Genomic DNA, 143373 nt, shown 5'->3' on the forward strand with positions numbered 1-143373 from the left:
TAGCATGGCCATTTTTACAATATTAATTTTTCGAACCCAGGAGCATGGAATATCCTTCCATTTAAGAGAAGCTGTTTTAGAATTTCGATTGCACACATGGGGAGAGGGGAGGGAGGAGAGGTGAAGGAAGGAAGAGGAATGCACAGGTGGGTGAGGAGCATCGGAAGAGAAGTACCACATACCGGCCTTGGAGAAGTACATCTTCAAAGACTCATGGATGGTGGGGGAGGGATAAATTAGGAGTATAGGATTAACAGATATGCATTGTTTTATATATTCTACCGTATATAAAGTAGATAAACTGCAAGGATTTATTGTATGGCACAGGGAACTATATTCACTATCTTGTAATAACCTATAAGGGAATAGAATCAAAAAAGAATATATTGGGAGTTCCCCTTGTGGTGCAATGGAAACGAATCCGACTAGTATCCATGAGGATGCGGGTTCGATCCTCAGCCTTGCTCAGTGGGTCGGGATCCGGCATTGCTGTGAGATGTGGTGTAGACCGCAGATGCGGCTCAGATCCCATGTGCCTGGGGTTGCGGTGTAGGCCAGCAGCTGTAGCTCTGATTTGACCCGTAGCCTGGGAACTTCCATATGCCACACATGCGGCCCCGGGGGGAAAAAAGAGAGACAGAGAAGACATACAATATGAATATATGACTCACTTTGCTGTACACCTGAAGCTAAAACAATACTGTAAATCAACTATACTTCAATTTAAAAAAAAAATCCTTAGACTTCCTGCTGTGGTACAGTGGGTTAAGGATCCAGAGTTGCTGCAGCTATGGCATAGGTTGGAAGCTGCCGTTCGGATTCAATCCCTGGCCCAGGAACTTCCAGAAGCCGTGAGTGCAGCCAAAATAAAATTCCTTAAAGACTCATGGGTGGAACATCAGGGTCTTATTCAGGCGCCTTGAGAACTATGTTCGGGAGCCTTGGGGACTATGTTCGGGCAGGCAGAACCCAGCTTGACTGGGGGAGACCGAAATGGCAGGATGAGATGCAAGGGGCTTTGCAGCTAGACAGGGCCTGCTAGGGGCTCGCCGCACCCAGACAGCTGTGTGATTTGAGGGTATGATCAGTCAGATTTTGAACAGAGAAGCAGAACCACTACACAATTTGAATGTGTGTTTTAGGGAATTGACCATAAGAAATCGTGGAAGTTGGGAGTTCCCGTCGTGGCTCAGTAGTTAACGAATCCGACTAGAAACGATGAGGTTGCAGGTTCGATCCCCCGCCTTGCTCAGTGGATTAAGGATCCGGTGTTGCTGTGAGCTATGGCATAGGTTGCAGACACGGCTCAGATCCCACGTTGCTGTGGCTCTGGTGTAGACCAGTGGCTACAGCTCCTATTGGATCCCTAGCCTGGGAACCTCCATATGCCGCGGGAGCGGCCCCAGAAAAGGCAAAAAAACAAACAAACAAAAAAAAAATTGTGGAAGTTGGCTACACAGTCTATGGGAGTCTCATTTTTCCGTGTCTGGGGTGGGAGCCTGAAGTTCCTCGGCCAGAGCCTTGGAAAGAGAAGGCAGATGAGAGGAGGAGGCACGGACCAGCTGCAACTCTCACCATCTCCAAGCCTCCAACAGGGTGTCCCGCAGGAAAAGCTGGTGCCCTTTGCCAGGAAGCTAAACACGCCCCTGGCCCAGGAGACAAGGGAGCGGAGGCTCTGGCAGGTGCTAGACGAGGTTATGGCCTGGCTACATCTGACCCTCCAGGACGCCATCAGAGAAGTCATGATGCTGTGAGCAGCAGCACTGCCCCAGTCCCTGTCTTCGGAGTGTGGCTGCATCTTCAGTCCTACCTTAACTCGGAGCTGTGCAAGGAGGGACCTCTAGGAGATGCAATTACGTCTTAGATGAAAGACAAATCCACCACGGGGCAAATCTCTTAATGCTCCCTGCCTCAGTCTCCTCATCTGTGGTAGAACCCACTCGAAGCCCCGATGGCCACCAATCGGTGTCGGCTTCTTTCTCTACCCCTCCTCCACCCTCCCCAGGAAGGGGAGGGGAGGGCCTCTAGATCCTCTGCACGAGGAAAACATTTCAGGAAGATCAGGTAGCAAATTGACGGAAAGGGATGGGGCGATGCAGGTTGTGTAGGACTGAAGTGTACGTATTTATATACTAGTCATAAAAGAATACACAACTAAAAGTATAAAATTGGAGTTCCCGTCGTGGCACAGTGGTTAACGAACCCGACTAGGAACCATGAGGTTGCAGGTTCGATCCCTGGCCTTGCTCAGTGGATTAAGGATCCAGCATTGCCGTGAGCTGTGGTGTAGGTTGCAGACACGGCTCAGATCTCAGATCTGGTGCTGCTGTGGCTCTGGTATAGGCCAGTGGCTACAGCTCCAATTGGACCCCTAGCCTGGGAACCTCCATATGCTGCGGGAGCGGCCCTAGAAAAGGCAAAAAGACAAAAAAAAATTAGATACCAATGTATTTATTTATTTATGTTTATTTTTGGCCATGGTATGTTTGATGTGGAATCTCAGTTCCCAGACCAGAGAGGGACCCAGGACACAGTAGCGAAAGCACTAAGTCCTAACCACTAGATCACCAGGTATTCCCAAATGCATTTATTTAGAACCAGAAAATAAATCACAAATTACACAATTTTAAAGCTGCCACCAATCTCTTGGGATAAACCAGGATTAATGTAATACAAGAAACAGAATGTATATCTATGTATGACTGGGTCACTTTGCTGTATAGCAGAAATTGGTACAACACTGTAAATCAACTATACTTTAATTTTTTATAAAAATGAAAAAATGGAGTTTCCATTGTGGCTCAGCGGTAATGAACCTGACAAGTACCCATGAGAATGTGGGTTCGATCCCTGGCCTTGCTCAGTGGGTTAAGGATCTGGCATTGCTGTGAGCTGTGCTGTAGGTCACAGACATGGCTCAGATCCTGCATTGCTGTGGCTGTGGTGTAGGCTGGCAGCTGTAGTTCTGATTCTACCCCTAGCCTGGGAACCTCCATATGCCTCAGGTGTGGCCCTAAAAACCCAAAAAATAGAATAAAATAAAATAAAATAAAATATGCTCTATAGAGGAGCTCCCTTTGTGCCTCAGTGGTAACAAATCCATGAAGATGCGGTTTCAATCCCTGGCCCTGCTCCGTGGGTTAGGGGTCTGGCATTGCCATGAGCTGTGGTGTAGGCCGGCAGCTCGAGCTCTGATTTGACCCCTAGTCTGAGAACTTCTCCTAACAAGACAAAAAAATAAAATAAAATACACTCTATAGAAAGAATAGAAAATTAATTCAGCCTTTCCTCTAGGAATGATTTATCAAAATGTTTCTTCTTATTGACAATTTAGAAAAGTGTCTTTTGGAGTTCCCGTTGTGGCTCAGCAGGTTAAGAACCCAACTAGTGTCCCTGAGGATGCAGGTTTGATCCCTGGCCTCTCTCTGTGAGTTAAGGATCTGGCTTTACCAAAAGCTTTGATGTCATTTGCAGATGCTGCTTGGATCTGGCGTTGCTGTGGCTCTGGCATAGGTCAGCAGCTGCAGCTCTAATTAGACCCCCAGCCTGGGAACTTCCATATGCTACAGGTGCAGCCGCAAAAAAAGGGAAAATTTTCTTTACCTTCACAGTTTGCTGTCGCTACATCATGTCAAGACATTTCCCAAAAACACCACAGCCACCCCATCCCCACTCTGCATGAGAAGGGTGTCAAAAGAGAAGTCAAAGAGGAAAGAGACAGAGGTCTGAACAACTGTGGTTAAAATCTCTTACTTGGCAGATTTCACAAAAGCATATGACCAAGTGAGAAGGATGGAGCAGGACAGGGTCCTTCCGTGGCCGTGGAAGGGGTTGTGGAAGGGAGGGCCACTGAGGAGTAAGCTTTTAGTGGTTTCTCAGTAAATGTGCCCCCAAAGGGAGTTCCCATTGTGGCACAGCAGAAACAAATCCAACTGGCATCCATGAGGTTGCAGGTTCGATCCCTGGCCTCACTCAGTGGGTTAAGGATCCGGCATTGCCACGAGCTGTGTGCTATAGGTCACAGATGTGGCTTAGATCCTGTGTTGCTGTGGCTGTGGTGTAGGCTAGCAGCTGTAGCTAAGGATTGGACCCCTAGCCTGGGAACTTCCATATGCTGGAGGTGCGGTCCTTAAAAAAAAAAACAAACAACAACAACAAAGTGCCTCCAAAGGGGAGGAGCTGCAGAGGCGAATCAACTCACATGGGCTGTATGCAAAAAAAAAGTTATATGCAATAAACTGAGACAATGCATGATGCTGGAGGCGGGAGGGGGGACAGACGGAACCAGACAAAGGGCAGTGGACATGAGACATCCTTCACAAGAAACGCCAACGAGATGGGCTTTCTGGCTCTTCGGACAGAGGATTCCATGGAAGTCAGAGTTACCCACCCTGCCTTCAAAGTCTTCAGCCAAGAGAAACAGGAAGTGGAAAGACCAGCCACTGAAAACTGACCTTTTTCAGTGAGCTGCCTTGGAGGCAGGGGCTGGTTACTTGTCTGGGGATATTATGGGCTTGAGGTGACCAGGATGCCCATCTGAGTAGCGAGCTGGGCAGGATCCTTTTAGCACTCTGCCAGGAACTGGAAGGGAAACAGAAACCCTCCACGTTTTCGCAGGAAAGAGCTCTGGAAGGAGGTTCTCCAGCAGAGAACAGCTCTGCAGGTTTTCATGTACCCCTCAAAGACCACAGGGTTCATTGTCACTGTCCCTGAGAACGCTACAGCAAGGGAGCTCACAAGCCATCCCTGGCCTGGGCTGAGACACATGCACAAGTGTCCTTTTCTTTTTTTCTTTCTTTTCTTTTTTGCCCCCTTTTGTCTTTTTGGCCATGCTCATGGCATGTGGAAGTTCCCGGGCCAAGGATCAAATCCATGCCACAGGGGTGACAAGGCTGGGTCCTTACCTGCTGAGCCACAGAGGAACTCCACCTGTCTTTAACTTGAATTTGTTTTTCCCGATTGTAAAAGTGAAATTTGCCCATTGGAGAAAAAACAGAAAAGCATTAAATAAAACCCCAAATGGTTAACCTTCATAATTCCATACCCATTTCATATCAGTGTTTCGACTCAGCTCCTCCAGTCATTTTCTTTCTTTCTTTTTCCTTTTTCTTTTCTTTTCTATTTTTTTTTTTTTTTTTAAGGCCCTACCTGTGACATATGGAAGTTCCCTGCAAGTTCCTGGGCTAGGGGTGGAGTTGAGCTAGAGTTGCAGCCGAATCTTTGACAGCGGCTTGCCACAAGGCCAGATCCTTAACCCCACTGAGCGAAGCCGGGGATCCAATGCGCATCCTCACGGAGACAGACTCGGGTCCTTAACTCGCTGAGCCACCACCGGATCTCCATCCGCCAGTCATTTTCAGTGAGTCACTTTTGGAAGGATTCTGACTTATGTCCTGCTCTTTTCCCTTCACGTATATAAACTCGTCTTTGTCTTGAAAAACTCACTCAAAGCATCATTCAAACACTGCGAGAGATTCATTTGATCACGCATTTTTACAACAGTGGCCACTTTCGAAAGAGTTCTACAGTAAGGAAAGAAAATGCAAAAAGTCCCAAAGCTTGAAGATGCCAAACATTATGTTCCCAAGGAGCCCAGCAGCCACACACACCCATTTCTGCCCTCCATGGGTCCAACAACCTCTTCTTTCACTCTTGGTCTCGCCGCCCCCCCCCCCCCCGCAACTCCTTCCCTTTTTTGCCTGCTTCTTTCCCTGCTGAGTGGGGTTAGGGCTCATTTGGGGAGAAAAGATAGACCCTTGAAAGTCTGAGGGGTCCGCGGGGGGCCGGCAGTAGATGGGAGCCAGCAGGGAGCCTGAAGTGCACCGGGGCCGGGGGCGGGGTGGGGGGGGTGGTAAGAATTCCGGGTAGTTCTGGATCTCAAATCCTTTCTGGCATCAAATGGCAAAGGGCGGCGCAGACTCAGACTCTAAGAGCTGGCCTTCCCCGCACCCCCGACATCCCCCAACTCCTGAGGTTACTTCCTCATACTCATCACAGTCTGAACTAGGGCCAAAACCCACAAACCATTATGAAATGTGGGGCTTTTTCTCTCCCCCATCTCACTGCGCCCATTATCCCCCAAAGCCCCGCCCCTTCCTTCACCCCGACCCTTTCGACCAACCAGCCCCTTAAAACCTATTTTCAAAAAGGGGTTAAAAGCTGAATATGTACTTGAGAGACTAATAAGCAAAAGTTTACACTTCAGGCAGGAATGCTCGAATGGCACAACCGCAGGAATCAGCGGGAGAAGAGGGGCCGGGGGCGGGGGATGCTCCGCTCCAGACCCACCTGCGACCTCGGGTCTCGAGGGGTCTTGCCGGCAGCATCGCAAGCCCCCGAAAGTGGCATCTGGCAGGGTTCCCTCTCCACCCCACTCCTGTGCCAGGCCCGGGCCGGCCGGCCTCGGTGGGGCCCCGGCTCCGGTGTCTGCAAAGGCTGCGCCAGGGCCGCGCGGAACCCCCCCCGGGCCGTGGTTCCCGGGGGCGGCGGCGGCGGGGCTGGGGGGCCCCGGGAAAGTCCCCGCAGCGGGCGGGGCGCGGGAGCGCGGCGGCTTCTCGGCGCGGCGCGGGGCGGGGCACGGGCGCCGGGAGGGGCCGGCTCGGGCTCGGCTGCCGAGCGGGGTTCCCTGGCCGCTCGGGACACGCCAACCCCGCAGCTGCTCGGGAAGAGGCGGGCCCCGCGCGCCCAGCGCTCGCCATGGCCGCCGAGGCGGCGACGTGAGCGCCCGGGCGACCCCGTGCCGGGGCCGGGCCGCGCCCAGAGCCGCCGCCGCCGCCGCTCCTGCGGCGCCCGGAGCCCCGGGCCATGCGGCCGCTGCTCGTTCTGCTGCCGCTGGTGCTGCCACCGCTGCTGCTGTTCGGCAGATGCGGCGCCGCGGCGTCCCCGGCAGGTAAGCGGAACCCGGGCCCCCGAGGCCGCACGGAGGCGTCGTCGCATGGGTGGGAGTCCGCGGGGAGCCCGGAGCAGGTGGGGGAATCCACGGGGAGCCGATCGGTCCGGAGGAAACGGGGTGTCCTTAGCGGGTGGGGTCGGCGGGGAGCCTGGATCGGTCGAGGGCCTGCGGGGAGCCTCGATGGGTCGAGAGTCTGCTGGGCGGGGTCCGCGGGAGCCCGAATCGCGTGTCGGGTGGTGGGGGGAATTCCGAGCAGTCCCCGGGGCCGGGACCTGGCGCAGCGAGAGGAGCCGTGGGACCGCCAGCGCCCTGGACATCGCTCCCAGGAAGGAAGCGCTCAAGCTGCCGCCGCACGAGTCTGAGCACACAGGGGCTCCTTCTCTCCCACCTCCGCGCCGCCGCACCCTACAACGAACGCGGCCGACCTCCGAACTTCTCAAAATAAACAGAGGCAAAGTCAAAGCCAGGGCTCGAGAAAAGGCCGCCTCTGCCGGCCACAGATTTTTCCCGATCCGCCTGAACGGAGCCCTGCCTGGCCCCGGTGGCAGGAGCTGGAAGCAGGTCCCAGGCCTGCCTGCCTTCCAGCTTCGTGCCGCGGAGCCCAGCCACCCGCAAGGGACCTCCGTCTAGGAGGTTGTGACCCTAGCTCAGTTTTAACTGCGGCCCAGTGTGTTTGATAGCGGTCAGTCCCCCCCGCCTGCTACCCGCCCCAGGGATGGGATAGATGGGGGGCAGTACTCAGGGCAGGATGCAGAAAGGTCAGGTTGCCAGTAGAGGGTCAGGTGAACCAGACTTTTCATTCCAGCTCCGTGTCCAGTTGGACAGCCCTTTACCTGAGCTCAGCCTCCTGCTCACCTCTGACCCTGACTGACGGTCCTTATGAGCCAAATAGAAAAACTAGGAAAAGAGAGAATGAAAGGAAGGAAGGGAAGGACGGAGGAAGGGAGGGCAGACAAAGATGGATGAAGAAAAACATTTTCTCTGTTCACACCTATGTTTTGCTGGGTTCTTTCTGCTGGAGAGGCTGATGGCATAAATTGGGTAACTCTTTTAAAAGTCTCAGGAATTTAGAGGTTTCCTCCCCCTTGAAATCTCAGAGTGTTTTTGGGTTGGTTTCTTCTCCAGCATCCCTCGCAAAAGCCCGTAAATACCATAGCTCTTCCTTAAGGGGAGCCTTGCATAGGAGGATATGCGCTCGCTCTTGGGGAAATGGCTGCTTCCCCAGGGAGTTGGACAGGTGGGTTTGGATTCTGACTCTGCCCCCTCCCTGAGCCTCCCTTACATTGGTAAAACGTAGGTAATTGCCCAGGCTGGGTGATGGGCAGATGGTGGCACTTTATACTAGCGCTACTCTTGATGAGTCTATGAACTTGTTTGTGACTTGTCTGCCATGAGTCCAGAGTTTGAGAGAAGTATTTAGAAACTTTGCAGTTTGATATTGCTGCAACACCCACGGGCGGGTCCATCTTTCTAGAGATTCTCCTTTATTGTATTCTGCAAAGGTTCAGGTCTGTGCGAAATATACCCATTCTTCACCCTAGACCCTTTGCAAAGCAGCACCATTTTACAAATCTGTTTCTGTGACTCTCTGAAATTTTGCACAATAAACAATTAAAAGCTAGGGTCTATTTAAGAGAAACTCTTTGTGAGTCAAAACACAAAGTGAAAATACTAACAATGATTTGTAGTAAACAGGTGGTAGAACATTTTCCAGACACTTACATAATTTGCGGGTGTCCTTCAATAATCATGTAATTGTTTTTTGGAGTTCGCCTTGTGGCACAGTGGAAACAAATCCGACTAGGAACCATGAGGCTGCAGGTTCGATCCCTGGCCTCACTCAGTGGGTTAAGGACTTGGCGTTGCCGTGAGCTGTGGTGTAGGTCACAGACAAGGCTTGGATATGGTGTTGCAGTGGCTCTGGTATAGGCCGGCAGCTGTGGCTCCAATTGGACCCCTAGCCTGGGAACCTCCATAGGCCAAAGGTACAGCCCTAAAAAGACAAAAAAAAAAAAAATCATGTAATTGTTTTTATGGTCAGAGGAAGAAAAAGTCTAGATACGTTTAGCCTACTTTAAAAAACATATCAAGTCTCAAACACCTGGGTCCAGGTGGATGGGAGGTGGCTGGTGGGGAAGGAAGGGGAACAGCAGGCGCTGTGGTTGTGCAGTGCAGAGGGCACACTTACCACCCACCAATGATCTCTTCTTACCAATGACAGGTGGTGAACCATTGCCCAAAAGAGCATGGAGAAGGCAGGAGAGGCGGGGCTCTGTACCCTCTGCTTAGGACAGTGAGCTTTCATCTTGGAGGAGCTAGGGTGTCATGAAAGGCCTAGGGTCCACTGTATTAGGGGGACGGTATTAGTTTCCAGTTGTTGCTATAGCAGGTGACCGCCAACTTTGTGCCTGCATACAGTACAGATTTGTATGTGTCTGCTCTCTTGGCTGTGAGTGTCTCTGCTGTAGACATCTTTGCCATGTGCATTTTCACCTCAAACATCTTCACTGCATAACTAATTAGCCATAAGGCAGTTTTGCCATAAAAGATAAAATAGCTGGTTGACAGTTTGGTTTGACAGTTTGGTTTCAAGTGGTTGCAACGTGTTCGCATTTCTTTCAATTAGTGAACTTATCAATGGCCTTATCAAGCTGACGGAGTATGATGCTTTGCCCCAAGAATTGGTTTCTTATTTCGAAACATACTTCCTTGGAAGAGAAGGAGGCTGGGGGCTTTGAAGGTGCAGAGTTGAAGCAGCGTTTCCCCTGGGACCGAATGTCTATCGATGGACACGTGACAACATGCCAGGAACACACAGCAGTGGAGAGGCTTTTGAAACGCGGCACAAAGCTTAGGTACATATACGCATCCTGCTGTTTGAAAACTAACACCCCGCTTAATGAAGGAAGAAATCTTGGTGAGAAAAAAAAGAAAAAAGCATGAGACAAATCAACAAGCAAAAAAAAAAAAAAAGTATATAGTGTGATGAACAAAAGGCCTTGAAGACAACTGCTTCCTAAAAGCTACAGAATAAAATCAGTTATTTCTGCAGTATCGCCATAAATCTATGCACCTTTCAAATGTATTCAAACAGTTTGTATTTTGAAATAGTCTTACGTTACATTATTCATTTTTCATGTTTCATTATGTTCTTTGTCAATCTCTCTTTTCTTTTTCATTATTTTACTTTTTACACCTAAACTGCATTATAGCCAATTTGTTATTTGGCAAAAATGTTTGCAATGGAAATGCTTGTGGCAAAGAGGTCTTCAGCAAAGGAGCTTAAGGTGTAAAATACCTAAAACCAGATTTAGTATCCTAGCGCTCTGGAGGTCGGCAGTTGGGTGCAGGTTTCACGGGCCTAAAATCAAGATTGTGTAGGGATGCGTTCCTTTCTCAGGGTTCTAGGGGGAGAATTATTTCCTCACCTTTGCCAGCTTCTGGAGAAACATCTTCATGGTGACATTGGAGCCACCCAGATACTCCAGGATAATCTCCCTGTTTTTAGATCTTCTGATGAGGAAGCTAAATTTCATCTGCAAGCTGAATTCCCCTTTGCCATGTGACCTAAAATAGGACACAGACATCTTGGGTGGGGAGGGAGGCCGCTATTCTGCCTATGACAGGATTGGACAGTTAAATACACTGGTCAGCGTGGGGCTGGTCAGTTGGTGGTCGCTGAAGGCAGGGTCTCAGTAGCAGGTGCTTGCCCCCTGCAAAAGCAGCCATCCATCAGGGCACCCCGAAATAGTCACATCTTAAAATTCACACTCAGGGAGTTCCCGTGATGGCTCAGTGGGTAAAGAGCCTAGCTAGTATCCATGAGGATGCAGGTTTGATCCCTGGCTTTGCTCAGGGGGTTCAGGATCCACCGTTGCCTCAAGCTGTGGCAGAGGTCACAGGTGCAGCTCAGATCCCACCTTCAGCGGCTATGGTGTAGTCTGACAGCTGCAGCTCTGATTCCGTCCCTAGCCTGGGAACTTCCGTACACTGCGGATGCAGCCCTAAAAAGACAAAAACGAAATCATATTTAGGCAGCAGTGGTGTGGTTTGCCTTTCATTCGTGGTCCTGCATTTGCCCCTCAGTCCCTCTCTGGGAGAGAGGGTATCATTTCATTGTGGATCGTGAAACTGAGGCTCACGTGGGGTCGTAGCAGGGTTCCGTGGCCCTGGGTGGCAGGATCAGGATTCCAGCCAAAGCCCTTTGTCCAGAAATTCTCTTCTTCTCCCACTAAGCCTTGTCAATGCCGTGGACAGCAGATGCTATGGCCCTAAATACATTGACTCTTTAGAGCCAGCCAGATAAGTCCATGGTCTCAAGTTGTACCCACTCGCTGTCCCAGCCTCTGAGACCAGAGAAAAGGCAGGACTTACACACAAAGCAAGGAAGGGAAAGAGAGCCTGGGCTAAGCGTGGGTTCGAGTGGGCCGATGCAACACTGGGGACACAGAAACTGGCTGCCTGATCCCTGAAGGAGAGCAAGCTGCTGTGCTGCAGGCCACTCATTTTCCAAATCCTGAGCGCCTACTCCTCTGGCACCGGAGATGAGGCAGCCTCCAGATCTGGCAACACCCAGCCTCCCTGGAGCCTGCTGCTCTGGAGTCGGGGAGATGGTCGATGCGCGGCTGGCAAGAGGATACAGTCACGTGGTGTTCATGCTGTTCTCAGCCCAGCCCGTGAAATTAACCCACTCGCGCCTCCTGGCAACTCTTCGAAGTCTGCAGGGTTATCATTTTCATTTCCGCAAAACCAAGGCAGAAAGAGGTGAGACGCCTTGTCCAGGGTCCACGCCAAAGAGCGCCTGGCTTGGACCCCCAGGCAGTCAAGGTCCAGAATCCATGCTCCCCACCACCGGGGTGTCCACCAAGGACCCACGTGGCAGGAAAGCCCGGAGAAAAGGAAGGCAGGGATCAGGAGTCCTCTGCTCTGGGCTTTTTAGGTGGGAAACTGCTCTGAGAAGTTGGCATCTGAGCAGAGACCTGAGGGAGAAGGGGAGAGAGCCGTGGCACAGGGGGAAAGAAGGTTCCAGAAAAAGAGCAGCAGCAAGGGCCAGGCGAGGTGGGAGGGTGCCCCGGCATTTCCCAGGAACAGGAGGAGGCCCCGGGAGGCCGATCAGGGACGGGCCTCCTGAGAGGCGCACAGGGCAGGGGGTGCGTGAGTGAGCAGCTTCTGTACTTTGCCGTGAAAGCCACAGTTCCACGACTCATTTTCTTCTCTGAATGTGGTGAGACAGGGGATTCCAAGAAACTCAACTACGAGAGCAAAACTGCAGGTCCTGTCCCCACACCTCTGTGGTATGAAAGCTGGGGAAAGTGGAAGGCTCATCCAGAGACTCCAGCCCTTACTGAGAAAGGCTTTCTTCTGGCGGAGGGTGTCTCCTGCTGGCTCGTCCCCAGAGATGGGGAGGGTGCCCTGTGACAGGCCGATTAAAGGTCCCCAGAGACGTCCACGTCCTCATTGCTGGAGCCTGTGACTCTGACCCCAAAAGGGATTTGCCTGGAGTTCCCATGGTGGCTCAGCGGTAATGAACCCAACTAGAATCCATGAGGATGTGGGTTCGATTCCTGGCCCCCACACAGTAGGTTAAAGATCCGGTGTTGCCCTGAGCTGTGGTGTAGTTCTCAGATCTGGCTCCGATCTGGTGTGGCTGTAGCTGTGGCTGTGGCGTAAGCCAGCAGCTGCAGCTCTGATTTGACCCCTATCTTGGGAACTTGCATATGCCACAGGTTCAGCCCTAAAAAGACAAAAAAAAAAAAGTTCTGACCTCCCAAACTATAAAAGCATAAATCTGGATTTTTGTGTGTGTGTGTGTGTGTGTGTTGTCTTTATTTCAACATCAATGGAAAGCTGATACAGCAGAAGGAGGTCTCTGAGATGCTTAGGGGGTGCCCAGCTCTAACCAGGGGCTCACCCTCAGACACTGCACAGCCCTCCCAGAAAGCAGGACTTCATCTCTCAGCTCAGCTTTGGGAGCCGCTGGGCTGTAGCAGCCACGGTGAGTCGGATGGGCCTGCCCAGGAGGCCGGCCTCCTGCCATGCTGCCCCTTTGGCCTGCCTTTCGTGAGGCCTGGTGTGAACTGGCAAGGGTATCAGTTAGCTGGTCGAATTAAGATCTGGAAGGAAGGTCAGCCCGAAGTCGTAGCTGTAGGTACTCTGGACGAAACAGCTGGCTCTAGGTAATACATCTTTCAGAAGAAGAGCGGCAGGCCAGGTGTTGGCCAATCTGGGCGCCCTTCTTTAAGACTGGATGCGCTTACTGAAAATGTGTGGTTTGAGTTTCCTGCTTTGAATTCTGGAACAGTATGTTTTTCAAACTTTCCATCTCTGAGTGTTTCTCATTAATCTTTCAATCTCAGAGAAAGTCTTATCATTACCGTCTGTTTTCTTACCAGAGAAAAAGTTCCTGAGCTTTTTGCAGCCTCTGACCCAGTCCCTGTAAAGTACCTGCTTGGGGGTGGCTGAGGTTGAGTCTCAGGTCACCCAGGGAGGGGGACTCTGACATGGGCGGTGGTTCCCCGGGAGGGTGTTATTTTGTTGTTTGTGCCTAAGAATTGTCTGGGAAGCCTGTGAAAAATGCACATTTCCTGGTCTGGGTTGGGGGCTGGAAGCTGCATTTTCACCAGCACCTCAGTGATTGGGATGCTAGGGTTTCTGGAGAAACCCAGCAACTCTGATGAAGCCCAGAAGGCAAGTTTTTCCCTTCTAGGCGCCTTTGGGCTTTGCACACCTGGCTTGGTGTGTGTATGCGTGTGTGTGCATGCACATGTGCGTGCGTGTTTGTGGAGCTTTAACACACTTTCCCCTGATCCCAAGTCTGGGTCCAGTGAATATCAAGTGGCCCCCAATTTAACCTTCCCCTCAGCCTTCTGCCTTGGTCTGTCCTTTGTCTCTTATTTCTAAAGAGGAATCTGGGGTCTGGGCTCTTCAGTTACCCGCACTTACTAAAGGCAGAAGACAGTCTAGTTCGGCCAGACTCCGTGCCCAGGACCTGTTTGTAAGAACTGAAACTAGCAGGTGGAAAGGCAGCCCCAAGCCCCTCTTTTTCCCACGGTCTGTGTCGACGGTGCGGTCTTTTTTTTTTTTTTTTTTTTTTTAAATAATTTTTTTTTATTTTCCCACTGTACAGCAAGGGGGTCAGGTTATCCTTACATGTATACATTACAATTACATTTTTTCCCCCACCCTTTCTTCTCTTGCAACATGAGTATCTAGACAAAGTTCTCTGTCTAAACGGTGCGGTCTTTAGTCAAAGGCTAAAGAGGTGCGGGGAGACACGCCAGGGAGCCTGGGTAAGACCAAAACCCCAGGTGTATGAATGGTTTCGTCGTGCGCATTTGAATATTTTTGTAATTGACTTTTCTCCTCTGGCCCCTCCCTGTCCGTCCCGCCTCTTCCCCCTTCTCCTATCTTCTGTCCCTTTCCAGATGCTCCTCCTCAGCTGCCACCTCCTCAAAACCTGAAGGTGCGTCTGTACAATGCCCAGCAGGCTCTGAGCTGGGATCCTGTGACCCTGAGCAATGACACGAGGCCGGTGGTCTACCAGGTGCAATACAGATAGTAAGTGATGTTTCTGTCGCCTTCTTCCTGGGAGGGAGCCGTGATGCAACCCAATGCCAGCTGCTTGTTTTTGCTTCTTGGGAGATCCCTGGGAAGCAGCTATTTCTCTTGTACTTTTTGGTTTGGTTGGTTGTTCCCACCATATGTGGCAGTTCCCGAGCCAGGGATTGAATCCCGGCTGTCGCTTCGACAACACCCAATCTCTTGACCCACTGCGCCATGCCAGGGATTGAATCTGTGCCTCTGCGGCAACCCATTTTGCTGCAGTCCAATTCCTGACCTACTGTGCCACAGTGGGAACTCCTCTGTTGTACTTTTTAAATCTCTAAGGACAAAGATTTTGCAACTTCCCACTCAGCTGAAAGCTGAAAGGATGCTGGCCGTCAGAGAACTCAGCTGTCTAACCACATGGCTCCTTGCTTTGGTGGAAGTTGATTCTCTCATCTGTTTCAAGATGAAGACTTCCTGTCTTGAAGGGATCGAGGGCACCTTTCAGTCTTCATTTTCTTCAGGTTTCTTTTTTTGTTGTTGTTCTTTTTTACATTTTAGAGCTGCACCCAAGGCATATGGAGGTTCCCAGGCCAGGGGTCTAATCGGAGCTACAGCTGCCAGTCTACACCAGAGCCACAGCAATGCAGGATCCGAGCTGCGTCTGTGACCTACACCACAGCTCACGGCAACGCCGGATCCTTAACCCACTGAGCGAGGCCAGAGATCGAACCCGCAACCTCATGGTTCCTAGTCGGATTCATTTCTGCTGCGCCACGATGGGAACGCCTTCTTCAGGTTTCAAAATCTGATTTATTTACCCTTCTGGGCCACATTTGGCCTCATAAGAACTTTATGCATTTAATGGACACTTTAATTCTCAATTTCTAAACTGGTGTTAACATTTTGCATTTTATTGTGGCCTCTCGTGTTGTCGCTCAGCTCCTTTTCAAGCTTTCTTATAGTTTGCCATCATCTGATTTGCAATAGAGACACATACAGGAAGAAGAAAGGCAAAACCCAAGTCCTTGTTGACCTTGTTAAGTGCAAGACTAAGTTAAAATTATTGGTTAAGTCATTTTTGGATGACTAAATAAACAGCATTTTTTTAAATGGGCATGCTCAGTGCTTGTGAAAATGTGGCTGGTGGCTACAGTGCTAGACCAGGATCAGTTATTAGCACGGTCTCTTGGAAAGGACTTCTGCTATCATTTAGAGGTGTGGCAATGTCCATCATACTTTACCCTAAGCAGACAATTCATCCACCCCACCAGAAAACAAACAGGAGCCCCCGTCGTGGTGCAGCAGAAACAAATCTGACTCGTATCCATGAAGATGCAGATTTGATCCCTGGCCTTGCTCAGTAGGTCAGGGATCCAGCATTGTTGTGAGCTGTGGTGTAGGTTGCAGACGCAGCTCGAACCCCAAGTCGCTGTGGCTGTAGTGTAGGCCGGCAGCTATAGCTCCAGTTCGACCCCCAGCCTGAGAACTTGCACATGCCACAGGGGCAGCCCTTAAAAACAAAAAGCAGAAAACAGATAAAACCAAGCCTATATTCTTTTTTTTTTTTTTTCAATCTTTCTGTCTTTTCTAGGGCCTCACCCATGGTATATGGAGGGTCCCAGGCTAGAGGTCTAATCGGAGCTGTGGCTGCCGGCCACAGCCACAGCCACAGCAACGTGGGATCTGAGCCGCGTCTGCAACCTACACCACAGCTCACGGCAACACTGGATCCTTAACCCACTGAGCAAGGCCAGGGATCAAACCCGCAACCTCATGGTTCCTAGTCGGATTCTTTAACCACTGAGCCACGAGAGGAACTCCCCAACCATATATTCTTGGAGATAAACATTGACGCATCTGTTCATGTTCTTTAGCAGGAACATAGGAAATTGTATCAGGTTAACTTGTGGTTGAACCCTTAGGTGACAATTATGTGTCATGTGACAGCAGGTGCAACTGTAAGCAGTTTGGAATGTATCTGTGGTTAAGAACAGGTAGAGAGGCATTCCCACTGTGGCTCATGGGATTAAGAATCCCACATAGTGTCTGTGAGGATACAGGTTCCATCCCTGGCCTCACTCGGTGGGTTAAAGGGCTGACATTGCCACAAGGCGGCAATGAAAAATTTAAAATAAACAAATAAATAAATAAGAACAGGTAGGGACTGTGGAAAAATTACAGGTGGTTAATTTGTTAGAGGAGTAGGTTTCCAGCTGACTTCCTTTTCATCTTTAAATGTCCCTTGTAATAGGATTTACTTAAGAAACACTGAAATTTGAGGCTTGTCTCTGAATCACATTTATCTCTTTTTTTCTTTTCTTTTCTTTTTTTTTTTTTTCCCAGGCTAGGGGGCAAATCAGAGCTGCAGCTGCCAGCCTACACCACAGCCATAGCAACTCGGGATCCGAGCCGCATCTGTGACCTGCACCACAGCTCATGGCAACACCAGACCCTTAACCCACTAATCGAGGCCAGGGATCGAACCTGCGTCCTCATGGATACCAGTCAGGTTCATTACTGCTGAGCCACGATGGGAACTCCACATTTATCTACTTCTTAAGTAATTATAAATTACAAACATGATCATCTATAGTAAATGACCTTCCACGAGACCTGGCTGCACAGTTTGGGGGCACTGTGCCACCTGAAAACATGGGGCTCTGTTCCAAATTATTGCGATTTCAAGATGGCAGCAGCAGAGGTTCAATCCAAGTGCCTTCTTAAGAGTACAGCTTTGTGCCACTGTACAGGTCACGCGCCCGTGAACCTAGTCTTCCCCGGCATTTAGTGAACTTGGTATCCTAGAGCTAAATAAGGTTTCACTAAGAGGCAAAAAAAAAACCCCACAAAACAAAACAAAACAAAAAAACCTGGAGTTTCCGTCATGGCTCAGTGGAAACGAATCTGACTGGGAACTATGAGGTTGTGGGTTCAATCCCTTGCCTTGATCGGTGGGTTAAGGATCCGGCGTTGCCGTGAGCTCTGGTGTAGGTCACAGACGTGGCTTGGATCTGGTGTTGCTGAGGCTTGGGCATAGGTCAGCGGTTACAGCTCCGATTAGATCCCTTGCCTGGGAAGCGCATATGCCGTGGCAGGTGCCGCCCTAAAAAGACAAAAGACAAAAAAAAAAAGATTTCACTAAGAGGAAGTCACAGCAGATTTATTGACTAGCATTCCTTGGCCTCAACTGGGGAAGTGCCTTTGTTGGTTGACCAGAATGCCTCTGAATATTAGAAATGCTGGATAGGAGCTCCCTGGTGGCTCAGTGAGTTAGGTATCTGGCATTGTCACTGCTATGGCACAAGTTCGATCCTCAGCCTGGGAACTTCCACATGCCTCAGGCATGGCAAGAAACAAAGGAAGGAAGAAAAAAGATAGATATTGGATAAAGCCCTGACAGTTTCACATCACAGGCTAACCTGTTTCACTTTGTTTTCTCTTCAGAAAGCATTTTATAGATTTTTTTTCAGGTTGGAGGTTTATTTTGGTAAAAGCAACACAGAGATGGGTTGCATGCAAATGTTCCTATTTGGAAAAGCTAAGGAGTCACTGAAAACTCAAACGGACGCTAATTTAGTTTTCTTTGCCAAATGCAGATTTGGTCATGGAAGAGGGCCTTTGCTTTTTTGTCTCTTCATCCTTAGATATTTTTACATGCTTAGAACATTTTAGTTAACATTGAATATTTTTTTTTAAAGTGTTTCACCACACCCACGACATTTGCAAGTTCCAGGGCCAGGAATCGAACCAGAGCCGTGGCAGAGACAGGCCATGTAGTTATGCTGGAGGCCACAGGCAAAGTCCTAAGCAATTTAATTTTGAGGCTTCTGGGACTGCAGTGTTCCATCCTGTTTCTCTCTAGTAACGCTATTACTGTCAGTAGCAATGGCAGTGCCTCTGTTTTTTGACGGTCACAAGCAGCAAAGCCAAAATTATACAGAGCACTTTGTGAGAAAATTTTAAGTGTAAATTAGAGGTTACAGATAATGTGGCTTACAGTCTGTGTTTGGCTCACAGTGTTAACGTTTTTCTCCGAATTAGTGCCAACATCTAAAAATCTGGAGATTTCACTTTAAAAAAAAAAGAAGAAGAAGAATAAGAACCCAATCTCTGGTTTTTCTTGAAAATAAAGACAGGCAGACAGCCAGGACTTTTCTAGGTCACACCCCACCTGGCCTGCTGCCAGACCAGAACCTAAGCAGCCATTTTCTCAAAGCCTTTTTTAGTTTATTTTTTTCCTAATTTTAATAGCAGTACATCCTCTTTATAGAAAATATGAAAAACCCAGAAAAGGAAAAAGAATAAAGTTAAAACAAGCTGGTGCTCAAGAAAAAGCACCATTCTCATTTTAGTGTATTTCTCTCTCTTTTCTTTAATACATCCATTTGTTTGCAGATGCGCTAGTGTGTGTAAGATTGAAACAAAACTGGGGTAACACTGCTGGGCCCTGCTTCCTTTTTTTTTTTTTTTTTTAATCTTAATGTTGTTAAGTGTGTGACCATGTTTTTTCATATGATTTTTTTCTATGTGAACATTTTTAGTCCATGGTTTTTTATATGATGACTTCTTTAACTTTTCCCATACTCATGAGTGGTGTAGACAGATGGCTGTTTATGACTCCTGTGTAAGTAATGTCCTCAAACATAGGACATTACTCTGATGTTTCTGGAAGATGACTTGCTGGGTTCAAAAGGGACAAACTTACTTAATCACTTTTGGAAGTGATGTAACAGAGGCTGGACAGTGAAATCATTGGTTGCCCGGGTATTTAACAAATATTTACACGGTGCTTATGAGGCACCAGGCCCTGATCCAGGCACTTTCCTGGTGTCCAGGGGGTCCCCCTTCCTGACAGCACTGAGAGTCAGATTCTACAGTTCATTCACATCTTAAAGGTAAGGAGACTGAGGAACAAGGAAGTGATGCAACTGGAATTTGAACCCAAGTCATCTGGCTCCAGGATCCAGGTGTTGAGTCCCTGTGCTCTGCTCCCTCTCGTGATGAGGTTGCTTTCAAAATTAGATCGCTTCAGGAGTTCCCGTTGTGGTTCAGCGGTAAGGAACCCAACGAGTATCCATGAGGATGTGGGTTCGATCCCTGGCCTCGCTCAGTGGGTTAAGGATCCCGCATTGCAGCAAGCTGTGATGTAGGTCCCAGATGAGGCTCGGCTCCGATGTGGCTGTGGCTGTGGCTGGCACGCCAACTACAACTCCAGTTAGACCCCTAGCCTGGGAACCTCCATGTGCCACAGGTGCAGCCCTTAAAAAAAAAAAAAAAAAAAAAAAAAAAAAGAAAGGCAAAAGGGACTTAACACCAGAATATATAAAGAACCCTTACCACTGAACAATTATAAGGCAAATAACCCAGTTAAAATAGAGACAAAGGCTGGGGTTCCCACAGTGGCTCAGCAGTAATCCAACTAGTAATCCATGAGGATCCCTGGCCTCTATCAGTGAATTAAGGATCTAGCGTTGCCACCAGCTGCAGCATAGGTCACAGATGCAGCTTGGCTCTGGCATTGCTGTGACTGTGGCTAGGTGGGCAGGGCAGCTCTGATTCAACCCCTCAGCTGGGAACTTCCATAAGCCAAGGGTTCGGTTCTTGCCATAACGTGTATCACTCTTGAAAACATATTAAAGAAGTTCCCGTCGTGGTTCAGTGGGTAACAAATCCGACTAGGAACCATGAGGTTGCGGGTTTGATCCCTGGCCTTGCTCAGTGGGTTAAGGATCTGGTGTTGCCGTGAGCTGTGGTGTAGGTCACAGATGTGGCTCAGATCCTGCATTGCTGTGGCTCTGGCGTAGACCGGTGGCTACAGCGCCGATTGGACCCCTAGCCTGGGAACCTCCATATGCCGAGGGAGTGGCCCTAGAAAATGGCAAAAAGACAAAAAGAAGAAGAAGAAAGCATATTAAGTGAAACAAGCAAAGTGAAAGGCACTCAACACAAAAGACTACACATTTTATGATCCCATTTATATGAAATGTCTGGAACCAGCAAGTCCATGGAGCTAGAAAGTGGAGCGGTGATAGCCTAGGGCTTGGGGTTGGAGAGAAATGGAGAGTGACCCCTACCAGGTGCCAGGGGTTCTCTAGGGAATGAGGAAAATGTTCTGGAAATGGATTGTGGGGAGAGCTGTGCCACCCTGTGAATGGACTGAAAGCCACTGAATTGTACACCTTACATGGGGGACGTGTATGGCGTGTGAGTTACATCTCAGTTTTTATAATAGTTGTAAAAACTCAGCTCTGGGGAGACGGTAACGTGTGATGCAGGGGGAATGATGCGACAGGAACCCCTCTTTCCCTTTGCAGCAGCACCAGTCACAACTGGTACGACGTCAACAAAAGAGACATCAGCGTGGATTGTACGAACCTCAGCAGGACGGAGTGTGACTTTACCGCCAACAGCCTCTCCAAGGGTTTCCCACGGCAGTTCAACATCTCCCTACGTGTTCGCGCCAAGGTGGGGGACCGCGTTTCCCCTTGGGTGACAGCGCCTTGGTTCGAACACTATCGGAATGGTAAGACGTCCTGGGTTCAAACCTCCTCTCACCTTTGCAGGCTTTCTTCACTTCTCTTCACTGGGCAGCACTGACTCCATGCCCCCCAGTCCTGCCGCTCACCCTCAATACCCAGCACATGGCTGAGTATAATGGTCAAACCTGAGTATTGACCACAGAGGCTGGGGCTAGAACAGGGGGTCACCCAACCACAGCCTGCAGGTCAAATCTGGCCCGCCAACCTACTTTTTGTAAATAAAGTTTTATCAGAAAAATGTACATATGGACTATTACTCAGCCATAAAAAAGAAGGGAATAATGTCATTGGTAGCAATATGGATGCATCTAGAGGTGAGCGTACGGAGGGAAGTAAGTCAGATAGAGAAAGATAATTTTTTTTTTTTTTGGGCTTTTTTAGGGCCGCTTCCGCGGCATATGGAGGTTCCCAGGCTAGGGGTCCAATCGGAGCTGCAGCCACCGGCCTACACCACAGCTCACAGCAACGCAGGATCCTTAACCCACTGAGCAAGGCCAGGGACCAAACCTGCAGCCTCATGGTTTCTAGTCAGATTCGTTAACCACTGTACCACAACGGGAACTCCAGAGAAAGATAAATATTACATGTTATCGCTTATAGGTGGAATCTAAAAAAAAAAATGATACATGGAGTTCTCCTGTGGCTCAGTGGTTTAGGGATCCAGCATTGTCAATGCAGCAGGTTAGGTCACTGCTGTGGCTCAAGTTCAGTCCCTGGTCCGGGCACTTCTTTATGCTGAGAGTACAGCCTAAATAAATAAATACATAAATAAAATACAAATTTTAAAAATAATACAAGTGAACTGGTTTACAAAACAGAAACAGACAAAAAACAAACTTATGGTTATCCAAGTGGAAAGGGGAGGGAGGAATAAATTGGGAGTTTGGGCTTAAAAGATACACCCTACGATATATAAAACAAATAAACAAGAAGGACCTACTGGCCAGCACAGGGAACTATAATCAATATCTCATGATAACCTATAATGAAAAAGAATCTGAGAAAGGGATATATATGTATATATGTGAATATATATATATATAAATGACCGAATCACTTTGCTGTACACCTGAAACTAACACAATGCTGTAAATCAACTATACTTCAGTTTTTAAAAAAAAAGTTTTATCAGAGCTCAGTTTCCCCATCTTTTCATACATTGTCTGTGGCTGCTTCCATGCAGCAATAGGCAAGTCAAGTAGTTGCAACAGGGGGATTTCTGACCCTTGGAGCCTAAATCACACTGGCGCTTTACTAAGAAAATTTGCCAACCTCTGTGCTAAATGGGTTACTAGCATGTTGGCTTTACTGATCACCGTTACCTGGCACAACTTCTTTTATGTTCAGGGAAGATTTTAATTCAGCCTTGAATGGTGCTTGGCACAAAGCAGCTGTTCAGTAAATAACTGTCAAATGGATTGAACTCACAGAAGTGCTCCCAAATATTAGAAGGGGAGTTCCCACTGTAGCTCAGTGGTTAATGAATCCAACTAGGAACCGTAAGGTTGCAGGTTTGATCCCTGGTCTTGCTCAGTGGGTTAAGGATCCGGCATTGCCATGAGCTGTGGTGTAGGTCGCAGACGCAGCTCGGATCCCGTGTTGCTGTGGCTGTGGTGTAGGCGGGTGGCCACAGCTCCGATTGGACCCCTAGCCTGGGAACTTCCATATGCCGCAGGAGCGGCCCAAGAAATGGCAAAAAAGGCAAAACAAAACAAAACAAAAATATATTAGAAGGAAGTGTAAGAGTCGTCAGATACTAGTTTATAGATTTGTTCTTTCAATGATTCATTTTTCACGTGGTCACCTGTACCTGATGTTTCTCCAGTATCTGTGCAAACACAAAGTATGAAGCTGCTTGGGATCCTGACTCAACTAAACAAAGGTATAAGACAACTGAGGAAATGTGATCGCTGTCTAGATACTTGACGATAGGGAGTTCCCGTCATGGCTCAGCACTAACGAACCCAACTAGTATCCATGAGGGTGCAGGTTCGATCCCTGGCCTCGCTCAGTGGGTTAAGGATCTGGCATTGCCATGAGCTGCGGTTTAGGTCACAGACGTAGCTTGGATCCCACATTGCTGTGGCTGTGGTGTAGGCGGGCAGCTACAGCTCCAATTCAATCCTTAGCCTGGGAACTTCATGTGCCATACCTGCAGCCCTAAAAAGACCAAAAACAAAAAGATATTTGATGATATATTAAGTAAATGTTGATAATTTATTTTAGGTGTTACAATGGTATTTTGTTTATGTTTTTTTTTAAAAAGAGGGCTCTGATCTTTTCAGGATACATACCGCAGTAGTTACAGATGTAATAATGAAATGTCTGAGATTCAGCCAGAATAATCCAGATAATGGGAGGGCCAGGGACAAGGTGGATGGGCATAGGAGGAGCAGAATTGGCCCGGACTTGACGATGGACTGAAAGATGGGTGATGAGTACATGAGCTCTGGTTACAGTCTTCTCTCGACTTTCTCTGTGTTTGAAATCTTCTGTGATAAGAAGAAAAAAATCAATGGTTTGGAGTTCCTGTTGTGGCACAACAGAAATGAGTCCAACTGGTATCCATGAGGTTGTAGGTTTGATCCCTGGCCTCGCTCAGTGGGTTAAGGCTCCAGCATTGCCGTGAGCTGTGGTGTAAGTCACATACATGGCTTGGATCCCACGTTGCTGTGGCTGTGGCATAGGTCAGCAGCTGTAGCTCTGATTTGACACCTAGCCTGGGAACTTCCATATGCCATGGGTACAGCTCTAAAAAAAAAAATGATTTGCGCTAGTGACATGAGGATGAACCATCACACATCTGGGCTATCAGGCATCACTTCAGGAGTTGCTGTTGTGGCTCAGTGGGTTAAGAACCCAACTAATATCTATGAGGATGCGGGTTGGATTCCTGGCCTCACTCAGTGGGTTAAGGATCTGGCGTTGCCGCAAGCTGCGGCGTAAGTCACAGATGCGGCTTGGATCTGGCGTTGCTGTGGCTGTGGCATAGGCTGGTACCTGCAGCCCCAGTTCCACCCCTAGTGTGGGAACTTCCATATGCCACAGGTGTAGCCCTAAAAAGAAATGGGAAAAAAAAAAAAAAAAAGCATCACTTCGGTAGGAATTAGTGGGGGGAAATGTACCAGGAGCAGGATCTGTTGTGAAGTCGCTGGTCCAGTCAGCCCACTGCTGCCCTAGGTCCTCCCGGTCTGATAGGCTGAGGTGTCCTTGGTCCGTTACTGGTGGGGTGTCACTCTGGGCCCCTCGCTGAGGCAGTGGGGTTCTCAGAGCTGCTTTCAGCACTTGTGGTCGAGTTGGGATGAGTAACTGAGACGATGCTTTACCAAGGGCACTCGAGGGTGGAAGGATGAGATAGTGTCTGGAGGAGGCAGGCTTTGTCTTGACATCACGCAATTGTGGGTTCAAGTCCCAGCACAGTGCCACTTACTGGCTGTTCCTCTGGGCAAGTCATATCCCCCGTGGGCTTCGGTTTCCCCCTCTGGGAAGTGGATGTGGCTTTCTACAGTTGTTGCAAAGATCTGGGTGGACACACAGATGAAATGCACATCTTTGAGTGACGGCTCAGGGTGTGGACGTTACCCTCGGTTGTCACCCCTCGTTCAGGGCTCGAGAGAAGGCAGACCATGGCCCTCGAGAGCCAGGCTCCTCAGGTGGGTGTCAGATTCCAGGTCTGGGACGCTCTTTGTCAGAAAGGCAGAGCTTCGGTGCTGACCTTTCGGCAGCTCAGTGCTGAGTCATCCAGGCTCCCACGCCCACCCCCACGGCTGAGTCACAGAAAAGTCTTAGAGAATCTGTTCAACGGAGGCCTGGCCCTGCAGGTCAGCATGGGCTCTGGTCGCTTCGCCGTTGGAAGGGCAGCTCAAGGATGTATGTGCCAGGGCCTGTGAGCAGGTTTAATGGAGTTTTTGTCCCTCGCAGCCCATCAGCTGACATCATTCTGGCCAAGCCCAGTCTCTGTCTGCACGTCATTCCTCCACCAGAACAGATGAGATCAGAGGGCACCGGGCCAAACCCTGCAGGGACCAGTTACTTGGGCACAGAGACAAAGGTGTCCAGACCACATGCCTAACCCTCCCCGACCCGGGAGAGCCTGGGCAGAGCCTGGAAGCAAGAAAGAAACCCAGCCCCTCTTTCCCAAGCATGTAACTGTTCACGTGATAGGGTGATCTGTGCGTGTAAAGTGTGCAGAGATGGGCCTTTTAGAACTCGGGCGACACAACTTGTACTTCGATCCGAGTTCCTCTGGTTAATTATACAATGTAAATGCTTACTTGATCAATGCTGTGACCTTTCATTTACAGCATAGCATGAGTCAGTCTTTGGCTGTCCTATAAATTGTATAAACAGCCTTGGGAGTTCCCTCTGTGGCTCTGTGGTTAACGAACCCGATTAGCATCCATGAGGATGCAGGTTTGACCTCTGGCCTTGCTCAGTGGGTTAAGGATCTGGCGTTGCCCTGAGCTGTGGTGTAGTTCGCAAATGCAGCTCGGGTCCCACGTGGTTGTGGCTGTGGCTGTGGCATAGGCCAGCAGCTGCAACTCTGATTCAACCCCTAGCCTGGGAACTTCCATATGACTCGAGCATGGCCCTGAAAAGCAAAAAAAAAAAAAAAAAAATGAAAAGCCTTAACAAATAGACTTAGGATGGTAATATTTCTCAGTTATTATATGTAAGCATTGTATTGGAATGCTTAGAGGAGTTCCCATCATGGCTCAGCAGAAATGAATCTGACTAGTATCCATGAGGATGCAGGTTCAATCCCTGGCCTCGATCAGTGGGTTAAGGATCCGGTGTTACCCTGAGCTGTGATGTAGGTCATAGACTCGGCACGTTGCCATGGCTATGGTGGAGGCCAGCAGCTGCAGCTCCTATTCGGCCCCTAGCCTGGGCACTTCCGTATGCCGGGGCTGCGTCCCTAAAAAAAGACCAAAAAGAAAAAGTCCCCCCAAAAAAGAAAAAGCTAGAAGTCAAAGGTATTGAAAAGCTTGCACATACCACTTGTGGTTCATTTATATAGAAAATAGAGAGAGAGAGAGAGCAGGTAAGGACTTTTCCCCTCTGCACGGAAAATCTTTTCCCCTCTGCACGGAAATTTGACCTTTGGCTCACCTTCCAGCTCTATTTCTCTGGAAATGGGATAAAGGCAGCATATAAACCATGGTATTAGCATTGCTTATGGTTGGAAGGACCCCTGAGTGGTAAACTGCATTTCAGCTGGGACCACCTTAAATGCCTGGCAGAAAGCCACACTTGGGGGCAGTTGCTGAGTGCAGGTAACTGGGCATGTCCCTGCGGGGACTCTGGAAGCTATTCTTGTGGAATTGTCATGAGCGATATTGGCTCTTGTGGTTAAGCCAGGGAAGCTCCTGTACCTGCCTCATGTGGGTCTCAGATGCTTGAACCTGAACTGTGTTCTTGAGGCGTGGGGTAGGGTGGGGGGAATTGGGGCATTGGCAGGCAGGGCAGCAGCCGTGTGGATGGTGGCCAGGACCCCTCCTTTCCCTGAGGCCAGAAAGCCCTAGTGCTGCACGTGGCCCCACTGGGCTTCCTGTCTGGTAGCCCTCCAAGTAAATCTGGGGCCCAGAGCAGCCTCTCGTGGTCTTGTGTGCCTGTCTCGTTGCATGTATAAATGTGTGTGTATAATTACCATGTGTCATGTTAGATATAAGTGCAGGAGTTCCCATCGTGGTGCAGCAGAAACGAATCCAATGAGGAACGATGAGGTTGCGGGTTCCCTCCCTGGCCTCGCTCAGCGGGTCAAGGATCCGGCGTTGCCATGAGCAGTAGGTCGCAGGCGCGGCTCAGATCCCAAATTGCTGTGGCTGTGGGGTAGGCCGGCAGCTGCAGCTCCAATTCGACCCCTAGCCTGGGAACCTCCATATGCCACAAGTGCGGCCCTAAAAAGGCAAAAAATATATATATATAATATAAATATATATATTAAATATAAATATATATATAATTGCACATACAACATAATACTGTGTGTATATATATAATGTACTATATATATACTGTTAGCGTAGTATACTATAATACTAATGTACTATATATGTAATGTACATGTAGATTGATTTTCTCTGTGATTCTATTTCAGCTACCATCGGGCCTCCAGAAAACATCTGGGTGACCCCAGAAGAAGGCTCCCTCATCATCAGGTTTTCCTCTCCTTTTGACGTCCCTGCCTCGGTGGCCTTTTTCTCGTATTATGTCTATTACAGGGAGATGGCGGGAATCCAACAGGCAAGAGCATTTTTCTTTGTGTTTGCTTTGCTTTTCTTTGGAGTTTCTGAACAGCAGGAGGAAGTCCACTCTGAAAGGGCCAAGGGGAGCAGCTCATCCCAGGACCCCCTGGAGCCTTGGCGGTCTGCGGCCTCCTCTGCAGTCCCCTGCTGCTCCTGCCTGTGCTGACGCTTCCCTCCCCCCAGATGCGTCTGCAAGGCCTCTCTGCCTGGTATCCCACGGTCCCCATTGTCCGGATCAGGACCCAGCCGGTGCCTGTGGTGCCTTTGCCACACTCCGGAGTTTGGGGAGGTTCTGTGGGCCTGTTGCTACAGTCAGGAATTTCCTACTGCTGTCTGCAAGGTTTAACGGTACAAATTTTGTGGTTTGAGCTGTTCGCAAAGAGAGCCATGGGAATAGGTGAAAAGTCAACTAGAAGGAGAGAGAGCATTCTAGGGAGAAGGGCCAGAAGGTTCGAGAAGGCCTGGCACATTCGGGGCACTGCAGGTGCTTGGATCTGTCAGAAATACAGGCTGTGGCTGGCAGGCGGCTGGGGGTGGGGGTGTGGATAAGGTGGGTCCTACCGGAAGGGGCCCCTGGATGGCCCGAGAAAAAACTGATAGCCTTTCAGCATCCCCAGTGTCTGATGATCCAAGCTGCATTTAATGACATTTTATTATCTCTGTAAACATCATGATTTCCTAAGTTCAACATTATTACAATTTTTAATAAGAATAAGAGTTTAGGGAGTTCCCACTGTGGCTCAGTGGAAACAAATCCAACTAGGATCCATGAGGATGTGGGTTCCATCCCTGGCCTCGCTCAGTGGATTAAGGATCTGGCGTTGCTGTGAGCTGTGGTGTTGGTGGCAGACGCAGCTCGGATCCCACGTTGCTGTGGCTGTGGTGTAGGCCAGCAGCTCCAGCTCCAATTTGACCCCTAGCTTGGGAATTTCCATATGCCGTGGGTGCGGCCCTAAAAAGTAAAAAAAATAAAATAAAATAAAATAAGCAAAGGGAAGAGGCCCAGGGGGGTGAGGTCTGAAGGAATCCAGGCCTAAGCTTCCAGGAGTCTTCCTCTAGTCACACAGGACACACTGGATTCCCCCAGCAGCAAGCTGTGACAGCATGTGTGGGTCTTGTCTATATCGGAGACACTCATTAAAGACTCGGTGTCCAGGGCTGGTACTGGGGGCTGGTCACACAGGCACCCTCCGACCAGCACATCCACCAGAGCTCCAGACTCCCAGAGGGAAAGCAGATGTTTAGCATAAAAAAACATTGTTTATGCAATAAACCATGCTTATCAGTTCAGAAATGGTGGGAACGCTCCTGAAACCCAAGTTCGCAGATGCCTGCTCTGGGCAACCTTGCAAGTCCTTTCTAAGGACAGCAATCTCAGGCCCGCATGATCTGTGATTCTAACTTTTGGAGGTGCCAACTGGCTGCCAAGATAAACTTAAAAGGAAGGTTATCCTTAAAGTTGCTGTACAGGGCATTACGAGCAGACGTTTTTCCCCTCTGCCCTGGCAGTCGTTACTATTAAACAGGAGGAAAAAAATTAAAAATCATCTGTATCTCTGCTATTCCTATATTATATAATCATTTTGTATGTTTGAAAATAAGACCATGTTCTGTTGAATAATATGCCTTTTTTTCAGTCAACATATATAAAAGCAGCTTCACCAGTCCACGTTTCCGAGCGTGTGTTAAATATGACCATTTCAAACGCCTGTGTTTACTGTATCTCACATTAAGAAAGCGGTCCTAGAGTTCCCTCCCGTCATGGCGCAGTGGTTAACAAATCCGACTAGCAACCATGAGGTTGCGGGTTCGATCCCTGCCCTTGCTCAGTGGGTTAACGATCCGGCGTTGCCGTGAGCTGTGGTGTAGGTCGCAGACACGGCTCGGATCCCGAGTTGCTGTGGCTCTGGCATAAGCTGACAGCTACAGCTCCAGTTAGACCCCTAGCCTGGGAACCTCCATATGCTGTAGAAGCGGCCCTAGAAATGGCAAAAAAAAAAAAAGACAAAAAAAAAGACAAAAAAAAAAGAAAAGAAAAGAAAGCAGTCCTTTATAAGAAATCCTATATTGCCATAAGGTGGTATATCTTTTTCTTGTCTCTTTGTGGCTTGGTGACAGTTTGTGGAGGATGAGAATGAGGGGCCATTGACTGGACACGTGGAGGTGACAGGACCCTGGTGGCAGGAAGAGGCAAGGAGGTAGAGAGGAGGCAGAATCCTCAAAGAATCCAGGATCCGACTTGTTCCTGATTACATAAATCACTAAGATCATCTCAACCCAAACTGTAAAAGGAATCAGCACATTTTAGTTAAAACCAACCAGAAGCAGGTGGGGAACCCAAGCAACATTATTTCCTAGAATAACTTTTTTCTGTTTGTTGACTGCCTTCAAGTAGCTTGATGAGATTCGCCATGAAATACAAAATGTTCATTTGAAAGGAGAAAATTTCGTCCCAGAAATTGGGATTGGAGTTCTCCTGTGGCACAGCAGGCTAAGGATCCGTAGTTGTCGCTGCAGCGGCTGGGGTCGCTGCTGTGGCAAGTGTTCGTTCCCTGGTCCAGGAACTTCCACATGCTGGGGGGTGCGGGGGGGCGGGCAAAAAAAAAGGAAGCTGGGATTTGCTAAATTCCAGACTTGTACCCTCTGTTGCTTGCAAGGGGTCTTGTGGGCCCTCTGACCTCACAGCCAGAAACATGGCCCTAAAGCCATCCGTGTCTTGAGGCTACTCATCAATTTTCATTTATTTTTATTTTATTTATTTATTTATTTATTTATTTGTCTTTTTGCCTTTTCTAGGGCCGCCTCCATGGCATATGGAGATTCCCAGGCTAGGGGTCTAATCAGAACTGTAGCCGACGGTCCATGCCAGAGCCACAGCAACTTGAGATTCGAGCTGCGTCTGTGACCTACACCGCAGCTCACGGCAACACTGGATCCTTAACCCACTGAGCAAGGCCAGGGATCGAACCCACAACCTCATGGTTCCTAGTCGGATTCGTTAACCACTGCGCCACGACGGGAACTCCTACTCATCAATTGTCACAAATAAAATTGGTCCTCTGTAAGCACGTGTGATACTTATAAATGCTCTTTCTTTAAAACAGAATTGCCTATCCTTTGGTTGGTGCATTCAGTGTGAAATTTGAGGAAACATTGGGGAAGATAGGGCTTGACAATGTCTCGGTGGATAACTTTCATGTGTGATTGCTGGTGTTTTTTACGCAGGTGACGCAGCCTTTCAGGAACAACTTCATCACACTGAATGATTTAAAACCCTTAAGAGTATACTGTTTTCAAGTCAAAGCAGAACTGTTTTTGGTCAAAGAAAACATCTCTAGATCCGGGCATTTAAGCAACATATCTTGCTCCGAAACAACAGCCGATGGTAATGTGCTTTCTTAAGGTCTTCCTGAGCTGGGGGGAAAAAAACGCCCCTAAAATAGTGCAATCAGGGACTGCTTATGAGGTGAAGGGCGATGGGAATGGGGAGACCCATAGAGAAGGGGCTGAGACAGCACTTCGCCGGCGGCTTAGCGAGCGCGTGGGGAAATTTCCAGTAGCAAGAGCTGCTTTGTTGTGCGATCGCCTTCGTTCGCTGCCTGCAAGGCTGGGTGGGGGAGCCCTAGTATCCACCCATTCTCCTGGGACAGGAACCCCATTTCCTGTAGAAGCGGATGACACATGACTCGATGTTTGTGTCCCATGGACGGTGGTCATTTGCTCACATTTATGTCGTCTCTTTAGCGTCTACCAAGCTGCAGCAAGTCATCCTGATTGCCGTGGGAACCTTTCTGTTGCTGTTGGTGGTGGTCGGGGCCTGTCTCTTTCTGGTCCTGAAATTCAGAGGCCTGGTTAAATACTGGTTTCACTCTCCGCCCAGAATCCCGGTACAAATAGAAGAGGTACGTGTGTGCACATCTAAAAGGGTGACCTGGGCGTTCCCTTCATGGCTCAGCGGTTAGGGAACCCGATTAGGATCCATGAGGATGCGGGGTCGATCCCTGGCCTTACTCAGTGGGTTAAGGATCTGGCATTGCCATGAGCTGTGGTGTAGGTCGCAGACTCGGCTCAGATCCCAAGTTGCTGTGGCTGTGATATAGGCTGGTGGCTGTAGCTCTGATTCGACCCCTAGCCTGGGAACCTTCCTGTGTTGCGGGGCGTGGCCCTAAAAAGCATAATCAATAAATAAATGGGTGACCTGCCCTCCACACCCCCAGTAACACCCACAAGGATAGCAGTGGACAAGGCTGGGGACACAGATTTGAGCTATACATGGTGTTTGGTTATTTGCACACCCAGGTTCCCAGTGGCTTTATTCACAAGAGCCCAAAAGTAGACACAACCCAAGTGTCCATCAGCAGATGAATGAATAAATAAAATATGGGCTATGGAGTTCCCACTGTGACGCAGGGGGTTAAGAATCCGACCGTAGCAGCTGGCCTTGCTGTGAAGGTGTGGGTTCAATCCCTGGCCAGGGAATTTCTGTATGCCACAGGTGCAGCCATAAGAGGGGAAAAAAAAAAAGTGACCTATATGTATGAATGGAATATTACCCAGCCTTAAAAAGGAAGGGTGTTCTGACACAGGCTACAACATGGATAAACCTTGAGGACATTATAAGAGAAATAAACAGTCACAAAATGACAAATACAGCATGATTCCGCTAATACAAAGAATGTAGAATCATGGTTTCCAGGGTCTGAAAGGAGGGAGGAAATGGAGAGTTAGTGTTTAATGGGGACTTATTTCAGTTTTGCAAAATGAAAAAAGTGCTAGACACAGGAGTTCCCATCATGGTGCAGTGGAAACAAATCCGACTAGGAACCATGAGGTTGCAGGTTCCATCCCTGCCCTCGCTCAGTGGGTTAAGGATCCGGCGTTGCCATGAGCTGTGGTGTAGGTCACAGATGTGGCTCGGATCCCAAGTTGCTATGGCTGTGGTGTAGGCCGGCAGCTGCAGCTCCTATTTGACCTGGGAACTTCCATGTGCTGCAGGTGTGGCCCCTAAAAAGACCAAAAATAATAATAATTTTAAATGGCACAAGATTGGGCTAGTCGGGCCCGGCCAAGAGATAGGCTGCAGGAGTTTCCTCTGGAAGCAACACATCAGTCCTGGGCCTTTGGTGACCTCCCCCAGGGAGCCTGGCCAGGGGACCCAAGGCAGTGGAGATCACCGGGCAAGAGCTTGAGCTTTGGGTCAGACGTGCATGCGAGGCTTCTAGAGTAAACACACCCAGAGCTGTGAGCTCAAAGCCTTTACACCGAGTGCTCGGGGACATCACTAGTACTTTAAAGGATTTAAGAAAGTGGAGTGGGTGAGTCTTATAGAAAATCCTGTTTTCCTGCCCAGCCCAGCCCCCCTGAGGCTCTGTGAGCAGCCAGGCTCTCTAAGAACGCAGCTGGGACATTCTTGGGATGAGAAGCTAGCTGATAGAAGAATGTTTTTTAGAAGTATTTGCTTCTGGAAGTTTATCATCCTTCGGTAAAATCAAAGTAAAATATTGGAAACAGGAGTCCCCCTTGTGGCTCAGCAGGTTGGGAACCCAACATAACGTCCATGAGGATGCAGGTTCAATTCCTGGCCTGGCTCAGTGGGGTGGGGATCCGTGTTGCTGCAAGGTGCCACGAGGGTCAAAGATGCAGCTCGGATCTGGCATGGCTGTGGCGTAGCTCAGATTTGACCCCTAGCCCAGAACTTCCATATACCACAGGAGTGGCTATTTTTAAAAAAGGAGTTCCCATCGTGGCGAAGCGGAAACAAATCTGACTAGGAATCATGAGGTTGCAGGTTGGATCCTTGGCCTCAATCAGTGGGTTAAGGATCCGGTGTTGCCGTGAGCTGTGTAGATCGAAGATGTGGCTTGGATCCTGCTGTGGCTGTGGTGTAGCTGTAGCTCTGATTTGACCCCAAGCCTGGGAACCTCCATATGTCGTGGGTTTGGCCCTAAAAAGCAAAAAAAAAAAAAAAAGCAGAAACAGAATCTTATGTTGTTATAGCTAGTCTAGAAAGACAGACTGGTGCTTCTAGAAGGAGCTCTATAATCTCTTGTTTCCCTTCATTTGTCATGAGATGTTTTTAAAGTACACAGACATTGTGCAAATTACATTAAATTCCCTACTGAACCTTCCATCCAAATGCTGCAGGATCCCACTTCTTTGAAGCATCTGAAATAGTCAAACACAGACTTCCTGTCATGGCACAGCAGAAACGAATCCAACTAGAAACCATGAGGTTTCAGGTTCGATCCCTGGCCTCGATCAGTGGATTAAGAATCCGGCATTGCCGTGAGCTGTGGTGTAGATCGCAGACACAGCTCGGATCTGGTGTTGCTGTGGCAGCTACAGTTCCAATTAGACCCCTAGCCTGGGAACCCCCATATCCCACAGGAGCAGCCCTAAAAAGACAGACAGACAGACAGACAGACATATATACATAAAAATAAAATAGTCAAACTCATAGAAACAGAGCAGAATAGCGGTTACCAGGGGCCAGGGGAAGAGCAAGGGGAGAGTTGCTTTCAAATGATACAAAGTTTCAGTTATGCAAGGTAGGTTCTAGAAATCTGTAGTAAACATCGTGCCTATAGAGAGTCCTGTGCTGTGCACTTCAAAATGTGTTGAAGATGGACGTCCCCTGATGTATTCTTACCGCCAAAAAAAACCACCTTCCCTGGTTACTGTTGTGCCGGTGTAACAGCTCTCAACTTAGAATTTTACTCGCAGGCATAATCTCTCTCTCTCCCAGTAAAACTAACGTCTGGACTCTCATCAGTGAATTTACTCCTAGTCGTTCCTTTGGGGCTTGCATCTAAAACATACAATCTTTCGGTTCATTTTCCGGGGAAAGCGTGAAAAATCTGTATCAAAAGTCACTGAAGTTGCGTGAGAACAGTGAATCATGTTTCACTTAAATGTCTGAGGTTTCACAAGAGCGCGTGATGGATTGTTCCTCTTTCCATCCGCCAGCTCTAAACTGACTATTTTAGTATCTTTCAGCATTTGCCAGCGCCAGGTAGGTTTGGTAACTTGCTCATCAATGGCTGAGCCCACAGCGGAGGCAGGAAGGACAGGGGACAGTTAGGCCCTGGGGACCACTGCTTCATCCCCGAGGACCAACGCTCCCTGACTCGACCAGGGCTGTGCTGCCACGGCTGTGCACCCGCCCAGATCCTCTGTCCCTGGGGTGTTGTGTGAAGTAGCAACAGCCTCTGGATGGAGTGGCTGGGAAAACGCTCCTGAAGGTTCCCTGTTTTCCCCCATTGGAGGTGAACCAGGGGTTCCGCTTCCTCCTTCCCTGAAAAAGTAGAGACTTTTCAGGGATTAATCACCCACAAGCCAGAACTCGCTTTTCCTGAGCGGTGCCCTTTGGCACCTCAGAGTATTCCCTGGGTTGGCCCTTGGATTCACGGTCAGGTGATTGAGATGAGGGGTGAAGGTGTTTTGTGGGTGGACAGAATTGGAAGTTATCCTTGGGCGAAAAAAAAATAATAATAGGATTGGGTCAACGAAACATTAAAGTAAAAAGATCTGGTATCTTGAACTGAGAACCTGATTGTAATAATGATTTTCAACCTTTTCAAGTATTTAAAGGACCCGGCTCAGCCCATCTTAGACGCCTTGGACAAGGACAGCTCGTCAAGAGATGATGCCTGGGACTCTGTGTCCATCGTTTCATTTCCAGAGAATCATCGAGAAGACACTCTCCAAAGCACTTTGACCCAAAGCACTGTCTCGAGCCACAAGCCTATGGATGGAGCACCCTCAGCCAATACAGCTGCTGATGTATCTGTCCCGGTTTGATGGAGCCACTGCTCAATGTCCCTGTCACAAAAAGACCTATGGGTGGAGTTCCCTGGTGGCTCAGTGGGTTAAGGATCCCTTGGTGTCACTGCTGAGGTTCTGGTCCCTGCCATGGCATGGGTTCAATCCCTGGCCTGGGAACTTCCACATGCCATGGATGTGGCCAAAAAGACCCCAAAGACCCATGAGTACCTGGGCAGAGGTCATGGGTCTTGTGGGAGAGACAAACTTTTATTTTTTAACCAAAAATTTCCTAAATCATACATGTGTTTAGCATGATTCTACATACCAAAAAAATAAGGTTTCTCTTAAACACTAAAAAAGCACTTAATTATTTGTTAGCCAAGTGGCATCCCCTCTGATATTTTGTACATTGCTGGTTGGGCCGTGCAGTCAGGAGACGGGGGTCCCCTCTAGCAAGAAACTTGAGCACTTCGGGCAGGTAACAGAACCTGTCCCAGCCTGTGCCAACAAGGCTGTCCCTTTCACGTGCAGATTCCTGGCTTTAAATGTGATTAAAACTGTAAATAATTTTCTAGTAACTTAAGGGTCTTTTTTTTTTTTTTAAGCTGGAAATAAACAACTGTATAATTAACTTTTTAAAAGTCTATGTGAAGTTCTTCTACTTCATCTTCTTTATTTTGGCCTATTTTCTGCAGTTTCAACTTTTTAAAATTCTCTATCTAAACTTTTGTTTTCAGAGTTCCCGTTGTGGCTCATCAGGTTAAGAACCCAACATAGAGTCTGATGCGGGTTCGATCCCTGACCTCGCTCAGGGGTAAGGATGGAGCGTTGCTGTGAGCTGCAGGATAGGTCACAGATGTGGCTCAGATCTGGCACTGCTGTAGCTGTGGTGTAGGCTGGCAGCTGCCGCTCCAATTCAATCCCTGGCCTAGGAACTTCCATGTGCCCCAGGTGGGGCCCTAAAAAGAACAAAAGAAAAAAAAGAAAACTTTTGTTTTCCTACCTCTCAGTAGAGCTACCGAGAGGCCTCATGGTCATGCAGCAAGAACTTTCAACCTGTATCACTTGATTCCTTGAAAAGTTATGAAGGGGATTTTTCAGAAGCTGCATTTGCGCTTCATTTATCTGTGATGTGTCACATGTGTTGAGCAAGGCGTGTAGAGAGGATTCGCTAGTGGACCAGAGTGATAACCACTGGGCCTGCAAGTCTTCTGTCAGTGCAAGTAGTGATGGGGTCTTTTTGTTCAGAGGACATGGATTAAGAACCATTTATAGGAGGATTTCCTGTCGTGGCTCAGTGGTTAACGAATCCGACTAGGAACTATGAGGTGGCAGGTTCGACCCCTGGCCTTGCTCAGTGGGTTAAGGATCCGGCATTGCCGTGAGCTGTGGTGTAGCTCAGATCTGGGATTGCTGTGTCTCTGGCGTAGGCCGGTGGCTACAGCTCCAATTAGACCCTTAGCCTGGGAACCTCCACATGCCATGGTGCGGCCCTGGAAAAGACAAAAAGACCAAAAAAAAAAAAAAAAAAAAAAAAAAAAAAAAAAAAAAAAGAATAAAAGGGGGAGTTCCCATCGCGGCTCAGCAGTAACAAACCAGACTACTATCCATGAAGATGCAGGTTCGATCATTCACTGGGTTAAGGATCTGGCATTGCCGTGAGCTTGGTGTAGTTTGCAGATGCAGCTTGGATCTGGGGTTACTATGGCTGTGATATAGGCCAGCAGCTGTAGCTCCAATTGGACCCCTAGCCTGGGAACTTCCATATGCCATGGGTGTGGCCCTAAAAGACACACACACACACACACACACACACACACACACACAATTTATAAGACCGTTAACATTAGGAAATCGATGTTTAGCTTCATTCCCCCTCTCCGGCACACACACAGTGACATGTTGCTGTCAGGTCTGCTTTAGAAAGAAGCCCCTGCTGGCAGCCTGACCTTGACAGTGGGAAGAGGAGATGCTGATGGTTAAGTATACGGAGCTTCCAGCACTAGTTGATGGAACCGATTTCTCCCTCTTTTAATTGGGGCCTGTGCCTCTGGTGAGGAATTGGCTCTTGGGCTGACTTTCTAACCAGTCGTTGTGTACCCTGCCATCCAGAGTGACAAGAGAGAAAAAGTCACCCACCCCCACCCCAGGCGGGTCCCCTTGTGAGATGTCTACTTTATCAATGAGTTGCACCTGGAGTCGGGACCCACTGGGAGAGAGAGTCAATAGATGGAAATTGTGAAGAACTTCCTCGCATCATTTAGGAAATTTAAGATGAAAGAGCTTCTTCTGAAGGGCCATACAATCCAGCCCATTGGGAAGAGGAGGCCATGTATAGAGTAGAAAGAGAACGGGTTAGGCGCCTGCCCCCCAGCAGAAAGGGGGGCAGCTAAGTTCTATTAGGAAGGATGCTCTTCTGCGCCACCCTCCCTAAAAGGAGGTCCCGGCTAATCAAGGGCAAGCAGGCTGGCGGTGGGGGACCAGATTCTGGTAAGAGTGAACTGGATTCAGGGTGGAATTAGTCCATCATCCTGGGGCAGACCCTGAAGGCCCTTCTTAGGTGAAGGCAGCAGCTTAAGTGAGTCACAGACTCAGAGGCCAGGGCCAGGGCTAGTGCTGGGTGCCTCTCAGGGGCCAGGTTCAAGGTTATTGCCTTATGGGGAGGGGCTTCACTGACACCTACTGCATGCACCGAGCATCCAACCTTGCTGCCCCTCTAGGGCCCTCCTCACCATCCCTCCTCAGTAAGCATCAGCCTGGCCTGTTATCCAGAGAGAAAGGACAGGAATTATTTGAATAAGTAAGATACTTTTTTTTTTTTCATAGTATTTTCCAAAAGGAATACCTAGAGGGGAAAAAAAACCTACACACATAAAAACAGGAGTTCCTGGAGTTCCCATTGTGGCTCAGTGGGTTACCAACCTGACTGGTGTCCATGAGGATATGGGCTCGATCCCTGGCTTCGCTCATGGGTTAAGGATCCAGTGTTGCCATGAACTGTGGTGTAGGTCCCAGATATGGCTTGGATTTGGCGTGGCGTAGGCTGTGGCGTAGGCTGGCAGCTGCAGCTCCAATTCAACCCCTAGGAACTTCCATATGCTGCAGGTGCAGCGCAGAAAAGGAAAAAAAAAAAAAAAAAGGAATTCCCTGCTGGTGTGGAATCTGACATTGCTGTGTTCAAGCTGCAGCTGTGGTGTGGGTTCGATCCCTGGCCCAGAGACATCCACATGCCACAGGTGTGGCCAAAAAAAAAAAAAAATCAAAAGAAGACTATTTCGTCACACATGAAAATTACATGAAACTTAAATTTGAGTACCCACAAGTAAATTCTCTTGGGACCCAGTGACACATTCTTTTACGTATCATCTATGGCTGCTTTAGTGCTGCAAGGTAGGATTCAGTAGTTGAAACAGAGATTGCTTGCCCACAAAGCCTAAAATATCTACAACATGGCCCCTTACAGAAAGAGTTTGATGGGAGTTCCCTTCGTGGCTCAGCGGTTAACAAACCCGACTAGGAACCATGAGGTTGCGAGTTCTATCCCTGGCCTTGTTCAGTGGGGTAAAGATCCAGCGTTGCCATGAACTGTGGTGTAAATTGCAGACATAGCTCGGATCTGGCCTTGCTGTGGCTGTGGCATAGGTTGGCGGCTGCAGCTCCAATTCAACCCCTAAGCCTGGGAACCTCCATATGCCCTGGGTGTGGCCCTAAAATAGAAAAAAAAAAAAAAAAGAAAGAAAGAAAGAGTTTGACGATCCCTGATCTACATGATGAAGCGTTTGTTGTCTACGAGAAAACAGACCCACTCCCATTAGTTAGCTTTACACAGTTACAGAAGTTCTCCACAAGACCCCATTTGATACTGAAACTGTTTAATTCAGGGTCATCTATTATATGGGAGGAGGGGTATTTGGTTCTTGCATGTGTTCTATAAACCACAATATGGACTACATACTAGGACAGCTGGATACAGTTTAGGAATTTGAAGATCCGTGGAGGAAAATAGGCCCTATACCAAGAAAAGGTCACTCAGAGACGATGCATTAGTTGGATCAAGGTCACTGCTAAGCCCACGAGGTACCATTATGTGAATTAGACAGACACTCATCTTCCAAGACACTTTGCTTTGTGCCATGAATTTTCTTAAGTGAACATACTACCTCCTGTGGCTGCACTATGAATAGCGCCCCCTGGGGTTCCCACAGTGCTCAGCATGCAGATTGCAGGTGTAACCTCAGTGTCCTGGAAGAGGAAGCTGCTGGGTGAGCTCCTCTTGCCCTGGATGGTGCCACGGAGGGGAGGGGAGGGGAGGCCCCCAGGCAGGATTTGGAGGTAGGTTAGGGTCAGAGAAAGGAGATTTCCTCTCTACCTGTAGGTCATCAGCTGATATACTGTAATTGGAAAAATGGCACCTGCTGTCTCACCCAGAAACTGCCAGTGTGGAGAATGGCTCAGGTCCTGGTCTGTGCTTGGGGCTTCTGCCTTTGTGACTTTTATTTCACGTGCCATCACTTATCTCTTTCCATAGTGTTTTTATGTATATATGTATGTATGTATTTATCTTTCTGGGGCTCACCCACGGCATATGAAGTTTCCCAGGCTAGGGGTCTAATCCGAGCCGTAGCTGCTGGCCCACGCCAGAGACACAGCAACATGGGATCCGAGCCACATTTGCGACCTACACCATAGCTCACAACAATGCCAGATCCTTAACCCACTGAGCGAGGCCAGGGATAGAACTCGCAACCTCATGGTTCCTAGTCAGATTCGTTAACCACTGAGCCACGAAGGGAACTCCCATCAAACTCTTTCTGTAAGGGGCCATGTCCTAGATATTCTAGGCTTTGCAAGCAAAACAATCTGTTTCAACTACTGAACCCTGCCTTGCAGCACTAAAGCAGCCATAGATAGTACATGAAAGAATGAACATCACTGGGTCCCATAGTGTTTTTAAAAGTCTGCTTAGGAGTTCCTGCTGAGGCACAGTGGGTTAAGAATCTGACTGCAGTGGCTCAGGTTGCTTCCAAGGTGCAGGTTCGAACCGCTGCCTGGAACAGTAGGTTAAGGAATGGGCGTGGCTGCAGCTGGGGCAAAGGTCACAGCTGAGGCTCAGATTCAGCCCCTGGCCTGGGAACTTCCAGATGCCAAAGGTGCAGCCTTAAAGAAGAAAAGCAGAATTTTTTTAAATGATTGTTTATTTTTTCCATTATAGTTGGTTTAGTGTTCTTTCAATTTTCTAGTGTAGAGTCACACATACATATATACATTTTTCTTCTCACATTATCATGCGCCATCATAAGTGACTAGGTATAGTTCCTCGTGCTATACAGCAGGATGTCACGAAAAACAAAAATTAAAAGCCCATGTGGAGTTCCCGCTGTGGCGCAGCGGTAAGGAACCTGACAAGTAACCTTAAGGACGCAGGTTTGACCCCTGGCCTCCCTCAGTGGGTTAAGGATCTGGCATTGCTATGAGCTGCAGTGTAGGTCGCAGACGCGGCTTGGATCCTGCATTGCTGTGGCTGTGGTCTAGACTGGGAACTTCCACATGCTGCAGGTGCAGCCCTAAAAAGGGAAGAAAAAAAATTAAACGCCTACAGAGTCACTAGTTCTGCTGCTTTCAGCTCCTGGAAGACAACTGTGTATCTCTTTGGTGCCCCAGGGCCACCCAGAATAAAGCCTGTCTTTTAGTTGAGAACATCCTAAGCCGCCCCCACTGTTTGGTGAGAGGGAGAATCCACTCAGACATCTTTGCACGGCGCAGTCCTGCTGTTTTGTTTTGTTTTGTTTTGTCTTTTTGTATTTTCTAGGGCCACTCCCTTGGCATATGGAGGTTACCAGGCTAGAGATCCAATTGGAGCTGTAGCTGCCGGCCTACACCACAGCGCACGGCAACGCTGGACCCCAACCCACTGAGCAAGGCCAGGGATCAAACCCACAACCTTATGATTCCTAGTCGGATTCGTTAACCACTGAGCCACGATAGGAACTCCCTTTCTGCTCTTCAATGTGCTCACAGGCCCTCCTAAGAAGCAAAGACTGATGGGGATATAGTCAAAGTGAGGTCCTCCCCCTGGCTTCCGGCTGGTGGCAAGGGAGGATGCAGACTGCATCTGGATGGCACAGAAACCACTCAGAGTGGTACATGGAGCAGCACTTGGCTGGGGAGGGCTCCCAGCAATGCATTCACCAGCATTCTAGGAAGACGGAGTAATGTGGCCTCAAATGTCATCCCAGGAGTTCCCTGGTGGTCTAGTGGTTAGGATTCAGTGCTTTCACCAATGGGGACAGGGCTCAGTTCCTGGTCTGGGAACTGAGATCCCACAGCCAGCCATTGCAGACCAGAGCCAATTCATCCCAGTACAGAAATACAGGCAAGAATGACTTCTCTGGGTCCCCCATTTATTAAAAAAGAAAATAGGGGGAGGTAGACCCCCATGTTTCTTTTTTCATTATTATTATTATTATTATCATTATTATTATTTTGTTTTTTAGGGCCGCACCCATGGCATATGGAGGTTCCCAGGCTAGGGGTCTAATCACAGTTACAGCCAACAGCCTACATCATAGCCACAGCCACACCAGATCAGAGCTGTGTCTGTGACCTACACCACAGCTCATAGCAACACCGGATCCTACCCACTGGGCAAGGCCAGGGATAGAACCCTCGTTCTCATGGATGCTAGTCAGATTCATTTCCACTGAGCCACGACAGGAACTCCAAATGTTTCTTTACATTCACATCCCTAGTTAAAAACATAGGTGTTCCTGTCATGTTATGAACCCAACTACTATCCATGAGGATCTGGGTTTGATCCCTGGCCTCGCTCAATGGGTTAAAGAGCCGGTGTTGCTATGACAGTGGTGTAGGCTGGCAGCTACAGCTCCGATTCAACTCCTAACCTGGGAAATTCCATATGCCACAGGTGTGGCGCTAAAAAGCAAAAATAAAATAAAATAAAATGAAATAAAACAAAATTTAAAACTTATTGAAATTTCCACTGTGGCGCAACAGGACTGGCAGTGTCTCTGCAGTGCTGGAATGCAGGTTCGATCCCCAGCACAGCACAATGGGTTAAGGATCCAGCATTGCTGCAGATTCCACCTAGGTTGCAACTATGGCTCAGATTTGATCCTTGGCCCAGGAACTTCCCCACATGTTCCAGGCACAGACGAAAAGAAAAAAAAAAAAAGTATTATACATCAAAAAGCCACTTGTAGACTTTAGACAGTAATATGACTTTTTCTCTCCGCTCTGTTTGCCAGCCATCTTCTAGAGAATATTCCTATTCATAATGAAATAATATCATCAATTTTGTATAAAATGAAAGCCCAGTGCTCTGGCCCAAGAGACTCTGGGATGGAAGAGACTGGAAACAGGTAGATTTCAGGATGAGGGTAAACCCTTCCCCCACCCCCCGCCCCACACCCCCGCATCCAGGTTTTTCTTCAACCAGACAAGCATTTATGTATGTAAGGCAAAAACTGCAATTTATTACCCACAAATTGTATACCTCCTCTGCTGCATCATCACAAGGCCACTTTAGTTCAAGTCCACATAGCACTGTTAGTAAAAAATACAATGGATTTGTTCCATTTCATTTATTAATCAGTTTCTCTCCCACAAGGTACTTTAATCATTAAAAAGGAGAAAAATAGCTACTTTGTAACAGAGAAACCTAATAGACACAACCTTGAACAAGTAAGCAAAGCTCAAATCACCAGTACTGGGACAGAGGTGTGCTTGCTTTTATGTTCTGGAAACATAACTTCTGAGATATTCCTGCCAAGAATGCATAACCCGAATTTAATCATGATGGAACATCAGACAAACCCAAATTGAGGGGCATTCTATAGAACAGCGGGTCTGCATTCTTCAAAAATACCTAGTCATGAAAGACAAAGGCAGGAGTCGTGCAAAGTTAAGAACCATCTAAAGGGCCATGACGGGAGTTCCCGTTGTGGCCCAGCAGTTAATGAACCCGACTAGCATCCATGAGGATACAGGTTCGATCCCTGGCCTCACTCAGTGGGTTAAGGATCCAGTGTTGCCGTGAGCTGTGGTATAGGTCACAGATATGGCTCAGATTTGGTGCTGCTGTGGCTGTGCTGTAGGCTGGCAGCCGTAGCTCCAATTAAACCCCTAGCCTGGGAACCTCCATATTCCATGGGTGTGGCCCTAAAAAGACAAAAAAAAAAAAAAAAAGACAGAGTAAAGGGCATGAACACTAAATGCAATGTGTGATCAGGGACTGGATTCTGGAAGAGAAAAACAGTATTTTTCTTTACTATGAAAAGCACATTAGGCAGTTCCCTTGTGGCAGCAAGTTAAGGATCTGGTGGTGTCACTGAACACTGCGGCAGGTGTTCAATCCCTGGCCCCGGGAACTTTCACCTGCAGGTGGCACAGCCAAAAAAAAAAAAAAAAAAAAAAGGACATTAGTGGGGCATTTGGCAAAATTTGAATGAAGTGCTTAATATCGTATCAATGTTAACTTCCTGATTTTGGTGTGATGCAGCAGCTGTGATTTGGGGAAATATACACAAAAGTATTCAAGGGTATAGAGGCATCTTGTCTGCAGCATATTGTGAAATGTCTCAGAAAAAAAACTGACTAAAGCAAACGTAGCAAAATGTTAACATTTGGGGAATCTAAAGGTTGTACAGGAATTAGGGTCTAATCTGAGCTGTAGCTTCTGGCCTATGCCAAAGCCACAGCAATGCCAAATCCGAGCCGTGTCTGCAACCTACACCATAGCTCACGGCCACACCAGATCCTTAATCCACTGAGCGAGGCGAGGGATCAAACCCACAACCTCATGGTTCCTAGTCGGATTCGTTTCCACTGCACCACGACAGGAACTCCTCTTTGACCTTATTTTTGTAAATTTCCTGTAAGCCTGAATTTATTTCCAAATAAAAAGTTAACCTCTCTCTCAATACACAACTTTCATAACAGGAGGTAAATACATTTAGCATCACACTGAATCCCCCTTTTGGCACCTGGAGAGGGTGTTCTCAAATCCGAAATCTGGTGATCATTTGCAGTGAATAAGCATTGAGATCTGCCGTATAGTACAGGGAACTGTACCTAGTCACTTGTGATGGAACAGGACGGAGGATAAGGTAAGAAAAAGAATGTGTGTATATATATATGTACAGCTGGGTCACTTTGCTGTCCAGCAGAAATTGACAGAACATTGTAACTCAACTACAACAGAAAAAAATAAAAATATTTTTTATTTGCTAAAACTTAAAGAGTTGAAGAGACATGTTATCATCTAAAAATCCCATGTAAAATGACTTAAGCTGTGTTAAATCTGCTATAGAATATAAGCACTGGAAGACAAAACAAAAACTGACTCCAGACTCTTTTTTTAAGGAGGCACGCCACCTTGTGACAAAAAGCTTAAAAGCCATTAAATGATGAAGGAAAAACCCCTTCAGGCAAAGCCACCAGGGAAAGAAGGGCCCAGCTTTATTGATCACTTGCTGCTTCCAGGTACTACGAGGCATTTCTTCAAGGGAGTTCTCAAACCATACTTACACACAAACAGCCCCAGAGTCACACAGCTAATAAGTGGCAGTGACAGAATAAGGGAAAAAATAAACTGACCTAAACACAAATTTATAATCCCTCAAGAATCCCACCTCCAGGGAGTTCCCTTTGTGGCTCAGTGGTTAACAAACCCGACTAGGATCCAGGAAGACGCAGGTTCAATCCCTGGCCTGGCTCAGTGGGTTAAGGATCTGGCATTGCCGTGAGCTGTGGTGTAGATTGCAGACACAGCTCAGATCCTGTACTGCTGTGGCTGTGGTGTAGGCCAGCAGCTGTAGCTCTGATTGGACCTCTAGCCTGGGAACCACCATATGTCACAGGTGGGGCCCTAAGAAGCCAAAAAAAAAAAAAAAAAAAAAAGAATCCCGCTCCAAAGCCAGAAACTTCCAGTAACATTGCAGCTGGAAATACTCCTCCTCCCCTCTGTCGTCACCATTCCCATTTTCCCATTCCCCATGTTAAGCTTTTCCCAAGGTCACAACATCCACACCTGTTTCCCACTCCTTTTGTTAATTCTCTTCTATCCATTTTTCTGAAGTCACTAAAGCAACAATTTCTCCAAATTTTATTTCCTAATATTTCCCAGGAGATAAATTCCCAAGACTCAAAGATGGAAAACACCAGTATTGATATTTCCTTCCTAAAAACATACAAGATCTATTTTATAAAAAGCACTAAGAAAAAACTTCACAGGAAAAAAAAAAAAAAGTTTTAACCTAGTTCAGCCCAGGGTCTCCCAAGGTTTTTTTCTAGGGCAGCTTGGGACATGCTGGCTAAGAGGGGAGCAAGGGCTTCACACTCAGGAAGAAAGGGCCTGAGCCGTGTCCGTGATCCCTGGGTGAGTCACTTCACGTCTCCAGATAGAAGTTCCTATCTCTGCAGTTCCCTGGTGGCCTAGCAGGTTAAAGATGTGGCGTTGTCACCGCTATGGCGCAGGTTTGATTCCTGGCCGAAAGAGTGGTCAAAAAAAAAAGCTCCCACCTCCAACTGTGAGAGTGAGATTAAACAATGCACAGGACACAGAAAGTTCTCAGTATGTGTTAGTGATCGGGGTTGACCAGAAAAATGACATGATGTTACAGGACCCTACATCAGGAAGGTCTGGCTGGTGGTATCGAGGGAGGACAGAAATGATGGACCACGACGGGATGATGATGAAAAAATAACTCTGTGCTAAAAGCAGGTCAGAGTTCTTCACAAACTGCGGTTGACCTTCAGCATGTGAAGTTCCTTCACTTGCTAAAATGTTTATTTATAACTCCCGAATCAATACTCATGGCACTTCCTGGTCATCTGGGGACATGGGTAGACTGGTAAGTCATCGGAGCCACCTGACCTGCAATTTCCCAGCAGAGGCGGGACAATGCAAAGCTCTGCCTTGTTTTTACCCTCATGTTGTAATAAGTGTCCTTTTCATGGCTTTTTTTTTCTTTATTGCTGCACGCGGAAGTTCCCTGGCCAAGGATCAAACCTGCGCCGCAGCAGCAACCCAAGCTGATGCAGTGTCAAGGCCAGATCCTTAACGCACTGTGCCACAAAAGAACTCGCACATGGCCTATTTTGTGCCACATTTTTACATTTATGTGTCTGTTACTGACTCCACTGTATAAAACTGCGGTGTAGGTGATAGACAGAGCCCCCAAGACTGGGATGGGATTTATGGGGAAAAAATGCTCGAATCAGAAGTTTCCTTCAGGTATAAGTTAACAGCGCTGCTTTGAGCTCAAGGTCCATGAACCAACAATATTAAATAAGATGTTTTTAAACAGAAACACACATGAAGCAAGATTACATAATGATGGCTCAGGAGAACGTTGTGGCCAAAAGCTCAACTAACACAGCATCTCCTCCGCCCCCAGCAATGATTCAAAATTTGATAATTCAGTGTTGGGGAGGCTTTATAGAACCTGCCTCTCGTGAACAATAAGAATTGACTGTATTTAGGAGTTCCCGTCATGGCGCTGCAGAAACAAATCCGACTAGGAACATGGGGTTGTAAGTTCAATCCCTGGCCTCGCTCAGTGGGTTAAGGATCCAGCGTTGCTGTGAGCTGTGGTGCAGGCTGGTGGCTACAGCTCCGTTTGGACCCTTAGCCTGGGAACCTCCATATGCCACAGGTTTGGCCCTAAAAAGACACCCCCCCCCCAAAAAAAGAGAAAAATGATCAACAAAGTAACTAAAATATATAATTTCTACTTCAAATCATTTCTACTTTAATCCTTCCAGTCTGAACAGATGATACAGAGGAGAGCGAGCTCAGAAATAACAGCACAGTCTGTTAAAAACAAATGTGACTAATTGTTTAGAGTAGAACAAAATTAGCATCAGATATTTCTCCCTCATGATTTAACAGGTTGTTATATGAGATTAAAATGTCTAAAAGTAGTTGTGGCTCAACAGAAACAAATCCGACTAGTATCCATGAGGACAGGTGTTTGATCCCTGGCCTCGTTCAGTGAATTAAGGATCCAGCATTGTGGTGAGCTGCGGTGTAGGTGATAGACAGAGCTCGGATCCTGCATTGCTGTGGCTGTGGCAGAGGCTGGCAGCTGCAGCTCCGATTGGAACCCTAGCCTGGGAACTTCCATAGGCCATGGGTGTGGCCCTAAAAAGACAAAAAAAAAAAAATTCTGAAAGTAGCCCCAAGCTTTAACAAAATTGAAACAACCAAAATGAGAGTGTGATGACAGGAGAGTAGAGGAAGGGGAAAAAAAAAATGGGATATATTTATAAGATTAGCAGAGATTATTTGATATGAAGTAATTAAAAATGGAGCGACAGAAAAAGAAAAAGGGTCCAGAATTGACATTATGATTGAAAACCTTCCCATCATGGAAAAATATGAAGAACCTGAATTTGGTGCATCTGTGTCAAACACTCCTGGGGTTCTTGCTCAAGTAGCAAATATTATATGGCACTGATCTTCCAGTCTTCAGGCCTTGCTACTGAAGACATGTATTAGGCTGATACATGTCAAAAGTTTATATCATGGAAAAATCTAGCCTCTGCAGCAACAATACAAAGTATATACAACAAGGATCTTAGAAACAGTACAATTAATAAAACAGAATGCTCTGGCAGTATTGGTCTATATACAAAGTAACACCAAAAGACACTCAAGATTCAACAGCCACCACACCTGTGTAAAAGGGAGATATTTATCTTAAAGGAATAAAATGTATTTTTAAATGATTACAGGACTATATTCTAACTCATAATGTCTGATAAGAGTGGGTGCTGGGAGTTCCTGTGGCGCACTGGAAATGAATCCGACTAGTATCCATGAGGACGCAGGTTCAACCCCTGACCTCGCTCAGTGGGTTAAGGATCCAGAATTGCCGTGAGCTGTGGTGTGGGTCACAGACGCGGCTCGGATCCAGCATTGCTGTGGCTGTGGTGTAGGCCAGCAGGGCAGCTGCAGCTCTGATTCGACCCCTAGCCTAGGAACTTCCACATACCTTGGGTACAGCCTTAAGAAAAAAGCAAAAAAAAATAAAAGAGTGGGTGCTAACATTATCTCTTTCTTAAATGAGGAAACAAAGAGGGAAATTAAGTGATTTGCTCACAATTTTAAAAATTCAGGGCAGAGTCAAAAACAGAAACAGCCACTCTTCTCAGTCCGCCTTCTGGATGCCTTCATTAGCTTTCACGCTAGCATCTCACAAATCTGAGCATAATGTATTTCTCCTTATTTTATAAAGAGAAACTGCTGCTATAACCAGGGCCACTTGGATAACCGAAAAACGAACAGCAAACCAAATTTCACGGTTCGTTTTCTCCAACAGATTTAACAGTATGAGAATGTATGAGAAGTAATATTTATTGCAATGGGTTATGAGGGAGTGGAAATAAGCCATCAGTCTCACAATGTGTTGGGAGCAAGACAGAGTTTACTGACGTTTTGAGGGGAAAAAAACAACAGAGAGGGAAGTAATTAAACAAGATGGTATCCAGACAAAAAAGGCACAGCGATCCACAACTGCTTCATACTCTGTGCACAGGAAATCCTCAGGGAGGAGACGGAGAGCAAAATAAGGTTTATATTAGAAGCTGCCTATCATACCATCGATATTCTGTCTTACAACAAAAGGCTCTAGAAAAACCCCTCTGTAGGAAAAAAGTGCGACACAAGACCTGTATAACAAAGGAAAGCAAAAGTAGAAATAAAGACCCACCTATCCCTTTGAAATCTCTCACAGGAATACATACGGTGCAAATACAGTATTGCAAACTCAGCAAAAGAAGTTTTTGAAGGGCGTACGAACTCCCGGGTGAAAGATACATTTTGCAGGAAGAGCTAGAGCAAAAAGAGACTCGCAGTCGGTAAACTGAGGGGCTGAAACGCCTTAGTCTTTCACTAGGTCATAATAATCCCCGTTGGGAAGAAGGGCTTTGTCTTGAAACTAATTGTTCCACTTGTTGTTACACGGCTCATGCTTTTAAACTGCGGTTGTCTCGGTTGTCTCGAACGAACGTGCTTGCTACTGAATTGCGTAAGGTCAGATGATGGGAGGCTGTCAACAGAGGACCCCACTAGATGGATCACTTCAGCTGCTTTTGGAGGATGCACGTGGCTGAGCTGCCTTACAGTCCTCTTACATCAGCCATATAAAACTGCACTTATCTGACCGTAGATTACCTCTCAAATTAAGTCCGATCAGAGGAATTGTTTTGTAAAAGAGGCTTTCAAACTGGACCTTCAGGCCTTTTAAAAAAAAATCTTCATATAAAAGTCCACTTCTTTTATACATAAGAACAAACATTTTTTTTCCTTTTAAAAAAAAACTCATGTTTAAACCAAAATAAATTACACCCTGCTGAAAACACCCTTTTCTAATGGCTCAGTGCTTATTTCAGACATACGGAGCTGTATTTTTTGGACATCTTTGAAAATCAGAGATACTGAGACAAAGTAGTTAACTCTAAAATGACATGATGATATAGTCCCAGCCCAGGGAACAGATTAAGCTTTAAGTCTTTAAGAATAAAAAACGACACTCATCATCCCATCTAGTCTTATACTATGTACATATTAACAATCTAGTCCATGAAAAAAGGCGACAGACAGTGCATGAAACGATTTCACAACTCAGCATAAAAGTGGTAAGAAACAAAACAATGTACAACCTATTCTATTTGGCAATGTGGAAATTATATTGAGAGATAAAAACTTATCTACAAAGAGAATGTAACAAAAGGAAACTGGGATTTGAGAAGTGATCTCAGGTCCATAGCTCTTCGGTTCTTCCGAATTTGTAGATCAGGGTGCTGGAAAGACAGTAAAATAAATCACGAGGACAAACGACAAAGCAAAGCAATAGAGAGTTAAATTTTCTAAATATGCTTTGATGGGTATCTCCCTGATCCCTGTGCATCAATTTCTAAAATTAAAGATTGGGGTGGTGTTGGTCTGAGTTTGTTTGCTTTGTAAGGTGGTATGTTGACTTTGATGGCTGACCTTAATGAAATATCTGTGCCTAAAGCCTGACATTATTAGGAGAGTTGTAAGGAAAAGCAGCATTTCTCATGGTGGCCAGCATTAGGGCCACTCACACCTCTAGGATCCTACAATATCTGAGCTACAAAACCTGAAGCAGCTAAAACAGATCATGCTGCAATTGTTCATTTATTTAACACATGATTATGGTGCACTGAGTACAGGCTGGGCACTAGGCACCTGGCGAAGCAAGAGGGATGTGGCTGTGAGTCCAAATAAGACTTGTACTCACCAACGGAGCTAAGAGTCCAATGAGGGAGACAATCAAATTCCAACTCATGGGACCAAGAGAGAGAAATCTAAGGATGTGACCTAGTTAGAGAGGTCAAGAAGGACTTCCCGAGGAGGTGGTAACTGAACTGAGATCTAAAAGAAGCCTGGGAGGCTTGTGGATTCTTGTGGATCGGGGAGTTAAGGAACCGACACAGTCTCCATGAGGATGGGGGTTTGATCCCTGGCCTCGCTCAGTGGGTTAAGGAGCCAGCGTTGGAGTTCCTGTTGTGGCTCAGCGGTTAATGAATCCGACTAGGAACCATGAGATTGCGGGTTCGATCCCTGGCCTTGCTCAGTGGGTTAAGGATCTGGCATTGCTGTGAGCTGTGGTGTAGGTCGCAGATGCGGCTCAGATCCTGCATTGCTGTGGCTCTCGCGTAGGCCAGCAGCTACAGCTCCAATTCGACCCCTAGCCTGGGAACCACCATATGCCGCAGGAGAAGCCCAAGAAATGGCAAAAAGACAAAATAAAAATTAAAAATTTAAAAAAAAAAAAAGAAAGGAGCTGGTGTTGCTGCAAGCTACAGTGGCTTGGTCACGGTTGTGGCTCAGATCTGGTGTTGCCGCAGCTGTGGTGTAGGCTGGCAGCTATAGCTCCTATCCTACTCTTAGACTGGGAACTTCCATATGTTGCAGGTGCAGTCGTAAAAAGAAAAAAAAAATTAAAAGAAGTGTGAGAATTATCTCAGCAAAGTACAGGGGAAGGAGGAGGGGGCAGAGAGATGGGGGACTCAGGAGCCATGAGCTGAGTTGTGGGTATGCTGGATGCATTCAATTTGAAATGTCAGCCACCCAAGAGGGATAAGTAAGAATACGGATGTGTGGTTTAAAGGCAGAGACAGACACCTATGACTCACTGCCATATAGACAATAAATGAAGTCCTGGAGTTCCCGTCATGGCGCAGTGGTTAACGAATCCGACTAGGAACCATGAGGTTGCGGGTTCGATCCCTGCCCTTGCTCAGTGGGTTAACGATCAGGCATTGCCATGAGCTGTGGTGTAGGTTGCAGATGCGGCTGGGATCCCGCATTGCTGTGGCTCTGGCGTAGGCTGGCGGCTACGGCTCCGATTGGACCCCTAGCCTGGGAACCTCCATATGCCGTGAGAGCGGCCCAAGAAAATGGCAAAAAGACAAAAAATAAATAAATGAAGTCCTAAGCGTCAAGGAGCCCACCTAGAGAGAAAAAGAATAAGTCGAGAAGAAGAGGCCTAGAATAGAACCTTTAGAAACCTCAGGAGTCCCCTGGTGGCCTAGTGGTTTAAAGGATCCAGTATTGTCGCTGCTGTGGCTTAGGTCACGGGGTTTGATCCCTGGGTTGGCAACTTGCTCATGCTGAGGGTGCAGCCGAAAAACAAAATAAAACAAAAAAAAGAGAGTGGCCAGAGGGTGCAGGATCAGCTTACAAAGGAAACAGGGGAAGAGTGGCCAGAGAAGGAGGAGCTGCACTCTGTGCACAGAACAGGCCCAGCACACCCAGGAAGCACACAGCTGACCAGTAACTCGCCAGCTCCTAGGGAGAGCGCTTAGCTGATGCAGTACAGTAGCCACGGCCCTCAGGAGCACAGGCCTTTACACGTACATGGATTCTGTGCATCCAGCTGTCATTTATATGGGCTCATCTACCCCTATAAAGGGCTGGATCTGAATTTAAATTCGATCTCTAAACAGTGCCTAAGACGTCTTCATGAAAACTCACTGTATTCCCCCAAGGCTGTCCATCACAGGCCAAGAAATACAATGCCAAGATACAGCAACTGTCAAACATCTTTTCAAAACCAAGCATCTCCAGGCCCCGGTGCTGTAAGACGGAACCCAGGCAGAGCGCAGGGGCTCCCTGAGTTGAGGAAACAAGAGTGGAGCGTTCAGAGAGGCCAAGGGGCTGGATGGAGTGTGCCAATCAGAGGGCCGGGAGCTAGAGGGCTCCCCTGAGTCTCCCGCCAGCACTGACAGCCGATGAGAGTGAGGAAACTACCCACACAAAGGGAAGGAGCCATCTGAAAGAACACTTCCCAGAGCTCCCACAGGGCTGGGAAGACCTCACGACCTCATAAGGCAGAGTGGGAAAGCTCAGAGTACACGGACCACCAGGAAGAAAACTCAGAGGTGTACTGCCTTATAGCAAGAGGGACATATTGATCCCAGACTCAAGCTGCTCTGGTCCTGCCTCACGAAGCTTAAAAGAAAGACTCCAAAGGCTCCAGCTGTTTCCCAGTGACTGTGCTGCATCCAGAACAAAGCTCAATGCTTAAGGGAATATGGAAAGTCCAGCCCTCAACCAGCTGCGTGCAAAGAAGCAAACGGGGCGATCCCACTGTGGTGCCACGGGATTGGCAGCATCTTGGGAGCGCTGGGCCGCAGGTTTGACCTCCACCCCAGCACAGTGGGGGTTAAGGATCCGGCATTGCCACAGCTGCAGCTTAGGGCATAACTACAGCTGGGATCTGATTCCTGGACCGGGAACTCCATACGCCACGGGGCGGCCAAAAAGGGAAAAAAAAAAAAAAAAAAGAAGTGAATAGGGGAAAAGAGACCCAAAAATGAAAGGAGAAATTATCAACAGGAACAGACTGAGAATGGACACCATTAGACAAAGACACCAAAATAATTATAAACCTATTTCATATCTTCAAGAAGGCAGAGGAAAGCATAAGCATGTTAGAGACATGCAAATTGGTCACATACACACAAAAAGACCCAAACCAAGCTAAGAGTGATGGGGAGTTCCCGTCGTGGCACAGCGGAAACGAAACCAACTAGGAACCATGAGGTTTCAGGTTCGATCCCTGGCCTCGCTCAGTGTGTTAAGGATCCGGCGTTGCCGTGAGCTGTGGTGTAGGTCGCAGACATGGCTCGGATCCTGCACTGCTTGTGGCTGTGGTGTAGGCCAGTGGCTACAGCTCTGATTAGACCCCTAGCCTGGGAACCTCCATATGCCTCAGGCACAGCCCTAAAAAGACAAAAAGACAAAAGAAAAAGAAAGATAACAGTGACAAAAAATGCAATGTCTGAGATGAAAAACATACTGGAGGTGGGTAAGAGTAGACTGGACACTACTAGAGATCGATGAACTTAAAGCTACAACAAAAACTATCCCAACTGAAACACAGAAAACAAGAAAAGAATGCTCGATGGGACAAGGGGGTAAGAGCAGGGGTGCAGGGGTAGGAAAGAAAAGCACTAAGCATCAGTGGGCTGTGAGGTGGCTTCAAGCTGCCAGTATACATGTAGTTGGAATCCAGGAAGGCAGGAGGACAGAAAGAATATTTGAAGGAATACGGCTGAAAAGATTCCCAATTTGATGAAAACTGTAAATCCACAGATCCAAGAAGCTAATGACCCCCAAACAGAAGAACTATGAAGAAAACTACACCACAGCACATTATAACCAAATTGCTTAAAACCAAAGACAAGAACAAAATTCTTCAGGACTTAGATCTTAATGCTTTTGTAGGTAGGGTCGGGGGGAAAGGATGTGATCTTATCAATAATGCCTAAAATTACCTATCTTCATACTAAAAAGATATTTCATTCTGAGACCACAGGATGTAGGCTTCATTTTGAAAGCTTTTTAGAAGACTGCCCCTAAAAAATACCTTTTTTTTATGGCCACACCCATGGCATACGGAAGTTCCTGGGTCAGGAACTGCATTCAAGCCACAGCTGTGACCTACTCCACAGCTGCAGCAACACCAGATCCTTCACCCACTGCACTGAGCCAGAGGTAGAGCCCTTGCTTCTACAGTGACCTGAGCTGCTGTGGTCAGATTCTTAATCCACTGTGCCACAGCAGGAACTCCAAAGATACTTTTTTTTTTTTTTTTTTTTTTTTTGTCTTTTGTCTTTTTGTTGTTGTTGTTGTTGTTATTGTTGCTATTTCTTGGGCCGCTCCTGCGGCATATGGAGGTTCCCAGGCTAGGGGATGAATCGGAGCTGTAGCCACCGGCCTACGCCAGAGCCACAGCAACGTGGGATCCGAGCCGCGTCTGCAACCTACACCACAGCTCACGGCAACGCCGGATCGTTAACCCACTGAGCAAGGGCAGGGACTGAACCCGCAACCTCATGGTTCCTAGTCGGATTCGTTAACCACTGCGCCACGACGGGAACTCCCAAAGATACTTTAATATTGTTTTATTTTTATTTTTAAATTATCTTAAAAACGTAATGAAAAAAACCTAATTACCCAATAAGGTTTTGTATATGACAAGCATACTATGTAATTAATTCTAATTTCCTTCCTTCTTTTCTATTAAAGGCACATGATATGGTTTCTTCACAAAACACAAGCTAAGGAAGCAGCAGTCTGGGTTCAAATCCCTGTTCTGCACGTGCTTCTAGGTGGCCTTAAATAAGCTTTGAGGCTTATTTCCTCATCTACGAAATGGGACCACCGCCTGGTTTATATACTTAAGATAATTAAATGGTGGAGTGCCCTTGTGGTGTAGCAGGTTAAGAACCTGGCATTGCCACTGCAGTGGCTTAGGTCACGGTGATGGTACAAATTTGATCCTTGGCCCAGGAACTTCCACATGCCAAAGGCATGGCTAAAAAATAAATATATAGGTATCAATAAAATGAAAAAAAGATAATTAAATGGGATTTTAAAAGGTAACATGCATAAAGCATTCAGCAGAAGTCTTGGCACAAAGCAAGCCCCTAATTAAATGACTTCTATGCAATAGTACAATTTTCACTTTTTAAAAGAAGTGCTATAAACTAACTAATCCAAGAGATTTATACACTTTCCATCACATACGCTGCTCTTATAATAAAGATGATGTTTCTGTAAATGTTATAGGTATATAGTTTAAAAATTAGGCAACTTACCTAAAAAATATAAGTGCATTTTGAAAAAACACAGCTAGTCCTGGATAAACATCAGTATCTGCATATACAAAGTAAAACAGATCAGAAGATTACAAAAGGCAAATGGCAGTAACAAAGTATTTTGCCATTCATAACGACAGGCTCTGTATATTACAAAATACTACCAGTATTCATCGACTCTAAGAAACCCACAATAAAATTGAAATAAGAAATTGCCAATCTAATCCCCTCAAAACAAAGGATTACTCTCACACTGGATAAAAGACAATGAATTTACTAAGTTTTCTTTTTGTTTAAAGCAGCTGCTGTGGTCCAAGCTGCAGCAGAACCACCAAGGAAGCAGCAGCTCATCCCTTCACTTCCCATGGCCAGTACAGACACACAATGTCAGAAAGACACAAGTTCAATTTTGATGACGTCACAGCCTGTTCATTTACTTTCTTTCATGAGTTCCGGAGTTTCATTGGACAAATCTGACATATATAAAAAGTATCATTACAGGAGGTCCCGTTGTGGCGCAGCGGAAACAAATCCGACTAGTAACTATGAGGTAGCGGGATCAATCCCCAGCCTCGTTCAGTGGGTTAAGGATCTGGCGTTGCTGTGAGTTGTGGTGTAGGTTGCAGGTTGCAGACACAGCTCGGATCTGGTGTTGCTATGGCTGTGGCTGTGGCATAGGCCAGCAGCTGTAGCTCTGATTAGACCTCTAGCCTGGGAACCTCCAGGTGCCACGGGTTCAGCCCTAAAAAGCAAAAAAAAAAAAAAAAAAAATCGCTATAATTCATCATCACATTCTCCTAGAAAAAATAGTTCCTATCTTCATAGGAAGAAAAAAGAAAAAAATTTGCTCAAATTTTTGTGGACATTTAACTCATAAAACTATAAATGTTGATTAAAAATACTAGATAGGATGAAGAAATAGTCAATTTGTAGCCTTTGATATCACAGCAAACAATATAGCTGCATGGTTAAAACTCCAAGTTAGGGAGTTCCCATTATGGTGCCATAGAAACAAATCTGACTAGCATCCATGAGGACAAAGGTTCGATCCTTGGCCTCCCTCAGTGGGTTGAGTACCTGGCATTGCCACGAGCTGTGTGGTGTAGGTCACAGATGCAGCTTGGATCTGGCACTGCTATGGCATACTCCAGAAGCTGCAGCTCTGATTCGACCCCTAGCCTGGAAACTTCCATAAGTAGTAGGTACGGCCCTAAAAAGACAACAAAAAAAGCTCCAAATTTGAACTATACCCCTGGATTTGGAATCCTAACACTACCACTGACTAAATGTATGACCATAAGCAAATAATTTAACCTCACTGTGCCTTACTTTCCTCATTTGTAAAATGGGCATTGTAACAGCACCTACCCCACAGAGTGTGAGAGATGTGAACTATGCATAGTGCTTAGAACCTGGCCCATAAAGTGCTATATAAATGTTAGCTTTGGGAGTTCCCGTCGTGGCGCAGTGGTTAACGAATCCGACTAGGAACCATGAGGTTGCGGGTTCAGTCCCTGCCCTTGCTCAGTGGGTTAACGATCCGGCGTTGCCGTGAGCTGTGGTGTAGGTTGCAGACGCGGCTCGGATCCCGCGTTGCTGTGGCTCTGGCGTAGGCCGGTGGCTACAGCTCCGATTGGACCCCTAGCCTGGGAACCTCCATATGCCGCGGGAGCGGCCCAAGAAATAACAACAACAACAACAACAAAAAGACAAAAGACAAAAATAAATAAATAAATGTTAGCTTTAACAACTGTGGACAATCTGTACGGTAAAAGATTTGATGATGTGTCAGGGAGTTCCCATCGTGGCACAGCCGAAACGAATCTGACTAGGAACCATGAGGTTGCAGGTTCGATCCCTGGCCTTACTCAGTGGGTTAAGGAGCCAGTGTTGCCATGAGCTATCATGTAGGTCCCAGATGCGGCTTGGATCCCGCATCCCAGCTGTAGCCTGGGAACTTCCATATGCAGACCTATGCCACAGCCACAGCTGTAGCCTGGGACCCCAGAGGCTGCAAACTTCCATATGCTGCAGGTACAGTCTTAAAAAAAAAAAAAAAGTATGGTTGATTTACAATGTTCCTTCAATTTCTGCTGAACAGCAAAGTGACCCAGTCATACATATATGTACATATATACATATATATTTTTCTTTTTTTCATACTATCTTATATCATGTTCTAACCCAAAAGAGGTACAGTAGATAGAATCTAGAATATGGCCCAAATGAGCCTATCTCCATAGTATTTTTGATTAATTAAAATAATACATTGTTAGATGTATTTGGTGAGTGGTATTATTTAAACATTAGTCAACCACTGTCCTCTTGCACTGACCTACTTTGTGCAAACAAAAAAAAAAATGACAAAGGTATTCTAAATTCTTATACCTCGAAAACTATGATACTTAGGGGATCCTGTCAAGACATCAAAAGGTCAGCTGTGGGTCAGGATAAGGATTCATGACAGTTGAGCAGAGTGACAGAGAGATTCCAGAGATGGAGGAGTCGGAAGATGAATGAAGTGTTTTCTGAAAGGGACTCCTGTCTCTGGAGTGAAGGAGAACCAGCGAAACAGGTTCTTCTGAAGCTTCCAGAACCTGAAGCGTCAGGTTCTGCTTCCAGGCTGGGTCCTGCTTTTCAACACCCCCTCACACACCCCTCCAATGAAAAGCCATGGTGATTGGAATAGTCACAAAACTCAGATCGTGCACCAAGAGCTCACGCCACTGCGTCAACAGTTTCTGCATGAAGGCTACACACAGCTTCAGTCTTGCCTTTAAAAAGTACCTGTGTACCTTGTACCTCTGAATGAAAAGTTACAGGCTGGGGTTGGAGAGAAGAGGTATCAGTGGACAGAAAGATACTGGGGTCCATGACACCTTACCCTGAAATCCTCGGGACAAGGTTTTTTTTTTTTTTGCTGTTTTGGGCGGTTTTTTGTTTTTTTGTTTGTTTGTTTTGTCTTTTTGTCTTTTCTAGGGCTGCTCCCGAGGCATATGGAGGTTCCCAGGCTAGGGGTTGAATCGGAGCTGTAGCCGCCAGCCTACACCAGAGCCACAGCAATGTGGGATCTGAGCCGCGTCTGTGACCTACACCACAGCTCACGGCAACACCAGATCCTTAACCACTGAGCAAGGCCAGGGATTGAACCCGCAACTTCATGGTTCCTAGTCAGATTTGTTAACCACTGCACCACAACAGGAACTCCTAGATATGTTTTGGAAATCAGAATTTTTCAGATTTAAGAATGGTAACACAGGGCGTAATATTACACAGCACCCCAAACTGGGTTTGAACCAGCTTTCCCAAATCAAACTCCATTCCTCTAAGAAAACATCTGAATACGAAATAGATGGAAAAAAGACTAACAACTTCCAGGTCAATGTAGGTCAGGTTTTGCTGCGAAACAGGTTGTGAAAAACTGGACCTTCAGCACTTTGTGGATTCTAGAACTGCGTATAAGGGGACGTACAGGTTTCTCGATTTTACCACAACGGCCCTCAGCAAACAGGCCTTGAGTAGAGTCTGGCTGTCTGGCGTGAGGAAGACCCTCTAGAGACAGCTGAGAGTCACCTGGTCTTGTCAGTGGCTTGGATTTCCTAACAGGGTACCCCACTGCACGCAACGACCCCGCTGAGAGGTTTTATTAAACAACTTACGTAGCTTCACACAGAGGCTTTTCTTCGAGCTAACTAATTAAACTAAATTTTACTCCTAAGGCAAATCTAAGACTAAGGCAAATCTAAAAGACATACCTGAATCTCTCCTAGGAAATGAAGGTGGAATAAATACTTACTTTGGGTAACATATGCACCAAAGAGAATCCACATAGAAGCAATAAGTGACCCAAACATCAACATGAAACCGATGAAGAGCCAAACTCGAGCGCCTGTGGGAAGAACAGGGGATTCTGCTCATTTCGGCAGCTCTACGTCTTAGGAACACATAACACTAGAACACTGTAAACCTCATATATGCTGTGCGTATCCAAGACAGGCACTTATTTACACACACCTGCTATGACAACTAGCTGAACCAAGACTTAAAAAAAAGAAAGAAACTAAAAGAGGTTAAGCGATAGCTGGACAGGGGAAAAAGGGCAAATTACCACTCATTCCACTGGCTAGAGAAACCAACAGCTGAGTAAACTAACCAGGAAGGTTTCGTAAGTAATTATTTGACTAAACTGATGAATTAAACTCTAAGTTCCCGTCGTGGCTCAGCAGTTAACCACCCGACTGGTATCCAAGAAGATGCGGGTTCGATCCCTGGCCTCACTCAGTGGGTTAAAAGATCCGGCGTTGCCATGAGCTGTGGTGTAGGTTGCAGACTCAGCTCGGATCCCACATGGTTGTGTTTGTGGCGTTGGCCAGCATCTGTAGCTCTGATTCAACCCTTTGCCTGGGAACCTCCATATGCCTCAGGTGCGGTGCTAAAAAGACAAAAGACCAAAAAAAAAAATTTAACTGAAAAATCACCCTGTTGCATGTGTTATAAAAGTAACTGCTCTATTGGAAGTGGCAAAAACGGGTTCTCTAGTGGCCTAGTGATTAAGGATCCAGTGTTGTCACTGCTGCGGCTTGGGCTTGATCCCCAGCCTGGGAATTTCCATATGCTGTGGGCCCTGCCAAAAAAAAGAATAAAAATAAAGACAGGAATTTTAAAAAAGGAGAACTAGCAAATGTATTTCAGATGGCCTTTACTACACAGGAATGAGAGACGGCGAATGTACAAGGACCATGTACCCCGTTTTCATCAATGTAAGTATCAGTGTGGTGCTAACGGCAGCCAGAGAGCCCATCTCTGTTACGGCTGAGGCAGCCAACCTGTACCAAAGACCTTGAAGAGTTCAAGGTCAGGGCTTGGGATGGGACTGCTATAAAATGTGGTTGTGATGATCGTGGTACAACTATAAATGTAATACAATTCATTGAGTAATTAAAAAACAAAAAACAAAAAACAGACGACATGAGGTACTGATACATGCTACAACACGGGGGACCCCGAAAATACCTAACTGAAAGAAGCTAGACACAGAAGGTCACATATTGTACAGTTTTGTTTATATAAAATTGTTCAGAGTGGGCAAATCCATGGAGACAGACAATAGATAGGGATGGCCTAGACTGGAGGTAGCGGGCAGTGACTGCTAGTGAGTAAAGGGTTTTTTGGTTTTTTTTTTTTTTTTTTTTTTTTTTGATGATTATTATGAAAAGTTTCTAAAATAGAAAAAAAAGTTCAAGGACAAAAGCACCTCTTTCAACCTTCTGCTGCACAAAATTTTAGAATTTGTACAACAGAAGCTCAATAAAGTCATCATCTGGACACCTGAATAGATGTTTAGGGACACTTTTTTAGGAAAGCAGGTTAGCATTTGTGCCAGGCCTTGATCACAAGTACACTGACAGCCTGTCACCCTGTTGAAAGGGAATATGGCTCCACTGAAGTGAAAATAAAATCCAAACCAGTTTCCACAGCAGAAAGCTAAAATTGCCTCCGTTGTAGATATTCTGTTACTAAGTGAACAGAAGTTCATATATTTTTAGACATCACACAGGCAGGAAGCTCAAAGCTCAGCATGGTTAGAACATCTGATATCTCAGAGAAATGGGTCTCTAAGATGATTTGAACTTTATTATAATACTAAGCAGATTCCCAGAAATATACAGTAATGTTTAGTTCCTTGGAGAAAGACATCCTCCAAATTTAATCACAGCTTTTACCTAAAGTGAATGAAAGCTACTGACAAAAAGTCTTGTAATTATTTCCCTTCATGTCCTTCATAGATAACCACACAAAAATTTTTCTAACAGAATTAAACAAGAAAAAGAAAAAACTTGCCTTGAAAAATGAGTATGCTTTTGTTTAGCAAAAAATAAAAACTATAACATTTTCCTTTTTTTCTTTGACTACAAAGGAAGCTCAGAGTCAAGGTTAATGAACAATGAAGAGTATCCATCATGTCCTGGATTCCAGGTACATGATCTTCTTTCTACCCAGTTCCTGTTCCTTTTTGTGGCTTTCTTATCTAACAGCTTCATTTGTAGTATATTTTTTTTTAATTTTTATTTATTTATTTATTTATTTTTTGTCTTTTTTGCTATTTCTTTGGGCCGCTCCCGCGGCATATGGAGGTTCTCAGGCTAGGGGTCCAATCGGAGCTGTAGCCATCAGCCTACTCCAGAGCCACAGCAACTTGGGATCCGAGCCGCGTCTGCAACCTACACCACAGCTCACGGCAACGCCAGATCATTAACCCACTGAGCAAGGGCAGGGACCGAACCCGAAACCTCACGGTTCCTAGTCAGATTCATTAACCACTGCGCCATGACGGGAACTCCATATTTATTATTTTGATAATACTTTCCTACAAATTAATCCCTCTGGGAATTAAATGGGGATAAATTACAAATAAACTAAGTAGTAATAAGAGCTTAGTGTGGCAATACCTGAGCATGCCTGCGAGACAGCCTGTCCCTAAGTTTTGAAGCACTAGACAGAACTTGCACTAAACACACCGCATGTAAACTGCACTGTGAATTTTAACGAGGGAGGGAATAATCATGGGATAAAATGTAATCACTGTTTACGAAGAATAAAAAATATGGACTCTGGAACCAGACAGACCCAAGGCAAATACAAGCTCTACCTTTAAGTTAAAAAGCTTTAGGTAAGTTACAATGAAATTTTCCATAGAAAATAGATAATAGTAACTTCATCTACAACAATGTGGAATATTCCTTAAAGAAGAACACGATCAAGTAAGTTCTTGTGTGCTCTATGCGCATTTTCACTTGCTAATACGTGCTTTTTCATTCATTATTTTCACTCATTCCCAAGATTAGCTGCTGAAGCTGAAGCCTAAGACATATGTGTGTGGGAGAGCTCATGCACACACACACACACAAAATGCACTTTTAACTTAGGTTCATCTGTCATTTGTCACTATCCCCATTCTCTCCGATTCTTCAAAGGATCCCAAAGGAAGTGAAATTATAAAATCTGCAGCAGTATTTAAAGCATCAGGTACTAGGAGTTCCCATTGTGGCTCATCGGGTTAGGAACCCAACTAGTATCCATGAGGATGAAGGTTTGCTTCCTGGCCTCACTCAGTGGGTTATGGATCCAGCATTGCTCTGTGCTGCAGCATAGGTTGCAGATTCAGCTTGGATCCAGTGTTGCTGCAGCATAGGTTGCAGATTCAGCTTGGATGCAGTGTTGCTGCAGCTCTAGCCCGGGACATTCCATATGCTGCAGGTATGGACTGAAAAAAAAAAAAAAAAAAAAACAAGGAAAGAAAGAAAAGAAAAGAAAGGGGGAAAAAGGCATCAGGTACTAAAGAAAGCTAATTTGTCCCCCTGTGACTAGCTTATTTCATTTGGCATAATGTCTTCCAGGTCCATCTGTGTTTTCACATATGGCAGGATTTCCTTCTTTTTTAAGGCCCATTCCCCTTATATGAGGTATCCAGAAGAGTCAAATTCATAGACACAGAGTATAGCAGTGGTTGCCAGGGGGGACAGGAGGGGGAAGTGGAAAGTAGCTATTCAATAGGTACAGAGTTTCAGCTATACAAGATGAGTAAGTTCTAGGGATCCGCTGCACAACGTCCACAGTCAGCAATACTGTTTTGTGAACTTAAAATTGTGTTGAGAGTAGATCTCACGCTAAGTGTTCTTACAAAAAACATTTTTTTCCAAAGCTAAGCTCTTCGGCTCCTTCATTTTGTTTAAAATCTTATGACACTAACTTTATGATTCCATTCATATGAGGGTCTAGAAAAGACAAGACTACAGTCACAGAAAGCAGATCAGTTGTGGCCAAGAGGTGGTGGGAAGGGGATTAACTAGAATGGGATGTGAGGGAACTTTCTGGAGTAATGGAAATGTTCTATATCATGATTGTAGTGGTAGGTACATGACTGCACACATCTGTCAAAATTCAGCAAACGGTGGGGTTCCCGTCGTGGCTCGGCAGTTAACGAACCTGACCAGCATCCAAGAGGACGTAAGTTTGATTCCTGGCCTCGCTCAGAGGGTTAAGGATCCAGCGATGCCGTGAGCTATGGTGTAGGTTGCAGACGAGGCTGAGATCCCGCACTGCGGTGGCCCTGGCATAGGCTGGCAGCTACAACTCCAATTGGATCCCTAGCCTTGGAACCTCCATATGCCACAGGTGCAGCCCTGAAAAGAGAGAAATACAGGGGGGGGGGGGAAACGCTCATCAAACTGTACACTTTACATTGAATTTTATTCTATATTTCACATATTATCCTCAACCACACTAAAAAATATATATAATATTATATATATATAGTACCATATATATGGTACTACAGACAAAGAGACTAAATGGTTCTTAACTGGAAATAAACATAGCATGGTGGCTAAGAGCATGAGCTCTGGGGGGAGTTCCTACTGTGGAGCAGTGGGTTAAGGACTGGTGTTGCTGTAGCTGTGGCATAGGTTGCAGCTGCAGCTAAGATTCAATCCCTGGCCCAGGAACTTCCATATGTCTCAGGTGCAGCCAAAAATAAACAAAAGCATGGGCTTTGGGACTAGATTGTCAGTGTTCAAATCCTGGCCCCACCACTTATTTGATTTTATGACTCTAGACAAATTACTTAAGCTCTCTGTGCCTTAGTTCCTTCACCTAAAACTGAGGACAGGGAGTTCCCTGGTGGCTCAGCAAGTTAAAGGCCCAACACTGTCACTGCTGCAGCTTGGGTCGCTGCTGTGGCACAGGTTCAATCCCTGGCCCAAAAACTTCCGCATGCCACAAAAGCCAAAAAAACATATGTATGTAAAATAAAATAAAACTGAGGACAAGGAGTTCCCGTCGTGGCTCAGTGGTTAACGAACCCCACTAGTATCCATGAGGATGCGGGTTTGATCCCTGGTCTCACTCATTGGGTTAAGGATCCCACGTTGCTGTGAGCTGTGGTGTAGTTCACAGATACGGCTCGGATCCTGGGTTGCTGTGGCTCTGGTGTAGGTCAGCAGCTGTAGCTCTGATTCAGCTCCTAGCCTGGGAACCTCCATATGCCTCAGGTGCGGCCCTAAAAAGACAAAAAACAAAAAAAAACAAAAACTGAGGAGAAGGGCACTTACATCACAGGACTATTGTGACGATAAATTAATACCTGTAAAGCATTCAGGACAATCTGGTACACACTAAGTATTCTCAAGTACTTGCTATTATTCTTTATTATCCTTCAAAATTCCTCTCCTACCTACCCCAAATTTCTGACTGTAACCACAAATCACCCTCCTTCATCCTTAAAAGCTGGAAACAGGATGTCTAGCACTGTGCTTTTTACATGCAGCATGGAAAGGGGTCCACTGAAAACTCACCCATGGATTCTACCCTGGATTCTAATAGAATGTGTTATAGGAGTTCCCATCATGGCTCAGGGGTTAACGAACTCGACTAGTATCTATGAGGACGTGGGTTCCATCCCTGGCCTTGCTCAGTGGGTTAAGGATCTGGTATTGCCGTGAGCTGTGCTGTAGGTCAGAGACGTGGCTCAGATCTGGCGTTGCTGTGGCTGTGGTGTAGGCCGGCGGCTAGAGCCCCGATTAGACCCCTAGCCTGGGAACCTCCATATGCCATGGGTGTGGCCCTAAAACGACAAAAAGACCAAAAAAAAAAAAAAAAAAAAAAAAGAGTCTGTATAGCAATAGTATTAGAGAGATGGCTCTACTCTGAAAATCAACCACATGAAAGAAAGAAAAAGAAAAAAACAAAAACAATGTGTTGTAACTTGAATAAAAGAAAAATACCAGTGGACTTCCCACTGTGGCGCAACAGGACCGGCCTTGTCTCTGCAGCACCAGGATGCAGGTTCGATCCCCGGCCTGGCACAGTGGATTAACAGACCCGGCGTTGCCACAGCTGTAGCGCAGGTCACAAATGCAGTTCAGATCTGATCCCTGGCTCAGGAACTCCACATGTCATGGGGTGGCCAAAAAAAAAAAAAAGAAAGAAAAAGAAAAATACTATTGGATGGAAATTCAAAAGAACTCAAACTCAAAAAACAGTACATGGAGACAAACAGCATATTTCTTCTAAACATTTCTGTTGCAGTCTCTGAGTGGTTACTCATGTGATAAGAACTGAATGTGATACTGTAGCTCTAGGTTTGATCTCTTACTGTGTCCAGGAACTTTGCCATCAGTAATCACAGTCAGCCACCTTGTAAGTAATATTACCGGTCAACATTTGGGTTAAGAATAAATCCAGTATTTGGCACTGGAAGAGTAACCTGGAGTCTAAGATCCACTGATTTTGAATGGATTTTATCTATATACTATGGGCAATAGAGCATGACAAAAAATAGTAAACTCTGGCAGTAATTTTAACTTGCTTAAAAATTAACGCAAAAACTCTTTCTAAGTAAACTTTTTTTAAATCCTATGTAATCGTTACCACCCCTAAATAAAGACTCGCTAGAAGACTTGTTTTTTTCCGCTGATCAACTCCTCTTTTGCCAGCATGACATTAACAGCTCACAAGGGCCTTTACCTGTTCTTCCTAAACAGCCGCTTTCATAGCTGTCACCTCTCACCTGAGCGTTGGACACGGCATTGATCCTAGAACAATACAAAATCATCCATCAACTTCCAAGCTGCTAAAACAGCCACAAATATTTAGAAGAGAAACATTCCCTAACTAGAGTCAGTAATAACGGAACATGTCTTTTAACGTAAATATCCCAGGGCATAGCGGTGTTAGGCTAGTCTTACCTTTCTAAAGCGCCCCCAGAAAACAGATTTAATTTTAAGAGATTATTATCACTGGTCTCTAGAGATTAGAGGGGCCAACTTTTCTGACTTGTTGCCTGTGTTACATTTATACCCACTGTGAGTTATCCCATTTTAAAGTTCTCATTACAACTAAGAGTTCAAAAGTTTTTCTTTGAGTTAAAAGTCAAGTGGGGAGTTCCTGTCAGGGTACAGTGGAAACAAATCCGACTAGGAATCATTAAGTTTCAGGTTCGATCCCTGGACTCGCTCAGTAGGTTAAGGATCTGGCGTTGCTGTGAGCTGGGTGTAGGTCACAGACACGGCTCTGATCCGGCATTGCTGTAGCTGTGGTACAGGCCAGCGGCTACAGCTCCGATTAGATCCCTACCCTGGGAATTCTCCATATGCCATGGGTGTGGCCCTAAAAAGAAAAAAAAAAAAAAAAGTCAAGTGGTTTTCGCCAACCCATTGCTCAAATTCAGAGGACATTTGGTCTAGGTATAATAAATAGGCCCACTTTATTCAACTTCTCTTTTCATTTTTGTTAGAGCAGGTGCATTTATAGCAGGAATTGTCTTTTCTTAGCATCCTGAGAGAACATAAGCAGTTTTACCTTCTACAATTTAAATTTCTTTAAAGCTCCGGACAATATAAGAAAATTATGTAATCTTAATGTTTAACATATTTTTTTTAATTATTAGAAGACATCCATGAAAAGCTTCCAAATGCTTACATGAAGTGAAATAATGAACGAACCTGAAAATGACTTAAAAAAAAGAAAAGCCACAGATCAGTCTCATTTAAGGTCAATCTTACCCTCCCCCCAGTACTGGCAAATACAGTCAAGTAACACATTTAAAAAAAAGAACACTCCATGGTTAAAGATGAGTGTATCAGACTACTCAAGGATGACTCACTACTAAAAAAATCTATAAATGTAACATACTTGATTAAACCTAAGAGTCCAATGATTTTTAAGATGCACCATTATTTTTTTATACTGCCAAGAAGAAAAAAATAGTATGAACTGTAATTATAAGATACCACCGACTACGAGAAGCATCCTTATATTTAGAGTTATTAAAATATAAAACATAGGAGTTCCCGTCGTGGCGCAGTGGTTAATGAATCCGACTAGGAACCATGAGGTTGTGGGTTTGGTCCCTGCCCTTGCTCAGTGGGTTGACGATCTGGCATTGCTGTGAGCTGTGGTGTAGGTTGCAGACGTGGCTCAGATCCCACGTTGCTGTGGCTCTGGTGTAGGCTACTGGCTACAGCTCCGATTTGACCCTCCATATGCTGCGGGAGCGGCCCAAGAAATAGCAAAAAGACAAAAAAAAAAAAAAAAAAAAATATATATATATATATATATATATATATATATATATATATAAAACATAGGAGTTCCCATTGTGGCACAGTGGTGAACGAATCCGACTAGGAACCATGAGGTTTCAGGTTCAATTCGGCCTCGTTCAGTGGGTTAAGGATCTGGCATTGCCGTGAGCTGTGGTGTAGGTTGCAGACGCGGCTCAGATCCCTCCTTGCTGTGGCTGTGGCTGTGGCGAAGGCTAGCAGCAACAGCTCCGATTCAACCCCTAGCCTGGGAACCGCCATATGCCGCCGCAGAGTAGCCCTAGAAAAAGGCAAAAAGACAAAAATATATATATATAAAACATAATCTTAGGGCTGATAAGACATAGTAAGTAGTCAGTTTAAGAAATATAAAGACAGGAGTTCCTGTAGTGGCTCAGTGGAAAGGAATCCGACTAGTATCCATAAGGATGTGGGTTTGATCCCCGGCCATGAGCTATGTGTAGGTCACAGATGTGGCTTGGATCCCGAGTTGCTGTGGCTGTGGTGTAGGCCAGCAGCTATAGCTCTGATTCGACCCTTAGCCTCAGAACTTCCATATGCCTTGAGTGCAGCCCTAAAAAGCAAAAAAAAAAAAAAAAAACCACCAGAAATCACATGATAATCTTTATAGATGATAAAAAGGTTATCTGTCTAAATTCAACACTCATTCTTGATTAAAATATCTTAATAAAATGGGAATACAGATATACACACATATATTTACCATGCTAAAGAATTCATCAACTAAAAACTTGTTCCAGCTAGCATTAAACTTCGAGGAAAAAATGCTTTTAGAAAAATAATCTTGAATTGAGAATTACCTTCATACTTACATGAAGAAAGCCAATGTGGAAAATACACCACATGTGTGAAAGGCATGGTTCAGCTGTTCTGGCTTAGGATACACCACAGCTGCATCAATCATTATCCACCAACCTGTAAAAAACTGGAGAAAGAACCCATACCATTAAATTAACACTAAGACTTTGGCTTAGCATGATACCTATTCCTTAACGTTCCTCTGTTTCTATGGACCATATAATTGAGACATAAAATATGTCTACTTTTTGAGTTTTAGATATTGAAATACAGAAAATAAGAGTCCCTGCTTACTTGTTCTTTACAGCATATGAGGTGAATCTAATCAAACCTGTGTAAGATTCTGAAATTCTGCTCTCAATGCAGGATAAAACCTTTACTATCTAGGAATGAATTCTCTGCTTCTTTCTTCCACCATAAAATTATATGTAACCAAAGTTCTCTTAAGCTCCAATTAACCAGCTCCCTGATTACCTGATGTGCTTCATTCTCTCGTTCAAATTAAAAAGAATGGGAACATTCCTTTTTAATGTGCCCAAGCACTTTTGTCTCCACAAACGGGCTGCCATGTCTCCAAAAGATATCTCAGATTGCTATAGTTTTAATTATGTAATTTGATTACATACTTTAAAATTGACTAAACGTGAGTTTATAAAAGGTAATGTTCCTATGCAAATGGAGCAAAAAAAATGAATTAGATAAGTTATTACAGAATTTCATAGACAAATTAAGTGCAAGAGGGATGATCATGAAGAGTAAGAAAACCTTAGAGACACCTAAGAGAATTCTGAATGCTAGCAACATGGATGCAACTAGAGATGACTGTACTAAGTGAAGTCAGTCCGAAAGAGGAAGACAAATACCGTATGACATCACCTATATGTGGAATCTAAAATATGGCTCAGTGGTTAATGAATCTGACTAGGAACCATGAGGTTGCGGGTTCAATCCCTGGCCTCGATCAGTGGGTTAAGGATCCAGCGTTGCCATGAGCTGTGGTGTAGGTTGCAGATGCGGCTTGGATCCCATGTTACTGTGACTCTGGCATAGGCCGGCAGCTACAGCTCCGATTGGACCCCAAGCCTGAGAATCTCCATATGCCGCAGGAGCGGCCCTAGAAAAGGCAAAAAGACAAAAATAAAAAATAATAATAATAAATAAAAATAGAATAAAATATGGCACAAATGAATCTATCTACAGAACAGAAACAGACTCACAGACGTAGCCAACAGATCTGTGGTCACCAAGAGGAAGGGGGAGGGAGAGGTACGGACTAGGAGTTGGAGGTGAGTAGATGCAAACTATTCCCTTTAGAATGGACAAGCAGTGAGGTCCTACTTACTGTGCAGCACAGGAAACTATGTCCAATCTCGGGACAGACGATGATGGAAGAGAATATAAGAAAGGGAACGTATACATACGTATGACTGGGTCATTTTGATGTACAAATGGGCACAACGTTGTAAATCAACTATACCTTAATTAAAAAAAGAAAAGAAAAAGAACCGAGGAAGTTCCCATTGGGGCGTAGCAAAAATGAATCTGACTGGTGTCCATGAGGATGCAGGTTCGATCCCTGGCCTCGCTCAGTGGGTGGGGGATCTGGCATTGCTGTGAGCTATGGTGTAGGTCACAGAGGCGGCTTAGACCCTGAGTTGCTGTGGCTGTGGTGTAGGCTGGCAGCTGTAGCTCCAATTCAACCCCTAGCCTGGGAACTTCTATATGCTGCAAGTACAGCCCTAAAAAAATAAAAGAAAGAAGAACTGGGAGAAGCATTTTAGAAGGAAAAAAAATAATTTTGCATGCTTACTGCTTTGCAATTATCTTTAGTTCCTGCTCTGCTTTATTTATTGATTTTTTTTCTATTGGACTTCAGGTATAGAACTATATACTAAAAAATAGATACAAAAAAATAATAAAAATAAAAAATAGATACATATACTGAAAAAAGATGAATTTAAGTTAAGTGTAACAGGGAGTTTCCTGGTGGTGCGGCAGGTTAAAGATCTGGTGTTGTCACCACAGTGGCTCAGGTCACTGCTGTGGCACCAATTTCAATCCCTGGCTCGGGAACTTACACGTGCCGTGGATATGGCCAAAATAATTAATTAATTAAGTGTAAAATATACTGAAATTTGCTTCAAAAAATGCAGGAGGGGCAGGGAGTGCTTGAATGAAATACTAAAGCAAGATTGGTCATGATGTGTTGTTTTTTTTTTGGAAGCTCAATGATTGGTACGGAGGTAGGAGGAGGCTCTTTAGACCATTCTTCTATTTTTGTTCATATGCTTGATATTTTCAATAATAAAAAGTTAAAAAAAAAAATGTTGGGAAGAAAATTAAGGCCTTAGTTTCCTTCACAGATTTCTTCTTTTCACTTCCTAGCGGTGCTGCGCCAGGAAATGGAGGTGGTAGCCCTTCCCCAGAGCTTCAGGGCTTCAGTTCTAATGCAGCCTAAGGTGTGACTCCTGTCTACACATCCTGAAATCCAATGAGCCGCAACATCAATATTAGTTACCTCAAATTTGGAGCCTTAGCATTCCGGTTGTGGCTCAGTGGAAACGAATCTGACTAGCATCCATGAGGACCCAGGTTCAATCCCTGGTCTCTCTGAGTGGGTTAAGAATACAGTGTTGCCATGAGCTGTGGTGTAGGTAGCAGGTGAGGCTCAGATCCTGGGTTGCTGTGGCTGCAGTGTAAGCCAGAGGTGACAGCTCCAATTTGACCCCTAGCCTGGGAATCTCCATGTGCTGTGGGTGCGGCCCTAAAAAGACAAAAAAAAAAAAAAAAAAAAATTCTGAGCCTCTGAGAATCTTACAGGAATTATACATATTATATAATTTAATTTTAAAATGTTACTGCCTATAAAAATTGTATTATCATGAGCATTTGCAGTTTAAGGAATCAAGATTAATTTTCAGGGCAAAAGATGAGGCATAAATGTCACCAACCGGGCCTTCTCACTTACCAAGATACCTGCTACCACAGAAGCCACTGCATTTCTTCTCTCACTCCAGTCAATACATTCACATTCTGGCCAACGGAAATTATCCAGGAAGCCTGCCATTTTCACTCCTTATGCATGGATTGTTTTCATTAAATACTATATTCTACAAATAAAAAGACCAAAGAAAATCAATCTAAGGAAATGTTTTTAAGAAGGGAAATATCTTACTCCTTTCTTAAAGCTTTAAACACAAATTTACTTTAGATGTAAATCTATTAGAGTTAAAAAGAAAAATTCAGTACTATAATAATGAATTATCTAGAGATGTTCATAAGACTTGCTAAGACACTAGAGGGAGCTTTACTATGTGCTAACTGAGCATAGTGGTTTGAAAGCACGTCTGCAAATTTTTTGACAAGTCTTGTGTAGAGGTGGATATGTGTCCCTCCCTTAGAATCCAGGCCAATAATAAAGGCCGGGAAAGAAAGTGATGCTATGTAACTAGTGCCATACAATTTTCAGACTAGGTCATAAAAGGCAATGCATCTTGTAGCTGGTTCTCTGCAACACTAAGACCAGAGTCCTGAGTTGCTCTCAGGCCACAGTGCCGTGAGATGATGATGTACAGATGTTCTGGCTACCGTGACAGGTGGGGGCCCAGCCAACAGTTAGCCCTCAACTGTCAGGTGTGCGAGTAAACACTTGTCGGTGATGGCTGTTCCAGCTATGAGCATCACCCCCACACTTTAAGCCTTCTGTGGTGATGCCCCAGATATACGGAGCAGACACCTCATCCTGGCTGTGCCCTTTCCAAATTCCTGACCACAGAAACCGTAAGCATAATAAACTGGCTGTTTTAAACTGCCAAGTTCTGGAGTCATTTGCAATGCAGCCATAGGTAACTGGAAGGAAAAAAAATCACACGCAGTGGGAATTTCAAAACAAAGAGTATGTTCAGATGTGATGACTCAGGTACACCTTAAATTTCAGAAAGAAAGGGGGCGGAAACTATTTGAAAGCACTGAAAAGTATTCAAAAGCAGGCAGAAACTGGAGGGGATCTGACCCTTGAAGGAAAATACAATGAGTAAGATTGACTTTTATACCACTTTTCCCCCTGAAGTATCCCCTAGCCTCCCACTCCCAGTCACATGAGTCCCTGTGGCACAGAATGCCTAAAACTGGAGCAAAAAGTCAATCTTTGGGGCTTGAGGTATCAGAACATGAAGTTCAGGATTACAAGAACTCTATTTTTTTTTTTTTTTTTTTGGTCATTTTAGGGCCGCATCCATGGCCCATTTGGAAGTTCCCGGGCTAGGGGTTGAATCAGAGCTATAGCTGTCAGCCTACACCAGATCCACAGCAATGCAGGATCTGAGCCATGACTGCAACCTATACCACAGCTCACGGCAACACCAGATCCTTAAACCACAAGGCCAGGGACTGAACCCACATCCTCATGGATACTAGCTGGGTTACCAATGAGACATGAAGGGAACTCCTGAAGGAGAAATCTTGGAAAGGGTTAAGCCCCAAACACTTCAATATAAACTCTCTTAAATATGCGACTAACGCCTGAATAGCACATGCAAGTAGGAGACTCCAAGGACATCAGCAGGAAAAAAAAAAAAAAAAAACAGCTCGAAGGCTGAAAGAACTAAACAGATTTCAGCTGATGTCCTCTCCAAGACACTTTGGAATTTGAGTTCCACCAAATCAGACATTAATAAACACCATGGGGGAGTTCCCACCATGGCTCAGCAGAAACGAATCTGACCAGCCTCCATGAGAACGCAGGTTTGATCCCTGGCATAGCTCAGTGGGTTAAGGATCCAGCATTGCTGTGAGCTGTGGTGTAGTCACAGACGTGGCTCGGATCTCTCGTTGCTATGGCTGTGGTATAGGCCAGCAGCTATATGTAGCTTTGATTTGACCCCTAGCCCAGGAATCTCTATATGCCACAGGTTCGGCCCTAAAAAGACAAAAAAAAAAAAAAAAACACACACACACTGTGGGATTTCTAGACATACTTTAACAAAGTGTAAAACCAAATCTGCACAATTTCAGGGTGATGAGCCCGTATTTGAACTGCCTGTTAGAAGAAAAAGTAACAATCTTTAGATGAACAGAAGTGAATCCAGAGTGTCTATAATGTCTCATCACAACATAGCCTTGAACGACATGGGTTTGGAGTGTGTAGGTCCACTCCTAGGCAGATTTTTTTTTTTTTTTTTTCGCTAAACACACTCTACGGTACCATACAACCCATAGCTGGGTGACTGCAGATGCAGAACTGCAGATATGGAGGGCAACTGTAAAGGCAAGCAGGAATTTTTGACTGCACAGGGGGTCAACATCTAACCCCTGTGTTGCTCAAGGGTCAACTGCATCATTTTTTAAAAGTCCTAGATATTCAGAGAAACAAAAAAAAATGGGATCTTCAAGGAGGCAAAAAGAAGGCAGTCAATAGAAACAGATCCCCAAGAGACTCAAATATTGAAAATTATCTGAAAGGACTTTGAAGCGGCCAGTATAAACACATTCAAAGACAAGAGAGCACCGTCAATATAACTGAGCTGTTGGGAGAAACTCAGTGGAGAAAAAGAAACTTTTTAATATAAATTTTAGAACCGAAAATTACAATATTTGAAATTTAAAATAAACTCGATGGGCTTAATAGGCGATTAGAGAGAACAGAGGAAAAGCACAGTTAGCTTGAAGAAAGTTCAAAAGAAAATATCCAATCTAGAGAATGGGGTTTTTTTGTTTGTTTTTTAAATGGGAGAAAACAATGCATAAAGCCTCGGCAAACTGAGGAACACTAGTCAATATATTTTTAACTGGGTCCAAGAAAAGTAAAAGACAGAATGAGGGAGAAAAATATTTAAAGAAAAAATGGCTGATAATTTCCCAAATTTAGTGAAAAATAATAATTTGCAAATCCACAAGCTCAGTAAACTCCAAGGAAGATAAATACAAGGAAAACATCACAATCATACCACTGAAAACAAGATATAGAAAGAAATGAAGCAACTTTTCAGGAAAAAAATCAACCCATTACATAAAGGGACAGTAGAACTATATACATGATGGCTGAGTTCTCATCAGAAACAATGGAAGCCAGGAGTTCCCACTGTAGCTCAGCAAGCTAAAAACCTGACTAGTATCCCTGAGGATGCAGATTTGATCCCTGGCCTCTCTCAGTGGGTTAAGGATCCAGCATTTCTGTAAGCTGCAGCTACATCAGAGGCAGCCTGGATCTGGCATTGACGTGGCTGTGATGTAGGCCAGCAGCTGCAGCTCTGATGTGACCCACAGCCTGGGAACTTACATGTGCCACAGAGATTCAGCCCTAAAAGGAAAAAAAAAAAAACAACAACAACAAAAAAAAAACACACACACAAAAAACAATGAAAACCAAAAAAAAAAAAACAGAAGGACATTTTTTGAAGTGCTTTAAAAAAGCAATCAACCCCAAATTCTATACCTAGCAAGAATATTCTTCAAAAGGGAAGGTGATGGCAATTCTAATCCTGCCTACCTATCTACCCAAGAGAAATGAAAACATGTCTACACAAAAACTTGTACAGCAATGTTCATAGCAGCATTATTCATCATAACCAAAGAGTACAGCAATCCAAAATACATCAACTGATGAGTGAATAAATAAAAGGTGGGATACCATACAATGGAATACAAAGTGGGTAATAAAAAATACTGATACCTGCTACAACATAGATGAACCTCATAGCATTATGCTAAGTGAAAGACAAAAGACCACAATTGTATATTCCATTTATATAAAGTGTCCAGATGAGGCAAATCTATGGACAGAAGGTAAATCAGAGGTTGCCTAGTGATGGGGGGAAGAGCAGGAGAGAGGGGTTCAGTGCTAACAGGCATAAGTTTCAAAAATTAGATTTGGTGAAGTTCCCGTTATGGCATAGCAAAAACGAATCTGACCAGTATCCATGAGGATGCTGGCTTTGATCCCTGGCCTCACAGCAGCTGCAGCTCTGATTCAACCTAGTAACTTACATAAGCCGCAGGTGCAGCCTATATCTGCAACATAAGGAAGTTCCCAGGATAGGGGTCGAATCTGAGTTGCAGCTGCTGGCTTACACCACAGCCATAACTCGAGATCAGCTGCATCTTCAACCTACCCCACAGCTCACAGCAACGCAGGATCCTTAACCCACTGAGCAAGGCCAGCATCCTCACAGATGTTAGTTGGTTTCGTTACTGCTGAGCCACAACATGAACTCTGAGACTAAAATTTAAAAGACTGACCATCAGTTGAAAAACAGCTGGACATCTCATACACTTCCGGTTGCAGCTTCTTCAAGTTAAAAATAACCAAGCAATCCCATTCCTAAGTAATTACCAAGGAAAGTAAAAACATATGTCCACACAGATGAAAAGACTTTATAAGTTTACAGTAGGTTTATTCATATTAGTCCCAAACTGAAACAACCTATTTGCTCATCAACAGAAGAATGGATGAACAAATTATGACTGATTCACACAATGGAATACTATTTGGCAACAAAAAAGGATGAATTGATACATAAAACCACACAGAAAAAAAAATTTCAAAAACCTGATTTAAATGAAAGTCGGCAGCCACAAGAGTATATAATGTACAATGCCATTTAAATGAAGCTTAAGAGGCAAAACTAATCAACAGTCTCAAAAATTAGAACAATGGTTGCTTAAGTGGGGGAGATGAGGACCAACTACAAGGGAACTTTTTTGGGGTGCCAGAAAAGTTCCTGGCTGGAATAGTGATTATGCATGCATATTTATCAAAAGTTATTGAGGAGTTCCCGTCGTGGCTCAGTGGAAACGAATCCGACTAGGAACCATGAGGTTGCGGTTTCATCCCTGGCCTCGCTCAGTGGGTTAAGGATCCGGCGGCACCATGAGCTGTGGTGTAGGTTGCAGATGCGGCTCAGATCTGACGTTGCTGTGGCTGTGGTGTAGGCTGGTGGCTACAGCTCTGCGGAGAGCCCAGAAGATACAGGGACTCAAAAAAGGGACCTTGCCTGATGGCAGGAAAAAAAAAAAAAAACAAACCTGAAGGCAAGTTCCTAACCAAGGAAGGGAGCTCACCTGAACGGTACATGCCGAAGGTGGGCTTCTGGTCAGGATGAGACCTGCCTGTACGGCACAAGCCGAGGGCAGGCCTCAGGTTACACAGCTCTCATTTTGATGTTGATGGGGAAAAACTGGGGCTTTCCTGGGAAAACAGTTTCCATGTTTGCGCTAGAGAACATGGATTGCTTCTCAGGTGACCCAGTCTTTCCTGCTGTTTTGTTTGTTATTCAGTTTCCTCAGTCTTTCCTGATTATTTACTTATTATTCCTATTTTCCATTCTTATTTTCATGTGGTGATTTGTGACTTAACAAAATTACAATATAATATAATAAGAATTTCATTCTAAGGGACTTTCCCCTATTCATATCCAACTTAATTAAAACATAGTGTTTATCTACTAACTAGTTATACAGTAAACTTAAGAGTTAGGATTTTAATGAGGTTCATAGAAGTTAGACATATATTATTCTTGATCAAAAGAAACCCAGCTGTGAGTCTTGTCCTTGATTTCAGAAACTTTCAATGGTAGCTGGCTAAGTTGATTCGTATTTTCTCATACCGTTTCCCTGCCAAGGACGCTTTAAAGATAGACACTAGTCTGAAGACAAAAATTATTGTGTCTGTAACTTCTTCAGCTTGTGGGAACTGGCTGGCCATGAGATGGTTTGTGCTGAGTCTCCTCTTTCCCACATGATATGCTACACCTGTTTGTCCTTGAATTCTACTCATTAAATTTAAAGTTAAAGATTTTAAAGTGTGACGTATTGCTACTGTACCATGTGATCAAAAAACAAAGCCTAATAGTCAACCAATATACTTTTAGCACTATGATGTAATCTGTAGTGAAAAACTGTCTATATAATCAACCACTTATGCTAATAAAATTTGAGCAGTCCAGCGCTCTGAAAGAAGGGACAGGGACAAAGAGGCTGTCTCCGTTCTCTCGCCTATGCTGTCCATCTCCGATCGGGATGTATACTCCCTGGCCGCCGGAGCTGGCCTCCGGCAACACAGCTTCAATTAGACCCCTAGCCTGGGAACCTCCATATGCCGCAGGTGCGGCCCTAAAAAGAAAAAAGATGTTATTTTAGTATACACTTATGATGTGTGTATGTTACAGTAAAGTTTTACCCACAAAAAGTTTTTAAAACTTTATCATTTAGATATGCTATAGCTGCACTAAAGCCTCGCTCTGTACACATTATGGGCACATTTTATCAAGATATTCTGCAGACACGGACAGGAATTGTTATCAAAGATTAAATATTAACTGGTTAAAAATAACTTTATGGAAGGTCACCATGACTTTAATATAATGTATGAAGGTTAAGGAGTCCCTGTCGTGGCGCAGTGGTTAACGAATCCAACTAGGAACCATGAGGTTTCGGGTTTGATCCCTGGCCTCCCTCAGTGGGTTAAGGATCCGGCCGTTGCCGTGAGCTGTGGTGTAGGTCGCAGACGCGGCTTGGATCCCACATTGCTGTGGCTGTGGCACAGGCCTGCGGTTACAGCTCCGATTCGACCCCTAGCCTGGGAACCGCCATATGCTGTGGTGAGGCCCTAGAAAGTGCAAAAAGACAAAACAAAAACAAAAACCAATGTGTGAAGGATAAAATAAAAGTCATTTGCAGCAACATGGATGAACTCCCCTACTATGGGAAGGCAGAAAGAGAAAGGCAAGTACCATATGACAGCACTTACATGTGGAATCTAAAATATGACACAAATGAACATATCTATGAAACAGACTCAGAGACACAGAGAACAGACTTGAGGTTGCCCAGAGGAAGGGTAGGAAGGATCAGGAATTTGGGATTCGCAGATCAACTACTATATACAGGGTGGATAAAGAAGGTCCTAATATAGCACAGGGAACTACATTCAATATCCTACCATAAACTATAATGGAAAAGAATATGAAAAGAATATTTATATGCATAAATGAATCACTCTGCTGTACAGCAGAAATTAATGCAACACTGTAAATCAATTATACTTCACCAAAATTTTAAAATTTTTTTAAAAACCCACGTCATGTTGCCTATTATAAAATTCATTTCCCACACACTAACCTATTTATAAATAGTTCTATAAGCAGAAAATATACAGTTGTCTCTTAGCATCTACAGATGAGTGGTTCCAGGACCTCCCTCAGATACCAGAATCTGTGGATGTTCAAATCCCTTATATAAAATGGTTAGTATTTGCATATAACTTATGCATATCCCCCTTCACATATTTTAATATCTTTAGATCAGTTATAATAATTATACAATGTAAATACTATGTAAATAGCTGCCAGCACGCAGCAAATTCAAGTTTTGCTTTTTGAAGCATTCTGGCTTTTTTTCCCTGAGTACTTCTGATACCCAGTTGGTTGCATCCATGGATGTGGAATCCAAGGATACAGAGGGCTGAACGTATAGCTACTTCCATACACTGATTTCTGAAATGGCACGGTCTTCTCCCTCCTGGGGCTTAAATTGGAGGGTCGGGGGTGGGGTGGGGCAGAGAACCATCGAATAAAGTAATACAAACTACAAAGGAAATGCACAGTATCCTAACAGAAATAAAAAAACTCAGTGAGTTAAGGACTCAACATAGTCTCCAAGAGGATGTGGGCTTGAACCCTAGCCTCAATCAGTGGGTTAAGGATCCAGTGTTGAGGCAAGCTGCAGTGTAGGTCACAATGTGGCTTGGATCCGGTGTTGCCGTGGCTTGTGGTAAAGGCCTCAGCTGCAGCTTCAACTGGACCCCCAGCCTGGGAACTTCCATACACTGTGGGTGTGGCTGTGAAGAATGAAAGAATGAATGAATGAATGAATGAATGAATGAATAAAGGAGAGACCTATTTTAGAATAGTCCAGAGATGCCTCTCTGAAAAGGAAATGTTTGTTAAAATTTGAAAACATATTGAAATTTGGTTTTGGTCACACCCACGGCATGCAAAAGTTCCCAGGGCCAGTGACGTGAGCCACAGCTGTGACAATGCCAGATTCTTAACCTGCTGAGCCACCAGGGAACCCCTAGGACATATTGGAATTTAAAAGCTGAGTAAAGTTAACTACATTAAGGAGAAGCAAAAGAGGTAGAGCAGGGAGAAAAAATTACACACAAAAGCCACTGAGCCTCTTTTTCAGTAGTGAGGAAGAGAATTAGGATATAGTAAGCTAGTGGAAGAAGTGGCTTGGAATAAATACGGAGACAGGTAAGCACCAGATCACACTGTAGATTAACGTGGACTTCGTGATGGATTTGGGGTTTTACTGAGTTACAACAGGAAACCAAGTGAAGAATTTTAGGATAAAAGGAGCCAAGAGACCAAGATAAACAGTCACTATATTAAACATTTAAAAGAGACTGGGAGTTCTCAGCAGAAACGAATCATTTCGGATTCAGTGCTGTCAGAGAGAGAGAGAGAGAGAGGGAGAGGGAGAGGGAGAGGGAGAGGGAGAGGGAGAGGGAGAGGAACCATGAGGTTGTGGGTTCAATTCCTGGCCTCGCTCAGTGGGTTAAGGATCTGGAGTTGCCCTGAGCTGTGGTGTAGGTGGTAGACACGGCTTGGATCCCGAGTTGCTGTGGCTCTGGCATAGGCGGGCAGCAACAGCTCCGATTAGACCCCTAGCCTGGGAACCTCCATATGCCTCAGGTGTGGCCCTAAAAAGAGAGAGATAGAGACTGAGGGCTAGCATATTAAAAACTAACACTCTGACCAGAGCAGACTGACTTTCATGTGGCTATGTTATTGATACTTACAAAAAAAAAGCATATTTTATAACACAGTCTTTGATTTAGTGGAAATTGACAACACCAATACTGATCTCCTGGCTTAAAATAGAAATAAGTATAAGATATTTAACATAAGACAACAGGCCAGGAGTTCCCGAGTCGGCTCAGTGGTAACGAACTCATCTAGTATCTATGAGGATGCAGGTACGATCCCTGGCCTTGCTTAGTGGGTCAGTGATCCAGCATTGCCATGAGCTCTAGTGTAGGTCACAGACACAGCTCAAATGCCATGGGCCGGCAGCTACAGCTCCAATTTGACCCCTAGCCTGGGAACCTCCATATGCTGCAGGTGTGGCCCTAAAAAGACGAACAGATATTTTTTAAAAAATCTAATTTTGGAGTTCCCGTCGTGGCACAGTGGTTAATGAATCTGACTAGGAACCATGAGGTTGTGGGTTCGGTCCCTGCCCTTGCTCAGTGGGTTAACGATCCGGCATTGCCATGAGCTGTGGTGTAGGTTGCAGACGCGGCTCGGATCCCGAGTTGCTGTGGCTCTGGCGTAGGCCGGCGGCTACAGCTCCGATTCGACCCCTAGCCTGGGAACCTCCATATGCTGCAGGAGCGGCCCAAAGAAATAGCAAAAAGACAAAAATAAATAAATAAATAAATAAATTCTTTAAAAAAAAAAATCTAATTTTGAAATGCATTTAATGGCATGAGTAAACAGTAATGACTAAGTGAAAAAAGCAGGTTATTAAAACTTTACAACAGTATTTCCTTTTTATTTATTTTTTTTTAGGGTCTCACCTGCGGCATATGGAGGTTCCTAGGCTAGGGATTGAATCAGAGCTACAGCTACCGGCCTACACCACAGCCACAGCAATGCCAGATCTGAGCCACATCTGTGACCTACAGCACAGCTCACGGCAACACTGGATCCTTAACCCACTGAGCGATGCCATAGATCAAACCTGCATCCTCATGGATGCTAGTGTCAGATTCATTTCTGCTGAGCCACGACGGGAATTCCCACTATTATTTTTTTAATTAATAAAAAAAAGAAAAAAGAATAGTATACATATATAAACACATATATATGTAAAAATACTGGAAGGACAGACACCAGCACTTTCATAATATTATATACATGGGTGATAGAACAGTGTGTTGTTTTGCTTTTTTTCTATTTTGTCTTTATTTTCTGTTTTTTTCTGTTTTCTTTTTTTTTTTCTTTTTTTGTCTTTTTGCCATTTCTTGGGCCACTCTCGCGGCATATGGGAGGTTCCCAGGCTAGGGGTCAAATCGGAGCTGTAACCACCAGCCTATACCAGGGCCACAAAATGCGGGATCCGAGCCGCGTCTGCGACCTACACCACAGCTTACGACAACGCCGGATCGTTAACCCACTGAGCAAGGCTAGGGATCGAACCCACAACCTCATGGTTCCCAGTCGGATTCGTTAACCACTGCGCCACGACAGGAACTCCCTGTTTTTTTTGTTTTCAAAGTTCATGAGCACTGAGCATGAATTACATTTTTAATGCACAGTTTTTTAAAGTTATAATTAACACAATTATTTGTTGACTCTTCTGTTGAGAAACCTCTTAAATAATGTAATACACCTGTAACTATTTTTTAAGTTTTATTGAAGTATAGTTAATTTACAAGGTTGTGATCCTTTTGCAACTATTTTTAATAAACTTATAAAAACTTTTTGAGGTCAAGGAAATTACTGATATGTTTCACAAAACTGACCCTAGTACCAATTTAAAAAAAATAAAAACTACTGAACTGAACTAACTGATCCTAAGTCTTAAAATACATTAGACAGCAGTTATTCCTACTACTAAGGGAGGCAATAAGTCCTTTTTAGAGGGCATTTTAAGTGATTCAACAGTGAAAACTTCATTTCCAAACATTCAGTTTGGGAAACCAAAGGACACTTGTAAAGGTCAAAAGGTGAAAGCAACTACACACTTCAACATATAAACATGGTCTGAGCAATTTCCAAGGTCCCAAACAACATTTATTAAATTCAATTTTTTTTCCTTTAACCAAACTTTCATACTGCCATCTAGCTGTTTATCCAGCTCTTCACTAGTTGTTAAATGTTACTAACATTAGGCACTGCGTATACAGAAATGATTAAGAAAATCCACGTAGGCGTTCCTGTTGTGGCTCAGTGGTTGACGAATCCGACTAGGAACCATAAGGTTGTGGGTTCGATCCCTGGCCTCGCTCAGTGGAGTGGGTTGAGGATCTGGCGTTGCCATGAGCTGTGGTGTAGGTTGCAGATGTGGCTTGGATCTCGCATTGCTGTGGCTCTGGCGTAGGCGGGCTATAGCTCCAATTAGGGTTCCCTAGCCTGGGAACCTCCATATGCCGTGGGTACAGTCCTAAAAAGAGAAAAGACAAAAAAAAAAAAAAGAAGTAAGAAACTGCATGTAGAGGAGTTCCCATCGTGGCTCAGTGGTTAACAAATCCGACTAGGAACCATGAGGTTGTACGTTCAATTCCCTGGCCTCCCTCAGTGGGTTAAGGATCCGGCATTGCTGTGAGCTTTGGTGTAGGTTGCAGACATGGCTCGGATCCCGAGTTGCTGTGGCTGTGGTGTGAGCCGGCAGCTACAGCTCTGACTCGACCCCTAGCCTGGGAACCTCCATATGCCCCGGGAGCAGCCCAAAAAATGGCAAAAAGACAAAAGAAAGAAAGAAAGAAAGAAAATCCATGTAGAGAATAGTCTAATTAGGGTCGATGTCAGAAGAATAAAAAAACTGCACTACAAAAGAGCTACTGTCCACATACACTATGGGCTGTAATACAAAAGTGCTATAATAGAAACAGGAAAAGAGGGAGTTCCCATTGCGGCTCAGTGGAAACGAACCTGACCTGTATCCATGAGGATGAAGGTTCGATCCCTGGCCTCACTCAGTGGGTTAAGGGTCTGGCATTGTTGTGAGCTATGATGTAGGTCAAAGACCTGGCTCGGATTCCACATTGCCGTGGCTGTGGCACAGGCCAGCAGCTGCTGCTCTGATTCAACCCCTAGCCTGGAAACTTCCATATGCTGTGAGTGTGGCCCCTAAAAAGTGGGGAAAAAAAAAAGAAAGAAAGAAATATGAAAAGAGTGTTGGAGGACATCATTTGCCAGGAAGCGTTGAGGTCAGTTGTATAAAGGAAGAATAAACTTGGCTAGGTTTTCAAGCATGACAGATGACAAAGAAGGAGCAAAATATGGGATGTAGGCCTGCAAGAGAATATGGTAGAGTTTCAAGTATTTCAAAGAGTGATGGTGATTAATCTGTTTGGGAAAAGATCACGAAGGATTTTTCAGCCAACACAAATGTGACCTCCATCCTCTAAGCCAGGGATTAGCAAGCTTCTGTAAAGAACCAGAGAGTATACATTTTTCATTTTGCAGGCCAAACAATCTCTGCCACAACCACTTCACTCTGCTGTTAAAGCATCAAAGCAGCTATAGACACTATGTGAACAAATGAGCATGGCTGTATTCCAATAAAATTTAATTTACAAGACAGGCAGCAGGCCAGACTTGGCCCACAGCTCACAGTTTGCAGGCCCCTGCTCTAAGCCCTAGAAACCACCAGAGGCTTGTAAGCAGGGAAGTGACAAGACCAGCTCTGCGATTTAGAAAAATAATTCTGGTGGCAGCACTGTGAAGGAGAAACTGAAGGAAAATGTTAGACATTTTCTAGACAGGAAGAGAATAAGAACATAAATTGAGGCCATCCTGATACAGGCTAAAGGAAAGGTTTTTATTTGATAATTTTTTACTTTCTTAGGGCCACATCTGCGGCACATGCAAGTTCCCAGGCTAGGGGTTGGATCAGAGCTGCAGCTGCCAGCCTACGGCAGCCACAGCCATGATGAATCCAAGCCTCATCTGTGACCTACGCTGCAGCCTGCAGCAACACCAGATCCTTAACCCAACTGAGCGAGGCCAGGGATCGAACCCGCAGCCTCATGGATACTAGTCAGGTTTGTAATTGCTGAGCCACAAAGAGAACTACTAAAGTAGTATTATCAACAAGCAGGAAGGGCTAAGAATGACTCTGTTTAGGAGTTCCCAAACGGTAGCTTGGGAGTTCCTGAGTGGTGGCGTTGGTCACAGATTCCGCTTGGAACCGGTGTGCCTGGGGCTGGGGCTGGGGCTGGAGCTGTGGCGGAGGCCGGCAGCTGCAGCTCCGATTCAACCCCTAGCCCGGGAACTTTCATATGCTGTAGGTTCGGCCATAAAAAGAAAAAAGACAAAACAAAACAAAAAGAATGGCTATGTTTGGGTGCCCGACAGCTGGCAAGACACCATTAACCAAAACAGGGCAAGGGGAATGGGAGAAGAGCCTGAACAGAATGTGCTGCATGTGACTAAGGGCACACAGGTGGAGACACACTGAGACAGACGTAGTAGAGACTCCACTGAAGGAGCGGTTTCAGCAGAAATATAGATCAGAGGTTGAGGTTTGCAGTAATTGAGGGGTAACTGAAGTCATGGGGGCAGCAAAGCTATCTCAGGGAGAAAACAGGGCAGAGCGCTGAGGACGAATGCAGCGTTCATCTCTGACTCACTTCCTGTGTGCCCTGCACCACTGTGTGCCAGGCATTGCAAAAGACTTACCTATATAATGGTCTTTAATCAGCACAAAACTCCTCTAGAGCAGGTATGGAATATTATAGAACATCTCCCACAGGCAAGGCGTTCTGGAGAAAATAAAGATGAATAAAGCCTGACCCCCATCGTCAGGGGATTTACAAACTGGAGAGGAATCAATTAATACTTCTTAAAATGAAACGACAAGTCGTATCATTAAAAAAATGTGTTATAAAAAAAATCAGGAATTGCTGTAAAATCATAAATGTAATAAAATTCATTAAGTTAAAAAAAAATCAGGGAGTTTCCATCATGGCTCAGTGGTTAACGAATCTGACTAGCACCCATGAGGAGGCAGGTTCGATCTCTGACCTTGCTCAGTGGCTTAAGGATCTGGTGTTGCTGTGAGCTGTGGTGTAGGTTACAGACGAGGCTCGGATCCTGCGTTGCTATGGCTGTGGTGTAGGCCGGCAGCTGTAGCTCTGACTCGACCCCTAGCCTGGGACCTCCATATGTCAAGAGTGTAGCCCTAAAAAAAAAAAAAAAAAAAAAAAAGGGCAAAAAAAACCCTCAGGAAATTAACAAAATTTAAATATCATTCCGTGGAGTTCCCCAGTGGCTCAGTGGGTTAAGGCTCTGACATCACCACCATGCTTCAGGACACTGCTGTGGCTTGAGTTCAGTCCCTGGCCCCGAACTCTGGCATGCCACGGGCAGAGCCAAAAAAAAAAAAAAAAAAAAAAAAAAAATCATTCTCGATATTAGGTCTCTGTAGCCAGAGCAAAAGAGTTGACTTGAATGAAACAAAATCTACATCTTCGCCACCATTGCTACGACTAATACTAGCTATTAGTTACAGGGTGCTTCTATGTTACAGGTAGCTCCGCTCTATCTTCAGAGAAACTCTTTTCATGGACGATTCCACTGAATCTTCACAAATACTCTACGGCAGTTCCTATTATTATGTCATATTGCTAAACAGGTTTAGAGGATAACTTGCCCAAGGTCACACAGCTAGCAAGGAGGAAAGCCCGGACTCCACTGAAGTTCAGGTCTGATTCTAATACCTGCGCTTGTGACCATTACACTGTACGGCTGCCTGACAGTTTCATGGCATTTCTCTCGCTTCCGGTGTCTTGAGGAGAAAGATACTCTTCTACTGCCTGTGGGGAAGCGGACAAGAAGAACGAGATGGAAAAGAAATGGCCCCGATTTAGAGGCAACACTATGATTATCTGGAAACAAAAGAAAGCCAGTCCAATGAGGTCTGCAATGACAGAGGTGATTACTCTTGATTCAAATCTTGCCAAAGGAGTCGGGAGACACAGTGTGTCTTCTCGGGTTGCTATGAACCTGGTTTCTAGGCACTCACAGTGTGAATATTTTATAGGCCTTAAAATCCAACAGCATGAATTATTCAGAGAGCTAAGCACTTTTGGAAAAGACACTTTACATACGAAATCTCAGGATGCTTACTTGCCTTCTGCCTTGTAAATCATACATAACAAGAATAAAATTTACTGAGTGCCCACCAATTTTGGTAAAAAGATTTTAAATCTAAAAACCAAAGTAAAGGAGAGGGAGCAAAGATTTTTAAAGAGACTTTCATTTTATAACTATATAACTTGCTCCACTAATATCCTTAACAACTTTTAATTATTCAAAATGGTAAATCCTAAATTTGCATATTTAAATATCCAGTCCCCTACACCCGACTACTTGCTTGACATCCCCCCCCCCGCCCCAGCCCAGATGTCTCAAGGTCACCTCAAAATCAACACATCTGCATTCAAAACTCATGATCACCTCCTCCAAACTTGATCCCATATTGGGATTCTCTCCATTTTCTATTTTATTTTATTTTTTATTTTGTTGTCTTTTTAGGGCCACACCCATTTAGAGCTAATGGAAGTTCCCAGCCAGGAGTCAAACTGGAGCTGCAGCTGCTGGCCTACCCCACAGCCACAGGCACGTCGGATCCGAGCCCCATCTGTGACCTCTGCTGCAGCTCACAGCAATGCCAGATCCCTAACCCACTGAGTATGGCCAGGGATTGAACTTGCATCCTCATGGATACTAGTTGGGTTCATTACTGCTAAGCCACAATGGGAACTCCCATTCTGTCTTTCAAATTTTGAAATGCGATATGTGTCCCATTAACCTGTCACACACAAAAAAAAGAGTCTACATTATACCTAGGTTTATTTAAACCGATATTTTTGTAGATACTAAATATTAGAAGCATCATTTCAGGAGTTCCAACTGTGGTGCAACAGGGCTGGCAGCATCTTGGGGGCACCGGGACTCAGATTTGATCCCTGGCCCAGCACAGTGGGTTAAGGATCTGGCGTTGCCGAAGCTGCAGCTTATGTCGTGACTGCAGCTCAGATCTGATCCCTGGCCCAGCAACTCCACATGCTTCAGGGTGGCCAAAAAATGGGGGCAAAAAAAAAAAAGCTTCATTTCAGTAAAGAAAATAAATCTTGTCATGACAATATACTCAAACATATTATTTCCTGTTTTGTTTTGTTTTGTTTTTTCTTTTTGCCTTTTCTAGGGCCACTCCCGCGGCATATGGGGGATTCCAGGCTTGGGGTCTAATCGGAGCTGTTGCCGCTGGCCTACACCAGAGCCACAGCAATGCGGGATCCAAGCCTCATCTGCAACCTACACCACAGCTCACGGCAACACCGGATCCTTAACCCACTGAGCAAGGCCAGGGATCAAACCCGCAACCTCATGGTTCCTAGTCGGATTCGTCAACCACTGCACCACGACGGGAACTCCCAAAACATTATTTCTTAAGACCATTCTCCCTGCTTTCCCAGGTCCATATTTTGCCAGCATTTTCTAAAACTCAGACTGGATCCCACTCCATTCATTCAAAAACTTCCAACAGTGTATGGGTCCGAAAGACGTAGGGTACTTAAGTCTTCCCCTAATACAGCTCTCTTAGCTCCTACTATCTTGACACACTCTTTACTTCAGCCACAAAGAAATGAAAGGCAGGAGGCAGTTGATACTTATTACATATCTAATATTAGGCAGCCTGCCACATACATACATTTTAATACATTTATTTATATAGTTCTATGTCTATTTCTATACATTTTATCTATGTCCTTGGAATGGGCACTTCCATCTCTTTGTCTACATACTCCCAATTCCAAACCTTCAAGACACACAGCAGCCAAGTCTGGAAATAAATGAACCAGGTTACATCAAGGGTCTCTTCCATTGCTAAGAGTCTGAGAATCACCTTTCCACTAAGGAAGTGGTCTCCAAGAGCTTTTTTTTTTTTTTTTTTTTTTTTTTTTGGTCTTTTTTCCTAGGGCCGCACCCCTGACACATAGAGGTTCCCAGACCAGGGGTCTAATTGGAGCTATACCACCGGCCCACACCACAGCCATAGCAACGCCAGATCCGAGCCACATCTTTGACCTACCCCATAGCTCACAGCAACACTGGATCCTGAACCCACTGAACAAGGCCAGGGATCGAACCTGCATCCTCATGGATACTAATCGAGTTCGTTACCTCTGAACCACGACAAGGAACTCCCAAGAGTTCATCGTTAATTTTATCTATGTCAAGTGAAATGTGTAAACCTTTACTGATCCTGATTTCCAGAAAAAAGTCTTCTTGAGGCAGTCTAGGCTAGTCGAGGAAGTCTGAATACAGGTCAGACAGAGAATATTACAGAATTACTTTCCCGATGTGATAATGATAGAATTATGGTTTCGTAAGGAGCATGACCTTGTAGGAGACGCATGTATACAAATTTAGGGGTGAGGTTTAATGTCAGCATTATATGATCAAACAGTTAAGCCAAGAAAAAAAAAAGAATAACGCCAATGGAAAAACGTTAAAATGCTAATCTACTGTTCGATATTTCTGTATGTTTAAATTTTTTTGCAAGTAAAGGTTGAAAAGACAGAAAGGCATACCATCATGAATTGCCACCTAGATACAGATGACTGCTACACAGTCCCAGAGCTGATCTGCCCATAGCAAAATTCCACTCCCCCTCTGAGGCCATCCTTATCTAGGCTTCCCAGCAGGAGCCCTGCTTCAGCATCTCTGCATCCTCTGGGATCGCTCAGTTAATGCCCTACTCCCCAGTGCAGAGAAACTGGCTCCGGGGTCACAGTTCTGAACCCACGCAGGTGAAAGGGAACCCACCTAGTAAGCAGGTCTGAGAAGGCAAAGGCCTACAGTAAGGACATTTCTTTTTTTCTTTTTTTTCTTTTTTTCTTTTTTTTTTTTTTTTTTGTCTTTTTGCCTTTTCTAGGGCTGCTCCCATGGCATATGGAGGTTCCCAGGCTAGGGGTCGAATCGGAGCTGTAGCCACCAGCCTACGCCAGAGCCACAGCAACGCAGGATCCGAGCCGCATCTGCAGCCTACACCGCAGCTCATGGCAATGCCGGATCTTTAACCCACTGAGCGAGGCCAGGGATCGAACCCGCAACCTCATGGTTTCTAGTCGGATTCGTTAACCACTGCACCACGACAGGAACTCCAGTAAGGACATTTCTAAAGGGCTCAGGGGAAGTGGATACCTTGGAGGACCAATTACCCTCTTCCAGCAATAGCCACCACACTGGCAACTACACGTATAGGCTCTGAAGCTGGCACTGGCCTGGACCCACTCCTACATTCAGCCTCTTCCCAGCTGTGCCCGCTTGGCCAGGTTCATTCATCCACTCCACTTTTCATGGAATAGCTGCTATGTGACGGGCACTGTTCAAGCCTTAAACATCCCTAGGCTTGTGGTCTTCTGATGTGTAAACTGGGAATACGATAGCACATCCCTCAGTAAGTGACAATTCATCAGAAAAGCAGCCTCCAGAGCATGTGATCACTCAACATTATCAACCACTACGGACTAAGAAGATGGTTCATGGAGTTCCCGTCATGCCTCAGCAGTTAGTGAACCCAACTAGTATTCAAGACGTGAGTTCGATCCCTGACCTTGCTCAGTGGGTTAAGGATCCTGCATTGCCGTGAGCTGTAGTGTAGGTCCACAGACGCAGCTTGGATCTGGCGTTGCTGTGGCAGTAGGTCAGCAGCTATAGCTACAACTTGACCCCTAGCCTGGGAACCTCCATACGTCTCACCCTCGGCCCTAAAAAGACAAAAAAGAAGAAGAATATGGTTCACATGCATATGACTCTTTGTAAAGGGCACTCTGTTCCTGGCAATACTGCCATTACTATTTAGTCCAGCAAAACTAGTAACTATTTCTGAGTGAAGATGGCAGAGGTACATAAGCATCTCATTTTGCTCCCTCCTGCAACTTCACTAAAACTGCAATCAATAAAAGGAGTTTTTAAAAAGTAAACTCACAATGACATGGAGAACAGAAGAGACAAGAGCAACCAAATTTTGAAAGCTGGAAAGCAGATGGACAACGGTAACTGACAGCACAGCCAAGCAAGCTGCATTTCCAAGCCAGCAGTGGGGAAAGCTGAGCTCCAGCACAATAAAGACTTGGGGAGAGTTCCCATTGTGGCTCAGTGGTAATGAGGCCAACGAGTATCCGTGAGGGTTCAATCCCTGGCCTCACTGAGTGGGTTAAGGATTTGGAATTGCCATGAGCTGTGGTGTAGGTCACAGACAGGGCTCTTGGATCCTGTGTTGCTGTGGCTGTGGTGTAGGCCAGCAGCTACAGCTCTGATTCAACCCCTACCCGGGAAACTTCCATAAGCCACGGGTGCGGTGCTAAATAGACAAAAAAAAAAAAAAAAAGGCTTGGGGGGAAGCAGGAAGAAAAGTTACATCCCAGAACCTATCCTTTTTCTCCTCATAGTACTGGCTACTGCTTCTTCCACATCCTGGCAGAAGCCTGAGGTTCCCTCCCCGCACTTCTTATGTTCTGAAATGGGGGATACCAGACTCAATGGAAGATGTAGGTGTTGTATTGAAAACTGGACATAAGCCACTGCTATTCCTCTGTTCTGGTGCAGGAGATTGACAGCCAGATCCTTTCCTTCCAGATGGGAATCCGGAGAGCTACACAGAAAAGAAAACTTAAAATCATTATAAAACCTCAGAGATGGAGTTCCCGTCGTGGCTCAGTGGTTAACAAATCCGACCAGGAACCATGAGGTTGCGGGTTCCATCCCTGGCCTTGCTCAGTGGGTTAAGGATCTGGCGTTGCCGTGAGCTGTGGTGTAGGTTGCAGACACAGCTCAGATCCTGCACTGCTGTGGCTCTGGCGTAGGCTTGGCAGCTACAGCTCCGGTTAGACCCCTAGCCTGGGAACCTCCATATGCCGTGGGTGCGGCCCTAGAAAAAGGCAAAAAAGACCAAAAAAAAAAAAAAAAAAACCTCAGAGAAGAGAACACATTGCATTTTAAAGCAAGAATAGGATGCTATCATAAGAAATATTCAGAGACTAAAAAATAGCCTTTGAAAAGTAAAAACATAATCAAGGCATTTTTTAAAAAAAACAATCCAAAAAGAAAGGTTGGGAAATAAAAGTTAAGAAAATCCAGGAGTTCCCATTGTGGCTCAGCGGTTTACACACCCAAATAGCATCCATGAGGATTCGGGTTTGATCCCTGGCATCACTCAGTGGGTTAAGGATCTGGCATTGCCATGAGCTGTAGTGTATGTTGCAGATGTAGCTTAGAACTGGCATTGCTGTGGCTGTGGCTGGCAGCTGCAGCTCCAGCTCGACCCCTAGCCTGGTAACTTCCATATGCTGTGGGTGTGGCCCTAAAAAGAAACACACACACACACACAGAAAATCCAAGTAGATGGATAACAGAAGAAAACAGATGAGAAAACTAGAAGAACTTTAAAAGGTTCATATCTAAATAACAGGTGTTTCAAGAGAAACTACAGAGAAAATATGAGGGATGAAAATGACAAAATATTCAGGAAAATTTCTCCAGAATAGAAAGTACTGCATTCCCAGATTTAGAGGGCCTATCAAATACTCAACCTAACAGATGAAAATAGACCTACACTAAGACAGATCATTTAAAATCTCAAACCACTGGAGTCAAAGCATAGCATCTATAAGTCCGTGGAAAATTTTTAAAAGTAGGTCACGTACAAAGGCTCAGGAAATCATCATAGTTTGGAATTCTCAGCAGCAATATAAAAAGCAAGGTGACAACAGAGCAATAACTTCAAAAGGCTGAAAAAAATTATCTCCAACTAAAATTCTATTACCAGCCAAAATATCAGTCAAGGATGAGGATAGAATCAAAACATATTCAGACAGGCAAGGTCTCGGAAAAAAGTAACTCGTCTCGTCAAAGAGCTACTAGAGTTTGAGTGCCACCAGGGAGAGTACACTAACAAAAGAATACAGGAAAACATTCCCACAGAGGACAGCTAAAGAGACCCCGGCTGTGCCCCAGCCAAGGCACACCCTCGGGCGGGTGCACACCTGGAACCTGTCCCAGCTGCCACGCCAGCTTTCTAACCTGAGGACTGAACGCCCATGAACTTGGCCCAGATTCCAATCTGTCCTCAGCTGGGCTGGGCTTGGCTTGATCTTCATTATATGCAATACAGTTCCTGCTCTCCTTCCAAGCCGCAGAGCCTGTATCAGCAAAGGGCATTCACTTCCCTCCGAGAAGTGCAGATAATTGCACTATCTGCCTGCCCAGATAATTGCAGGCAGGCTATGGTGAGCAGCCAAGAAAACACAAAATCGGAGCAGTCTAGTTACTCCTCTGATTTTCTGCTGTCCTTCTAGTATCTGGTCCACAGTTCCCAAGACTCACTCATAACACTGCCCACTGATCTGCTCTGAAAGGGTCCCTGCCAGAGAAACAGTTAGAGAAGCTGGAGCCATTTGTCCTTTTCCTGGAAGCTTTCATCTGACAGTGACAATACTGTCCTTGCCTCACACAGTCAAGTTTATCCTTACAGTTATGAAACAAAACTTTAGTCTTAAACTGAGGAAGCTCTAGCATTTTCTAATAAGTCTGTTTGGACCTCATCCAGGGGAAATAACTTTGTTATCACCATTTATTTAGTGAAAAATCCACTGTTAATAAAGACATGTTTATATTCCTATAAGGTTTTGAGTTTAACTGCAGAAATTAATGAGGTGCTATGATTTTATCACCTGGTAGCAAAGATTAATCCCAAAGGTATGATTCTGTTGCCCTCTGGAACATTAAGCAATTACATCTAACTCAGCAATTTTGTTGAGATATTCCTTTCCCCATGGAATATAGAAATATCTATTTCTTTCCTTTTTTCCCCACTTTTTAGGGCCACATCTGTGGCATATGGAAATTCCCAGACTAGGGGTCAAACCAGAGCTGCAGCTGCCAGCCTACACCACACCATAGCCACATCTGCAACCTAGACCACAGCTCATAGGAATGCCAGATCCTTAACCCACTGAGGGAGGCCAGGGATTGAACCCACATCCTCATGGATACTAGCTGGGTTTGGAACTTGCTGAACCACAACTGAACTCCATAAACATCTATTTCGTAAATCAAAAAACAAACAAACAAACAAACAAAAAAACCAGTTATTTGTGGCACTCTCAATAACGGTAAAATAAAACTCTGAAATATGCTTAGTATTTGTATGAGAATTCTATTTTTAACTCTATTCACTCAAAACCAAATATACTGTTTAAGATATATATAAATATTACATGCAAATATATGTATATGTGTATATTTATGTACTTGGGTGGAAAGCTTATTTTATTTTAGGGCCGTACCTACAGCACATAGAGGTTCCCAGGCTAGGGGGTCAAATCGGCGCTATAGCTGCTGGCCTATGCCACAGCCACAGTAATGCAGGATCCGAGCCTCGTCTGAGACTTACACCACAGCTTAGGGAAACACTGGATCCCCAACCCACTGAGCAAGCCCAGGGATGGAACCCATGTCCTCATGGATACTAGTCGGGTTTGTTAACCACTAAACCACGAAGGGAATTCCTGTAAAGTTTCTTTTAAAAAGCAAAAAAATCAGGATACAGGCTACCTCTAGGAGAAAGATGTTAACATTTGATTTCATTTGCTTATGGATAAAATACTGATCCCTGCAAGAGTATTGCTTAAAGTATATATTTATATATGTTCTGCTCACGGGTTTTTTGGGTACCTGAGATACATTTGTAACAACAGAAACTTACTGGAAAAGAGAACAAGAATTTATGCTACTGCTGAATATCCAAGGGGGTTACCACAGGAAGGTATTACACAACATATGCCTCTTCATATTTCTCTTCCTGAAGGCCCTCTCTACCCATTCCTGCCAGGCCAGTCGAATGAGTCAATACAGCCTTAAAGTCAACACCACTAAGTGCTAACAAGGTGAATAAATCCACCATTATTTAACCTGGTCCTCAAATATTTTGTGATCCAGTCTCTAAATGCAAAGAGACAAACAGATTCTAAAAATGCATATGAATCAAACAAATTAGCTACTGCCTTTAAATGATAAAATCCTTTCCGATTTTGTCACTACTGTGGCTGGGGTTCAGTCCTTGGCCAGGGAACTTCTGCATGCCACAGGTGCAGCCAAAAAGGAACAAAATAATAAGGCATTAAATTATAAAATCCTATCAGTTATAAGAAGTGAAAAGAGCACTAAAATTATACTTTAAAATACAATTATCTGTTTAAACCACCTACCTGAAACTTATCCTACAATGCCAAAAGGATTTTCATCCATAATGGTGAAAACCCAGAAACAACCAAAATGATCATCATTAAGGGATCGAGAAAATTTGAGTATTTCCAGAGTTCCCTGGTGGCACAGCAGGTTAAGGATCCATGGCTGTCACTGCTGTGGCTCAGATCACAGCTGTGGTGCAGGTTCCAACCCTGGCCTGGTAACTTCCACCTGCGGCAGGCATGGCCAAAAAAAAAAAAAAAATTAAAGAGTACATCCAAACAGTACATCCAAAAATGAGATAGGTCAGCATGTACTAAGTTAATGTATCTTTAATTTTTTTTTAAGCTAATGTATCTTTATATTAAAGTAGTTGCCCAACAGTATTATGGCACAATCCCCTCCTAGGGACTGGAATTGAGGATGTAAAGTATGCAACGTCCAAAATCAAGGAAGTCTAACTTTTTTCTTGATACTCTTCTGCGCACTCTGAATTTTTTACTTGATGTTCCTCTGTAATATTTTTAAAATGTTTACAACCTGAATATATTGTAATCACTTAAAAGGAGCCGATAAGGATAAAATAATAAGATAAATTCTTTACCTTAGACTCCAGAAAATGAATTCGGAAATAATCAGCCAGTTAAGGCTGCTGTGATCCTAGCGGGCAGAGAAGGATGGGGGGTGGGGAGGGCGTGTCTCCGGAAGAGAAACACGACATCCTTCCCCGGCTCTCATTACACCAGCTTTTTCCTGCCGCATCATTATTCAAGAGAACGTCTTGTTTTCATTTTAAGAACGAGGAGGCCTGCCACACTATTACCGGTAAAAAATGCCTAACGTCTGTTCTACGTCTGAACAGTATGACAGAAGAGAAGACAACTGACCCTGACCGAAGATGATGTAAAAGAAGCGTGACAAGCCTGGGAGTAGGAGGCTTGGGAAATGTTAAGAAAGGGGATTTATATAAAGTGCAAGTCGGTGAAGAGTTGGCGCGAAGAGGTGGGACACTCCGAAAAGAGAAATTAATGTCTTTGAGAGGTATAACGCTGGTTACACATTCACTCCAATCGGAGGCTTGACTCTCCCCAACACACACACACACACACACACACACACACACACACGCATGCACAGCGCTAGCAGCAGGGAGCGAGCGAGGACAATCTCATTACTGCTTTGGCTTTAAAAGGTTATATATTTACCTTTCCGATTAAGCACCTTCCAGTGATGAACTCGGAAGCCAATTTATTGGTTAAAAACCAAGCGTCTTCCCCAGCACAACTACCATTGCTACCTGGGCTACGCTCCTCATCTAAAAGGACACTCAACACTTTATGATTAATCCTGGAAAGAATGTTGACCCTCCTCTATTCCCTCTTTCCACCTCTGTCCCTACTCTCCTAAGGAGCGAGTCGGAAAAGTCCACCAAACACTTAACAACATCGCCAGCAGAGGCTGAGACCAAACGGGAGGGGTGAGCAAGTCCTCGAAAGGCCCCCAGACGCCGAGTGCGGGCCGCACGTCCTCTCCCCTGCGCCGGGCACCGCGGTGAAGCTGACAGGTTCGGGATGGAAACCTGTGCAGATCCTCCAGGGAAGCAAGCCGACGGCGAGATAACGCGGCGTAGCTGCCTGCCCCGGCCGAACGCGCTCCCCGGGCGCCCAAGAAGACATGGGCTGGTGAGCAGGGAGCGGCGGAGGCCCCCGCCCCGCAGGCCGCCCGTATGCTCCGCGAACCCGCTCCGCCCCGCGACGCCGCGCACCGCGCACGGGAAAGGCCGGGCGCTGTCGTCCCTCGCAGGCCGGGCCGGCTGAGGACGCCTCTCCAAGAGCAGGCGGTGGGCGCTAGCCCCCAGCACGCCCCGAAACTGACTGCCCGCACTCACCCGGCTTCCCCCACGCCCACGCCAACGCGAGGCGCGCGCGCAGAGGAGGAAGCTGCCGTGCAGCTGTCTAGCCCGCGCCCTCCGCTCCACTTCAGCCCCCGGGAGCCGGGAGCGGGCGGCGGGCGTGAGGCGAGGGCGCCGGTGGGGCGGGGCGCGGCGCCGTGCGCAGGGAAGCAACCAATCGGCGTGCAGCAAGTGGCCGGCCGGAGGCGGGGCAAGGATCTAGGGGCGGGGCGAGGCAGCCAAGGGGCGGGGTGAGGGCGGTCGTTCTGCGGCCCCCTGGGAGCTGCTGGCAGGACTCTGCGCCTTGTGATTCGCGGCAGCGCTGACCTGACCCCTCTGTTGTTTTCTGGGCGGCATCAGTGCTGCGTTTCCGCTCAAGGACTTCAAGTGCAGCATCGGTGAAATCACACGTGTGGGAGGAGCCCAAGACCTAGAGAGCGGAGGTTGTCTTTGCCCCTGGGTTAAGCGGCTTTGACCGAGAGCAGCCCAGGGTAGGGCGTGTACTCCAGGAGGTTCTCAGAAACGGGGGGTCTCTAGAAGTGACCTTTTCCAATCCCTAACGCTCAGAAATGGAGGCCTAGAAAGGTGAGATTTCTGGTCCAAGGCTACCAACTAGTACAGCAACCCGAAGTTACCGGTACAGTACAACTACGCCTTTTATTTTTTGCTTTTTTTTTTTTTTTTTTTTTTTTTTTGGTTTTTCTATTTTCTTACTAGGGCCGCACCCATGGCTTATGGATGTTCCTGGTCCCCAGCCACAGCAACACGAGATCCGAGCTGCATCTGTGACCTACCCACAGCTTGCAGCCAAGCCAGATCCTTAACACGCTGAGCGGATCAAACCCGCGTCCTCATGGATACTAGTTGGATTCTTAACCCGCTGAGCCACAACGGGGAATTCCCTACAACTAACTAGTCTTAATTCTGTTCTTATGTTTTCCTGGCTATCTACCAGATTTTTGCTTTCTCGTGGTCCAGTATCTTCCTACTGTCTCCTTTAAAGAGGATACATCTTGAATTTTCAGTGTAACTTCAATAGCCTTTGAAAGCCTGGTCTGAATTTCCTACAGAATATAAAGTGTAATTAGTTATTTGGGGAAAAGACATTGTGTAAAAGTCCAGGTATTTTCAATGGGATTCTAAAAATGTTTTCCCCTGAAATATAATGAAATAAAAGGTTTTGTGTTCCAAGTTGTCACAAAATGCCACTCTCTTATATTCCTGTTACTCCTATAAATCTTATACATGTAAGAGAAACAACCTCTGCTTTTTATTTTTCCACTATCTCTCAGTTCTCATTTTCATGGATGTTATTTTTCTATCTTTTATATTCTGTCATTTGGCAAATAATACATTTGTAGTTATATTACCCATCATCCTGACACATATGCTAGGATCTAGATGCTCAGTAATTATTTGTTAAATAAATTACTTTTGAAACATTTGCAACCTTAAAACTAGTTAGATTACTGATCTATAAAAGTTGACTTTTTAAAATCTTACTTTTTGGGGGCAGTTCCCATTGTGGCTCAGCAGGTTAAGAACCCAACATAGTGTCTGTGAGGATGTGGGTTCAATCCCTGGCCTCGCGTGGTGGGTTAGGGATCCAGCCATGCCACAGCTGCAGCTCCAATTTGACCCCTAGCCCTGGAACTTCCATATGCTGCAGGTGCAACTGTAAAAAGAAAAATATAAATAAATAAATAAAATATTACTTCTTTTTTGAGTGTTATATTAGAATGAGGTTGGCTGCAAGAAGCAGGGGGAAACAACTACAAAATAACAGTGGCTTAAACAGAAAGCCACTGGTATCTCCCTCATGTGTATAAGTCCAAAGTTAGTCTGGAGCTGTCCAGTGTCACTTCGCAGGGACAGATCCAGCCTCCTTGTTGCAGCTAAGAGAGTCACACATGTATTTATTTATGCATTTGGAAGATAGCCTCTGTACCCAGTGTTACCTCCTGGTCCAAGGGAGCTGCTGGAGCTCTAGCCATTATGCCTGCATTCCAACCAGCAGATGAGAGGACAAAGGGAATACCCTCTCTAAGAACTTTTCCCGGGAGTTCCTGTTGTGACACAGTGGAAACGAATCCAACTAGTATCCTTGAGGATGCAGATTAAATCCCTGGCATCTCAATCAGTGGGTTAAGGATCCATCGTTGATGTAAGCTGTGGTATAGGTCATAGAGGCAGCTCAGATCCCGTGTTGCTGTGGCTATGGTGTAGGCCTGCAGCTACAGCTCTGATTTGACCCCTATCCTAGGAACCTCTATATGCCCTGGGTGCAGACCTGAAAAGCAAAAAAAAAAAAAAAAAAAAAAAAAAAAAAAAAAAAAAAGAGGGAGAGAACTTTTCCCGAAGTTTGCATTATATCATTTCTGCTTTCATTCTGCTGGCAAAGACTTAGTCACTGGGCTACACTAAACTCAAGGAAGTCTGGAAAATAGGGTTTCAATACTGAAAAAGGAAGGAAGAACAGATACTGGAAGACGAGTAGAAATCCATAGTCTCAAATCTAATCACTGTTTAAAGTATTAAGTATTTTAAGATTCTCCAAGACTTTGAAACTTTATTGCAGAAGAATATCTGTGAGCAAATTCTTTTTTTTTTGTTGTTGTTGTTGTTGTTGTTGTTGTTGTTGTTGTTGTTGCTATTTCTTGGGCCGCTCCCGCGGCATATGGAGGTTCCCAGGCTAGGGGTTGAATCGGAGCTGCAGCCACCGGCCTACGCCAGAGCCACAGCAACGCGGGATCCGAGCCGCGTCTGCAACCTACACCACAGCTCACGGCAACGCCGGATCGTTAACCCACTGAGCAAGGCCAGGGATCGAACCCGCGACCTCATGGTTCCTAGTCGGATTCGTTAACCACTGCGCCACGACGGGAACTCCAAATTCTTTTTTTTATATTTTTTATTTTTTTTAATTTAATTTTATTTATTTATTTTTGTCTTTTTGCCATTTCTTGGGCTGCTCCTGCGGCATATGGAAGTTCCCAGGCTAGGGGTCCAATGGGAGCTGTAGCCGCTGGCCTACACCACAGCCACAGCAACGCGGGATCCAAGCCACGTCTGCAACCTACACCACAGCTCACGGCAATGCCAGATCCTTAACCCACTGAGCAAGGCCAGGGATCAAACCCACAACTTCATGGTTCCTAGTCGGATTTGTTAACCACTGAGCCACGATGGGAACTCCTCTGTGAGCAAATTCTTACCTCCATGTATGAAGAAAGATGTTTCTACTGACCTACCATTAGGATGCACATGCTTTGAGTTGCCTTTCCAGATGTGAGTGGGGACTTACCCTAATGCAGCTGATTTCTCTATCATTCTATAAGCCTCTACTTCACAAATAGAGTCAAACATGTATATATCTATGCTTTCAAAAATATGGGCATTTGATGGAGTTCCCTGGTGGCTCAGCAGCTTAAGACATAGCATTGTCATAGCTGTGGCATGGATTCTATTCCTGGCCTGAGAACTTCTGCGTGCCTCAGGCAAGGCCAAAAAGAAGGAAACAAAATGGGCATCTGAAAGATATTGGGGGAGTTCTCGTCGTGGCTCAGTGGTTAACAAACCAGACTAATATCCATGAGAATGCAGGTTCAATCCCTGGTCTCACTCAGTAGGTCAAGGCTCTGGTGTTGCCATTAGATATGGTGTAGGTTGCAGACTCGGCTCAGATCCTGCATTGCTGTGGCTCTGGCGGAGGCTGGCAGCCACAGTTCCAATTGGACCTCTAGCCTGGGAACCTCCATATGCCACAGGTGCGGCCCAGAAAAAGACAAAAAGACCAAAAAACAAACAAACAAACAAAAAGAAAGATATTGGGATTAAGTTGCTGATGTCAACATTTCAATGTCAGCATTTCAAATGTATTGATTTGAGGAGTTCCCACTGTGGCTCACTGGGTTAAGAACCCAATGTAGTCTCCAGGAGGATGTGGGTTTGATACCTGGCCTCGCTCTGTGGGTTAAGGATCCGGTGTTGCTGAGAGCTATGGCATAGATTGCAGACATGGTTTGGATCGGGCGTTACTGTGGCTACGGTGCAGGCCAGCAGCTGCAGCTCCAATTTGACTCCCTAGCCTGGGAAGGCTAGGGAGTCGAATTGGAGTTATAGCTGCCCACCTATACCACAGCCACAGCAATGCCAGATCCAAGCCATGTCCATCACCTACACCACAGCTCACAGCAATGCCGGATCCTTAACCCACTGAGCGAGGCCAGGATCAAACCCGTATCTTCATGGATACTCGTTGGATTCGTTTCTGCTACACCGCAATGGGAACTCCAAAGCATATATTTTCCTAAATTCCGATTACCTAAGGACCTCGGAGGACTTCTAGATTCTGGAGTTTTTGTGTCTTCAGGACCATTTTCAGTTTGGGGCCAGGACAGTATCTAAAAGGCCTACTTTACCTAAAACTGGACAAGAAGAATTCAGTCTAGTTGGTTCAAGCCTACTAAGAGAAAGTAGGCTTCTTGCAACAACATCCCACAGGTTCTGATTTGTTCCTACTTTCTTGGAGCCACTTCATGAACTTAACATGGTGGATGGCCTTCAGGCCCCATCTTTTAAGAGTACACACCAAAGTGTATTGCAGGAGCTATGTTGTGTAAAGCACATTGTGTAAACATGTACTTCAAAAATATTGTCTTTCTTGAAGTTCCCATTGTGTCTCAGCAGTACCAAACCCAACTTGTATCTATGAGGACACAGGTTCAATCCCTGTCCTCGCTCAGTGGGTTAAGGATCCGGTGTTGCCATGAGTTGTGGTGTAGGTCAAAGACACTGCTCAGATCTGGTGTTGCTGTGGCTGTATCATAGGCCAGTGGCTACAGCTCTGATTTGACCCCTAGCCTGGGAACCTCCATATGCCATGGGTGCAGCCCTGAAAAGACAAAAAAAAAAAAAAAAAAATAGGGATCCATATGGAGGCAATGAGGAGTATGATATTCTCATGAATGACTCAGGCTTTTTTATGTGTCATGTTAAAATGATCATCCATGTTACGATACAGGAAGAGGCAGTGATGAGATATTACACGTACTCTATCTCAAGGATATATTCAGACAGATATGGAAGCAGATTCTTCAATGGGTAACAGAGAACAGAGGATGAGTCAGAAAAAGATACAGTAGGAGTTTCCGTCGTGGCACAGTGGTTAACGAATCCGACTAGGAGCCATGAGGTTGCAGGTTCGGTCCCTGCCCTTGCTCAGTGGGTTAAGGATCTGGCGTTGCTGTGAGCTGTGGTGTAGTTTGCAGACGCGGCTCGGATCCCACGTTGCTGTGGCTCTGGCGTAGGCTGGTGGCTGCAGCTCCGATTCAACCCCTAGCCTGGGAACCTCCATATGCCGTGAGAGCGGCCCTAGAAATGGCAAAAAAAAAAAAAAAAATTTTTTTAAATAAAAAGATACAGTAGTATAGCAGTAGAGGAAGCCACAGAGAAGTTAGGTAGAAGGCCTCTGGATACAGTATAAGGTAAGATGGAAACACAATACATGGCCCCAAAAATTAATAAATCATTTCAGGGAGTTCCCGTCGTGGCGCAGTGGTTAACGAATCCGACTAGGAACCATGAGGTTGCGGGTTCAGTCCCTGCCCTTGCTCAGTGGGTTAACGATCCAGCATTGCCGTGAGCTGTGGTGTAGGTTGCAGACGCGGCTCGGATCCCGCGTTGCTGTGGCTCTGGTGTAGACCGGTGGCTACAGCTCCAATTGGACCCCTAGCCTGGGAGCCTCCATATGCCATGGGAGCGGGCCAAGAAATAGCAAAAAGACAAAAATAAATAAATAAATAAATAAATAAATAAATAAATAAATAAATAAATAATTTCAACATGTAATTTTTATAACACAGATTGACTTAATTATACTTGAAGGGTAGCACACATGACCTTTCTTTGTTTTTTTTATTTTTGGGGTTTTGGGTTGTTGTTGTTTTTAGCATTGAGTTTTATTTTGTTTTATTCTTTCCCAGCTGCACCCATGGCATATGCAAGTTCCCAGACTCGGGATCAAGTCTGAGCCACAGTTGCGACCTACATCACAGCTGCAGCAACGCCAGACCCATAACCCATTATGCCACAGCAGGAACTCCTGAAATGTTATGAAAACAATGCTTATTGATGAAGTTAATTAGATTACTAAGTTTCATGCATGTCTACCGTATTAGTTACCTATTGCTATATAGTAAATTATCCCAAAAGTTAGACTTATTTATTATTTTTAAATTTATGTATTTATTTAAATTTATTCAAAGATCTATTTATAATCTTATATAGTTTCTAAGGGTCAGGCATCTAAAAGCAGCTTAGCAGTGTTGTTCAGGCTTAGGACTCCTCATAAGCTTATGATTAAACTGTCAGCTGGGGCTGCAAACATCTGAAGACTTGCCTGAGGCTCTGCTTCCAATAAAGCTCACTCATATGGCTGTTGGCTGGAGGCCTTGGCTCCTGGATACATGTGCGGCTCCACAGGCTGCCTCAGGATATGGCAACTGGCTCCCTCCAGTGATTGATCGAGACAGAGTGAGAGGAGGAAGCTTCTAGCCTCAGATGTGACATACCATCACTTTTGCTACATTCTCTTAGCCACATAGACCAACTCTGTACATGTGGAAGAGCACTATACACACACACACAAAATGTGAGTATCAGAACCTAAGGATCATCTTGGACGCTGGCTATGACTCCCACTAAATTCCTAACATTTGCTTCTAAATTAAAAGGGATCTCCAGGAGTTCCCATCGTGGCTCAGTGGTTAATGAATCCGACTAGGAACCATGAGGTTGCGGGTTCGATCCCTGGCCTCACTCACTGGGTTAAGGATCCGGCATTGCTGTGAGTTGTGGTGTAGGTTGAAGACTCGGCTCTGACCCCGCATTGCTGTAGCTGTGGCATAGGGCGGCAGCTACAGCTCCGATCAGACCCCTAGCCTGGGAACCTCCATATGCCGCGGATGTGATCCTAGAGAATACAAAAAAAAAAAAAAAGGAAAAGGGATCTCCAGTTTCCTCTGGTACATATTTGCCTTCAAAACTACAAATGCAAATCGCAGTAGATGTGTAGTACCGGTAATTCAAATGCTATAAGCCACGGAACCATCAGTCATGTTTTTCTAAAATGAAGTACAAGTCTTGATAAAATTCCCAAGAAAATGAAGTACAATTTTCTTTTGTGAAAAAAAATGTATTTAAAATTATGCAGGAGTTCCCTGGTGGTGCAGAGGGTTAAGGACCCAGCATTGTCACTGCTATGGCTCAGAAGGCTGCTGTGGCACAGGTTCACTCCCTGGTCTGGGAACTTTTGCATGCTGTATATGTGGCCAAAAAGAAAAAACAAAAGTTCAAAATTTTAAAATAGGATTTCTTTTGTGACACAGGGAGTTAAGGATCTGGCATTGTCACTGCAGTGGCTTGGGTCACTGCTGTGCTGTGGGTTCTGGCTCAGGAACTTCCACATGGCAGAAGTGCAGCCAAAAAAAAAGAGATAAAAAAATAAAGTGATATAGGAGTTCCCGTCATGGCACAGTGGTTAACGAATCCGACTAGGAACCATGAGGTTGCGGGTTCGATCCCTGGCCTTGCTTAGTGGGTTAAGGATCCGGCGTTGCCGTGAGCTGTGGTGTAGGTTGCAGATGTAGCTCAGATCCCACGTTGCTGTGGCTCTGGCATAGGGTGGCAACTACAGCTCCAATTAGACCCCTACCCTGGGAACCTCCATATGCCACAGGAGTGGCCCAAGAAATGGCAAAAAGAAAAAAAAAAGATATAAAAAGTATGTTTTGTTTATATGTAAAATATAATTCCATTCTAGGCTTAGATGATGACAAGCAAATTATTCACCCACATGAATGTCTGGTGAGACATTTGAATGTTTGGTGAGACATGGAACAATTCCTCTTTTTGGTCAACCGCCTGGTAGACTGTGAAACACTCAGCATTTCTGGCCCCGGTTCCTAAATGTCTGTGGTCAGGAGTGATGTTTGAAATTTTTAACAACTAGGATTGCATAGGTTCCCGTCTTGGCTCAGTGGTTAACAAATCCGACTAGGAACCATGAGATTGCGGGTTTGATCCCTGGCCTCACTCAGTGGGTTAAGGATCCGTCGTTGTAGTGAGCTGTGGTGTAGGTCGCAGACACGGCTTGGATCTGACGTTGCTGTGGTTCTGGAGTAGGCTGGCAGCTGTAGCTCGGATTGGACCCCTAGCCTGGGAACTTCCATATGCCATGGGTGCGGCCCTAGAAAACACACACACACACACACACACACACACACACACACACACACACACACACACACACACACACACACACACACACACACACACACACACACACACACACACACACACACACACACACACACACACACACACACGAATAGATGCCAGCCAGCATGGTCCAAATGGGCTCACAATCTCTGCCAGCAGGGCTCCTCCATTTGTCCTGTCAACTGAAGATTCTCCCACAAATTTCCAAAATGTCCTCTAGAGGGCAGTAGTGTTTCTGCTGAGAACCACTGATTTACCACTGAGGCCCTCACCCTGCACCCAGCTCATCATCTCAAAGGATTACAACAACCCTGCAAGTTGAGTTTAATGATATTCACTTGATAGATGAGAAAACAGAAGCTCGGGAAGGGATCATAGCTAGTGAGTGGAAACCCTTGAATCTAAATTCAAATCTCCAAGCTCTAAGGCCATTCTCTCTCCCCTACATTGCACCTCCTCTTGCTCATTGGTGTTATGGGCAGTCAGGGAGACTGGTATCTTGAAGGAAACAAAGAACAAGAATAATAACAAAGAGTTCCCATCGTGGTGCAGCGGAAAGGAATCCAACTAGGAACCATCAAGTTGAAGGTTCGATCCCAGGCCTCGCTCAGTGGGATGGGGATCTGGTGTTGCAGTGAGCTGTGGTGTAGGTCGCAGACCCAGCTCAGATCCAGTGTTGCTGTGGCTGTGGTGTAGGCTGGCAGCTACAGCTCCGATTGGACCCCTAGCCTGGCAACTTCCATATGCCTCTGGTGTGGCCCTAAAAAGCAAAAAAAAAAAGAAGAAGAAGAAATCCAGCTATAAAACACTTTGAATCCAGAGTTCCTGCTGGTATAAAGGGATCAGTGGTGTCTTGGGAGCTCTATGGACACAGGTTGGATCCTCAGCCCCGCATGGTGGGTTAAGGATCCAGCATTGCTGCAGCTGCAGCTTAGGTTGCTTCTTCAGCTTGGATGTGATCCCTGGCCTGGGAACTCCATATGCTGTGGGGTGGCCAAAAAAAAAAAAAACAAAAAAAAAACTACAGTTAATAATAGTACCTATGTCATAGGATTGTTGAGAAGATTAGGTTAACGCAAGAAAGGTGTTCAAGTGTGAGCTATTGACTCCCTCTCTGTACCTTATACCTTATGACTCATTATGAGGCCATATCTCCTTCCTGATTCATGATAACTTCAGTTTGCCTTTGCCCTCTCTATGCCTCCCATCTGTCTTTGTGTAACCTGCAATTGCAATTGATTTCATTTGCTCAGTATTGATTAGTTCTACTTTCCATGAGAGCGTATAATAATCTCATGCTGGCTTAATTGATGAGCTAGAGCTTTATGTGTTGATCTGGAAAAATCTTGATGCTATATTAATAGGGAAGTAAAGAAAAAGATAAGTATGTATAATGTGCTCACATTTGTTTGTTTTTGAAAGAGAGTTGGAGAGACAGAGTGTGCATATAAATCATATACGGTTGATCCTTCAACAACTCAGGGGCTAGGGCCGCTGACACTCTGCACAGTCAAAAATCCGAGTATGACTTTACAGTTGGCCCTTTGTATCCTGGTTCTGCATCCACAGAGTCAACCAATTGTAGATCGTATACGGTAACACACACTGAAAAAAATCCACGTAGAAGTGAATCTGGGCACAAATGAACCTTTCCACAAAAAAGAAAATCACGGACTTGGAGAACAGACTTGTGGTTGCCAGGGGGGTGGTCAGTGGGATGGACTGGGAATCTGGGGTTAACAGATGCAAACTATTGCCTTTGGAATGGATAAGCAATGAGATCCTGCTGTGTAGCACTGGGAACTATATCTAGCCACTTTTTTTTTTTTTTTTTTTTTTTTGTCTTTTTGCCATTTCTTGGGCCACTCCCACGGCATATGGAGGTTCCCAGGCTAGGGGTCGAATCAGAGCCATAGCGGCCGGCCTACACCAGAGCCACAGCAACTCAGGATCTGAGCCGAGTCTGCAACCTACACCACAGCTCTCGGCAATGCCGGATCCTTAACCCACTGAGCAAGCCCAGGGATCGAACCCGCAACCTCATGGTTCCTAGTCGGATTTGTTAACCACTGAGCCACAAGGGGAACTCCGTATATCCAGTCACTTAAGATGGAGCATGATAATGTGAGAAAAAGGAATATATATGTGCATGTGTGACTGGGTCACCTTGCTGTACAGTAGAAAATCGACAGAACACTGGAAACCAGCTATAATGGAAAAAAATAAAAACCATTAATAAAAAATAAATATTCCAATTCAAAAAAAAAGAGAAGTGAATCTGCACAGTTCAAACCCAAGTTGTTTAAGTGTCAACTGTTTATAAATTTTTGTAAGGATATTGTGGTAGCAGGATAATGGCCCACCCAAATATATTCTAATCCCCAGAATCTATGAATATGTTGTGTCACATCACAAAGGAAATTAAATTTGCAAATGCAATTAAAGTTGCTGGTCAACTGATGTTAAAATAGGGAGATTGTGCTGGGTGATCTGGACAGGCCCAATGTAATCACAAAGATGCTTAAAAGTGCAAAAAGTAGGAGTTCCCATCGTGGCTCAGCAGTAACGAACCCAACTAGTATCCATGAGGACTGGGGTTCGATCCCTGGCCTCACTCAGTGGGTTAAGGATCCCATGTTGCTATGAGCTATGGTGTAGGTTGCAGATGTGGCTCAGATCTGGCGTTACTGTGACCGTGGCATAGGCCAGCAGCTCCAGCTCTGATTCAACCCCTAGCCTGGGAACTTCCCAATGCCGTGGGTGTGGCCCTAAAAAGACAAAAAAAAAAAAAAAAAAAAAAAAAAAAAAGTGGAAGGAGGAGGGAGGGGAGTCAGAGTGATGTGACATTGGAAGGATTCCACTTGCTGTTGCTGGCTTTGAAGACAGAAAAAGGTGATGCAAGCTGAGGATACAGGCTAGAAGCTACAAGACAAGCCTCTAGAAGGAATGAAGCCCTGCCAGCACCTTGATTTTAGCCCAGTGAGATCCACTTTGGATTTCTGGGCCCTGGAAGTGTAAGATTATAAATTTGTGCTGTTTAGGTTTGTAGTCCTTTGTTATAGTGGCAATAGGAAACCAATACAGAGAAGCAAGAAATTATTGATGGTGATTAGATCTGGGAAGTAGGCTCAGAAGGTCTGGATTGGGGGGAATCTGAGGAAAAGAGGAACTCATTTGCGGAGCGCCTATCATTTTTCATTGATTGAATTTTTACTACATACCTGTAAATTTTCAAAATAAATTTTTTTTTACCAAAGAACCTTACCTTGGAGTTCCCATCGTGGCTCAGTGGTTAACGAATCTGACTAGGAACCATGAGGTTGTGGGTTCGATCTCTGGCCATGCTCAGTGGGTTAAGGATCCGGCATTGCCGGGAGCTGTGGTGCAGGTTGCAGACACAGCTCGGATCCCGAGTTGCTGTGGCTCTGATGTAGGCCAGTGGCTACAGCTCCGATTCAGCCTGGGAACCTCCATATGCCACAAGTGTGGCCCCAGGAAAGACAAAAAAGAAAAAAAAAAAAAAAGAGCCTTACCTTGTATTATGTAACACTTCATCATCCATCATTTGTGGTCCTCAGGTCAATGGCTTTGGCTCCTGGGGACTGTGGGCAGGCAGGCACCCTAAGAAACACATTTAGAACTAGCATCTCCCAAACCTGTCAAGATGCTCAAATCCCTAAGACTAGGGCCATGGGCACACATGGGCGCTCTGCCTCCTCCCCCAGCTTCCTGACACTCCTGCCCAGAAGGCCATGGATTCATGACTTCTTAGGATACTTTTTTCTTTTTTCTTTTTTTTTGGCTTTTTAGGGCCACACCCATGGCATGTGGAAGTTCCCAGGCTAGGGGCTGAACCAGAGCTGCAGCTGCTAGCCTACGCCAGAGCCTCAGCAATGCAAGGATCTGAACCATGTCTGCGACCTACAGCACAGCTCATGGCAATGCGAGATCCTCAACCCACTGAGCGAGGCCAGGAATCGAACCGGCATCCACATGGATGCTAGTCAGATTCATTTCTGCTTCACCATGATGGGAACTCACAGGATACTTTTTCTTGGGGCTGGAGAGAAGAAGAGGAGGCCTCTGCTTCCTCAAAGGCTGTGGGCAACTGGGTGTGTAATGGGATATAGTGGGAATTAACATGTCAACTACTGCTTGATCACCTGCTGAGTTTTAGAATTAAAAGTTTGTATATGTAGGAGTTCCCGTTGTGGCAAAAAGGAAAAGAACCCAACTAGCATCCAGGAGGATGCAGGTTTGATCCCTGGCCTCACTCAGTGGGTTAAGGATCTAGTGTTTCCGTGAGCTGTGGTGTAGGTTGAAGATGTGGCTTGGATCTGATGTTGCTGTGGCTGTGGTGTAGGCCGGCAGCTACAGCTCCGATTGGACCCCTAGCCTGGGAACCTCCATATGCCATGGGTGTGGCCCTAAAAAGAAAAAAAAAGAAAAAAAAAAAAAAAAAACAGTGGCAATCATTTCCATGCTTAACACAATTTAAAAGTTATCTTATTTCTTATGCTTCTGAAGTCATTTTTTTCCCTACAGAAAAGTAGCAAGCAACCTACCAAACTCAGAACCACTATACATCATCCTTTACTGTTTTCTGTTTCTGTTTCTTTTTCTCTTTTTAGCACCACACCCTCAGCTTATGGAAGTTGCCAGGTTAGGGGTCGAATTGGAGCTGTAGCTGCCAGCCTACACCATAGCCACAGCAAAGCCAGACCGAAGCCAAGTCTGCAACCTACACCACAGCTCATGGCAACACTAGATCCTTAACCCACTGAGCGAGGCCAGGGATCAAACCTGCATCCTCCTGGATGCTAGTTGGCTTTGTTACCACTGAGCAACAACAGGAACTCCTACTGTTTTCTTTTTAAAATAAGAGTTCCTGGAGTTCCCGTTGTGGCGCAGTGGTTAATGAATCCAACTAGGAACCATGAGGTTGCAGGTTCGGTCCCTGCCCTTGCTCAGTAGGTTAACGATCCAGCGTTGCGTTGCCGTGAGCTGTGGTGTAGGTTGCAGACGCGGCTCGGATCCCGCGTTGCTGTGGCTCTGGCGTAGGCCGGTGGCTACAGCTCCGATTCAACCCCTAGCCTGGGAACCTCCATATGCCGCGGGAGCGGCCCAAGAAATAGCAACAACAACAACAACAACAACAAAAGACAAAGGACAAAAAATAAATTAATTAATTAATTAAATGAGTTCCCTGGTGGCCTATTGAGTTAAAGATCTGACTTGTCACTGTTGTGGCTCAGGTCACTACTGTGGCTCAAGTTCAATCGCTGGCCTGGGAACTTCTGCATGCCACATGTACAGCCAAAAAAAAAAAAAAAAAGTTTTCATATGCCATAAAATTCACTAATTTAAAAGGCACAGTTCTGGAGTTCCCACTGGGGCACAGCGGTTTTAGGATCCAGCATTGTCTCTGCAGCAGTGCAGTGGGTTAAGGATCTGGCATTGCTGCAGCCATGGTAAATGTTGCCGCTGTTGCTTGGATTTGGTCTCTGGCCAAGGGATCTTCCATAGGCCATGAGTGCAGTCAAAAAAGAAAAGGAAAAAAATAAAATAATATAAATAAAAGGCACAATTCTATGGTTCTTAGTATGTTCACAGAGTTGTACAACCACTGCCACAATCAATTTTAGAACATTTTTATCACCCCTAAAAGGAAACCTGTAACCATTAGCAGTCAATCCTCATTCCCCCCCAAACTCTAGAGCCCTAGGCAACCACTGATCTACTGTCTGTCTCCATAGAGTGGTATATTCTGTACTTTTCATAGAAAGGGAATTGTACAATTTGGGTCTTTCTTGACTTCTACGTTCTCATTTAAACTGGCTTCTATGTTCTCACTTAAAGCCTGAAGCTAGCTGAAGACATGACAGAAGACAGTTTCCCATCAATTCAAGGAACTGACAGAAACTGGCAAGATTAGCTTTGAAATCAATAATTCCCCAAGAGAACAACTATGGAACAGTTTTTTCAACAAATCTTTCTCTTTGGTCTTTTTAGGGCCGCACCCGTGGCATATGGAGATTCCCAGGTTAGGGGTCCTATCAGAGCTGTAGCCGCCCACCTACACCACAGCCACAGCAACACCAGATCTGAGCCATGTCTGCGACCTACACCACAGCTCATGGCAATGCCAGATCCTTAACCCACTGAGCAAGGGCAGGGATCGAACCCGTAACCTCATGGTTCCTAGTCGGATTCGTTTCCACTGTGCTATGACAGGAACTCCAACTTTTTTTGTTTGTTTGTTTGTTTTGGCCACGTCTGTGGCATGCAGAAGTTCCTGGGCCAGGGATCAAACCTACACTGCATAGTAGTGACCCAAGACCCAGCAATGACAAAGCCGGATTTTTAACCTGCTGAGCCACCAGGGACGCCAACAAATCTTAAAAAGTAATAGGAACTTCTGCTTATTATTATATTAGCACAACAGAGTATATAATACTTAGAGTGAGTGCTGATGTGTAAGTAACCATGCTGTAGTCTTTTTCTTTTCTTTTCTTTTTTTTTTTACAGACACACCTACAGTATATGGAAGTTCCCAGGCTAGGGGTCGAATTGAAGCTGCAGCTGAGGTCTACGCCACAGCCACCGCAACACCAGATCCAAGCCCCATCTGTGAACTTTGCCGAAGCTTATGGCAATGCCAGATCCTTAACCCTCTGAGTGAGGCCAGAGACAACATCACGTCCTTAACCTGCTGAGCTACAATGGGAATTTAGAAATCATGCTGGATTCTTTTTTTTTTTTTGTCTTTTTTCCTTTTCTAGGGCCGATCCCATGGCATATGGAGGTTCCCAGGCTAGGGGTCTAATTGGAGCTGCAGCCACCGGCCTAGCCACAGCTACAGCACATGGGACCCGAGCTGCATCTGCAACCTACACCACAGCTCACGGCAACACTGGATCCTTATCCCACTGAGCGAGGCCAGGGATCGAACCCACGACCTCATGGTTCCTAGTCGGATTTGTTAGCCACTGCGCCACGGGAACTCCTGGATTCTTCACACATGATAGAACATTGAATCCTCATAGCAACAGATCCCTATTCCTATTTACACCCGAGAAACCCGCAGGTCAGTAAGGTTTGGTAATTTGCCCATGATCACACACCTACAAAGTAGCAGAGTTGAAAGTTTAATAAATCCAGGTGCTCTGTGCCCTATAATCCACTGTACAGTCCTACTTGATGTCAAAACCATGAGATTCCCATAGCTCTCCTCTGTATCTGTCACATTTCTTAGTTGCAAACAGTGGGCCTGCCACTAGCTGGATTAAGCAGAAAAGGGATTTATTAAAGAATACTGGAATTTTGAGGAGGGTGTAAAAAGTGGCTCAAGATTGTTTCTAGGAATGTTGCCTAAAACCACACCGAAGAACTGGGCTGGTGAGAAAGACACAAAAGTGGCTGCGGCCACCGCCACGCACTACAAGCCACTGCCAACCAACAGTGACACGACTTTTGTGCCAGGAGCTCTACCTGGCAGCCACTGTCTTCCTGCACCAGCTGAATGGAACTTCCATAGCGAGCCAGTGCAGCTGCTCCCATGCCTCATTCTGAACCCAAGTCTCCCAAGGATGAGCCTTGTTGGCAGAGTCCAGGTCATGTGCCCATTTCTGAGCATGTTTAAGAAAAGAAGGGGAGTTCCTGTTGCGGCTCAGCGGGTAACGAGCCTGACTAGCATCCACGAGGACACGGGTTCGACCCCTGCCTTCGCTCAGTGAGTTAAGGATCCGTCGTTGCCATGAGCTGTGGTGCAGGTTGCAGATGTGGCTTGAATCTAGCGTGGCTGTGGCTGTGGCGTAGGTCCGTTGCTACAGCTCCTATTCAACGCCTGGCCTGGGAACCTCTATATGCAGCAGGTGTGGCCATAAAAAGACAAAAAAAAAAAAAAAAATTAGGATTTTCAGAGTTCCTATCGTGGCTCAGTGGTAACAAACTCACCAGCATCCCTGAGGATTCGGGTTCAATCCGTGGCCTCACTCAGTGGGTCATTATCTGGCGTTGCCATGAGCTGTGGTGTAGGTTGCAGACACGTCTCGGATCCCTCACTGCTGTGGCTGTGGCATAGGCTGGCAGCGACCCCTGGCCTGGGGACTTCATATACTGCAGGTGCAGCTCTACAAAGAAAAAAGAAAAAGATAAGTAAATAAATAAATACATTTCAAAAAAAAATAATAATACCAAGCAAAGTGAGTGTCTGAGGGTTACTTTTGGAAGGAAGGGGTCCATTTGCGGCACCCCGGCCTCAGTCACTGATTTCTGAGACTCCAGATAGTGGGACTTCCACATGCCGCAGGTACAGCAAAAAAGAAAACAAAACAAAACAAAACACAAGAGTAGTCCCTGTCTCAGTCAGTTCTTTTTTTTTTTTTTTTGGTCTCGGTTTTGATATTACTTCTTCTTTTTTTTTTTGTCTTTTTGTTTTTTCCTGGGTAGCACGCATGGCATATGGAGGTTCCCAGTCTAAGGGTCCAATTGGAGCTGTAGCCCACTGAGCAAGGCGAGGGATCGAACCCACAACCTCATGGTTCCTAGTTGGATTCGTTAACCACTGAGCCACAATGCGAACCTCTGATGTTAATTTTTGATATTACGAATCAAAAAGATAAAAAACATTCATTTATATGGCCAGCCCAAAATGTTTATTTCTACTATTAGTTGTTTATAGAACAATGGACCATTGAATAATGATTAAAATTAACTTTATTAATTAAAGTTATTAATATAGACAACATTCACAAACATAAACTATGCTGGGCTGCAATGAGGAATTACTAGAGGGTTTTTTTTGTTTTTTTTTTTTGCCATGCCTACAGCATACAGAAGTTCCTGGGGCCAGGGATCAAACCTGCACCACAGCAGTGACCGGAGACAAACAGTGACAATGCTGGGTCTTAACCCACTGAGCCACCAGGGAAGTCCAAGACTTTTCTGAAATCTTTACCTTCTCATTACCTAATACCAAAAATGATATCTAGTATCATTTATATATGTTGCTGCAATGTAATTAGGTATCATATATCTAGTTTTTAATGAGATTCACAGAATTACAGCCTTCTAGAATGTTCTGGAACTGTAGCTTTTATTATAAAGCTATTATTCCACACTGTTCACAATTTTAGAGTTATATATCATTGCAGAAGCTAATGATAACTCATTCAATAAAATAATCACATAGTATAGCAATTAATGCCCCATCATCTAAGCAGAAAGGTCTGAAATGTCCTTTTGAAGACATAATTTTATTTAACTAACACACACTTTACAAAATAACTCGTTCTTCCAAAATTAGAGTGGCAGGTGCCATGCTTCTGAGCCACAACCACACTACAGAGCTCTGAATTAAATAAGGAAACAGATCTGCTCCTTTTGACCGCTCTCCGTATCCTTCCAGTTGCCCTATTCTGTGAATAAGGCAAATACACAGACCTTAAAAAGTCAAATTTTCTGAAAGCGATGGGACACAACCTCATGGATATCAATCTCTGGTCATTTGCCAAAATGCAAGTGGGCATAAAATTGTGACATCTTGTCTTTGTTTATCGAAGGGTTCCTAACACTGGCCACTGGATATGGTTGGAAATGGTAAGATCGGGAAATTAGTTTAATGGAGTTACTGCACACTCTTCTTCTCCTTTTTTTAATAAAGTCCTTCCCTAAGACAGTAAACAGATTTTTCACATCACAGAAAAAGCCTCTGGGGACTTTGACACGTAACAAAGACAGGCTTCAGGTAGGTTCAGGTAAATCTAACATTTCAACCTCTAAATAGAAATGAAGCCAAAAGTGAAATCTTGTTTCTGTTGGGCACAGGGATTTTTTTTTTTTTTCCACCTCCAAAAGGTCAGAAAATACATTCAAAGTCTTTAAAAGTGGACACTGGAGTCTATTTCTAGAATAGCTAAATCAGCTAGGTTGGCTGATGGATTCATGCAGCCAATGGCTCATGACGTTAGAAAAAAGTACACCCAGATATTTAGTGGTTTTTTTCATTAAGTACCCACAGAGAAGGCCTTTATTTTAAAAAGAAGGAGGAGGAGGAGGAGGAAAAGGTAGACGGGGAGGGGGAGAAGGAGGAAGAGAAGCAGCCTAATTTCCTGATCTTACCATTTCCAATCCTACTGAAAATGTCCCCCAAGTCTCAGAACAGTTTTGTGCTTTAATAACCTCAGGTGTATAAATGCAGCAAACTTGCAAAATACATACCTCATTTGGAGGTTTACTTGCCCTTATTCCATGCTTCTTTCATTTTGTGATTTTTCCTAATACATGTTTAGTTGTTGCTGTTGAAGTACCCATGTTTAAAGAGGGCAAACAGCAACGGCTGTGAATTTATTAGGGCCTCAAACTGCACTAAGACTTTGGACCACTCTTCATGATTCCCAGTCTGAGTCCCTGTCCTAAATCCATTCACTTGATGACTGACATTCACCCTCTGAAATGTATGAAATTGTTTCCTTAAAAGTATGTTCTCCTCTCGTCTTGCCATATCCTCAGAACAAAGCTGGCTGAACATTTCTCTGACTCAGTTTCTCACAGTTCTCTCACACATCACTGAAGATGGGATTACTTTTGTGAAAGGTGCAGGGGCGCACAGTTCTCAAACCCTTGTGTTATAGAAATAAATTTCAGCCCGTGTGATGCCAGCATTACTTAAAATGATTTGGAGCAGTGCTGTGAACACCGAGATGGTCAGATTTTAATAAATCTCCACACATTCGTCCAGTTAAAGAAACCTGTCTTGGCTCTAGCTGTTTCCTCCCCTTCTCTCTGATGGATGACATCTGGGTTTTTATCTGTGATTTCTTTTGTCTTTAGCAGGGTCTCATAGGTTTCCTGGGCTCTGGCAATTTCTTTCTGTGCATCAAAATGGACTTTCTGCCTGGTCAGCAGGGGAACAATTAAATTAAAATCATTAATTCGCTTGTTTAGTTTTCTGACGTTTTCTTGAAACTGCTCACAAACCTGGTTCCACTGTTTCTGTTCAGTTGGTGACATGGGACTCCCCAGTTTTTTCCTCGATGCTAAAATTGCCTCTCTGAGTTCCTCAATAGTATCCTTGATTTCCTTTTGCATTAGGATCCATTCCGGTTGATATCCATTATCTATTAATATTCTGTTCAGGTTGTGAGTCATGGGATCAATATATGAACAGCCAGAAAACTTTGTTAGAGGTTTCCCCTTCCCGCTGAGATTGTCAAAGTCTCCTTTGGCCATCGATTCCTGAATGAGATCCTCCACTAAACGCTCTATTGCTTGAGTTATCTTTTGTTGTTTACTGTGTCTTACATCTTTCACAGTCACACTGTCAGTGAAATACTGGCTTTGCAGCTTCTGCTTTTGGTATTCCATCACTTGCTCAGTTGCACGGTCTGCTCTAAATTGCCTATATTGCTTCTCGCGTTGACTTGGCGTCCCAAAACCAATACCTTCAAAACTTAAATAATGCCGGTGTTGGGGTGTTTTATATTTGAATTTTTCTTCATCTTCCTCGTCTGCTTCAACTTTACTCTGCCTGGCATTTGTTTGTTCAATCACGTGGGAAAGCACCTTCCTATAAGCTTCTTCGATCCTTATAAATGTTGCAGAATCAGCAGTACTAGAGCCACCGTCTGGATGGTATTGCTTGGCAAGTTTACGAAAAGATTCCCTGACATCATCTGCAGAGCATCCTTCATCCAGATTCAGCAGCCTATAATATTCGCTCATCTTCTTTTTGGATTTATAAGTTGACATCATTCTAGTCCTAAGCACACCAAGATATGGACCCATGTTCATTTGATGAGGAATCATTGAAACGTGTATCAGATGAGATCTTAGGATTCGAGCCACCACTACATACACTGTGTTCATTATTGTGCCCAGATTTCTTCCTAGCAATGATCTATAAAACGACAACAAATTTTGGGTGAAGAAAGTTGTATTATCAGCTAAATCCATATTTTCAGCAATAAGGATGAATTACGAGTACAATACTTCTTTCTAATGCTGCTGCCAAAATTCTTACAGCTTTATTTCATTTGTTCAGCAGAGAAATGGAAGTTAATGATGTCTTGCGTCAACATATTGTGATGGAATCTAGATTCTACTCTGTACTAACCACAGAATTTTAGAGCTGGCAAGTTCTCAGAGATCTAATCCAATCTTCTCATTTTATGAGAAAATGCAGGCCCAGAAGGTTAAGCAACACAACCAAGTCACACAGCAAGGTGTAAGCAAAATAGTTAGGGTTAGGGCACAACAAGCCTCTTGCATATTTGTCCTCAGCAAATTATAAACGTCAGTAGCACCACTATTTCTTTAGTGAGTGCATCATTGTCTTTATTATCCCAAGGAGTCTTCTCATGAGAAGACTTACATGAAACAATTAGAACAAGTGACTGATTCTGTACCTACTCTTGACACTAAATTGCACAGAATCAAGGGTCCAAAAGACTTTAAGCTCTACAGCGTCTTAGGAAGGAATAGTCTGCTGCAAGCCTGAAAGCCGAGATGAAAGGTGAACTCTCTCAGTATACTGTTACCTGTTTTTGTTTTGTTTTGTTTGTTTTTTAAACGCACAGCATAGTAGAAGAGAAAATCTTCTATATAGAAAATGGCAATGAAATGCTAGAAGTGACTTAAAAATAGGATTCTGATGTATAAACGCTAAAATTCAGCTCCCGGGGACTCCAATTTTCTATAAAAATTGGGGTCAACGGCTTTCAGACTTGACTGGGATGGGTGGCCGTCGCGGAAGAGGGGTCAATCCCGACACAGTACACGCCGGGTCCCGCCCTCTACTCACCTTCTCAGACCCTGGGAAGGGGCTCTGCGGCTCCCGCCCCCATGCTGAGCATCTGCGCATGCGTGCGAGGGCGGCCCTCCACTCCCCAGCTGTCTCCGCCGCTGGACTAGACCATCTGCCGTTTTACGCTGAGGGAACCCTCAGGGGTGCGGAGGGCAATGTGATACCGAATAGAGACAGATGTCCTACCTTACCAGGGGACCCCAGAATCTCTTTTAAAAAAAACTCTTCCCAAAAGGACACAAGCAGGACAATTTCGGGACGCTCCGCCCCGCCCCGGGCAGTCGACTCCGCCCTCCCCCACCCCTAGCGGGAGGTGGGTCGGTCGACGTGGATTCTGGGAAATGTAGTTCTCCAGGAGGACCCCGCCGCGCGCCTGCGCCTTCCGGGAGGGAGGCGGGGCGGTGAAAAGGTCTACACCGCCGGAGGGGAGATGAATAGGATTTATCATAGCGTTTGGTTAGTGTCGAATGCGACCCTTGAAGTGCTAATGGTTCGGAGGGCGCCGGTCCTAGGTAACTTGTTTTGAAGAGGGGATGACAAGTCCTTTTCCCCCCGAATAGGACCTGAGCAGCTTTTTCAGGTTTGCAGCCAAGGACACCAGCTCAGAGACGAGGAAATATTACCTGGCCCAGAAAGTCTAGGTTAGCTCGGTTGGTTAGAACGTGGTGGTAATAGATAACCCAGGTTAGAAACCTAGTCTTTCGTTAGTTCAGGAACTTAGTGAGCAGGTAGGTCATTTAGCCAGGCATTGATAGAGAGAGGGTGAGGACGGTCGAAGACAAAGTTAAATAAAGTGTTTTCTCTCTTTAAGTTCAGTCACTGTTATGGGGATTTACTATTTCCCCCTTCTGCACAGGGTAAGTTTTTAAAATAGGAAAAAGCAAGAAGAAGAAAAGGCGGGTCAGACCTGAGCTGAGAACTGCTTTTCTCTGTGTCCGTTTATCTGTAAAGTGAGGGTACCAGCAAATGGTGAACGTATTTAGCACTCAGTTTTTGCCAGGCACTGTGCTAAATGCCTATTTATGTAATCTTTTAAAATTCTTGCAACAGCCCAATGAGGTAAATGCTATTGTTTTCCTCATTTTACTTATGATGAAATAATAATTGTGTAGCACTCACTGAGTTTTTGTGAGATTTACACACTGTATGTAAACCACTTTGCATAGCGCCTGGCACATTAAATAATATTTTGTACTATGACTACGTTTCCTAAAAGAAGGCAGAAGTAGGGAGTTCCTGTTGTGGCATAGCGAAAACGAATCCAGCTAGTATCCTTGAGGATGTGGGTTCGATCCCTAGCCTCACGTAGTGGGTGCAGTGGGTTAAGGATCCGGCGTTGCCGTGAGCCGTGGTGTAGGTTGCAGACACAGCTCGGATCTGGCGTTACTGTGGCTCTGGGGTAGGCCAGCAGCTGTAGCTCCAATTCAACCCCTAGCCTGGGAACCTCCATATGCCTCGGGTTCGGCCCTAAAGAGCAAAAAAAAAAAAAAAAAAAAAAAAGTAACTGCACGTACTATGCCCCTTTATCCCAAAGTACTCAGTATTTGTTTCCTCAAAACAAGGACATTCTCTTCATCATAGCACTGATAGCAAATTCACGACATTTAACTTAAAGACAGTATTATTTAATGTACAGGTTTTTTGTTTATTTTTTTGTTTTGTTTTTTAGGGCTGCACCTGCAGCATGCGGAAGTTCCCAGGCTAGGGGTCAAATCGGAGCTGTAGCTGCCAGCCTCTGCCACAGCCACAGCAACCCGGGATTCAAGTCGCATTTGCTATCTACACTACAGCTCACGGCAACACCAGATCCTTAACCCACTGAGCGAGGGCAGGGATCGAACCTGCAACCTCATGGTTCCTAGTCGGATTCGTTAACTACTGAGCCATGACGGGAACTCCTTAATGTACAATTTTTGTATTCCAGTTTTAGCAATTGTCCTAATGATGTCTTTGAGAGCAACCATGGCTTTTTAAGTCAATAGAGCAAATGAGTGATAAACCAAAGCATTTTTGGTCAGTTTAATTCTGGGCAGAGTCAAACCACTTGAAAATATGGTTCTTTTCCTTTTAAAAGTTTGCTGCATACTCTGAAATCAACAGTCCTGTGATTATAAAATGTGATCAAAGGATCAAATTCAGAGTCAGAACCAAACACATAGGTTGACTAGCATTTTTATTTATTTATTTTTTGACTAGGGTTTTTTTTTTTTTTTTTTCTTTTTAGGGCCACACCCTTGGCACATGGAGGTTCCCAGGCAAGGGGTCGAATCGGAGCTGTAGCCACTGGCCTACACCACAGCCACAGCAGTGCCAGATCCGAGCTGCGTCTGCGACCTACACCACAGCTCGTGCCAATGCCGGATCCTTAACCCACTGAGTGAGGGCAAGGATGGAATAAGTAACCTCATGCATGGTTCATAGTCGGATTCATTACCACTGCGCCGTGGTGGTAACTTCTTTGACTAGCATTTTTAATGTGATCATGCTACCTTGCTTATTTAAACTCCTTGGCATTTTTTTTACATTGTTTTTTAAAAAGTTTTATAGAAGTATAGTTGATTTACAATGTTGGGATAATTTCTGCTGTAGCTCAAGACTTTTATTTCTATTTCCTTTAAAGTTACTTTTTTTTTTTTTTTTGTCTTTTTGCTATTTCTTTGGGCCGCTCCCGGGGCATATGGAGGTTCCCAGGCTAGGGGTCGAATCGGAGCCGTAGCCACCGGCCTACGCCAGAGCCACAGCAACGCGGGATCCGAGTCACGTCTGCAACCTACACCACAGCTCACGGCAACGCCGGATCGTTAACCCACTGAGCAAGGGCAGGGACCGAACCCGAAACCTCATGGTTCCTAGTTGGATTCATTAACCACTGCGCCACAATGGGAACTCCTAAAGTTACTAATTTTTTTCTCTTCTGTTTTTGGCTGCATCCACCATGGCACATGGAAGTTCCCAGGCCTAATCTATTGCACCAGGCCAAGGATCAAACTGGCAACACCATGGAGACAAGCCAGATCATTAACCCACTGTGCCGCAGCAGGAACTCCTCCAAAGACTTTTGTTTTTGTTTTTATTTTTTGCTTTTTTTTTGTTTTTCCAAAGACGTTTAAAACACTGTCTCAGGAAGTTCCTGTTGTGGCTCAGCAGGGTAAGAACCTGACTAGTATCCATGAGGATGAGGGTGCAATCCCTGGCCTCGCTCGATGGGAAAAGGATCTGGCATTGCCGAAAGCTGTGGTGTAGGTTGCAGATCTGGCTGAGATCTGGCAATTGCCGTGGCTTTGGCGTAGGCCTGCGATTGCAGCTCCCATACAGTCCCTAGCCCTGGACCTTCACATGCCACAAGTGCAGCCCTAAAAAGACACAAAACAAAACAAAACCTGTGGCAGGGGTTCCCTCGTGGCACCGGTGGGTTAATGATCTGACACTGTCACTGCAGCAGCTCGTTGCTGCTATGGCGCAAGTTCAACCCTTGGCTTGGGAACTTCCGTGTGCCATGGGTGTGGCCAAAAACAAAACAAAACAAAACCTGTTTCACTTTCTATTTTAAGGTTAGGTCATGATTAAAATCAACATACTTGAACCTCAGTCTTTATTTTCCACAAAGTCTAATTGTTACCTCAAGTTTGTCATTTGGAGTGTAGTATTATCTTACGCAGAAGGGCTGGTTTTAAGTTGTGTTGGTTTAGATGTGGATGACATTGCTTAGTTTAGGACATCTTTTCATAATTTGTGCACTCAGAATGCAGTCGAGCATTTTGAAACAGATTTCCCCATAAACAAGGGAGAGTAGCGAGTTGGCACGAATTTAGCACACCGAATTAATCATTAATGGTATTTCTGAGTGGGTGGAAAAGAGATGTGTAATTTTAAAAAGTTCCTAAAAAACAAATTTCTTTATTTTATAGTTACATTAAATACTCAGCTACTGCAAGAAGCATGGCTCCTCAAAGGTAACCTCTTCTGTAGTTTTACGCTTTGACTAAATCAAGTGAGCAATCTGTGTTTTGTTTTTGTTTTTTTTTCTTTCTTCCACTTCCTGGTACTTCATAACTACAACAGAGTTGATTTATTTCTGATAAATTGTGGTGCCATAGTAACCAAAATCACACTTTCCTGAAGATTGATTTATGGTACCATGTGCATCCTAAAAGCATACATTGTTCAATGATGATTGCAAACCGTGTTTTCTGAAGCTACAATTCTCAGAAGCACCATGAATATGCTTTCTTCTCTGGGCACCCTCTCAATTCTTTTTTTCTTTTTCTTTTTAGGGGTGCATTCGTGACATACAGAGGTTCCCAGGCTAGGGGTTGAATCAGAGCTACAGCTGCCGGCCTACACCGCAGCCCTAGCAACTCGGGATCCAAGCCGTGTCTATGACCTACACCACAGCCAGATCCTTAACCACTGAGCAAGGCCAGGGACTGAACCCGAGTTTTCATGAATACTAGTCGGGTTCTTTAACTGCTGAGCCACCGAGAGAATGCCTCAATTCATTTTTTTGTTTTATTGAAATAGAGTTGATGTACAGTATTATGTTAGTTTCAGTATATTGATTCATTTTTTGCTGTATTTGATCAAGAAAAAGTTTGCTGGAGTTCCCGTCTTTGCTCAGTGGTTAACAAATCTGACTAGCATCCATGAGGACGCAGGTTCGATCCCTGGCATTGTTCTATGGGTTAAGGCTCTGGTGTTGCCATGAGCTGTGGTGTGTGTCACAGACGGGGCTTGGATCCTGAGTTGCTGGGGCTGTGGTGTAGGCTGACAACTACAGTTCCAATTTGACCCCTAGCCTGGGAACCTCCATATGCCAAGGGTGCAGCCCTAAAAAAAAGAATAGAAAACGTTTGCTGTAGACCGTGTCAGCCTTAAAAGAAAGAAGGTGGTAGATTAACTTCATCATCATAACAAGACTCAAAATCTAGGGGCCTTGGGAAAAGGTACTCTGGAAAAAAGGAGATTTACATGCATGGGGATGGTTTTCCCTTTTCCTTCTTCCCATTTGGGTTAACTAGTTATTGACTCTAAGGTGGTCAGGGAGGCCACACACGGGATTTGTGCAAATTTGCCCACAGAAAACTACCCTCCCCAACCCAGGAAACCAGGTTTCATTTTTGGCATTGAATTGACATGATGATTTAGTGTCATTTAAGCCTGAATTATGTGCATTTGACTCGGGGTGATCTCTGGGGCTTTCTGTTCCTTAAAACTATGAATCATGTGCAGACCTCCCGTAATTGCAGGCTGCTAGTGGGGAAAACAAAGGCACATCAGCTGCCTGCGAATCAAGATTTGGATTGTTTCCCACCCATATGCCATTTACCAGCATGTTTACCAAAATCACCGCTTTATAGCACAGCTACTTGGTGCTTTTCTTACCCTTCAAAGTTTGTTTCCAGCTCTATTGAAGCATAACGGACAAAAATTGTGTACATGAGTTGACTGAAAAGAAAAAGCTCAATGTAAGAGTTGTGAGTTAAGTTTTATTTTATTTTATTTTTCTTAAGGTGGCTCCTGTGGCACATGGAGGTTCCCAGGCTAGGGGTTGAATCTGAGCCTCAGCTGGAGCCTCTGGATCCAAGCCTTTTCTTGGACCTACACCACAGCTCTTGGCAACCCGGGATCTTTAACCTGCTGAGCAAGGCCAGGAATCAAAGCCACATTCTCATGGATATTAGTTGGGCTCCTTACTGCTGAGCCACAGTGGGAACGTCCCGAAGTTTTATGTGGGACAAAATGAGGACTATAGCCAAGGAGACAGTATTTCAGATAGTTCCAATAAACTGCTCTAAAGAGGTAGTGGGGAGTTCCCATCATGGCACAGCGGAAATGAATCCAACTAGGAACCATGAGGTTGCGGGTTCGATCCCTGGCCTCTCTCATTGGGTTAGGGATCCCAAGTTGTCGTGATCTGTGGTGTAGATTGCAGATACGGCTTGGATCCCCAGTTGCTGTGGCTGTGGCATAGACAGGCAGCTGTAGCTCTGATTTGACCCTTAGCCTGGGAACCTCCATATGCTATGAGTGAGGCCCTAAAAAGCAAAAAAAAAAAAAAAAAAAAAAAAAAGAGGTAGGGGGAACGGGGTCAGCGTTGTGTATGATTTTAGTGAAGGGAGTGTGTGCAATCAGGCACAGGTTTTAGCAGAGCCTTGTCGCTGGTCATGAGGAGCAGAGGTCAACTTTAATGATTTTAGTACTTTTCTAGATATGAGGAGATAGAAGAATTGGGCTCATAAAATCTTCTGCTATCTAGGACCTGTTCTGCCAGTTTTTCCCAGAGCACAGAGTGCCGCATTGCTCATCTGCACTCTGAACTCCTGTCAGGCTGTGTTGAAGGTCAGTGGCTGCAGCAGCTTGTGACTTAATCCTTGTAGAGGCAGATGGCAAGTGCCTGTTTTTATTTTTTTTAATTTCTTAATTTAATTTAATTTTTTATTTTTTTGCTTTTTAGGTCCGCACCCTCGGCAGATGGAGGTTCCCAGGCTAGGGGTCCAATCAGAGCTGTAGCTGCCAGCCTGCGCCACAGCCACAGCCACGCAAGATCTGAGCCAAGTCTGTGGCCTACACCAGAGCTCACGCTGGATCCTTAACCCACGATTGAGGCCAGGGATGGAACCTGAAACCTCATGGTTCCCAGTTGGATTCGTTTCCACTGTGCCATGATGGGAACTCCTCCATTTGAATCTTTTAAAATAATTTTTATCTCTGGAGTTCCCATTGTAGCTCAGTGGTAACAAATCCTACACAGCTCAGATCTGGCATTGCTGTGGCTGTGGTGTAGGCCAGCAGCTGTAGCTCCAATTGACCCCCTAGCCTGGGAACCTCCATATGCCTTGGTGCGGCCCTAGAAAGTCTAAATAAATAAATAAATAAATAAATTTTATCTCTTTATTAATATTCTATATTTGATGAGACATTTTCATTATGCCTTCTTTTAACTTTTAAGTATAATTTTCTTTCATTCTTTTTTTTTTTTTTTTTGGTCTTTTTAGGGCCGCATCCACAGCTCATGAAGGTTCCCAGGCTAGGGGTTGAATCAGAGCTGTAGCCGATGGCCTACACCTGACAGCCACAGCAACCCAGGATCGGAGGCATATCTGCAACCTACACCACAGCTCACAGCAAGCCACAACGGGAGCTCTTAGGATTGCAGCTCTGAAGTCTTTAACAAAGAGTACCACCCAGGACCCTTCAAAGGCAGTTCCTGTTACCTGTGGTTTTTTCCTGTATATGGGACACAGTTTTGCATGTCTTGTTATTTTTTGTTGAAAAATAGACAATTAGATAATATATTATAGCAACTTTGTGTACTGATCCCCTCTCTGAAGGTGGTTGTTGCTATTTGTGTTGCTGTCTGTTTGTTTAGCGACTTGGCTGAACTAATTCTGCTAAGTCTGTTTCTCCACAGTGTGTAGCCTCTGATGTTTCTGCTCAGATTTTCCCCTCTTGTTTTTATTTTTTAATACAGCTATTTAGAGGTTACCCCTTGGGTAGGAAGGAATGAGACAACTGATTGGGCAAAGGTTATGCATAAGCCGTCTTAGCCACTTAGATTTTTTTTTTCCCTTTGTCTTTGTGTGTGTGTGTGTGTGTGTGTGTGTGTGTGTGTGTGTGTGTGTGTGTCTGTGTGTTTGCCGTTTTCTTGGGCTGCTCCCGCGGCATATGGAGGTTCCCAGGCTAGGGGTTGAATCAGAGCTGTAGCCGCTGGCCTACACCACAGCCATAGCAACTCGGGATCTGAGCCGCGTCTGCGACCCACACCACAGCTCATGGCAATGCCGGGTCCTTAACCCAGTGAGTGAGGCCAGAGATCGAACCTGAGTCCTTGTGGATCCTAGTCTGGTTCTTAACCACTGAGCCACTACGGGAACTCACCAGTTAGATTTTTGTCCTTTGCTATTATATGTGTTTGAGGCTATCATAGTTCAGGGAATATATGTTTTTGTCTCATGTCCAGCCAGGGAATAGTAACTTGGAGGTTCCCTCTCTGATCATTTCCTGAAAGGGAACAGCCTGGGGCTTGCACACAGTGTTTAGACCACCAGGGATGAGTGTGGTATTTTTGGCCTGGCTTCTTAGAAGTTGATTCTGGGTCAGTGTAGCTTATTGGTGAACCAGCTTTGGTCAGAGATTGCGTTTTAGCTCCTTGTGTCTGTGAGGTTTCTGCCAAGTATGGGTGGTTCTTTTTTTTTTTTTTTTTTTTCTTTTTAGGGCCGCACCTGCGGCATATGGAGGTTCCCAGGCTAGGGGTTGAATCGAAGCTGCATGTGCCAGCCTATACCACAGCCATAACAACACTGGATCTGAGCCACATCTGTGACCTGCACCACAGGTCAGGGCAATGCCAGACCCTTAACCCACTGAGTGAAGCCAGGAATCAAACCCGAATTGTCATGGGTACTAGTCGGGTTCTTAACCCACTGAACCACAGTGGGAACTCCCAAGGAGGGCTCTTCTTGACTGTCTCTTTCCCTGGTTAGCTCCATGCTTTGCCATTCTGAAGTCCTGTCCTGACAGGTACATTCAGGTGAAGCAGAGCGTTGTGGTTAAGTGTACGTGCTTTGGATCTCTAGTGCCTGAGATCAAATCTCAGATGTGACACTGTGGCTGTTCTTGGACAAGTGACTTAACTCCTCTGTGTCTCAGTTTCCGCATGTATAAAAAGGGAGTGATGGAGTTCCTGCTATGAAGCAGTGGGTTAACAGTCCGGCTGCAGCAGCGCAGGTCACTAGAGGCACAAATTAGATCCCTGGCCCAGTGCAGTGCATTGAAAAGGATCCAGGAGGCATTCCTGTCGTGGCGCAGTGGTTAACAAATCCGACGAGGAACCATGAGGTTGCGGGTTCAATCCCTGGCCTCGCTCAGTGGGTTAAGGATCCGACGTTGCTGTGGCTCTGGTGTAGGCTGGTGGCTACAGCTCTGATTCGACCCCTAGCCTGGGAACTTCCATATGCTGCGGGAGCAGCCCAAGAAATGGCAAAAAGACAAAAAAATGGCAAAAAAAAAAAAAAAAAAAAAAAAAGATCCAGGAGTTCCTGCTGTGTCTCAGTGGGTTAAGAACCTGACTAGTATCCATGAGGATGAGGGTTCAGTCACTGCCCTCGTTCAGTGGGTTAAGGATCTGGTGTTGCCTGCAAGCTGCAGCAGAGGTCACACATGTGGCTTGGATCTGGTGTTGCTGTGGCTGTGGTGTAGACCTCAGCTACAGTTCCCTTTCGACCCCTAGCCTGGGAACTTCCTTATGCTGTGGGCGTGGCCCAAAAAAGACAAAAAGAAAAGAAAATACTAGAGTTAATAAAGGGGCTGTAAGTGTTAATAAATGAACTCAGCAAAATTGCAGGATAAAAGGTCAAAATACAAAAATAAATTGTATTTCTATAAACTCACATTGAACAAGCTGAAAAGGAAATTTATTTTTTATTTTATTTTTTGTCATTTTGACTTTTTCTAGATCTGCACCCGCAGCATATGGAGGTTCCCAGGCTAGGGGTCAAATCAGACCTACAGCTACCAGCCTACACCAGAGCCACAGCAATGCCAGATTCAAGCAGAATCTGTGACCTACACAGCAGCTCACGGCAATGCTGGATCCTTAACCCACTGAGCTAGGCCAGGGATCGAACCTGCAACCTCATGGTTCCTAGTTGGATTCGTTTCTACTGCGCCACAACGGGAACTCCAACAGTTCCATTTAAAATAGCATCAAAAAGGAGTTCCTGTCATGATGCAGCAGAAAGTAATCCAACTAGGAACCATGAGGTTGCGGGTTCAATCCCCAGCCTCGCTCAGTGGGTTAAGGATCTGGCATTGCCCTGAGCTGTGGTGTAGGTCGCAGATGCGGCTCGGATCTGGCGTTCCTGTGGCTCTGGTGTAGGCCGGTGGCTACAGGTCCGGTTAGACTCCTGGCCTGGGAACCTCTATGAGCCACGGGTTCAGCCCTAAAAAGCAAAAAAAAAAAAAAAAAAATAAAATAAAATAGCATCAAAAAGAAAACCAATTAGGAATAAACATTACCAAGAAGGTACAAGACCCTAAAAATTATAAAACCTTACTGAAGAAAAATTAAAGGAAGACCCAAGTAAACGGAAAGACGTCAGGTGTTCATTGATTGGAAGACAATGCTGTTGGGATGGCCATACTCTCCAAATTAGTCTACAAGTTAAAATTCCTTTCAGGAGTTCCCGTTGTGGCGCAGTGGTTAGCGAATCCGACTAGGTAGGAACCATGAGGTTGCGGGTTCAGTCCCTGCCCTTGCTCAGTGGGTTAAAGATCCGGCGTTGCCGTGAGCTGTGGTGTAGGTTGCAGACGCGTCTCGGATCCCACGTTGCTGTGGCTCTGGCGTAGGCCGGTGGGATACAGCTCCGATTCAACCCCTAGCCTGGGAACCTCCATATGCCGCGGGAGCGGCCCAAGAAATAGCAAAAAAAAAAATAAAAATAAAAAATAAAATAAAATTCCTTTCAAAAATCTCGGTTAGTTTTTTTGAAAAAAATTTACAAGCGGATCCTGAATTTGTATGGTAATTCAAGGAACACAGAATATCAGAAACAGTCTTGCAAAAGAAGAGCAAAGTTGGAGAAATCACACTTCCTGATTTCAAAACTTGCCACAAGGCTACTGTAATCAAGTCTTTGTGGTACTGGCAGGAGACATATAGATCCATGGAATATAACTGAGAGTCCAGAAATAAACTCATACATTTGTGGTCAATTGATTTTTTACAAGGATGTCCAGACAATTAAGTGGGGCAAAGAATAGACTTTTCCATAAATGGTGCCAGGACAACCATGTGTCCACATGCAAATGAAAGAAGTTGAGGTGTTCCTGTCATTTTGCGTCGGAAACAAATCCAACTAGGAACCGTGAGGGTTCAGGTTCGATCCCTGGCCTTGCTCAGTGGGTTAAGGATCCGGCGTTGCCTCGAGCTGTAGTGTAGGTGCAGACATGGCTCTGATCCTGCGATGCTGTGGCTCTGGCGTATGACTCAACCCCTAGCCTGGGAATCTCCATATGCCGTGGGTGTGGTGCTAGAAAAGACAAAAAGACAAAAAAAAAAAAAAGATATTTAACTCAGTTTTAAAATGAGTGAAGAATTTGAATAGACATTTCTCCAAAGAAGACATACAAATGGCCAATAAAACATTAAAAGATGCCTAACACCATGAGTCACAAGGGAAATGTAAATCAAAACCACAGTGAGGCGCCGCTTCTTACCACTGGAATGTCTATAATCAAAATGATAGACAGTGGCAAGTGTCTGTGACGATGCCGAGAAATCAAAACCGTTGTTTGTTGCTGATGAGAATGTCAAGTGGAACATCCCCTTTAGAAAACCGTTTGCAGGCGTCCCTGTGTGGCTCAGCATGTTAAGGACCCGATGTCTCGTGAGGATGCCTCGCTCAGTGGGTTAAGGATCTGGCATTGCTGCAAGCTGGCCTATGCCACCGACGCGGCTTGGATCTGGTGTTGCTGTGGTGTACGCCCAACTGCAGTTCTGATTTTACCTCTAACCTGGGACCTTCCACTTGCTGCAGGTATGGCCATAAACAAAATAAAAATTAATAAAAATAGAGGTTTTCAGTTTCTCGAAAAGTTAAAATGGGAGTTCCCGTTGTGGCTCAGTGGTAATGAACCCCACTAGTATTCATGACGATGCGGGTTCCATCCTTGGTCCTGCTCAGTGGGGTAAGGATCCAGTGTTGCCGTGAGCTGTGGTGTAGGTCGCAGACACGTCTCAAATCTGGTGTTGCTGTTGCTGTGGTGTAGGCCGGCAGCTGCAGCTCTGATGTGCATGCTAGCCTGGGAACTTTCATATGCTGGGGGTGTGGCCCTAAAAAGAAAAAGAAAAAAAGTTAAACATGGAGTTACCATATGATCCAGCAAGTTCCACTCCTATTTATCTAAGAGCCCTGGAAACATGCTCCCACACAAAAACTGGTACATGGGTGTTTACAGCAACGTTATTCACTATGGTCAAAAAATAGAAACAACCCACATGTTCATCAATTGATAAATGACTAAACAAAATATAATATATCCCTAACATGGAATATTATTCAATCATGAAAATGTACCCATACATATAACATGGATGGATCTTGAAAACATCATGCTTAGTGGAAGCAGCAAAACGGTAAGGTGTTGGCCAATGGATAGGGGTTTCTTTTTGGAGTGATGTATTTGTTCTGGAATTAGATAGTAGTGATGGGTGCACAGCCTCGTTCATGTTCTAGAAGTCACTGAATTGTACACTTTAAAAATATAGTATGTGAGTTATATCTCAGTGAAAAATCAAAAATGTTAATTTTTTTTTTTTTTTTAGGGCCGCTCCTGCGGTCCATGGAAATTCCCAGGCTAGGGGTCGAATTGGAGCCACAGCCACAGCAATGCCAGATCTAAGCCACGTCTGTGACCTACACCGCAGCTCACAGCAATACTACATCCTTAACCCACTGAGCAAAGCCAGGGATGAAACTGCATCCTCATGGGTACTAGTTGGGTTCATTACCACTGACCCACGACAGGAACTCCTGTGTGCAGCCCCTTGATGCGGAATCTCAGTTCCCAGGCCAGGGATTGAACCAGGTTGCAGTGGTGAAAGCCCTGAGTCCTAACCGGGGACTCCCACAACAGTTCTTTTTGATCATCATTCATTCCTTCAGTGGAATCTAGGAATTTGTATTATTTTCCAAACTCTTTCCTCCCAGGTGGAAAACTCTGAAAGTAAGTAGAAGTTCTGGCCCTTTTGTGGGACATGCCGTGTCCTGCAGGTCTAGCCTAGGGGCTGCTGCCCTCTCCTCCATTTTTAACTTCATTCTTCCCTTAATTTGCAAAAGGCACACCTAGCATTTATCCTGAGTCTTACTGGGGGCTGTAAACACCCTTAGGACATCAAACAAAGGCACAGTTGAAAAAGCTGATTTCAGAGCTCCTATTGTGGCTTAGCTGGTTTGAACCTGACTAGTGTCCATGAGGCTGTGGGTTTGATCCCTGTCCTTGCTCAGTGGGTTAAGGATCTGGTGTTGCTGTGAGCTGTGGTGTAGGCTGCAGATGTGGCTCAGATATGGCATTGCTGTGGCTGTAGTGTAGGCTGGCAGCTGCAGCTCTGATTCAACCCCTAGTCTGGGAACTTCCATTTGCTGCATGCAGGTGCAGCCCTGAAAAGCAAAAAAAAAAAAAAAAAAAAAAGATTTGTTATGGAGTCCTAGGATAGGAAATAAACTTTTTACAAAATTGGAGGGTTTCCAATACTTGGCTGTCAACAAAACTGAAGGCACACCTCATAGATTTGCCTGCTGAGTATTTAAATATGATTTTCAGTGATTTCGTTTTATTTTTGCATATAATGGAAGCAGTCAAGGAACTGAGTGATATTGATATGCAAAACTTTTTTCCTGTAAAGTTTTGGAGGTTAGTGGTGCAGTTTTTAATTACTTTTTTTTTAATTTGCTTTTTAGGGCCGCACTCAAGGCATATGGAGGTTCCCAGGCTAGGGGTCAAATCAGAGCTGCACCTGCTGGCCTACACCACAGCCACAGCAACACCAAATCTGAGCCGCATCTGCGACTTACACCACAGCTCACAGCAACGCCAGATCCTTTAACCCACTGAGGAAGCCCAGAGATCAAACCCGAAAGCTCATGGTTCCCAGTCGATTCATTTCTGCTGCACCATGTCGGGAACTCCTTTAATTAGTTCTTATTTTATTATTTTTAAAAATCTCTTTTCAGGGTTGCACCCACAGCCTATGGAGGTTCCCAGCATAGGGGTCTAATTGGAGCTACAGCTGCTGGCCTACACCACAGCCACAGCAACGCCAGATCCAAGCCACGTCTTCGACCTACACTACAGCTCACGGCAATGCTGGATCCTTAACCCCCTGAGCAAGGCCAGGGCTCGAACCTGCAACCTCATGATTCCTAGTTGGATTTGTTTCTGCTGCACCACAACGGGAACTCCTTTGATTACTTTTTAAATGCAGTTTGACTTTCACCTGTCCACGTATATTTCAATTCATGAAGCTTTAAAAAAAATGAGATCAATTTAGAATATAAAAATCTTCATTCAATGCTTTATTGCAATGCTCAGAATGCACGTGGGGCTCAGGAGTTAGCATTTTAAATAAGCTTACTTAGGGGTTTACCACGTTAACAGATGGGGGATTGGAGGCTTAGGATTGCTATTCAGATTAGTCTTTAGTGTGGTTCCCGTCACAAAGCATGAAGTCCTCTCTATTCATATAAGTGACTTCTTTCTGAATGTGGGGTATTTTGGGAGCTCTCCTGTGGTGAAATGGGTTAGGAATCTGCCACTGTCACTGAGACATTGTCACTGCAGCAGCTTGGTTATTGCTGTGGTGGGGGTTCCATCCCTTGCCTGGGAACTTCCACATGCCTCATGCTCAGCCAAAACCAAACAAAAAACTTTGAATTTATATTTTTATGGTAACAGAGGAATAGTATCTCTTGTTTTGAGGGAACAGTTTTATTGATTATAATTCCTAGGCCACACTCTTCCCCCATTTAAAGAGTACAGTTCAGTGGCTTAGGTGGGTTCAGAGGTGGAGCAACTATCACAATTGATTTTGGCACCTTCTCATTTAGTGCATTGTTACCCAAAAAGAAAAGATGTAGTCATCATTTCCAAATACCTTTATCCCCACAGCTCTGGTCGAATCTACTCTCTGTCTCTAAAGATTTGCCTATTCCGGACATTCCATGCAAATGGAATCTAAAGTATGCGGTCCTGTGACTGGCTTCTTTCACTTAGCATGTTTCAAGGTTCATCCACATTGCAGGATACATCAGTACTTCACTCCTTTTTATGGCAGCATAGTATTTCATTTACAGCTAGTCTACATTTTATCAATTCATTAGTTGATGGACATTTGAATTATTTCCACCTAAGAATTTTTGTTTTTTTGTTTTCTTTTTTTTAAGGGCCACTGGTGCAGCATATGAAAGTACCCAGGCTAGGGGTGGAATCTGAGCTGCAGCTGCCAGTCTACACCACAGCCAGAGCAACACCAGATCTGAGCTATTTCTGTGACCTACACTACAGCTCACGGCAACACTGGATCCTTACCCCACTGAGCTAGGCCAGGAATTGAACCCGAATCCTCATGGATACTAGTCAGGTTTGTTACTGCGGAGCCGTAACAGGAACTCCTCCATTTAAGGATTTTTACCTTTTTATTTTTTTGGCTGCCCCCACAGCATTGCGGAAGTTACTGGGCCATGGGTCTAATCCGTGCCACAGCAGTGACAACACTGGTGCCCTAACCCACTAGGCCACCAGGGAACTCCTGGATTAATTTTAAAATGTGAGTTAAAAATTGACTCCTGTTAAGGAAAATGGACTTGTGTTGTGGTTAATATAAGGTTTATATGGCTTGTGAAATAATGGCTATCAGATTGTCTAAAAGCAAATAGTGATGGAAAAGGTAAAATTTATTTATTAGTTAATTGGTAAAAAGCAGCTCAGGGAGATAAGAGCAACTGTGAGCATAACATGAACTTAAAAAAAAACAAACAAACCTAGAATTTTATTAATCTTGAACTACGTACAATGGCATCTGTCTCTCGACCTGTAAGGGGGGCTGCTGAGCACAGGAATCTACCACTTTTGGAGAGGCAGTTTCACTGACAGCCCAAAGGCTATTTTCCTGTTCTCTTTGCCTCCTGGCCATGAATGCAAGGTGAGTGACCTAAACTTGACCAGCAAGATAATCCTGCCTGGACAAGTGACCCGGAGACAGAGGCATTCAGAGTGCATTAGGGTTGTGGGAGCAGCTGCAGGCTGAGTGCCCAGTGAGTGGAAGCGGGGCTGAGGGAGCCTGACTTGGCTAAGGCAGCAGTGTCCTTGCCAGTGTCTCCCTGGGTAGGATTTTGGCTGTGGTTCCGGTCGTATAGCATGGGAGAGCACAGCCAAGAAAATTCTGGTGAGAAAGAGTAATGAAGAGGGACTGGCTGTACCAGTTAGAAACTACGAAACCCCTCAGAAATGATAACATTCCTCTTGAGAATGTTTGGTTTATTATTATTTTGGAACTCACACTTGGATCCTTTGTTTTTTGTCTTTTGTCTTTTGAGGGCCACACCCTTGGCATATGGAGGTTCCCAGGCTAGGGGTCTAATTGGAGCTGTTGCTGCCGGCTTATACCACAGCCACAGCCATGCAGGGTCCAAGCCGTGTCTGCAACCTATACAGCTCATGGCAATGCCGGATTCTTAACCCACCGAGCGAACCTGCAGCCTCAGGGTTCCTAGTCGGATTCGTTTCTGCCGTGCCACGACGGGAACTCCCTGGATCCTTTCTTTGATGGTTGTGTGTGACCAGAACTGCTTGAGAGTTGAAGCCCCCTTTCCCCTACCCACCCTGTATCTTGCCACCTGAACACGATGTTGATTAAGGGGGCTAATCTGTTTTACTCCTGCTTACACACAAATAGAAACAGACAGCTATAATAAAAGACAAACATCTATATTTATTAAACGATTAACATCTTGTTTTCACCCTTTTATGCATTATGACTCTTCATAACTTCAATGACCTTTTGTCTTTGAGTATTATAAGCCAATGGCTGTTCACACTCAACATGTACAAATAACATTCAGTTTATCACAAACTAGACAGTAGGATACCCTTTAAGCAAACGCCTAGTTTCTACACACTTTGATTCTTCCTATCCCAAGATACTGAATTAGCTACCTTCTGTGGAGTTTGGGTTCCTTTTTGTGGAGACTAGTGTCAAAGTTAAGAGCTAGACAACTATATTTCTAAAAGCATAAATTCACATTGATTTTTCTAATTTACATCCTAGTACCAGCTTCTACTTTTATCACAATATGCGATTTTATCAACCAGTAACATGTTCCTTTGTATCTTCTAACGTCCTAAAAATGGCATAGGACAGTGTTTGGCGTATAGATGCTTACTTATGTTGAGTGAACTCTAGAAAAAAAGTGAATCAGTTGTTTTTGCAGCAAAGGCACCTATGTGAAATGATGTACCTGGACTTCCCATCTGATGGCAGTTGCTGACTGCGGTCAACAAGAGGTAGGGTAATGCTGCCAGCTGCCTGGGGAAACCTACTTGGACCAGAGGCAGTGAGGAGGGTCTCTTGGCAAAGGTCTCGTTTCTTTTTTCTGGCACTCTGCTTCCCCGGGACCCTCTGTGCTCCCTCCTGTCTTAAGGTGGGAGTTGATTATCTTCTGTTTGTAACTAGTGTACATCTGTGCTGTTCCCTTGCGGGAAGGTCGTCCTGTTGGGCAGGCAGGGCTCTTAGGCCACCCGGAAGGAGGCTCGGCAGTCTCAGGCGGGCTGGTTGCCTGGCTGTGGGCCAGGTGGCCATTGCCTGTTCGCTCAGCTATTAAAGAAAGAAATGTGGTTGGTCCTCTGTGTAGGGTCAAGTGCATGTGCCCAGTATGTCAACCCAGACCTCCTGGTTCCCGAACTGAATATCCAAATTGGAAATACTGGCTAGAGTGGGAAATGCACGCAGTCTCATGATACTCTTTACTAGTCTGGGTAGATTGCCTTCCATCCTCTCAAACTATGAAGCTAAAATATGGGTATGGTAGAAATTGTCAATTATTAGAGGAAAGTTTAATGATACTTCAAAGCATACTACCCTCAGAAGTGGGAGCTCCCCAGAAGTTTTATGACACCAACTTATGATGAGAATAATTAGCGAAATCTCAATTCAAATCGGCATAGATATACTCAACATGGGGGAAGAGCTATTAACTTCCTAGACTTGTTAACTAACTCTATGAGAAAGAACCTAAGATTAAGTTTTGGTATCCTGCTTGGCTGAGAGCAAAAGGAATTCTGAATGACCAGTTTGACTGTAACCAAGAAGGCCCCACGCAGGTAAAACCTGCAAGACCACTGGAGACTGTACCGGTATGCTTTGGATCTTTTAGGGCTGAGTCCATGAGGAAAGCCACTCTGCAGTGGTCAGATTTGTTCAAAGCTGGCTCCATCCCTGGACAAGGACACTTCATTCCTCTCTGACCCAACGGATCTTGCCATTTTCTCCAAGCTGTACAGTGCCACTGGCCACCAGCTGGAGGGCTGAGGGAAATATTTTATGCTCTGCTAATTTTACTCTTTCAGAGAGAGTTTCAATGGTGTCTCCCCTCTTCACTGGAACAGCTTCTTGTAAAACAATTTGTCCAGCATCGACATCCTCCTGGAAAGGAAAAGGAAAATTTCGAACATTACTCTGGCCAGTACAATTTACATTTAAATACTAATAACGCTTTGGTAGGAAGAGACATACTCACAGCTACGAAATGCACAGTGCACCCAGTGACTGTGACCCCGGCATCCAGGACTTGCTCATGGGCATTTGAACCCTTAAATGAAGGGAGCAAGGATGGGTGGATGTTGAGCATTTTCCCTGGAAATTAATTAAAGCGTAGCTGTCAGAATTTAATAAAATCTTATGTATTCTGTCAAGGAACATACACTTTCCTGTCTAGAATCAGGAGTCAACAGGAGCAGGATTTCTCTAGGATGGGTGTTCTCTTTGTCAAGGCAGGAGGTGAGTTAAGGGGAGGTATAGGCTCCTCTGGGAGGAGCAGGTTTCCGCCTTGCGCAGCTGAAGACACATACCCTGAGGGGGAGTCTGAACAGGCACCTGCAGTGACCTTAAATTGGATGGGACAGGGTCTAATCTGGATGACAAGGCTCTTGAAGAAAATTCAGCTTGTTGCTGGTTTCCGCATAAGGAACTCTCTGCGCTTGACTTCTAACCACAAAGTGGCATGTCCACCAGCCAGATGCTGGATTAGTCAGTCTGTGAGCCTTGTGCCACCCAAGGCACTGCCTGTTGTATATTGTCCCCCAAGTGCTCTAACTATATTCATTGAAGAAAACATAACACCCTCTGGAGAGAAAATGCATTTACTGACCAAACATGTGCACAAAACAGGACCACAGGAGGCGGCGCAAACTTGTGGGAAAAGGCATTAAGGGGCGACGCCGCCGTGCTTGCCCTCTTCAGGCAAAGAATGGTTCACGCGTCCTCGGGGAGGAGCAACTGCTCATGAAGGGATACCGGGAATCACCCTCTGGCTTCTGAACAAGTGAAAAGTCTCTTCCCCATATTTGTTCAGAAGATGAAATGTTACATTTGTAGCCACACATGAAACCAATTCAAGCTATGTTAGAAAACATAATTCTAGCAGGCCAACAACAACAAAACCAGTAAAGAAAACACGACAATAAATCACCACTGGGTCACTCTCTGGGCTGAGGTAAAGGAACTGCAGTTACGACCTGGGTCAAAATAAAATGTCCTAGTAAGTATCTCCTGACTGGGACCATTTGGCCAGTCAACCACCCTGTAGTCCTTTTTCAGTCAATGTGTCAGTGTGGTGTCAAAAGAATTTCTGCTCACCATTCCATTTTCTAACAAAGGGGCCAGATAAAATTCTCATGAATCCTGCAAGACAGACTATGTCTGTGGAGAACTCTTCAAGGACTTGGTCAACTGCCATGTCGAATGCTACACGATCTTTATATAATTTGTGATTAATTACCTAGAGTGGAAAAAGAGAAGTACAGTCTGTTTTCAACATATTTGCCAAAAAAAAATTTTTTTTTTTTTGTCTTTTGTTGTTGTTGTTGTTGCTATTTCTTGGGCCGCTCCCGCGGCATATGGAGGTTCCCAGGCTAGGGGTCGAATTGGAGCTGTAGCCACCGGCCTACGCCAGAGCCACAGCAACTCGGGATCCGAGCCGCAGCAACGCGGGATCCGAGCCGCGTCTGCAACCTACACCACAGCTCACGGCAACGCTGGATCGTTAACCCACTGAGCAAGGGCAGGGACCGAACCCGCAACCTCATGGTTCCTAGTCGGATTCGTTAACCAGTGCGCCACGACGGGAACTCCCAAAAAATTTTTTTAAAACGCTGTCTTTACACATAATTAAGGAATGGAGAGGATGAAGCAGAAAGGCAAGCCCAGCACCCTCCCCAAATCCGGAAGTCCAAGGAACAGCTGGGGGTAGATTTTGAGTTTAAATGTAGCCTGCAGGAAGATTCTTTTCAAAGGAACTTACCCTGGTGGGGATGCCGGCTCTTGCTGCTTTATCTAAGCCGGCCACTGCTGCTTTGTTGGAGATCACAACAATGATGTGTGCAGAGCTACTTGGTGCCTGAGTGCTCTCGATGAGGGCTTGGAGGTTCGATCCTGAAAAGGGGAGAAAGACACAGGTGAACTCACACTGTTTTTTTTTTTTTTTTTTCATGGCCACACCTGCAGCATGTGGGCTTTCCCAGGCTAGGGGCTGAACTGGAGCTGCAGATGAAGCCTACACCACAGCCACAGCTAAGCTGGGTTAGAGCTGCATCTGCAACCTGCTTCACAGCTTGCGGCAACACTGGATGCTTGATCCACTGAGCATCCTGACTACATCCTCACAGACATTATGTTGGGTTCTGAACCCGCTGAGCCACAGAACTCCAGCTCGCTGCTGAGCCATGGGAACTCCAGGTTACTGCTGAGCCACCGGAACTCCAGCTTACATTTCTTAAAAAGGTTTATACCTTTTTTTTTTTTTTTTTTTGTCTTTTTAGGGCCACGCCTGCAGCATATGGAGGTTCCCAGGCTAGTGGTCAAATTGGAGCTGTAGCTGCCGGCCTACACTACAGCCACAGCAACACCAGATCCTTAACCCACTAAGCGAGGCCAGAGATCAAACCTGCGTCCTCAAGGATACTGGTCAAATTTGTTTCCACTGAGCCATGATGGGAGCCGTTTACGCCATTTTGAATAGAGAGTGGTCAGGACTTTTGAAAAGATTGGCAAAATTTGTGAGGCTTTTTGCATCCTCTTGAAATAATGGATTAGTATTTTATGAAAATAGGAGTTTCTGGTTTGAGGATGTGAGATTGCTTCTGCAAAATAATATGATGTAGTATAGCAGTAGAAATGGTACAACTTTAAAACTAATGAGGAATAACCTGCTTAATTAAGCAAGAAAAATCAATCCTCTCGAGAAGAATAAACTACTGTGGTCCTTACAAGAGTTTCTTTGCTTTACCATCAACTTAGGTCTAAAGTATCTCAAAACCTTAAAGTGGATTTGTAAAGCAATTACCCTTCTGGGAATGTATCCTAAAGAAATAATCAGATATGCACTTATGAACTTACTGTTTATTTACTTATTTTGCTGTTTCAGGGCCACACCTGAGACATATGGAGGTTCCCAGGACAGGAGTCTAATCGGACCTATAGCTGCAAGCCTATATCACAGCCACAGCAATGCAGGATCTGAACCTTGTCTGCGACCTACACCACAGCTCACCGCAACGCTGGATCCTTAACCCACTGAGCAAGGCAAGGGATCAAACCTGTGTCCTCATGGATGCTAGTCAGATTCGTTAACCACTGAGCCATGATGGGAACTCCAAACTTACTGTATATTTACAAGGATGTTCATAGCAATGTTACTTAAAATAGTGGGGGGAAAAAAATCACACTATATTATATTGATCCATCAGAGAGAATACAATGCTCTTATTATCTTACCCTGTCACAAGAGTCCAACACAAATTTCATATCACTGGTAACAATGTTTAAAAAAGCCTCAACGGTGGACTTCCTGTGAGGCTCACAATAAAAAAGCCTCAACTGTTAAAGACTTTTCAACTACGAATCTATGATTCAAGTTGGAATTTCCACGTTTTTCATCTTTTCTAGTTTCTCTCTCTTCAGTCATCTTCCTGACACCCTCAATTCTCCTTAGAAGCTGTCTCTCAAGTGGAAAGACGGAGGATGTAGAAAAGATAACACTCCTTAATGATACCCAGCCCCACTCTACGGAGACTGTTCTCATAGTTGGAAGGAGCGTTTTTTTGTTTTTTGTTTTTTCTTTTGAGGGGCGGCGGTGGAGAGGGAGAAAAGGAAGAGCATTGCTACAGCTGCATAGTAAAGAGGAAGCCATATCTCACCTGTGCCAGATATTAAGACAGCTACTCTTGCCTTTTTCGGTTGAACAGAGAAATGATTTTTCAGGGTGCCATTCTCCAACACTGATCCATTTATTTGCATGCTTTCAATCAGATGCTTGACTTTCACATGAGGAGAACCTTTGTTTCAAACACACCCAATAAATAACTAAAGAACCATTATGAATTAACAGTAATATGGAAAGGGAAGTGTTTTAATTTCCTGAAAGTAAACATATATAATAGCCCACTTCAACTAAAAGTTACAGCACCATATCTAAACATACAGCGGACAGATTACTGCCTGCCAGTGATCCATCTCCCCCTTCCCACTAATCTTCCGCCCACAATAGTGCTAGGACCTCTTGGCCTCAACAGTAGGCATGCAAATCAAGCAAGACCATTCAAACATTTGATAGAGGATGTTGAGAAAGAGAGGGTTTCTCTTATTGCAACGGGAGCTGAAGGATGTGGGCTCAACATGTCTTTCCGGTATTTGGAGAGCCTGCCTGAAAATGAAACCCACACAATAAAGGAATGAAAGACAGATACAAAATCAACAAGCCCTGGCATCTCCGTTAGCGAATGTGAGTTTGTTTTCTGTCATTCTGCCAATTTCCAGTACTTCTTAGAGTCCTGAGTAACATATAGTACTTGTCAGGGTGCTCACTCATTACCCCTTAACTGAGCTGAACCGCAAAGCAGAGCCTGAGACAAGGTCTTGCGTGCAAGGAGATTACTTTGGGAAAGGATCCTAGGGAACCAGAATGAGGGTGGGGAGAATGATATGGGGGAGCCAACATAAGAGTGTAATTGAACTGGCCACCACGTGGGCAAGTGGGTCTTGATTCCACTGGGCCCCTCAAAGAAGCCACGTGGACTGTGGCTCAGAACTGCTCCCTTCTTCTGTCCCTAAAGTCGGCATTTATTCACTAGCTCTCACCCCATCGGTCAGGGGTCGTCCTGTAGGGTGTAGCTATGCAGGTGTGAGTGCTGCACAGAGGCGTCAGGCCCCTGAGGCAGGAATGAAGAGACCTGCGGTATTACTGGCAGGGGTGTTTCATGTTACAGCCATAGCAGTAGCTGGACCAGAAGGTGGGCAGAGAGCTAGCAAGGCAGGGCATAGTCATATTTCAGATTATACATCTAAGAGCAACTAAATAAGGAGCAATTACCTTCAGGACACGCTACCACCTTGCCAATCACCCAGGCTTCTTCCTTATGCCGCTCAATATCTTGCAGAATCTGCTCTGTCAGATCCTTTGACACCACGAGGGCAGCCCCAATCCCACAGTTAAATGTTCTGGCCATCTCTTCTTCTGAGAGATGTCCTAGCTGCTGTAACCAGGAGAAGATCCTGGGGATCCTCCAGGTCCGGGCGTCTGAAAACAAGTCACAGTTGTCCGATTAACCTACTCCTGATACGGAGTGAATGCGTTGCTTCCTGTCTCATTCTTGTTTCTGACCTTGACTGCTTCACTCAAGATTGTCTCTATCTCTGCCACTAATCCCACTTCCACCCCCCGGTAATCTGGGGGCTGATATCTACCCTCACCAAGCTGCCTTTTTTTTTTTGTCTTTCTAGGGCTGCACCCATGGCACATGGAAGTTCCCAGGCTAGGGGTCAAATCGGAGCTGTAGATGCTGGCCTATGCCACAGCCACAGCAATGGTAGATATGAGCCATGTCTGCAACGTACACCACAGCTCATAGCAATGCCAGATCCTTTAACCCACTGAGCGAGGCCGGGGATCAAACCTGCAGCCTCATGGTTCCTAGTCGGATTCGTTTCCGCCGCACCACACTGGGAACTCCCAAGTTGCTTTCTGACACTGCTGACCAGTGTCATGTAGAAATCCTTGCTTGGAGTTGATACTTTTACATGGTTTACTCCCTGCTTCGGATGAGTCTTTTTTAGAAAGTCCACCTCTGAACCTTCACACTGGCTGGAACACTGAGCAACACCTTTTGGGGTCCTCCACTCTCTTAGCTATAAGGCTTACTCTCTGCACATGGGCACCCAACTGGACTTTTACTCACAGAAACATTGCAACAAACACTGTATTCCCACTTCCTACTCCACATGTGCACTACTTACCCAGAGTTTCCTCCCACAGTGTGTTTTTTCTTCTAATGGTTTTCTGAACAAAAGTTCTTTTGAGCAATCTTACCTAAATCCACCCCAAATTTCTGAGGGAGGACTCTGGGGATGTTTTCCAGCAATCCTCCACCAGTAATATGGGCAAAGGCCTTAACATGTCCCGAGCGTAGTACAGGTAACAGCGAATGGCTGTAGATTCTGGTCGGAGTTAGAAGTAAGTCCCCTGTTAGGAAGGTAAGACAAACATTTAGTCTATGAATATAAAACAAAGCATATATAAAAAATGATTCTGAAAGAGAGAAAGAATGACTGTGACCCTGCCCGACACACCAGTTCTACAATAATGTCCAAACAGCCAAACCACAGGATAAGTAACCTGCTGCATTCTAACTTAAAGTAACAAAAGAGTAACCCCACAAAGTCATTGCTCAGGCATTTCTTTTTTTGTCTTTTCAAGGCCACACCCACAGCATATGGAAGTTCCCAGGTTAGGGGTCAGATCAGAGCTGGAGCTACTGGGCTACACCACAGCCACAGCAACGCCAGATCCGAGCTGCATCTGTGACCTACACCACAGCTCATAGCAACACCAGATCCTGAACCCACTGAGTGAGGCCAGGGATGGAACCCGAGTCCTCCTGGATACTAGTCAAGTTTGTTACTGCTGAGTCATGACGGGAACTCCCTGCTCAGATGTCTCAAAGCAGAAGAGTTTAAACGTGAGTAAGTTTACCCAAGGTCTGGTCACCACAGCCATCAGGTGCTGGAGAGGAGTACTGGAGGGAAGATTTTGCTATGATTTTCCTCACAAGGCTAAATCCATTGCTGTGAAGACCAGATGAAGCCACTCCAATAACAGCGTCCCCTTCCGTGATTCTTTCCAGATGAGGGAGTTTCTGATCTCGTTCCATGGCACCAACGGCAAAACCGGCTAAGTCATACTCTCCAGGAGGGTACATGTCAGGCATTTCTGCTGTTTCACCCCCTGGCAGAAAAAGAAAACAAGAGCAAGAAGTCACTGGATATTTATAAAAATGTCTAGAAAGTAGTGACACCAGCTACTCTTCATATGAACAATTAAACACATTCAATAAAATGTACTCTTAAGAGTCACCCAATAAAACTTTCCAATCAGGCATGCTTTCAGGAGGAAGAGCATTAATTTCCACAAAGGGTGAGTATAGCCTCCAAACATTATTATTTTTACGGGATGAATGCTCAAGCGGAATTTAATGCCCTTTCCCTAGAAGTTTAGTTTCAGAAATGCTTCCACCTGTATTTGATCTTTATAATCACTCTATGCTCCAATAAGAGTCAGGCTTAGGGAAGTGATATAAGCAGATTTGCCTAACTCCAAATGCCCTGGCCTAAAAAAATAAGCCCTGGGAGTTCCTGTTGCGGCTCAGCGGTTAACGAATCTCACTAGCATCCATGAGGCACAGGTTTGATCCCTGGCCTAGGTCAGTGGGTTAAGGATCTGGTGTTGCTGTGAGCTGTGGTTGTAGGTCACAGACACGGCTCGGATCTGTTGTGGTGTAGGCCATCAGCCGCAGCTCTGATTTGATCCCTAGCCTGGGATGCTCCATATGCCATTGGTCTGGCCCTAAAAAAGAAAAAAAAAAAAAAAAAAAGCCCTGGTTCACGGTGCTACCATATCACACAAATATAGGGTCTAGGTAGGCAGATCCAAACTAGAAACTGTTCAAACAGACGGCTGAAAGGCAATTTTGGCTTTTGGGACAGACATGTCCACAGAAATAGTATTGTAATTTAAGCAATATTTCCATTAACCTTGGGTACATTTTATTTTTAGTGTCATTTCTTTTTTCTTTTTTTAGGGCCGAAAGTGCTGCCTATGGAAGTTCCCAGACTCAGAGTTGAATCAGAGCTGCAGCTGCTGGCCTGCACCACAGCCACAGCAACTCACGATCCAAGCTGTGTCTGTGACCTACACACAGCTCACGGCAATGCCGGATCCTTTAATCCACCGAGCAAAGCCAGTGACTGAACCTGCATCCTCATGGATACTAGCTGGGTTCTTAACCCACTGAGCCACAAGGGGAACTCCTTAGTGTCATTTCTGTAGGAAAATAGGGCTTAAGTGAATTCAGAATGCCCTCTGCTGCAGGGCCATGAGGCAGAAACAGCCCCCTACCCTGTCTGTCCAGGAGGCCAGTGAGAGATGGAAGTGGAAATGGTGGTCAAGGGTCACAGAGAAAGAGAAGGCCTGGCTGATGGTGCTGGACTGACTACTGAGTCTGGGTCTGGGGGACA

General features: G+C 45.2%; 4 protein-coding genes across 37 annotated transcripts in view; 1 reads left to right on the top strand and 3 right to left on the bottom strand.

The window, feature by feature from the left end:
• Window positions 1-6181: 6181 nt before the first annotated feature.
• Window positions 6182-35627, top strand: IFNGR2 (interferon gamma receptor 2). Of its 2 annotated transcripts, NM_001111258.1 has the most exon segments (7): window positions 6670-6889; window positions 14317-14449; window positions 20755-20963; window positions 27080-27225; window positions 30453-30612; window positions 30972-31129; window positions 34809-35627. In NM_001111258.1, coding segments are annotated over 7 exon segments (1110 nt in total). In that variant the 5' UTR covers window positions 6670-6804; the 3' UTR covers window positions 35028-35627.
• A 12726-nt stretch (window positions 35628-48353) lies between these two features.
• On the bottom strand, window positions 48354-96051 carry TMEM50B (transmembrane protein 50B). 28 transcript variants are annotated; one of them, XM_021070938.2, is made up of 10 exons: window positions 95945-96051; window positions 90343-90463; window positions 85518-85613; window positions 84478-84560; window positions 71037-71178; window positions 68083-68195; window positions 65673-65740; window positions 58945-59037; window positions 55149-55206; window positions 48422-49817 (listed from the first exon to the last, which is right to left on the bottom strand). In XM_021070938.2, exons 5-10 carry the CDS (start codon window positions 71133-71135, stop codon window positions 49772-49774), a joined length of 477 nt encoding a protein of 158 aa, XP_020926597.1. In that variant the 5' UTR covers window positions 71136-71178; window positions 84478-84560; window positions 85518-85613; window positions 90343-90463; window positions 95945-96051; the 3' UTR covers window positions 48422-49771. The 28 variants fall into 28 exon arrangements, 27 of the variants coding, with proteins under 27 accessions (XP_084848135.1, XP_084848125.1, XP_084848134.1 ...); XM_084991991.1 differs by having other exon boundaries at window positions 95262-96051; XM_021070940.2 differs by lacking the exon at window positions 90343-90463.
• Window positions 96052-112927: 16876 nt separating this feature from the next.
• Window positions 112928-117087, bottom strand: DNAJC28 (DnaJ heat shock protein family (Hsp40) member C28). Its single transcript, XM_003358936.5, has 2 exons — window positions 117030-117087; window positions 112928-116126 (listed from the first exon to the last, which is right to left on the bottom strand). Exon 2 carries the CDS (start codon window positions 116093-116095, stop codon window positions 114935-114937), a length of 1161 nt encoding a protein of 386 aa, XP_003358984.3. The 5' UTR covers window positions 116096-116126; window positions 117030-117087; the 3' UTR covers window positions 112928-114934.
• A 16414-nt stretch (window positions 117088-133501) lies between these two features.
• Window positions 133502-143373, bottom strand: part of GART (phosphoribosylglycinamide formyltransferase, phosphoribosylglycinamide synthetase, phosphoribosylaminoimidazole synthetase) — a 30765-nt gene continuing 20893 nt past the window's right edge. For 4 of the 6 annotated variants that reach the window (XM_084991984.1, XM_084991983.1, XM_084991986.1 and 1 more), the window contains 8 exons: window positions 141833-142084; window positions 141170-141322; window positions 140174-140380; window positions 139002-139139; window positions 137108-137238; window positions 136444-136585; window positions 135326-135441; window positions 133502-135231 (listed from right to left, as the gene is read on the bottom strand). In XM_084991984.1, the coding sequence (XP_084848110.1) occupies window positions 135040-135231; window positions 135326-135441; window positions 136444-136585; window positions 137108-137238; window positions 139002-139139; window positions 140174-140380; window positions 141170-141322; window positions 141833-142084 (1331 nt within the window). In that variant the 3' untranslated portion in view covers window positions 133502-135039. Of the gene's footprint in view, window positions 135232-135325; window positions 135442-136443; window positions 136586-137107; window positions 137239-139001; window positions 139140-140173; window positions 140616-140821; window positions 141323-141832; window positions 142618-143062 lie in introns of all 6 variants that reach the window. The other 2 variants (XR_014825145.1, XR_014825144.1) reach the window with 2 other exon arrangements.

The sequence above is a fragment of the Sus scrofa genome, chromosome 13, assembly GCF_054392235.1.
Source record: "Sus scrofa isolate SSC_HxYL_T2T_F1_AM1 chromosome 13, Sscrofa_HxYL_maternal_Yorkshire_Landrace_v2.0, whole genome shotgun sequence".
Taxonomy (NCBI): Eukaryota; Metazoa; Chordata; class Mammalia; order Artiodactyla; family Suidae; genus Sus; species Sus scrofa.

What these genes read in the sequence shown, in the direction of transcription:
- IFNGR2 (XM_084986508.1), top strand. Translation starts at nt 6,212, where the DNA reads ATGCTCGAATGGCACAACCGCAGGAATCAGCGGGAGAAGAGGGGCCGG.
- TMEM50B (XM_021070935.2), bottom strand. Translation starts at nt 71,135, where the DNA reads ATGGCAGGCTTCCTGGATAATTTCCGTTGGCCAGAATGTGAATGTATT. An exon ending in CGGCTGTTTAGGAAGAACAG is followed by an intron (nt 59,038 to 65,672) that starts GTAAAGGCCCTT and finishes TTCTTCCCACAG; the next exon opens with GCGCTCGAGTTTGGCTCTTC. An exon ending in TGGTGCATATGTTACCCAAA is followed by an intron (nt 55,207 to 58,944) that starts GTAAGTATTTAT and finishes TTGTATATGCAG; the next exon opens with ATACTGATGTTTATCCAGGA.
- DNAJC28 (XM_003358936.5), bottom strand. Translation starts at nt 116,095, where the DNA reads ATGAACACAGTGTATGTAGTGGTGGCTCGAATCCTAAGATCTCATCTG.